Source organism: Myxocyprinus asiaticus, chromosome 4 (assembly GCF_019703515.2).
Source record: "Myxocyprinus asiaticus isolate MX2 ecotype Aquarium Trade chromosome 4, UBuf_Myxa_2, whole genome shotgun sequence".
NCBI classification, from domain to species: domain Eukaryota; kingdom Metazoa; phylum Chordata; class Actinopteri; order Cypriniformes; family Catostomidae; genus Myxocyprinus; species Myxocyprinus asiaticus.
The window spans coordinates 14,589,165-14,733,343 of record NC_059347.1 but is presented as its reverse complement, the minus strand read 5'-3'; the positions used below and the strand labels follow the sequence as shown (position 1 = coordinate 14,733,343).

At 42.3% G+C, this 144,179-nt stretch overlaps 1 protein-coding gene across 1 annotated transcript; it reads left to right on the top strand.

Annotated features, from left to right (window-relative positions):
* The first annotated feature begins 35,363 nt into the window (after positions 1-35,363).
* On the top strand, positions 35,364-141,171 carry LOC127439872 (D(2) dopamine receptor A-like). The gene is made up of 8 exons (XM_051696146.1): positions 35,364-35,434; positions 75,835-76,141; positions 120,705-120,814; positions 126,271-126,407; positions 127,796-127,995; positions 131,284-131,370; positions 140,329-140,662; positions 140,804-141,171. The coding sequence occupies exons 2-8, from the start codon at positions 75,863-75,865 to the stop codon at positions 140,998-141,000; spliced, it is 1,344 nt and encodes a 447-aa protein (XP_051552106.1). The 5' UTR covers positions 35,364-35,434; positions 75,835-75,862; the 3' UTR covers positions 141,001-141,171.
* The last annotated feature ends 3,008 nt before the right edge of the window (positions 141,172-144,179 follow it).

Genomic DNA, 144,179 nt, shown 5'->3' with positions numbered 1-144,179 from the left:
AAATGACATCACTCCCACCTCCTTAAAAAAAAAAAAAAAAAAAAAAAAAAATTGTCATGTGACTTGACAATCCCAGTTGCTAAGACACCCTGAGAGATGGGGTGTGTGTAGGCGCTGTAACTCCATCCAGAACATGTTGTGATCAACAGATAATGCCTTTCATTATGGAGGGCTCGCTGAGCATCTGATAATGTTCCCCAAACCAGATGTTCTGTCCACAGCCTGTGCGGAGAATCCAAAAGTGCCTTTCACATAATATTACAACTGTGCGTCAGTCTATTTAATGCAGGCAGTAAGTGAAGAGCTCTTTTGTTTGATGAGATTAAGCCAAAGTGTTTCAGAATACTGTGCCAATATAAAAGTGGTGAAAGATCTTTTTTTCATTGTGTCCCAAACATGATATATTGTACCTGCTTTTTTTTTTTTTTTTTTTTGCTTATGATTTTGTTTTGTCTTTCTATTTGGGAATTTGGGGGGGGTGGGGTTTGTCCACTTCAATACAGGATACAATACCTACAATATGTGGCATTTCAACTCAAGCGCAGTTTTTATTTTGGGGTGATTATCATTTCTGTGCCTCAAATGGCACCAAATGCACAAAAAAAAAAAAAAAAAAAAAAAAGAAAGAAAAAGAAAAATGGAATGAGGAATAAACTGAAATTTATGTTGACTGTAATTGACTGAAAATCCCACCCTCCAATGTCCTGAAGCTCACAAAACTTGCTAATACGTCCGCATATTTAAATTTGTGCTTTGCGATCGGTAATGAAACATGCATTAACCAATGCTGTTTGCCATCACTGAAGTCAACTGTGGTGACATGTCTTCACACACCAAGTGTGTGAAGCCACAAGCACTAATGAGCAGTGTTAGGGAGCTACTTTAAAACTGTTAGCTACATACAAGCTACTGATAAAAAGTAGCTACAACCACATCTCAGTCATATCAACTCTCAGAATGATAGGATTTGGTCTTGCCGAACTAGATCTGCTACACTGCTGCTGCTGCTGCTGCAGAGCAAGTAGCAAGACTTGCTACGGCTAGAACATACACAGACAAACTTTTAAGCATGTGGACATGCTGCTGTTGCTGCTGCACAATTAGACAAACACAAGACATGCTGCATGGAGCTTGTAGGACATGTTGCTGCTGCACATTTTTGACATAGTATACATGCAATCGTAAAGTAGCAGATCTAGGCAAGTGAAGCTGGGGAGGAGGAGTGTTTTAGAGAAAAACTCTTGCAATATGAGGCAGTCAAACCGGCTTATATTCATAATTGAGCATTTTAAATTTTAGACTTAGAGATAAAACTCAAGTTGATTGGCTAACTGATTGCAAGTCAAAGGACCTATCAGCTTGCATCATTTGAGCTGATTGGCTTAACGCATTACACGTGAGCAAGCCGATTGGCTAACAAATAACAAATTCAAAGAACAGATCAGCTTACACTAAGTAAATTTTCATGCCTTAACTTGGGTAATTTCAGTCATGACAACTTTTGGAATGATTTAGCAAGTTAATGTGTGTAAGACATATTGATAGGATTTGGTCTTGGCGGACTAAGTCTGCTACGCTGCTGCTGCTGCTCAGAGCAAGTACAAAGACTGCTACTTTCAACTTTCTACTGCTAGAACATACACAGACATACTGTGTTAGCATGGGGACATGCTGCTGCATCAAACATGTAGGACATATTGCTGCTGCACAATTAGACATACATACAATCTCCGGAAACAAAGCAGGAAAGCTGCACATACACAGATTAACCCCAACAATGCAGATCTACCACCAAGATTTGTGTACTGCTGCTACTCCGAAGAGTCATGTGCACTGGGTGTATACTAGCTAAGTGTGCCTGACCATCTAAAAGAACTGACTCACTGAAATGAATCAGAGTTCTAATTGCTAAATATAGGTAATTGTTTGTTTTAAATGGTTAATTTACATGAACCAATTCACTTAAATTATTTGGTTGCACAGAGCTACAGTGGATGGTAAGGTGAGCATGTTTGATTACACCCTCAGTTCCATTACTGCATGTGACAAAATTTGTTAAATGTAGCTTGTTGCTGGAAACCCTACACTCTTGGTAAAATAGCTACGCTATTGTCAGGCTGCTAAAAAATGTAGTTAATTAGTAGCATCGCTACTTTTAGTTAACTACTCCCGAACACTGCTAATAAGACTTAATATCTATGCTTTCATTTTTGTGGAAAACAGCAACTCAGGCATTCTTTCAGATGTCTCCTTTTGTGTCCTCAGATAAAAGAACATCATACAGACTACGAATGCAATGAGGGTGAGTAAATGATAACAGAACTTTATTTTTTGGGTAAACTAATCTATTATGTAAGGGATAGGAGTGCACTTCCTTACAAAATGAGGTGATGATGAAGTTACCCTTGCCAAAATTTGAACACATTAAATCAGCTTTGACTGCATGAGTAATTATTACATAATTTGTTAAAGGCACATCTGAATTTATGTCTATGAACTAATCTACAGGTCAGTTTTTTTCTATGGTTTAAAAAATAGCTAAGCTAAGTCTCGCACTGAGGTTATCTCCGTTCCTCATCACAAAATATCCTCTATGTTCCATCAACAAAATCCCTATACTGATGCAACCATATAGAGTATATCTACAACATCTGATTTGAAATGTTTCTATTTGCCTGTCATTAAAGCAAGCTTCATTCAAAGAGGCTTTACAATGTATTAACCATCTTAGTCACAGCACAGGTTTGTTCTAAGCTTTCCCCTGAGCTGCAGCTGTCTCGCATGATTGATCTGTTCAGTGAACTGAGTACCGTTGGTTGCCTTTACTGTTTTGAAGGGCAACACGGTTTGTAAAAAACTTCAGGGAAATAATAAATATATTGTGCACATGTGTTAGAAAAGATATACATACAGATTTATCATCCTGTCACGCTATCAAAATCGAATGGAAATTATACATGGAAAAAGGAAAGGTGTCCTTATTCTCAGTCAAGATGAGAGTGTTGTTAGAATACTTTCTTTGTTCCTTTCACAATGTCTTCCTTTGATTTGGTTTTATTTCAAAAACTTTAAGGGAAATGTTGTGACAGAGTGATCTCATTCGGATTCATACATAAAGTGTACTGTTACATTTTTGTATGTTTGGATAGACACTGAAATGTATAATCAAAAATGTAAAAAAAATTACAGTACACATGTATGACTTCAGAAATGTACAAATCTTTACGATTCCTGAACACTCCGAGTTCAACACTCAGAATGGGCCTCTTGTTTTTCAGTGAATGAAATGGAAACTTTGCTTGAGAAAGACTTTTTATTGATACATATTAATATTTGTGTTTAAATAATAAATATTTAATTAATTTTAGTTCACTCATGACAACTCTCGGAAAGATTTAGCATGTGAATGTGGGTATGCCATATTGATCGGATATTGGTTTTGGCGGACTAGATCTGCTATGCTGCTGCTGCAGTGCAAAAACAAAGACTTGCTACTGCTAGAAAACACACATACATACTGATTTAGCATGTGGAAATGCTGCTGCTGCAGAAATGCAAGACATGATGCATCGAGCATGTGTTACATGCTGCTGCACAAAAAGACATAACAAATGATTCCCCAACAAAGCAGGGAAGCTGCACAAATGCATAAATACATAAAACCTAAATTAAAATCCCCAACCAAGCAGATGTAACCCCAAAACGTATGTACTGCTGCTGCTCCAAAAAGCCATGTGCTGCGTGCTAGCTAGGTGTGCCTTGGCCACAGGCCAAATGGTGTAACACAAATTCAATACATTTCTAAGTGTGACTCGCTAGTAACCTAACTAATAATGTGTACCTGAGCCAGGAAAGCCCAGAAATTATTTAGCCAGTGACTAGCTATGAGTGGATTTATTTAATCTAGTGACCTACGATAGTGATGTATGCCAGCCAGATTTGGCTGAGGCTTACCTTGGTAAAGATGCGTGTGGCAGCGGGGGCGTGGTCAAGCATCTCTCCGGAGAGAGACAAAGCGGTAAGGGCGCTTACACCGGAGCTAAATTATGTATAACACCTGTCTCTAATTTCAGTGAGCACGGGGAGAGCGGCATAAATAGAGACACACCGCAAATAGGAGGGAGAGAGAGCCTGGGCACGACAGACCCGAGCAAGAAGCTAGGAGTTTCTTTACAAATGTTGAGAGTTTATTTTTGTGAAGCGGTGTGCGATTGATGATTAACTTTGTGCTGCAGAGAGAGAGAAAATAAAACTATAAACTGAACCAGGAAAACTGCTTCTCGTCTCCTCTTTACACTGGTGCCGAAACCCGGGAACTGAAGTTTTGGGTAGAAGATGGATGGAGGTCGTCCCGTAGAGTCCTCCCAGTTGGCGGAGATCCTCCAAGCCCTCGCCAGCCTACATCGGAACCACCAACAAACGCTGCTTGAGCTCCGGCAAGATCAAGACCGCCGGTTTGTCGAGCTCATGCATGCTCAAGCCGAGGACCGGCAGGCGATCCGGAGCCTCCTCAGCCAGGGGGCATCCTCAGCCGCGACCCCGGACACACCCACGCCGTTACCCCCGCCAGCGTTACAGAAAATGGGGGCGGCGGACGACCCCGAGGCTTTCCTGGATTTGTTTGAGCGGACCGCCGAGATCTGGGGCTGGCCGCTCGGCCAATGGGCAGCCCGACTGATCCCACTACTGTCCGGGGAAGCCCAGCTCGCGGCTCAACAACTGCCAGCATCGAGCCTCCTGGCCTACGGAGATCTTAAAAGAGCCATCTTGCAACGGGTTGGTCGCACTCCGGAGGAAAGTCGTCAACTCTTCCGGAGCTTGAAGTTGGAAAGCTCTGACCGCCCGTTTGCCTTTGCCCAGCGGCTCCGTGACGCCTGCCGAAGATGGCTGTTAGCGGGGGATCGCGACGTCCAGGGAATTATCGACCAGGTGGTACTGGAACAGTTCATAGTTCGACTGCCAAAAGGAACGGCGGAGTGGGTCCAGTGCCACCGCCCGGCGTCGTTGGAGGAAGCTATCCGACTTGCGGAGGACCACATGGCGGCGATCCCGAGGACAGAAGATCCCTCCTACCTTCTCTCTCCTCCCTCTGTTTCTTCCCCCTCCCCTCTCTCTCTCTCGTCTGCTTTCTCTCCAGGTCCCGTTCCTGCCCCACGCAGACGAGGAGGAACCCAGCCCCTGAGACCAGTTCCCCGGGTGTGGGAGGCGACACCTTCCCCTACTCCAGTACCCCGCCGCTCTCCCCCTCAGGGGGGGGCGCCCGCCGACGCAAGTGCGGGCGTGGCGCCTGGGCCGGCCTGCTGGAGGTGCGGAGACCCGAGCCACTTCCGAGATCAGTGCCCTCTGATGGAGCTGGGGATGGTGGTGCGGGTCTCTGACCTCCCACAGGCTGCCCCCGACCGGGCCAGAGCGTACCGGATACCGGTAAGTGTCAAGGGGGGTACTCACCAAGCGTTGGTGGATACTGGGTGTAATCAAACCACTATCCACCAACGCCTGGTTCAACCCGAGGCATTGGTCACATCCAAAACGGTGAAGGTGAAGTGTGTACACGGGGATATTCACAAGTATCCAGTGGTGACCCTGACAATTAAATTTCGGGGTAAAAAGCATAGAGTGGAGGCTGCGGTTAGCTCCCGCCTCACCCATCCGCTGATTTTGGGGACAGATTGGCCTGATTTTAAAGCTTTATTAAAGGGAATTTGTGCGGATGGGTCCTGTGTGAGAATAGGGAGATGTGTGATGTGCGATGCTCTGGCAGGGGAGGCGGAGCCGGGGCCATCCTCGACAGCTCCACATCATGATGACGAGAGAGGGGGAGAGGCCGCGGCCCCTCCCCTTCTCAGGGAATTCCCTGAGGGGGATTTCCCTTTGGAGCAGTCGCGAGACGAAACCCTCAAACACGCCTTTGACCAAGTGAGAGTTATCGATGGTCAACGACTCCAGCCTGACATCGCACTCTCATATCCCTATTTTGCAATTATAAATGAGCGGTTGTATCGAGTGACACCAAACCAAAGAGGATACAACCCAACTTTTGATTCCAAGGAGCCGTCGGGAAATGGTATTCCAGACGGCTCATTATAATCCTATGGCAGGTCACCTTGGAGAAAGGAAAACACTGAACCGTCTAATAGCCCGTTTCTATTGGCCGGGCATTGGCGGCGATGTCCGCAGGTGGTGTGCGGCATGCCGAGAATGCCAGCTGGTTAACCCACCGGCCACTCCAAAAGCGCCATTGCGCCCTCTCCCTTTGATCGAGGTCCCCTTTGAGAGAATTGGAATGGACCTCGTCGGGCCATTAGAACGGTCAGCACACGGACATCGCTTTGTATTGGTCCTAGTGGACTATGCAACGCGATATCCGGAAGCAGTGCCTCTTCGCAACATCTCAGCACGCAGTGTTGCGGAGGCACTCTTCAAAATAATCTCCCGGGTGGGGATTCCGAAAGAAATCCTCACCGATCAAGGCACAACGTTTATGTCACGGACACTACGCGAACTGTACGAGTTATTAAATATTAAATCGATTCGCACCAGTGTAAACCATCCTCAAACGGATGGCTTGGTGGAACGATTTAATAAAACCCTCAAAAACATGATTCGTAAGTTCGTGCACGACGATGCTAGAAATTGGGATAAATGGCTCGACCCCCTGTTATTTGCAGTACGAGAGGTCCCGCAAGCCTCCACTGGCTTCTCCCCATTCGAGCTGCTGTATGGGCGACGCCCACGCGGCGTGCTTGATGTATTGCGAGAAGCCTGGGAGGAAGGACCTTCGAACAGTAAAAATGAAATTCAGTACGTTCTTGATCTTAGAGCAAAACTCCACACCTTGGGGCAACTAACACAGGAGAATTTGCTCCAAGCTCAAGAACGACAGCGCCGACTGTATGACAGGGGAACTCAGCTAAGGGAATTTACACCGGGAGATAAAGTGCTTGTATTGCTCCCCACATCGAGCTCTAAATTACTCGCCAAGTGGCAAGGACCCTTTGAGGTCACACGACGAGTGGGAGATCTCGATTATGAGGTTAAACGATCCGATAGAGGGGACGCACGTCAAATATACCACCTCAATCTCCTAAAATTGTGGAGAGAGGCGGTCCCCGTGACGTTGGCTACGGTGGTTCCCGAGAAGGCGGAGCTCGGACCGGAGGTGAGCTCGAAACATAAACAGTTCACCCCGGTCACTTGCGGAGACCACCTCTCACCGAGCCAACTCGCGGAGGTTGCCAGGTTGCAACAGGAGTTTGCAGACGTGTTTTCCCCTCTACCGGGACGTACAAACCTCATCCATCACCACATCGAGACCGAGCCAGGGGTGGTGGTACGTAGCCGCCCCTATCGACTACCCGAACACAAAAAGAAAATTGTTCGGGAGGAATTGGATGCGATGCTTGATATGGGGGTAATAGAAGAATCCCACAGTGATTGGTCCAGCCCAGTTGTTCTAGTGCCTAAGAGCGACGGATCTGTGCGATTCTGTGTGGATTATAGAAAAGTCAACGCGGTGTCTAAATTTGATGCATATCCAATGCCTCGCGTTGATGAGTTGCTTGATCGGTTGGGCACTGCTCGTTTTTATTCGACATTGGATTTGACGAAGGGTTATTGGCAGATCCCCTTGACACCAATTTCCCGTGAGAAAACCGCCTTCTCCACACCGTTTGGATTACACCAATTTGTGACACTTCCGTTCGATTTGTTTGGGGCCCCGGCTACGTTTCAGCGTCTCATGGACCGAATCCTCAGGCCGCATTCAGCTTACGCCGCTGCCTATTTAGATGACATCATCATTTATAGCAATGATTGGCAGCGGCATATGCAACATCTGAGGGCGGTTCTGAGATCGCTGCGCCGAGCGGGACTCACAGCGAACCCGAAGAAGTGTGCGATTGGGCGGGTGGAGGTACGGTATCTGGGGTTCCACTTGGGCCACGGGCAGGTGCGGCCCCAAATTGACAAGACGGCGGCGATTGCGACCTGCCCAAGACCCAAGACCAAAAAGGGGGTGAGGCAGTTCCTGGGGCTGGCTGGCTACTATAGGAGGTTTGTGCCTAACTATTCGGACGTCACCAGCCCGCTGACTGATCTCACTAAAAAGGGAGCTCCAGACCCGGTCCAGTGGACGGAGCAGTGTCAACAGGCGTTCACGCAAGTTAAAGCCGCACTTTGCGGGGGGCCGCTGTTACATTCACCTGACTTCTCTCTCCCTTTTGTTTTACAGACAGATGCTTCAGACAGGGGGCTGGGGGCTGTGCTCTCGCAGGTGGTGGGAGGGGAGGAGCGCCCGGTGCTGTACATTAGCCGTAAGCTCTCGTTAAGGGAAACTAAGTACAGCACCGTGGAAAAGGAGTGTCTCGCCATCAAGTGGGCGGTCCTCACTCTCCGATACTACCTGTTGGGGCGGGCCTTCACCCTCTGCTCGGATCACGCCCCACTCCAGTGGCTCCACCGCATGAAAGATACTAACGCCCGAATCACCCGTTGGTATCTGGCTCTTCAGCCGTTTAAGTTCAAGGTGGTCCACAGACCGGGGGCGCAGATGGCTGTCGCCGACTTCCTTTCCAGGAATGGGGGGGGAGTGGTAGGCAGGCCGGATGTCGCCCCGGCCTGAGTCGGGCGGTGGGGATATGTGGCAGCGGGGGCGTGGTCAAGCATCTCTCCGGAGAGAGAAAAAGCGGTAAGGGCACTTACACCTGAGCTAAATTATGTATAACACCTGTCTCTAATTTCAGTGAGCACGGGGAGAGCGGCATAAATAGAGACACACCGCAAATAGGAGGGAGAGAGAGCCTGGGCACGACAGACCCGAGCAAGAAGCTAGGAGTTTCTTTACAAATGTTGAGAGTTTATTTTTGTGAAGCGGTGTGCGATTGATGATTAACTTTGTGCTGCAGAGAGAGAGAAAATAAAACTATAACCTGAACCAGGAAAACTGCTTCTCGTCTCCTCTTTACAATGCGCTTCTATGTGTCATGGCCAAAAGCAGACATTACCGTGCAAGCTGATAGAAGGAAACCCCCTAGTAAACCACCTGAGCAAATAGCATCTTCAGAGAAAAAAATATATTTTGCAGTGCGCTGCAGAGAAACGTCTTGGTTACTGTTGTAATCTCCGTGTCAATGTGGTGACACTAGGGGTCACTCTTGGGAGCCCCAAACATCTCTGATCTTTGAGAAAAGGCCAATGGGAATTGGCGAGTGGAATTTGCATGCCACTCCTCCGGACATATGGGTATAAAAGGAGCTGGCTCGCAACCATTCATTCAGGTTTTGCGCTGAGGAGTCAAGACAGGGTCCCAGCCATTTCAGCGGGTAGCACAGCATTGTGGCAAGAGGGACAAAATGTCTCGTTCCCTCCATCAGGAACGGAGGTTACAACAGTAACCAAGATGTTCCCTATCTGTCACTCACTCAACGTTGTGTCGATGTAGTGACACTAGGGGTCCCTATACGAAACGGTACAACTAGCTGAACTATGTTACGTGGACTGTCGGTGCAGGTGCAAGCAAGCCGCTGTGTGCCCAATAGCAGGTGCACCCAGTCTGCACGTAGCCTCCCCCAACACCCCCAAGAATATCACACAGTCCCTCGCACAGGAACAGACATATCTACAATGGGAACAGGCCGTGGCAAAAAAAAAATCAGAAGACTTTTTTCGGCTGGGGCCATATGTATTCGCTTCGGGGAAGGAGTTTTTCCCCAGGAGGGAAAGATACCGCGGAGACCACATCCTACCCGAAGGGGAGGTTAAAATGTAGCAAATACGACACATGGGCTTGCCAGCCACACGTGGAAGAGGCGCTGTGTTAGGTCCTACCCAGATGGGAGGAGCTCTACAAACACGGCGACCGGAGGCAGAGAGAGCTCTGCCCAAGGGAGATGCAGATTTACCAACAGGGAAACCATACTGTGAAAATACATCACAAGGGGTTACAGCAGTAACCAGCACATATAGAGCACCTACCCCAGTACAGGGCAACCTAGCACATGTACTGGGCCTGGCTACGAATTCCTCCACTGACTTCGCTGGCCACAGGGCTAGGGAGGAAGGACATCCAGGGTCCACCGTCTCGTGAACTCGCATGGGGGAAAAAAGTGCACGTCTTCCCGTACCGGAAGGGAAAGGCGCTGTGCGCAAGCGGAACACCCGGCCAGCTGTCCTGCAACTTACCTGTTTGTATCTGACAACACAAGGGACGAAACCAGCTCAACCTGGAGATTGTAAAATCTCGTGAAAGTATTGGGTGTTGCCCAGCCTGCTGCTCTGCAGATGTCTGCTAAAGAGGCGCCATTGGCTAGTGCCCAGGTGGACACCACACTCCTTGTGGAGTGTGCTTGTAACCCGAAGGGGGGGGGGCACACCCAGGGCCTGGTATATCAAAGCAATGGCATCCACGATCCAGTGGGCAAGCCTCTGTTTGGAGACAGCGTTCCCTTTCCGCTGTATGCCAAAGCAGACAAAGAGCTGCTCAGAGCGTCTAAAGCTCTGCGTGCGATCCAAGTAGATGCGCAAAGCTCACACCAGACACAGCAACGACAAGGCTGGGTCTGCCTCCTCCCAGGGCAGCGTTTGCAGGCTAACCATCTGATCCCTAAAAGGAGTCGTGGGAACCTTGGGCACATAGCCCGGTCGGGATCTCAAGACCACGTGAGAGTATTCCAGACCGAACACCAGGCAGAACCATTGGAAACTTCCACGAATGCCGCCTCAACGTGACTACGGCCCAGACACTTGAGACAGCGCTTGTGGCCGTCAGAGGTGGAGAGATAGCGACCGCATCCAGGAATTACACACAGAATCAAAGTCATCTTTAAAAAGATGCTCTCCGTCAGTGTGCGCTCTTTTAGAGGAAATATACTTTTTTATTTGCAAGAATATATACTCTCTCAGCTGTCGAAGCGCCCAGGGGCGTACTATCCATCAATCGTGCAGAGGGGGAGAAAGCCACTGAAATAAACCGTATTACCAACAGCATACACTTCTCGATGTGAGGTGAATGGAACAGCAGTGGAACTTGCCACCACTTGGCTCTGAAGAAAAAATATGAATGAGTGGTTGCAAGCCAGCTCCTTTTATACCCGTATGTCTGGGGGAGTGGCATGCAAATTCCACTCGCCAATTTCCATTGGCCTTTTCTCAAAGATCAGAGGTGTTTGGGGCTCCCAAGAGCAACCCCTAGTGTCACTACATCGCCAAAATGTCGAGTGAGTGATAGATAGGGAACCAACTTGCAAAACTGAGCCATTTAAATGTTAGACAAAGAGAGAGACACAAGTTGATTGGCAACCCAATAACAAGTCAGAGGACCAATCAGCTTACGCCATTATGCCATTGGCTTAACATGTTACTTGAGCCAATTGGCTAACAGCATTCTTATTTTGAATTTGTAAGATTTACCAAAACCCCAACCTTAAACCCAAGCATCAGTGGAGTAAAGTTGTAATTTTAGAGGGAAAACACAACCTCTGAATTGTACTCATCATTGATTATGTGAATGTGATTACTTCCTCAGTTCCATGGCTCGAAAAATGTCCTGGTTACCTTTGTAACCTCCATTCCCTGATAGAGGGAACGAGACGTTGTGTCGATGTAGTGAGTGAGTGGAATTGCATGCCACTCCCCTGGACATACGGGTATAAAAGGAGCTGGTATGCAACCACTCATTCAGGTTTTGTGCTGAGGAACCGAGACCAGGTCCCGGCCATTTCAGTGGGTAGTTCAGCATTGTGGCAAGAGGGACACAACGTCTCGTTCCCTCCATCAGGGAACGGATGTTACGAAAGTAACCAGGACATTCCCTATCTGTCACCCACTCAATGTTGTGTCGATGTAGTGACACTAGGGGTCCCTATACAAAACGCCACAACTAGCTGAACTGTGTTATGTGAACTGGCAGTGTGTGTGATGGGCAGACAGCTGTGTGCCTCATTGCCAGCACACCAGGACATCACGTAACCTCCTCCAACGCTCTGATGAGCGTCGAACGGTCCATTAGGAACAAGTCGGCTGCCCAACTATAGGGACAGGCCAGCCCAGCCGAGGCCTCTTTTCCCTCTCTTTTCTCCCCAAAAAGAGTGGAATTTGTTAACTGACTGGGAGCCATAAGTGTCTGTGTCAGGGGGTGTCCCTCCCAAGGGGAAGACACCGCAGAGACCACACCCCACCCAAAAGGGGGGGGGGTATTCTGAGTGAAATACGTCACATGGTCTTACCGAGTCTTGTCGGAAGTATGTCATGTGGAGAGTTCCCATGGTAGGTCCTACCCGAAGAGGGAGGAGTTTCTACAGAGCATGGCGACCGGGGGCAGAGGGGCCTCTGCCCAAGGAAGATGCAGTTTGCCGTCAGGGAAACAATTTTGCGGAAGATATCACATGGGGTCGCCTTCGGGGTACCAGCACATGTAGAGCACCTACCTCATACAGGGGCTCATTAGAGCACATTCTGGGCTGGTCAGCGAGTTTCTCCGCAAACTCAACTGCTAGAGGGCTAAGGAGGAAAGTCATCCAGGGATCTCAGTGTGTGAACATGACTGGGAGTCAAGAGCGCACGTTTTCACCTCAAGGGAGGGGAAAGGCGCTATGCGCAAGCGTAACACTCTATCGTGTCCTTGCGCAGAAGGGTAGCGATTTCCGCACACAAGGTAGCTGCATTCTCACCCTTCACCGAGGTGAAGCGGACGCCGCTGAACCTGGGTGGGCTCCTGGCGAACTGAATCACGTAGCCGAGTCGGACGGTCCGTGTCAGCGACGGGTTGGAAAGCGCAAGCCACATGCCCAAACTCCAGGTGAGGGGGCCAAGGGAATGATCAAGTCGGACGTACCGGCGGGTGGGGCCTCGCGGCGGGGCGGGGCGGAGCTCGAGGTGCCACGTCGAGGGGACTCGAGCCCTGTGGCCGTGCTGAGTCCAGGGACATCGAAGCACTTACCTGGCTCCTACAACCCAATTTGATGTCCCCCAAATCGCCCCCAGTGCTAACCGACGTGCCTCAAACCTGTAGGTAGAAGGGCCAGTGCGGGGAGCCGCTGGGGTGGCTTGCTTTCTTACGAAAACTTGCTTTCTTATGAAAGCAAGCCATGACCGCAACGTTGCCATGGTCATGTTCTCATAATGAGGACATGACTCATCTACGAACAATGTCTCTGCGTGGGCAGTGCCCAGACACGTAACACAGCAATCGTGGCCATCAGAAGTAGAGAGATAACAACCGCAACCAGGAATAACACACAAATGGAAAGGCATCTTTAAAAAGACGCTCCGTGTGTGTGCCGCTCTTTTTGTGAATGAAAATATACTCTTTTAGAATATACTCTCTTATTTTCGCTCTGCCGAAGCGCCCAGGGGCGTTCTCTGCACTCCACGGGTGCAGAGGGGGAGAAGCCGCTAAAATGCGCCATAAATCCAACAGTTTTGAGGTGCGTCTTTGAAGGGAATTGAATTCAGTGCACTGATTACAACCGCTTGGCTCCAAAGAGAAAATCTGAATGAGTGGTTGCATACCAGCTCCTTTTAAACCCGTATGTCCGGGGGAGTGGAATGCAAATTCCACTTGCCAATTCTCATTGGCCTTTTTTAAAAAAAGCAGAGGTGTTTGCGGCTCCCAAGAGTGACCCCTAGTGTCACTACATCGACACAATGTCGAGTGAGTGACAGATAGGGAACCCATGTCTTGGATGCGCAACACTACAGGAACACCGCAGCAAAAAAAAATACATATTTGAATTGATGCAAAAACGTCTAAAGGGGGATGTCACTTGTCAGAGTGGGATCGATTTCAAGGTACCGGAACATTTGGTAGCGACATTTCATGATCATGTTGGCATAACATGTAATATTTCACAATATTAGATGTTCCCTATCTGTCACTCACTCAACATTGTGTCGATGTAGTAACACTAGGGGTCACTCTTGGGAGCCCGAGACACCTCTGGTCTTTGATAAAAGGCCAATGAAAATTGGCGAGTGGTATTTGCATGCAACTCCCCCGTACACACGGGTATAAAAGGAGCTGGTATGCAACCACTCATTCAGATTTTTTCTTTGGAGCTGAACGGTCATGCTCATTGAGCTGAATATTACTGTTCATTCACCTCTGCTGGATCTGATGGCACATTTCAGTGGCTTCTCCCTCCTCTGCACTGGTGCACTGCAGAGAACGCCCCTGGGCGCTTCGGCCGAAAAACTAGAGAGTATATTTTCTGAAAGAGCTTTCTTCCCCTCTAAAAGAGTATATATTTCTCTATAAGAGCGCACACACGGAACGTCTTTTTAAAGACGCGTCTTTTCAAAGATGCCTTTCCGATTGTGTGTTATTCCTGGTTGCGGTTGTTATCTCTCAACTTCGGATGGTCATGATCGCTGTCTTTCGTGTCTGGGCGCGACCCACACAGAGACAGTGTTTGTGAATGGTTCATATTCTCATTGCGAGAACATGACCATGGCAACGTTGCGGTCGCGGCTTGCTTTCGTAAGAAAGCAAGCCACCCCAGCGGCTCCCTGCCTCGGTCCTTCTACCTACGGGTATGAGGCCAGCGCGGCTAGCACTGGGGGCGATTTGGGGACCCCAATGGGATCGTCTCCGCCGGGTATCCCCCGCAGACCTCCCATTCCCCAGCACGCTCGTCTGCCCCAATCGGGCTTCCGGGTGAGTTCGCCGGCTCGTCTCACGGCGAGTCTGGCTTCTTGTTCGGAGCCCGCGAAGATGATGAGCTCTCGAGCGCAGTCGGATCAGTGCTTTCCTTCCTGCAGGAGAGGCTGGAAGGGAGGCTGTCCCCTTCCACCCTGAAGGTGTACGTTGCCGCCATAGCAACACACCACGATGCAGTTGACGGTAAGTCCATAGGGAAGTGCAACCTGATCATCAGGTTCCTAAGAGGCACCAGGAGGCTGAATCCCTCCAGACCGCGCCTCGTTCCCTCATCGGATCTCTCCGTAGTTTTTCAGGGTCTACAGAGAGCCCCCTTTGAGCCTTTGCAGTCAGCCGAGCTTAAGGCACTCTCCTTGAAGACTGCCCTCCTGACTGCGCTCACTTCCATCAAGAGGAAGGTGACCTGCTAGTGTTCTCTGTCAGCGAAACGTGCCTGGAGTTCGGTCCGGGTTACTTTCACATGATCCTGAGACCCTGACTGGGCTATGTGCCCAAGGTTCCCACGACCCCTTTTAGGGACCAGGTGGTGAACCTGCAAGCGCTGCCCCAGGAGAAGGCAGACCCAGCCCTGTCGTTGCTGTGTCCGGTGCACGCTTTACGCATCTATTTGGATCGTACGCAGAGCTTTAGAATCTCTGAGCAGCTCTTTGTCTGCTTTGGTGCACAGCAGAAAGGAAGCGGTATCTCCAAGCAGAGGATCGCCTACTGGCTCATTGACACCATAACTATGGCATATCTCGCCCAGAACATGCCACCCCCGGTAGGGCTATGAGCCCATTCTACAAGAGGTGTAGCAGCTTCCTGGGCCCTGGCCAGAGATGCCTCTCTAACAGACATTTGCAGAGCAGCGGGCTGGGCAACACCCAACACCTTTGCAAGGTTCTACAACCTCCGGGTGGAACCGGTTTCGTCCCAGGTAGTGGCATGCAACACAAGCAGATAAGCCCGGGATAGCCGGCCGGGTGTATCGCTTGCACATAGCGCCTTCCACCTCCCTTGGAGCTGAAGACGTGCGCCATTAATTCCCAGTAGTGTTCACAAACTTTGTTCCCTGGTTGACTTCCTCCGAGCCCTGTGGCAGTCGAGTTTTCGGAGAGACTCGCTGCCGGCCCAGTACACGCGCTAACTAAGAGCCCTGTTCTGGGGTTGGTGCTCAGCATGTGGCGGTTCCCTGTAAGGCTAACCCCATGCAATTTACATCTTCTGCTAGTTCGTTTCCCTGCTGGCAAACTGCGTCTTCCTTGGGCAGAACCCCTCTGCCCCAGTCTCCATGTTTGTAGTAACTCCTCCCCCATTGGGCAGGATCTACCTTGAATACTCTCCACATGGTTGGAAAGACCATGTGACATATTCTTCCACTTAAATGTCCCCCCCTCTCTTTGGGCGAGGTGTGGTCTCCGCGGTGTTTTCCCCCTGGGAGGGACACCCCCCGACTAGACCTGGCGGCCCAGTCGGATAATCCCCCTTCTTTTTTAGGGAGTGGAAAAAGAGAAGGGGAAAAGAGGCCACAACTGGGTTAAGCCTGTCTCTTTCTTTGGGTAGTCGACTTGTCCCCAAAAAGGGCCGTTCGACACTCATAACTATGTTGGGGGAGGTTACGTGTCGACCTGGTGGGCTGGCTATGAGGCACACAGCAGTCTGCCCACCACACACAGCCAGTTCACGTAACACAGTTCAGCCAGTTGTGGCGTTTCGTATAGGGACCCCTAGTGTTACTACATCGACACAACGTCGAGTGAGTGACAGATAGGGAACGTCATGGTTACTTTGGTTACGGTTACGTCATGGTTACGTCTGTGTCCCTCCTGCCACGACGCTGAACTACCCACTGAAATGGCTCCTCAGCATAAAACCTGAATGAGTGGTTGCATACCAGCTCCTTTTATACCCGCATGTCCGGGGGAGTGGCATGCAAATACCACTCGCCAATATTCATTGGCCTTTTATCAAAGACCAGAGGTGTCTTGGGCTCCCAAGAGTGACCCCTAGTGTCACTACATTGACACAACGTCTCATTCCCTCCATCAGGGAACGGAGGTTACACAAGTAACCATGACATTTTGCATCTACTAGTTGTAGCCTTGCAGCATTTACAGCTTAATTACCCTATTCTGAATCCTTTAAATCTTTTAAAACTGGTTCAATTTTAAGAGATGGACTGGCACTGATCGTAAAAGACTCCTATACAAAAAAATACAAAAACAAGTTTAAATATTTTTCTTACGACATGCGAGCCAATTGGCTAAACATGTCACATGTGAGGGAGCCAATTGGCTAACAGATTACAAGTCAAAGAATCTATCTATGAGCTTGCACCACATACAGTAGAGTTGCATGGTTGAATTCTGGTCATTTATTCCTAATAAAATCAAATTAATCTATTAATTCATTATTCTACAAACCTGAAAGGTTTAGTAAACATTTGTACGTCTCTGAATCTCTTCACATGTAAAATGATTTTGTAGAGCCGAGGAGGGTGGGGCCGGGCTGGAATGAGACACACCCGGTCCCCAATCAGCCTGATGGGGCGCGCGAGGGATAAAGGCGGCCGGGGACGACAGTTCGAGAGAGAGAGAATTGCAGACAGCTGTGCTGTGTTTTTAGTTGTGTGTTTTTGGTTGTGTTCTTGGTTAATAAATTATTATTTAAGTTGTCAAGCCGGTTCTCGCCTCCTCCTTTCCTCTAAACCCCCTTACAGATTTATGTAGGTTTTAGAAGCAGTCAGTACATTAATATTGTATGTTTTAGTGTTTATTCAAACGTACGAAAATTGATGTGTGCTAGAACTACACTTTACGTATGAATACTTATGAATACTAATGAGATCATGTTGATCAGTACCAAACATTTATATTATTTAGGTACAGACTCAACCTGTGAAATGGGATAAAATAAACTGAAGGTGCTAATTAAACTGCAGTCAAAAGCAAACAAAATTTTTTGGGGGTTATTTCACTGACATTCTTGTTCATAGGACCAAGGTTTCAAAGAGCACATGCTGCTGTAGTTTAAAAGTGTTCACATTTGTAGTATAGTACTACATAACTTAAAAGTTTTAAAATATGTTCTTCTATTAAACATTTTGTACAGTGATGACTTTTACCTCCCAATACCACTAACAGAGGTCTATCGATTGAGAGAGAGGAATGAATATGGGCTGGAAACAGAATTGGTTGAAACTCTGTCATGGGGATCGGAAACAGGAAAAGTTATTTTTGACACAGTCTCTGTTGTTCTACAGTTACTTTGCAGTTTCTGTGATACAGTGTTGTTTTCAGCCTTGTCAAAAATCTATTAAGCTCAAGGTCATGAACCTCATGATAATAATAAATTGAATAGACAAATTGAGATTTTGTCATATGGGTCATAGTTGGAGAATCAATAATTCAATTTCTTCATCATTATTACAGTATTATAATGAACTCGTGGCTAATGCAAGTTAGCTATAAGCTAAGTTAGTCATTACAGTCTGAGAATTTGTGCCAACATAGGGAAGCTTCTTTAAAACTGTAGCTTGTCAAGTTTCAACCTACAGTATGTACTCAATATATATATATAAAAATACAGTCAAGCTACCTTATTGAAAAAGTAGTTATCTGGACTTCCATAAAACTAGAAAACACCATTAGTTACAGTACAATTCATATGAGATCATTTGAAAGCGACACTTACACTGGTGGCCAAAAGTTTGGAATAATGTACAGATTTTGCTGTTTCGGAAGGAAATTGGTACTTTAATTCACCAAACTGGCATTCATCTGATCACAAAGTATAGTCAGGACATTACTGATGTAAAACACAGCACCATCACTATTTGAAAAAAGTCATTTTTATCAAATCTAGACAGGCCCCATTTCCAGCAGCCATCACTCCAACACCTTATCCTTGAGTAATCATGCTATACTGCTAATTTGGTACTAGAAAATCACTTACCATTATATCAAACACAGTTGAAAGCTATTTGGTTTGTTAAATGAAGCTTAACATTGTCTTTGTGTTTGTTTTTGAGTTGCCACAGTAATGCAATAGAAGGTCAATATTAGATCACAAATGACAAAAAAGAAACAGCTTTCTCTAGAAACTTGTCAGTTAATCATTGTTTTGAGGAATGAAGGGTATACAATGCTCGAAATTGATTTCATACAAAGGTGTACACTACAGTCTTCAAAGACAGAGGACAACTGGCTATAACAAGGACAGAAAGAGATGTGGAAGGCCAGATGCACAACTAAACAAGAGGATAAGTACATTAGAGTCTCTAGTTCCCTATCTGTCACTCACTCGACATTGTATCGATGTAGTGACACTAGGGGTCACTCTTGGGAGCCCCAAACATCTCCTCAAGTCACTACGAGCCACTCACATCCTGGGCGACCTCAACACTGCAGCGGACATGCTGTCATGACAGGTTATGCTCAGGGGAGAGTGGAGACTCCACCCCCAGGTGGTCCAGCTTATTTGGAGTCAATTCGGTCGAGCACAGGTAGACCTGTTTACTTCCCGGGAATCCTCCCACTGCCTGCTTTGGTACGCCCTGACCGAGGCACCCCTCGGTATAGATGCGCTGGCACACAGCTGGCCCCCTGGACTACGCAAATATGCATTTTCCCCCAGTGAGCCTACTTGTGTATAGCGCCTTTCCCCTCCCATGAGGTGAAGACATGCGCCTTTGACTCCCAGTCATGTTCAGAAGTTGTGATCCCTGGATGAATTTCCTCCTTAGCCCTGTGGTAGACGAGTTTGTGGAGAAACTCACTGCCGGCCCAGTACATGTGCTAACTAAGCCCTGTACTGGGGTAGGTGCTTCACATGCGCTGGTTCCCCATAGATGACCCCATGTGATATATCTTCCGCTAAATCGTTTCCCTGTCGGTAAACTGCGTCTTCCTTGGGCAGAGGCCCCTCTGCTCCCGTTCACCATGCTTGTAGAAACTCCTCCCCCCTCGGGTAGGACCTACCATGCGACTTCTCCACATGAAAAACTTCGGACAAGACTCGGTAAGACCATGTGATGTATTTCCACTCAAAATACCCCCTCCCCCCCTTCTCTGGGCGGGGTGTGGTCTCCGCGGTGTCTTCTCCTTGGGAGTGACACCCTCCCGACGTAGACATTTATGGCCCCCAGTCGGTTAACAAATTCCACTCTATCTGGGGAGAAAAAAAGAGGAAAAGAGGCCACGGCTGGGCTAGCCTGTCCCTATTTGTTGGGCAGTCGACTTGTTCCCGAAGGACCATTCGACGTTCATAAGAGCATTGGGGGAGGTTACGTGACGGCCTGGTGCGCTGGCTATGAGGCACACAGCGGTCTGCCCGTCTCGCACCGCCAGTCCATGTAACACAGTTCAACTAGTTGTGTCGTTTTGTATAGGGACCCCTAGTGTCACTACATTGACACAACATCGAGTGAGTGACAGATAGGGAACGTCCTGGTTACTTTCGTAACCTCTGTTCCCTGATGGAGGGAACAAGACGTTGTGTCCCTCTTGCCACAACGCTGAACTACCCGCTGAAATGGCCGGGACCTTGTCTCGGCTCCTCAGCACAAAACCTGAATGAGTGGTTGCATACCAGCTCCTTTTATACCCGTATGTTTGGGGCTCCCAAGAGTGACCCCTAGTGTCACTACATCGACACAACGTCTCGTTCCCTCCATCAGGGAATGGAGGTTACGAAATTAACCAGGACGTTTGAGAAATAGACGCCTCACGTGTCCTCAGCTGACAGCTTCATTGAATTCTACCCGCTCAACACCAGTTTCATGTCCAACAATAAAGAGAAGACTCAGGGGTGCAGGCCTTATGGGAAGAATTGCAAAGACAAAAACACTTTTGAAGCAGAAAAACAAAAAGAAAAGGTTAGAGTGGGCAAAGAAACAGACATTGGACAGCAGATAACTGGAAAAGAGTGTTATGGATCTTAACCCCATTGAGCTTTTGTGGGATCAGCTAGACTGTAAGGTGTGTGAGAAGTGCCCGACAAGACAGCCACAGCTATGGCAAGTGCTACAAGGAAGCGTGGGGTGAAATATCACCTGAGTATCTGGACAAACTGACAGCTAGAATGCCAAGGATCTGCAAAGCTGTCATTGCTGCATGTGGAGATTTTTTTGATGAGAACTCTTTGAATTAGTTTAAGAAGTTCTGAAAATGTTTTCAAATTGTAATAGTAATTTTTCACGTTATTAATGTCCTGACTATACACTGTGATCAGCTGAATGCCACTTTGGTGAATAAATAGTGAATAGTACCAATTTCTTTCCATAAGAGCAAAATCTGTACATTATTCCAAACTTTTGGCCACCAGTGTATGTGTTCCAAATACATTGTAACAAGGTTCGGGGAAAGGAGGAAGCGGGAACAGGATTAAAAATTAACAAGACTTTAATTCTAACATAAAATGCTGAACTGAAACTTAACAACACGTCGACAAACACGCACACACACACAAACAGCTCTGTATTCATGCAGCTCCTGTGTCATATTTCAAGCCATCATTTTATTGAGCTTCAAGATTTTTTTTCTGAGAAATTACTTACATTTTAGGTTGTTTCTCACCTAAATATATCATAGGCCTTCAAAGACTTGGAATTTGATGGAGAAATCACACGGACTACTTTAATGACACTCGGGTCCTTTTTAAAGGTTTTGAGTGAAGCACTATCAACTGCCATTGTACTGAAAAGACAGAATGAAATATTCAATAAAACAACTCCTTTTGTGTTCACATAAGAAAGTCATACTGGTTCGGAATGACATGAGGGTGAGTAAATAATGAATTTTCACAATTATTGTTGAAATAAATCTATCTGACAAGACATAAATGATCATTTTAAATGTTATGTTGACAATTTACAGCTGTTGTTTTGTCCCTTATTTTTAGAATGCCATAAAATCTTGATCATTACAGTCACTCCCAGTGGTAAGCCATCATTTCAAAGGGATGGATATTTCATTGTATTTTATCCATCTGTTCCGTTATCTTTAATAGAATTGCACATGCCAACAGATGAGAAAAGAGCCCCATGGGAACAACAAGGAAAAGGAGATTCAAAGTGATAACTTTGCTTTCAGTTAAATATTTGCTGAAGCTGTCCACACATAAAACTCATGCACATGACATTGAAGTCTTTTATTCTATTCACACTTCAATAAGCGAAAGTTTATTTTATACTCAAATCTTGATGTCACGCCTCCATCAGGCTCTCCACCTCCTTCCACACTCCATTCACTCTCCCCTGACTGTTTATCATCCACACCTGCAAACAATCACACAGTTATTCAAGGGCTGCATATATACTCACTTCTCTCTCACATTCATTGTCAAGTCTCACCAAGGAATATTCCTGACTATGCTGCCTTCCTGCAGTGTTTCTTTGGCCTCTTTCTGTGAGGATATACTTACCGAAAGTCTTCCTGGATATTTTCATTCCAAGCCTTTTCTTCTTCAGTGGTAACTTACCCATTTGTTGAAATTTGTTCATCCTGCTGCATCCTCTGCCCAGTGTCGTCTCCTCAGTTGTGTTATTTATTATTTGCCTGCTCTGTTGTTACTCACCTGTTGTCTGCCTCTAACCACAAAGATCCCCACATCTGGGTTCAATCAATTCACCCCTGTGTTAACTGCCTGACATTACTGACTATACATTTTCTAATCTGATTTTGAGTAACGTTAGCAATTCTGATGAGATCTTAACTGCCCACATGCCAGGGTAATATGTGTGGGTTTTTTTTTTTTTTTTTTTTTTTAAATTGTAATTTTCCTATGTTTCAGATTTGTATTTTAGGTCTGCGAAGTTGAGAATTCAAATAACTGTTTGACTTAACTGTTCACTAATATCAATTAAATATGCTTAAGTGTAGGGTGTCTAGTGTTGGTGCTATCTAGTGACATTTTTGTGTTTAATAAAAGTGGGCTGTAAAGGTTTGAGTTGGTTTGAGTCATGAAAATGTATTTAGTTTTTTCCAAATTATGAGAATTTTATTTCAGTTTGTGAAAGCTACTTCATTTAGGTTTCTCTTTTATTTTTGTTAATAATGCATTGTATAGCTCTTTACTTGATGTAGAAAGCATATGAATAATGGCATTCAGTATTTCTGATAAGAGTCAAAATGGATTTATATCATGCTGGAAACAAACATGCTTTATTGCTTGAAGGTTTCCATTTCCAGAGCCATGTTTCATGTCTGTGAGGATGGGGAATAAAAACATGATTATCTTTTTTCTGATGTTTTCCCATAATTTTCAGTACTAAAGCCAGAGATTAACCTCAAGTTACTGGTGTTGACTGCTTTGAAATAAAAAAACAAAAAAAAAGATCATATAAATACAATGTTATACATGATGAAGTGTATCATCATGGGAATGACTCCAGCATGGCAGTTCAAGAATGAACTTTTAGTCCATATTGAATGCTTTTATGAAGCCAAGAGAAATGCAACGCTTTTTTTAACCCAACAACAGGAAATTAAGGTTGTGCTAATGCATTGATTCAACTCTTTCCTAAAAGTTGGAGTTAACGTGTTTTGAGGTATGTCTGTCCCTCTGGAGTGTAATTTTTCAAAGTCGCTATGGCCTGTCTATTTTGAAAGGGGGGTTGGCGAGATGGGGGAACGATCATTTAGAAACCCCTTTGTGTGGCGCCCCTATGCGTTTGTGCCTCTGCCCATGTCTGTTGACTTTGCACATATGACTTAAAACATAGCACTGCGCTTAGCATTAGCGCTCGTAAAATGGGGCCCAAAGTGTGAATTTTAAAATAATATCCTGACCACTCTTTTACATATGTAGCCAAGTGGAGAAATTTCAAGTAATTTAACTCTAGTAATAAATTGGACATGACCCCTTTAAGACCGGAGATTTGCAACACCGAAGATTTGCAACACCTGCTTTCCAGTACACTCTCGTGTTAGACACATCAGAACATACGTTGTGCAAGAGAGCTCCCGGTTTTGTTCTTTGGTTGGTAATTCTTTGGGATGCATATGGATTGCATGAGTAGAGTTTGACCTCATTTTCTGCACACATGTAAGAACTGGGTATGTAAATTTAGTATTAATCATATCTTATTTAATGATTTATAGCCCAGAGTGTTTTCCAGTTTAGTGAATAAATGTAATATGTATTATATGTGAAAACATGTGTAATGTGAATTCTATTGTTTTAAACTGCAAAACATCTCCTTAAAGCCTGGTTAAAAATAAGTAAAATACTCTGAGTGATTTAAGCATGTGTTAAATGCATAATGTAGGGTGGCCAGCCATCCTGTTTTTCCCGGGACAGTCCCATATTTAAGCACTTTTTCTGGTGTCCCGACTTATTCTGAAAAAATCGTGTTTTGTCCCGTATTTCCCCTCTCCTAAAATTTCTATAGTATTCTTTGAGTATTCTAATCAAAAGTAGCCAAGGATATGGCTTGTAAAAACAATAAAATCACACCGTATTATTTGAAGTACATGATTGGATTAAACTATCCAATCACAATCCCCTATCAATAGATGTCCAGTTGTGAACTGACTGAAGAGTCAGTGTGAAAGAGCACACAGATGAAATTGCAGCTGGAACAATGTCAAGGAAGCGTGCATGAACATTTAATGAGAATCTTCAAAAAGAGTTTAAATTTCTAAAAAAGGAGTCACAGACAGAGCCTAGTAAAGTGAGCTGTGAGATTTGTGGAGCTTGCATTTCTAACGCCCATGGAGGCCGCGCCGACATCGCGCAGCATGTTCATTCAAAAAAGCATGTGGATGCTGCTAAAAGTAAGTGTGCCACACCAAGTATTAGCGATTTTTGTGTAAAGCAGAGTTTCGAATCTGACAAGGTGCAAGTAATTGAAGGACTTTTTGCTTATCACTCAGTTGTGCACGGCCATAGCTTTGCACATTAATGACCTGAGAAAAGCCTTTCTTTTGTGCAGTTTTATTCAGCATCGGTGGATTACCTCCAAAATTGGAGCCGCTCATTGGAGAACACAGAAAAACTTGAGTGGGCCCTACTGAAAGACATCCCAGAGTGGAAAGACATTCAGAGCAGCCTCGAACACTTCTACTCCAGAATCCCCACTCTCAGTTTGATTGACGAAACCATGCTCTTTGATGAGTGGGTTTGCGCAAAAAACATTGTCACTCATTGCATCACTGAGTGGAACATGACAAAGACGTCATGTCTAAGAGATGGACAGGTGCTTTTCGTGAGCTGGAGAGCAAGACCATCAACCGGAGTTTGTTTTATGCCTGCCTGGGACATCTGCATCTGTGGAGCGTTTTCTGTCATTAATGAACGCAGCATGGACACCATATAAATCTCGACTCATTGTAACATTCATGAAGGCAATGCTTTTCATACGTCTTAATTTTGGACTGGACTGCTCTTCATTTTACGATAAACTCTTGAAAGACAAGCGCACACTGAGAAAAATTGTTGCCAGCGAAAAGTACAAGGTCACAGATGCAGATGCACCCTCTGCTTCGCATTGATATGTGCCTAGGTAAGGATACATCAATTACATTTTTGCTGGGAGGGGGCTGTCCTGATTTTACACAAGCAGGAATCTGGTCACCCTAATAAAATACTTTGAGTGATTTAAGCATGTGTTAAGTATGTGTTGAAGCATGTGGGTAGGCTAATGCTCTGATGGTATTTTCTTTTGACATTAGCCTCTGCCATATTTCGTTGTACTGTAGTGCAGTTTTTCTATTTTTTTTATACAATACGGCCCCATCTGTCACATATTCCCTGTGTTTTTGCTTAGACTTTTATTTTTGTCACATATTCCCTGTGTTTTTGCTTTTATTTTGAAATTCTTGTTTAGTTCTCTGTTCCTGTTTCCTGTTAATTTTGTAGTCCTTTATAGTTTATTTTCATGATTGGTTTTCCCCTGATTGTTTTCCCCAGGTGTTCCTCGTTTCCTTGTTTGCCCATTTGTATTTAAGCCCTTGTTTCACCTGGTTTCTTTGTCAGTCTTCACGTGTTGTCACGTTCTGTGTCTGGTTTCCTGTGTTTCGTTTCGTTTTATTCTGAGTACTTTGTTTATTTTTGGTTTCCATTAAAAGCTGCATTTAGATCCTCATTCCTCGGTTAGTCTTTCTGACACTGTCCCTGTCCTGCGGCTGCCTCCCAGGCCTCCTGACCCTGTCTCGGCCCTGCAGCGGCCTTCCAGGCCTCCTGACCCTGTCTCGCCCTGCGGCCACCTCCCAGGCCTCCTGACCCTGTCTCGGCCATGTGGCCGCCTCCCAGGTCTCCTGGCCGCCCACTTGATCTGCTCTGGTCTCCTTGGTCTCCTGGCCATCCGCCTGATCTGCTCTGGTCTCCTTGGTCTCCTGGCCATCCGCCTGATCTGCTCTGGTCTCCTGGCCATCCACCTGATCTGCTCTGGTCTCCCTGGTCTCCTGGCCGTCCACCTGATCTAATCTGGTTTCCTTGGTCTCCTGGCTGCCCGCCTGATCTGCTCTGGTCTCCTGGCCGCCCGCCTGATCTGCTTTGGTCTCCTGGCCGCCCGCCTGATCTGCTCTGGTCTCCTGGCCGCCCGCCTGATCTGCTCTGGTCTCCTGGCCGCCCGCCTGATCTGCTCTGGTCTCCTGGCTGCCCGCCTGATCTACTCTGGTCTACTTGGTTTTCCGAGCCTGCAGCATCGCCCTGGCTCTCCATCCCTCCTGCTCCGCCTTGGTTCCAAGCCTCCCTGACTTTGCCTTGTTCCTCTGCTCCCCTTGAACCCCCCTGAACTACCTTTTTTCCCCCGCATCCCAGGGACAATTTTGTTTTTTGTTTTGTTTTTGGAGTGTCTGGAATCCGCTCCTTAAAAGGGGGGCTCTGTCATGTATTTCCTGTGTTTTTCTTAGACTTTTATTTTGAAATTCTTGTTTAGTTCCTGTTTCCTGTTAATTTTGTAGTCCTTTTGTAGTTTCTTTTCATGATTGGTTTTCCCCTGATTGTTTTCCCCAGGTGTTCCTCGTTTCCTTTTTTGCCCATTTGTATTTAAGCCCTTATTTCCCCTGGTTTCTTTGTCAGTCTTCACATGTGTTGTCACGTTCTGTGTCTGGTTTCCTGTGTTTCGTTTCGTTTTATTCTGAGTACTTTGTTTATTTTTGGTTTCCATTAAAAGCTGCATTTAGATCCTCATTCCTCGGTTAGTCTTTCTGACACTGTCCCTGTCCTGCGGCTGCCTCCCAGGCCTCCTGACCCTGTCTCGGCCCTGCAGCGGCCTTCTAGGCCTCCTGACCCTGTCTCGCCCTGCGGCCACCTCCCAGGCCTCCTGACCCTGTCTCGGCCATGTGGCCGCCTCCCAGGTCTCCTGGCCGCCCACTTGATCTGCTCTGGTCTCCTTGGTCTCCTGGCCATCCGCCTGATCTGCTCTGGTCTCCTTGGTCTCCTGGCCATCCGCCTGATCTGCTCTGGTCTCCTGGCCATCCACCTGATCTGCTCTGGTCTCCCTGGTCTCCTGGCCGTCCACCTGATCTAATCTGGTTTCCTTGGTCTCCTGGCTGCCCGCCTGATCTGCTCTGGTCTCCTGGCCGCCCGCCTGATCTGCTCTGGTCTCCTGGCCGCCCGCCTGATCTGCTCTGGTCTCCTGGCCGCCCGCCTGATCTGCTCTGGTCTCCTGGCCGCCCGCCTGATCTGCTCTGGTCTCCTGGCCGCCCGCCTGATCTGCTCTGGTCTCCTGGCCGCCCGCCTGATCTGCTCTGGTCTCCTGGCTGCCCGCCTGATCTGCTCTGGTCTACTTGGTTTTCCGAGCCTGCAGCATCGCCCTGGCTCTCCATCCCTCCTGCTCCGCCTTGGTTCCAAGCCTCCCTGACTTTGCCTTGTTCCTCTGCTCCCCTTGAACCCCCCTGAACTACCTTTTTTCCCCCACATCCCAGGGACAATTTTGTTTTTTGTTTTGTTTTTGGAGTGTCTGGAATCCGCTCCTTAAAAGGGGGGCTCTGTCATGTATTTCCTGTGTTTTTCTTAGACTTTTATTTTGAAATTCTTGTTTAGTTCCTGTTTCCTGTTAATTTTGTAGTCCTTTTGTAGTTTCTTTTCATGATTGGTTTTCCCCTGATTGTTTTCCCCAGGTGTTCCTCGTTTCCTTTTTTGCCCATTTGTATTTAAGCCCTTATTTCCCCTGGTTTCTTTGTCAGTCTTCACATGTGTTGTCATGTCCTGTGCCTGGTTTCCTGTGTTTTGTTTCGTTTTATTCTGAGTACTTTGTTTATCTTTGGTTTCCATTAAAAGCTGCATTTAGATTATCATTCCTCGGCTGCCTCCTCACACCATCGACTGCTGTTTTCTTTTCTTTTTTTTTTTCTTTTTTCTTTTCTTTTTTTTTATAAAACAGCCGTCATAATAAAACCTCCAAAATATATTTTTGTATATTCACAACCCATCGGCTACACATATACTGAAAATAAATGAGGGCTAGGGCTGTGAAGCTCCAAAATAGCAAAAAATCACCTCCCTAATTTCCTTTTGTTGGGTTCACTTGTGGTCTCTGGACTTCTCTTAATTTCAGTATTCAATATGGTTTTGGGCTGCATTTTTTTTTTTTATTTATTTATTTTTTTTTTGCACAGGGATTTAATTCTTGAACGGCCATGCTGAAGTCATTTTGATAATATGTATCACATTCTATTTATCTTGATCCTTCTTTTTTCCCATTTTAAAGCAGTCTACAACAGTAAATTGTTCTGTAGTTAATTTCTGGCTGTGACACTAAAAATGATTGAATTATCACATTAAAAAAATAGTTCATTCAAAATAAAAATTCTGACATTATTTACTTACCTTCATGTCATTCCAAACCTGATTTACTTTTTTTTTTTTTTTTCAGTGGAACACAAAAGGGGAATTTTTGAAGAATGGCCATTCTTTTTCATATAATGCAAGTCAATGAGTACTGGGGCTGTCAAGCTGCAAAATGGTAAACAAGCACACTTAATGTATCCTAAAAGTGGTCCATTTCACTTGTGTATTGTATTCCAAGTCCTCTGAAGACATATGATAGTGACAGTATGTGGAGCAGACTGACATTTAAGTTATAAGAGAGGGAAAGTTTATATAATCAGGTTAGAAGACTGTAACTCTATTGTATGAATAAGATCATGATTATGAAAATGAGGATAAACATGTGGGAGTACACTACTTTCATTGCTTATTTTAACATTTTAATATGTCATTGAGAAAGTTGATGTTTTCCCCCCTAAACAATGTGTCTCCTTGTATTTCTGCTGTTGGGTCATTGGCTTATTTTATCAGGATGCTGTCCATGGTCCTGGATAGGCCTTCTGTAAACTTGTTTGACCAAATTTAAGAGTTGACAGATTTGGAAGATACTTTTAATTTGTTTTAACCTTTTTAGGACAAAAACAGGGACATTTCCAGATGTAAAGATGCAATAGATGGCTTCCCATGAGAAACATTAACAGTATCTAAATTAAATGACATTGATTATGTCTATCCAAAATTACCATGAACTTGTTTTACACATTGTGCAGCAAAACAACCTTGAACAGTTTTAGCAGCTGACAGCAGTCTCATTCATCTTTTAATCTGATATGATACAAGGTTAATTTTGAAGCTATTTTTCTCCACACACAATTGCACTCTGGGGATTTGGAGAAATAGGAAGGTGTGATGAAGCCCACCATGAGTTGATGTCAACTTTCCAGCTGCTGGAAACTGGAAACTGCTGGAAATTTTTACTCTGGATCCTCTGAAGCCTTTTATTTGTATGCGGATATCATGCTGTGAATGTTTTGTTTTGTTTTTTTTGTTTTGTTTTTTTGTCTTAATCGTGGTCTATTCCCTGCTGGCTTGATGAATAAATGAAAATAGTCTTTGTACTTTTGGTTTAAATGACACATATGAATGTACAGGTGCATCTCAATAAATTAGAATGTCGTGGAAAAGTTCATTTATTTCAGTAATTCAACTCAAATTGTGAAACTCGTGTATTAAATAAATTCAATGCACACAGACTGAAGTAGTTTAAGTCTTTGGTTCTTTTAATTGTGATGATTTTGGCTCACATTTAACAAAAACCCACCAATTCACTATCTCAAAAAATTAGAATACATCATAAGACCAATAAAAAAAACATTTTTAGTGAATTGTTGGCCTTCTGGAAAGTATGTTCATTTACTGTATATGTACTCAATACTTGGTAGGGGCTCCTTTTGCTTTAATTACTGCCTCAATTCGGCGTGGCATGGAGGTGATCAGTTTGTGGCACTGCTGAGGTGGTATGGAAGCCCAGGTTTCTTTGACAGTGGCCTTCAGCTCATCTGCATTTTTTGGTCTCTTGTTTCTCATTTTCCTCTTGACAATACCCCATAGATTCTCTATGGGGTTTAGGTCTGGTGAGTTTGCTGGCCAGTCAAGCACACCAACACCATGGTCATTTAACCAACTTTTGGTGTTTTTGGCAGTGTGGGCAGGTGCCAAATCCTGCTGGAAAATGAAATCAGCATCTTTAAAAAGCTGGTCAGCAGAAGGAAGCATGAAGTGCTCCAACATTTCTTGGTAAACGGGTGCAGTGACTTTGGTTTTCAAAAAACACAATGGACCAACACCAGCAGATGACATTGCACCCCAAATCATCACAGACTGTGGAAACTTAACACTGGACTTCAAGCAACTTGGGCTATGAGCTTCTCCACCCTTCCTCCAGACTCTAGGACCTTGGTTTCCAAATGAAATACAAAACTTGCTCTCATCTGAAAAGAGGACTTTGGACCACTGGGCAACAGTCCAGTTCTTCTTCTCCTTAGCCCAGGTAAGACGCCTCTGACGTTGTCTGTGGTTCAGGAGTGGAATACGACAACTGTAGCCAAATTCCTTGACACGTCTGTGTGTGGTGGCTCTTGATGCCTTGACCCCAGCCTCAGTCCATTCCTTGTGAAGTTCACCCAAATTCTTGAATCGATTTTGCTTGACAATCCTCATAAGGCTGCGGTTCTCTCGGTTGGTTGTGCATCTTTTTCTTCAACACTTTTTCCTTCCACTCAACTTTCTGTTAACATGCTTGGATACAGCACTCTGTGAACAGCCAGCTTCTTTGGCAATGAATGTTTGTGGCTTACCCTCCTTGTGAAGGGTGTCAATGATTGTCTTCTGGACAACTGTCAGATCAGCAGTCTTCCCCATGATTGTGTAGCCTAGTGAACCAAACTGAGAGACCATTTTGAAGGCTCAGGAAACCTTTGCAGCTGTTTTGAGTTGATTAGCTGATTGGCATGTCAAAATATTCTAATTTTTTGAGATAGTGAATTGGTGGGTTTTTGTTAAATGTGAGCCAAAATCATCACAATTAAAAGAACCAAAGACTTAAACTACTTCAGTCTGTGTGCATTGAATTTATTTAATACACGAGTTTAACAATTTGAGTTGAATTACTGAAATAAATGAACTTTTCCACGACATTCTAATTTATTGAGATGCACCTGTATATGCAGATATATGCTATTACAATTAACAGTCTCTTCTGAGAAAATGGACCAAAAATATTGATTAAACAATGAACTTATTTTGTCCAATTAAATGCTCTTTAGAATGAGTATGTCTCTTCCCCCTAATTCTACCTACTTCTGACTAGCAATAGCAAGCTGCAAATCATGTATTTGACTATGACGTAAACCAGGGCCGTTTCTAGCTATAAATGGCCGCTTAAGGCCCCCGAGCCACCAGGGGGCCCCGCAAACCAAGATGTTTTTTTTTTTGTTTTTTTTTAATCAACTAAAAGCTGCAAGGAAGACTGGGAAGCTGTTATGGCTCAACTAGACAGGCCCACTTTTGGCCACAGAGGGAAGGGAGAATGTAACTGCAAGGTAAGAGTTGTAGCTAAATGTGACAGACACACGCATGCTCAAAGGGATTTTCGTCATCGTGAAATGCACCTACAAATTGGGAGTGGAAAAAAGAAAAAGGCATCCAAGTGGGATTTTGCATATGCTCAGAAGCCTCGGGCCTGGCGTAAACTAAAGGTTTTTTTACTATTTCAAAAAAATGGAAAGGTCAACACAGGAAAGAAAATTAAAATTTATACATATATACAATTTAAACATTCAAATACAAATATACAATTTATTTGTTATTCACAACACTGTGGTCAATTGTGGGTTTATTGTAACTTAAAGTCAAAAAAAGGAACAGAACAAATAAATGGGGAATTTTTTTTATTGCATTAAAGGCTTTTCAGATTCATGATGGGAGATTAACTGCCCCAAAAGATTTCACAATATGTACTGTTGTTCCAAAGCAGATTTACAAAGAAAACGGCCTTACAAGCCCCCCTAGTGAGCAAGCCAAAAGCAACAGTGGCACAGAAAACACCTCTCTCGGGTGTTAAGTAAATGAGGAAAAATCATTGGGATTTCACTGGGATCTGTTTGTTTTTAAATGTAATTTTGAAATATAATTTTCAAAAGTTTGATCTAACTAACATCTTCTACTGACAAAATTTTATCAGATACAGCAAGAATGTATTAAGAACAGAGAAAAACAACTTCAGTGATCAATAGAGCATGCCAGGGGGAAACTTCATAGTTTGAATACACAATACCTGCACAATGTTCTTATAAAATTTGCATGATGGATGGGAATGCTGCATGAACCTTGATTAAATTCCGGACATGCCGTGGATGAGCGCAATCAAAATGCATTCAGAAATCATGCTACGCAATGCACATTCCATGAATGCAAAGTGTGCTCTCTAGATATGATATAAACACCAGCACAATATTGTCACAGAGAAAAGTAAAGCACTGAGCCAACTGGACAGCTACTGTGTTTACAGCGTTTTCACCACCACTGTCAGTAACAGATCCGAGTCCTATCTATCTCAATGTAGTTTTCATCTCTCCCTGTTCCAATGATGTCCAGATCACAGATGAATCACAATTTTTGTGTGTACTGTATGTATGCCTTAGTGGCAGTTTGAAGCAGGTTAGGAAGGTGTTGACACATCACATATGAGGGTATACTGCTGACTGGGAGGACCAAATCTCTTTGTAATTTTAAACAGTAGCCTGTTCTATTATATGGCCTTCATCTCGTGTAACAGATTATATATACAGGGAGATTTCCAATCGTAAGTTAGCACCCCAATTCCCCATCTCAAAGGGCAGTGCCCTTGAAGTGGTGACTCTGGGGAGCAGGGCACTCGTGTTTCAAATGGCCATTTGGAACACTCTTTCTAATAAGGCAGTAATGAAAGACATACACCACTTCCCCTTTATCTTCACCCGGAATGTTCCCATGACGATGCAGTGCAGCATCCATCAGCCCATTATCTGATCTTATAACAGGAATCTCTTATTTATTGCTGTTAATTTGCTTACTCTCTCCCCGCATGCTGTTTTTGTAAAGTAATAAGTAATACTAATATATAGCTATACTACATGAATGTAAAAAAAAATACAGATAGGAACATTTACCGCCAAAAGTTATTTGCTGCACAAGAGGTCTTAATCATTAAGTAACCTTAGGTTTTAGAGGGAAAATGGACCCTGTTTTTGGAGTATTTATGCTTTTGGCTGTTTACTACCTTATATAAGGATGAATGTAAACTGTGGAGGAGGAGACATATCTGCTACAGAAGGGCTACAGTGCTTGCCCGAGCATTTGAACAGGTAATATGTTTTTACTAAAAACACCGATCTTGCTTCAAAATGTATCGCGAGGACTCACCACCCGGGGACATGTGATCATAAATGATAAAATTACTTCCTTGAAGTGACCATCGGATATACAGTACCCTTCTCTAACGCCCTTGTGCAAGGACCCTTCATGTAGTTTCCCTTCCTGCAGTGCCCTTCAAGGGCGCGAAAACAGTTTGGAATTCGCCCACAGTGGCTCCAAAAAAGTAGACACTTCAGCCACACATTCATTGTATAAATTGTATTGCATTAAATTACAATAGTATCAAACTATGGCATCTGGAAGCAAATGCTAGACCTTTCCTAGCTTCACCTTTCTAAATAATTTTTGCAACTGCTTTTAACCAACTGGCTCCAAGGTGATTTTATTGAATATATGAACTCACTGTCTGTGTCCAAAACCTGATAAATGTTGCCTTCTCAGGCATTATGCAGAGGTAACGCATCAAGGTACTTCTAAATCCAATCTTTATGTAACCGTCTACTAAAATGCCGGCATCTGCTCAATTTTTAAGTCAGCATTTGCTGCCTACATATCTCCAAAGTGGATTTTGTGTGGCAGTTCCACTATGTTTGATGATCAGAAAGTGTCAAAGAACATTTTCATCTTAATTGTGAACAATAAATCTAATGTTTTATAATTGAAACCTTTTTGTGAAATGTTTTGCTTGAAAAGTGTGCTTGTGCTATATTTAAAATAAACTTGGTTTGATGTCTTGTTATACAAAACAATGACATTCATTCATATATTAAGTGTTTCAGTTATACTACATTAGTGTTCCCTTTGTTAAGGGATTATAAAGGGGTTCATTGACTAATAATTAATTTACAAATGTATTATAAATCATTGATGTCATTGACCATGCATAAAAGGGGCGAATTTCATCCAATACCTGTAATAGTGAGCCATTTTACCCTTACATGTTATAAATGCTTCAAAACACGTATTCAACATACGTAACAGAAGGACAACATAGAAAGAGGTGAAGCATTTATTAAGGAGTTGCTAACATCAAAAACATGAACAGAAAAGTAATCAGGCTTTATATGATGTGAATCGAGTGAATGAGCATGAAGACATGAAAAGTGTTTTTCCCCCCAGAGGACTTTAGATAACTAGGACTAGAATTATTGGGACACCACTAGGAGTAGCACCATTCTTTCTGACATCAACGTGAAAAGGAAAGTGACAACACAAGTGATTCAAGACTTTAGCAACAATAATCAGAAACACAAAGTGGACTTTGGAAATATGGCATACTCCCTCCCTTTAATCTCACTACAATAGTCTATTTTGCTTCACTGTGACATAAAACATGAATTAGGGCATATTATATTTGTGAATAAAATAAGTAGGCTATGAATAATTGTCTTCGTAAAACATCTATAACATGTCAGTTGAAATGCTCACTGTTTAGCAAGTATTGGATGAAAGCTGCCTTTTAAATGCATGTTGCTGTAACTGCATATACATAATTTAAAATGCATTTGTAAATGGCCTATTAGTCATCAATTAACCCTTTGATAAACATTTAACAAAGGGAAATTTAATGTAAAGTGTTAGGCTACCAGTGTATCTCGAGTGTCCAAACACTTTTCAGGTCCACTGCACATATGACGGTATTTAAATCTGGATCTCGTGTCTCCAGGGGCTTGCTATTCTGCTTGGTGTCGATCCGTCATTCGATCTGCCGGGCATTTCGACAATGCGTTTCTCTTAAATTCAGTCAACTCCGCCTTCTGCTACCTGCGCGAGCCGCTCGGAATTACAGTGCTGCTGAGTCTGAGCGTGAGCTGAAACAAGCGGCGCTGTCCTCATAATTCGCTAAAACAGTGGGCTGACAGTAGGCACTGAATGTAACTATTTAAAAGCTGGCTTTGGAAGTTAGATGGAGAAGTAGAATATCATCTAATATACTTTAGTTTAAACACAAGAGACGCTAACACAAAAGTCAATTTATTCGCGCGTATATCAAGTTCTTTTCTTTTCTTTTGGCATCGTGAGTAGTTGGCAAACGCTAAAAGCTCAGGCAAAAACGAGTATGTGCAATTTCGTACTGAGGGGAAAAGGATGCTAAACAGTAGGAAGTTGTGGATATAAACGGAACAGAGGAACCTGGTACACCTCTCATTCATAATATCATATGGCTTGAAGGTGAGTTTCATGTTTTATATATACGAATTAATTTTATTATGAATTTACTCTCGAGACTCACAGAGTTATTATTATTATTATTATTATTATTATTATTATAAGGAATGCTGCTTGATTACTTCTCTTTTTCTACAAACATCAGAACTTATAAGTAGCATAACTTTTGGCTACGATACATTAAAATGACATCATCTTCATTTCTGTTTTCTATAGGCTGACTAAATAGTGCGTGGGCTCTAAATATGTTAAGGTTGCACACAATGCGCAGAATAGGATGACTTGGATTTTGAATGAATGTGTTGGAGTAAAGCCTATTGTTTAATCCCTGAGAGAGAAAAAAGAGACAATGCAACGTTAGACATTCAACTGGGTGGTTTTCCAGAAGAAAATTCCTGACTTTGAAGTCTGCAGTGCATTTGATTTATGACATAATCATATCTTCTTCATACTCATCCCTTTAAAGATTAGCCACAAAAAGTCATTTTTAGTTTATACAAATTTTGGAAGCTCAATCAGACCACAACAGAAACAAATCTGACTGAAAACAAACACTTTGTGCTTCTCAAATAATTGAATAAGATGCTGACATCAAAAGCATCAAAAGCTCTGTTTGAAGACAGCAAAGTATCTTGCCTAATCTTAAATCTGGCAAAGTGAGCTCATTGGCACACAAGGAGATAATCTGTTCTGAATCAGTAACATTCAGTCACTGGAGAGACAGCCCTTCAGATGTTCATGAAGTTCATGTTGCTTCTTTAAGAAGCAACTTTGCAAGAGTGGAATGTGTGAAATTGACATGGTTTGACGTCAGGAACTAAAAGATGGTGATAAAATGGTCTGTTGTCATTACTAAAAATCAGATTCTGTGGTAAATCAAAAACCTATTTAAGAATTCAAAGAATGCCTTTTGATTCTATAAACTATGAGATATTGCCTACTTACATTTGTAAAAGTCAAAGCGACTGAAAATGAGTTACTGTCGGTGGAAGACTTTCTCCCCCGGGGCTATTTGTATGAAGAGGCGTGGCCCTGAGAGCATTTTCCTGACATTTTCTTGGGGGAAGAGGCAGACACCTCAGGCTGCCCTTTTGTTATTTTACAGAAACCGTTTTTAAGGTTTTGCAGAACAGGGGGCAGTGCTTCTCAGCAGCTTTTATCAAGAGCATCTTATGAAACAATTGCAATCAAGAGAAACACAGTTAATGAACAATATGTTTCAGGGTAATCACTTGACCATGACGTCACTGTAGCGACTTTTTGCCTGCATCATCAAAACGTCATTTTCATATTGTTCTCACCTTAGTTTGGACGATTCCATCACAGGCTCAGCAATCTTCTGATTTACTGTGTGTTTAACCGCAATATTTTGTAATATACTCATAGGCGTCATTATAGGGTGGTACATGTCCCTGCCACGTTTTGCCTTTGCCAATTTTGTACCCAACAATTTTTGAAATAGCTTTCATCAGGTTAGTGTCTAATTCAGAAGAAACATCTCCAGTTCTAGAGCTAGAGTTTCTATTTCATTTGTGTGTGTTTTAATGAGTGGCAATCCATTACTGGATTTTCATTTTTAATGCTATGATAAGTGCTCATTGTGGCTGTTATTAGTGGCATTGAGTGATAGCGGGCGGTGATGTTGTTTCGTGCATCAAAACCTAGCTCTGCTTGTTTCCCTGTTGCGCAGTTCTTGCTCCTTTCCAGTGAAATTGCATAGCAAAATGCAAACAAATGTGTTCCGGCTCATAATATACATCAACTGATGTACATATGCAATCTTCTAAATGAACTGACTAACAGCTCAGCTGGTGGAATAGGCATTAGTAGTGCCAAACACAAGGTGTGTGCAATCTTATGAACTCCTAGTCATTCTGGATAAGATTTCACTGATCCTTGTATTTATACACTGACTAACAACATCCCAGTACTGACAGTATTAGATGTACACATCAAGTTATCAAATTAAGTGTGTGAAATAGTTATTGGAGCACTTGAATTGGACATCAACAATGACTGTTTATCAAAATGGTAAAAGATTATTTGACATTATCTGCACATAACTTAAATAATATTAGTGAGTTTCGTGACGTCAACCCCATCCACCCCCCAAACTGTACCCAGCACTTTTTAAAAGTGGCACCCATGGATACATATAAGTTCAGTTACATTATACTATCATATCGATATTTTAGATCACGGAACCCAACCTCATTCCTAAAGCTAACCACTTACCACTTGTAACAGGTAAGTTAATGTAGACACAATAATAATATTTACATCACACTATAATATACATATTTTTGAACACCTAACCCTACCCCTACGCCTAAACCAAACCAATAATAAAACAACAATATAAAAACAACATAACAATCAGATACAAGAACAGTCACAATAATTTATAAAAAAATAAAAAAAATAAATAAATAAAAATGACAAAAAAGCACTATAAAAGTATTCCAAATGACTCAAAAATGCTGTATTTAAAGTCTTCTGAAACCATACAATAGCTTCGCGTGAGGAACAGTGTGAAACTGAAGGCTTTAATCGCTAAAACAATTTCTCTCTGTGAAGGTAGTCACATCTCTTTTAAAAAAATATACATCTAAACATTAGATTGTCGATAACGGTAACATGACGCAAGAGCCAATGCCATTTGACATCAATGTCACAAACAGCTGTCAGAACACTTGTTGAGGTGGTAATTTTGAATGTTTAAATGAGCGGAGATCGGGATCTGACTGTTACTGTGGATGGGAACAGAGGTGACATTTAATATATGGACAAAGGGTGACTTTTTCTGGCATAGACAAAAAGTCCACCCAGCGACATTTGGTCATGAGAGTGTGTTGTATTTTTGTGCAAAATCTACCTGTCATTGATGCCACTTTGAGCTAGAATTACTGAAATGGCAACATACAGCAGAGCAGTGACCTGCACAGTGACCTCATTCTTTGAATGAGTATTATATATTTATAAATACTTAATTAATTTCTTTGCTTTTTGAGTATTTAACCATTTTCTTATTTATATATATATACTGTACATTTTTTTTTTTTTTTTTAAATAATAGCCTATTCTGTTATATTTCTCACAAAAAGCACCAGGGTAATACACTTGTTTATTTATTTATTTTGAGGCATGTGCCATGTATCACAAAAAAAGCTGAACAAATTCTGGATTCCATGATTGATTTTAGTTTGACAAAACTCACCAAATCCAATCAGGCTTCGTTAGGGTTAAGTGGTATCAAGACGCTTGTTACCAACTTTCTATTCGGAGTTTGATCCTGAGTTTATGATTAGTTCACGTGCGCATTCACATGAATGACGCGAACAGCCTACAGTAGACTAATTGAATTTAAATCACTGAAAGCAACACGACTGCTCCCATTATAATTTATAAATCTGTTTACAGTAGTCGTACGCGATGTCGGAAATGCAGTAGCAATCGAGTATTATTCTTTTGATGAACTTGCAGCACAATAAATGGAGTGGACTTTTTATCTGACCTGTTACTCGTCTGAGGTAACAGCACTTTGATGCTCCGGGGCGAATTCAAAACTGCATTTTTTTGCTTTCTTGAAGGGCACTCCTGTGGAGGGGACGCCACTCAAAAGCTCGTTCAAAACAAAAGTGAGAAAGTGAATCTTTTCTCAGAGGGCCCTTCCACAAGACAGTTAGCGAAGGGTACGTTCATAATGCCATGTTTCCTTCAGAGTACCTCCTTCAAGGGCTCTGCAGTTCAGAGTGAGTATAGGGCATAGGGAGCATCACATTCGATTGGAATCTGTCCCCAATCTGTGCACTATTAAAGGCTCCTCCGCTTAATTATCTTTAATATGCCCGCAATTTACAAAAAATCTCATAACACATAATTACTGTTAGTGTGAGATTATGATTTAAATTTTGTTTTATTTAACTATCTTAATTTAATTATTAAAATTTCTCCCCTTTTTTTGGAAGACCAAAAGGGCACCTTTAGATTTGTGAACGAAAGGGACAGGGACTTATGCACCTGTTGCCTCCGTTCTTTGCACTTCAGTGCAGCCGAGGCAGCCAGTCATGTTTTATATCCCTATGCCAGATGCTGAGTTCTGACAGCAGCATTTAGTATGCATTTTTTTGTGGATAGATTGAAAATACACCCATGAATTTCTTTCAAGCAAAAACAAGTCTGTCACATCATTTGCTTTCATTGAAGGCACTGAACACAGACCACCTACCATAAAATAGGGCACATTTTAATTCAGCATTTTATGGTCTGAATTAACACACAATTAACACACAAGGTGTGAAAGTGGTGTTTAAGTGCTGTCTCTGAAATGTCACAATATAGGTTGTCACAATGCAGTACAATATAGGTTAGATACAGTATGTAAGCACTATAATGAATGTCTAACGAGGTTCTTAGTTTTAGGCGAGATTACAATCATTTGCCTCCATGTATTCCAGGACATGACATCTAGCTTATAGGAAGACCAAATTTAATGTATTCATTTGACCCATACACAAAATCTGTATGACATTTTAGCTTACCTTGCTGCTTACTACATGATTCTGTTTTATTTTATGGAAAGAGCAGAGGCAAAAGGGGCTTTAGACCATGACTAATGTTATGGATCATAACCATGGGCAAACTTAAATAAATACTGCCTCTAAAATGTGCATGCTTCAGCAAGTGCAGGACCAGCTGGACAGCAGTTCAGACATAGTCCAACCATTTCAAACTCAAAACTGATATGCATATTTTTGGATAGTTCAGATCTATAATGTAAAGCTCTCATGGGTGTTGTTCAGTAAAAAATATATTCAATTTCAAGTTTTAAGTGTGTTAAAAAATTTTTTTAAAAAAAAATTAAAATTAAGAAAAGAAAAGCTGAATAGGATTTAATAGCTAAACTGTAAACAATGTTTTATTAGGTAACCTAAAAATAGCTTCATGTGGGAACAACTAAATTAACTGGTTTTATTCAAGTATGAAATATTATTTAATTTGATTGAATCAACCTTACAACATTAGGTACGTGAAGGAGGTCTCTAGCTGGAATGAGCACTCCTTTAAAGGTGCACTCAGTAACTTTTTATTTGTGTAATCTCAGACTTACAGTGACACCTAGTGGTGTGGATTCAGGATCATTCAAAATCAATAGTTTTCAGTTACAGAAGACATTGTAGAAATACTCTATACACAATCAGCCATAATTAATTTAATCCAAGAGTGAAAGTGTCCAATAACAAGATGGTTATTGAGATTGAGTAGTATTCAGCTGGTCATGTGATTCTAAAATGGCAGCCCCCATGAGGGCACCCCTGCCCCATGTAGACTAAAATAGCTTTTATAAGGTAACTGTCCTCATCTCATGTGAGTGGTCATGATTTTATACTTATGTTTAAAAATTACAATTAATATATTTAGGAGTAAAGCTTCTTTAATGGGGAAAAAATTACTGAGTGCATCTTTAACATTCCCATTCAACTTAATAAAAGTTGCTCGGCTAGTGCATGGCTCCCTGGATCTTTTCTCTTTGACACTAAGTACCAGAGACAGACTTTTTTGAGCCAATCAGCTGAGCCGTAAATGTTATGTGAGTAAATTACTCGGGAGCCACTGGAAAATGACATCCTAACAACACTAATTGGATGATGGCAACACAAGAATGCGCTAGGGCAGTCAATAGGGCTGAGAAACTAAATTTGAATTTTGCACTTAAACATTACCGAAATTTGAATTAAATTCTAAAAAGTTTCAAGACAGACAGTAAGTGATTACTGGATTTTTTAATCGACGTTGTCTCATAAGTCCACAAGAGGGCCCAACGAATAAATATAAAGCAAAAAGCACTGTGTTATATTGTTAATTGCAAAGAACATACCTGGTTGTCAAAAAAAGTGAATTCTATTCTAAACTAAGATGCATTAAATTATAAAAATCAAAAGATTTAGCCAGTTCATATTCTCAAATCTTAAGTAAAAAAGTAAAATGAGAAAAGAAACCCTTCAATAGAATGCTATGTGTTAACTTAGTGTTGTGTGGTATACTGGAGCCATGGTACAGTATTCAAGCTTCAAAATACTGGCGGTACCAGAGTATTTTTGTATGTTGGTAGTAAAATTCCTGGCATTTGTGGCTCAGGCTCTGCCTTGCCGTGGTAATGGTGTGTATCTGATCCCAGTGCTGCAACAAGGGCTGTTCAAACAGGACGCTAGATGGAACACAAGAGAATAGAACAGAACACAGGGATCTCGAGATGAACTTTTGAAACTCCTTCCCTGATGCAGCGTTTTAAAAACCATCGGTTGTGCTGCCAGATGCTAATAAGAGAGCACCATGCAACAGTAAACAGGGAAAAATATAAGTACATTTCATGCTTTTAAGAGCCTTCAAAAATTCATGCCTACTTTTAAATGGCCAAGGCGAAAGATGCTTTTTGCCTGCAGAATGGTATACTCATGGCATCTAACAGCAGCTGCTAAATGGGCCATCCTAACAAGCCAAATCTTTACACATTGAAATAGCTCTTTGAGCTAAGAACTGCACGTTCATGTTTTACAGTGTAATTGGGATTCATCTGTGTCAAGTGGGTGCAAATAAAAATAATTAGCTTGGCCTGCTGGTTAGGGAAGTCATTAGGGAAAGCACTGATTACACCTGACTATGACCTTTAACTAACACATTTGACACACAGAAGAAAAATGATTCATAAATATGTGTCCACTTAAGACTTTGAATAATTACCATAGGACACATTGATCTCTAAAATGCTGTATTTTGTTGTTTTTGTTTTTGTTGTTGTTGTTGTTTTATCCATTCCTTAAAAGGAAAATGTAACCCCCAAGAATGTACTCAACCTCATGTTATTTAAACCCTTTATTTTATTTTTTACTTCCATGAAACACAAAAGGAGATCTTGAGCTTGCACTTCTCATTTACACTTGTATTATAAAATAAAATAAATAAATAAAAAAACGGCAGAGGGGAAGATTATCAGTGAAAGATGCCTTAAATTTCTGTGACTTGGTAGGATAAATTGCCATCCACTTTTGTTGTATGGAAAACAGAAGCTTGCATATTTTGAAATCTCATTTTGTGTTTCACGGAAGAACATGACAGGGGCTGAGTAAAATATGACACAAGCTTAATGTTTAAGTGGACTGTTTCTTTAAATAGATACTTTTATTCCTGTGTCATTTTGAAACCCCAGCAAATTGTTCCAATAAATTTGAAAATGTCACAAAAATTGATCAAGAAGTAGTCAGGGGCATTCCATCCCAACATCATCATTTGTTTCATGCTGCTTCAACTATTCCTGTGGCAGGAGAGGTCCTGCTCGAGTAGTGACCCTTGAGGGTTGGAGAGATACCCTCCTGTATGAAGCAGGCAGAGGCTGCTCAAGACATGGTTGTTAGGACACAGCATTGGCACATAGTCCTAATGAGCTCATCTGAGGCTTGTTATAGTGCTTCTCCGCTGCTGCTCTCCAAGAAGCAGACGTTCTGCAATTTCCCTAATGGTTCCTTCAGAATGAGTGAGTGCTGGAACAGACAGAACTAGAACACTGGAATAATGTAGGTTTGACACACAGCAATAGCTATATCGATGTTAGCTAGCACATGAAGTCGATGTGTTTTTTTGTTTTATTAGATTATGTAGAGACACGCCTCCTTTGTTCCATTAAACCTTTGATTACCTGAGAATATATAGCAGACACTCAAACTGTGGCCTTTGGGGTAAACTGATTTTGTTTCATTATTGAAATGCCAGAGTAGTAATTCCAGACCAAAGCATGAAAATGAAATCAAATATCCTTTCAATGAATTTGCAATAAGCATGTCCAAATATAATAACTTGCAAAAGTGCTGAATATCATTATCTGTGAATTATTATTTATTTATTTTTTACTTTAAAGTGCAACTGCATTTTGTAACTAATTCTTCCTCAAAGATTAATTTCTGGAATTTATGTTTTATTTTTGTTTTTCTGTGAAAGTCTGTTTTTTTTTTTTTTTTCTTCAGGCAAAAACCCCAATCTCAACAACAACATTTTCAAGTGCACATGAAGAGCATAATGATTTATGCCAATTGTACAGTTTAAGAAATAAAATGTGAGAAAAAAATATCTGACTATGCTGTGGGGTTAACTGTTTAAGAGATTGAACATTGAAACATTTAGTTTTAAATTTCCTCTAAAGCAGCCTTTTTTCTTTAAAGATCATCTCATGACAAGACATTAGATTGAAATCTGTGTTTTTTAAAGTATTATCAATGATGATGGTGTCCCACTGATGTATTTTTAAATAATGCATGATAATATCACTGCATAATGGCCATGGTCATAATCTCACACTTCCAACAGCTTGTTCAATGAAAAAGCCTTTAATACAGTATCAACCTCCGTATTGAGGTTGCTGGAGTGAATCTGGTAAAGCACTGGAATTTCTCAACCATTTAAAAAAATAAAATAAACCTTCACCCCAGGATCACATGAGCGCAGTGGAGACGAGAGTCATTATGTCTCAGTGTAACGTGCAGGGTCACGAGTTGACGTCTCTTATATTGAATCAAACTGACTGCTTGTGGTTAAATGTTAAGAGATGTTCACCTTTTTACACAGGTCACAGTGCTTCATTCATAGGTTAAAATTCAGCTCCTTGTTCAACTGAAACAGCGAAAGCCAATATTCAATATTTTGTCCATCTGATGAAATCTATAATTTAGCTATCCAGTAGTATAAATGTAGCCATTTTTCTGTGTTTTTAACAAATGCCCGTATGATCTGTGGCCAAAAGGTGTAGGCTGTTGTTTGAACTTCGAATCTAATTTCAATATCAATAGGTTGAAAGGAGCAATTTTCACTATCCATTTCTTGCGTACTGTGAGTCATAATACTGTATATCAGTAGAGGTAAGGGTGTATTCAATTTTCTCTTTTGTAGAACTGTAGGACTAACAAATGTTTTTCAGTGAATTTTTGAAGTCTTCATGCCTCTATATTGATAATTGGTGCTACACTGCATACATATGTATGTAGGTACACCTCCCCCCCCCCCCCAACCTCTGTCATCTTTAAAGGTTTAGCACCTGCACAATTATTCTTTCCTTGGATCTCGACACGGTGAATTTTGCAAAGCACTGTCATTTTAACAGGAAGGACTGTCACTCAGGAAGCCTTAAATATTAAATGGACCGGTAACTTAATCCACCTAGGACAAAGGCTACAGGGGGAAAATGGTGTTGTCAGTGTTTTCAGAAACACTCTGCTTTCCTATACGGTATTTATGCACTGTATGTACTATATATACTGTATATATAAGGATTAGGGGTGGGCGATATGACCAAAATGTATATCATGGTATGAATAATTTTTTTATATCACTGTAACAGTATAAATCACAATTGATTTTTTTTTTTTTAAATTCTGGAAAACCAGCAAAAATAGTTTATACATTAAATAACCATGTAGGGATGAGCGATATAAGCAAAAAAAATGTATAGTGATTTTCTTGAAATTTTAAGAAATGCATACAAAAATTTAAAACGATGTCCAATGTAGACTAATGATACTGTATGTCAATTGCGATTAAAAAAAGGTTAAAAATTTTTTTTTTTAAATAATTAAATAATTACTTGTTTTATATATTCTGCATCCTTTTTCAATTCAAGCAAAAAATTTGGCTTCTTTCTAGTTCATTATAAGCATTTGATTTGATTCTGAAGCAATCCCCTCCATCACGTATTTGTTTGTAGTTGGGGAACGTACTTTTAAAAGTGTACTTACGATGTAGATTTTTCTGGCTTAGAGTGGCACAGCACTCTGGCAATCTCTCTCGCACACACACATACAGCACACGCAGAGAGAGAGAGAGAGAGAGAGAGAGAGAGAGAGAGAGAGAGAGAGAGTGGGTGAGCAAGAGAGAGAGAGAGAGAGTGAAAAAAGTACTTTGAAAGAGTGCACGCTTTGCTGCTCTCAGCCAAAATTATTACATAAAACTGATGCGCAGTATCAAATACACCAAATGTATGATAGTACTAACTGTATAAAGCACATCAATATGAAGACAAAGCCAAATCCTGGACATTTTTAGCCAATTTTGAAATCCCGGCCAGACGCTATTTTCAGGTTCGAAAAAGAGGACATATCCAGGAAAAAGAGGACGTATGGTCACCCTAACTAACAGAAAGTTGGTCCAAGATAGACCACTTGTATTAAAATTAATGGGAGAAATTGGATCATCCATTAGGTTGGGTGCAGAAAAGGAAGTCCCGCCTTACAGGTAAAAGACCCAATCACTTTTAGATACAGACATCATCTGCCAGCCTGACCTGAGATGAAGAAACACAATTTATGATTCCATTGTTTTCAGATTTAACTGCTGATTTGACATGTATTTGGAGATTTCATTCTTTCCCAATTCAAGTAGATAGTAGCTGTACTTTAATGCCGCTTATCCAAGGGGTGCTGTTATGATCTTTGGGCCCCCTGAAAACTTTATACTCTGGGCCCCCTATCTTATCGCAACCTGTAACTTTTGTTTTCACATACATTATCATTATTTATAAACATAAACATAGGCGTTATTGCACATTAAATAAGAGACACTAAAAACAAATTTAAGTTAATAACTTAAGTGATGCATTTAATAAAAATAGCTTATAAATGAATATCTACATATTAGAATGCATGATCAAGTCAGTTTAGCAAGTTGGAACTTCTGATGGAAATGCTGGATTTTATGTTTTAAATGTTGGTGTCAGGTGTATTTTGTTGATTCATGTCTTTTATTTTGAAAAGTTTAGTTCCTGTTCCCTAGTCATGTGATGTCTTGTTTTCCCTTCATGTTCATGTGTCATGTTTTCATTGGTTTATTGTTTAATTATCTTGTTAACAGTTCTGTTTGTTCATTGGTTTATGTTCTCTCATGTTTTGTATTTAAGCCCTTATGTTTTCATTGTCTGGTGGTCAAGTATTGAATGTGATGGTATGTGTTTGGTATGTTGTTCCTGGCAAGCGAACTTTATGATTGTTCATGTTTGTAGTTAGGGTGTTTCACGTTTATTAATAAACTGCACTTGGGTTCTTCATCTTCACGTCTTCGTCATTGCCAGCAGCCAGCATATGTTACAGTTGGTTTAAGTGACCTCTTGGAATATCTGTAAAAAAAAAAAAGATTTTGCCCCTACAATCAGAGAGCATTAGAACAGAACATATTTTATTTCAAGAGGAAAACTGACAGCTTGGTCTATAATTTATGGAGATCCAAGCTTTAAAGTCCATGTTTTTTTTGTTTTTTTTACTTTTTTGATTAGTAGAAATTACCACAGATTACACCTTGGATGGCTGATCATTAAGTAGGTAAATGTAACTATTATATAAAACAAACTTTAGCATTTTGTTTAAAAAAAAGAAAAAAAAAAGTTTTAATATTAATCTGAAACATTTCTATCAATTTACCAGTAGTTGGTGTTGCTAATGTAATGTGGCACACATTCAGGGGTTATGCTGGGCCCCCTGTCTATCCAGGGCTCTTAGAATTGTCCTAAATACTAATGAGATTGCATTGGACTTTGCTAATTTAATCTGTTTGGGACTATAAGGTAGATACAGTTTAGCATAATTGAAGGCAGTCTCAGTGTGTATTACTAGATAGCAGTGATATTACTGTACGGAACATGACAATGTCAACAGGGATATAATTTAAAGCACTATGATATGTACAGAGCCAAGGTTAATCTGTTCTGTGACCCTCTATTTGGGGACAGCTTCTTGTTGAGTTAAAGGTTTGTGTGTCATGCAAGGTGATACACTACAAACTACAGATTGCAATGTATACTACAGGAGGGTTGTTCAACTTAAAGGTCAGAGGCCACAAAGCAGGATCGCTTTAGCGTCAAGGGCCAAACTCCTCATTTTTATACTAATTATTTAAAAAGGTGAGAAGACTATGCAACACACTACAGTGACATGACCAAAATCTTGATGTATGTACGGCATGAGCAGTATTATATCAACCTGTAACAGTATATGTCATGATATTAGTTATTTTTGCTGGAAATTCAACCCAAAAATGTTTTTGGTATATTATATAACACCTTATATAATAAATATTGGAGTTAAAATCAGAAGAATTTAAACAGTTAAACATTATAAATCTGACTGGATGAGCCATGTTCACATTTGTTGTAAAAAAGACAATGTACGCACACCTGTGGCCACACATCAGTTGAATACTATATCAATGTGGAAAACTGCAACATTGCTTGGCATCTGTAAACAGCCTACATTTACACTATTTTTACACTGGACACAAGCGGTGTCACAGTACGTTAAAATTAAATTGCTCCAATTATAATCCACAAAGCTGTCCCTGGAAGCCCTTGTCTGTGATACAGTATGCAGAATAGTTTGCTGCTTGCTGCAGATTTTGTAAATCACACTGCGGATATATGTGGTATAAAAAATACAGCCGAATCTATGTCTGATTGCAGTTGTGGTTGCCATGATTATGACAGCATCATGGAGGCCACAAAAAATTGCTCAAGGGGAGTCCGGACCAATTTCTGCATAGGCACATACAGTACTGTGCCCTAAAGTCCCTAAAAAAAACCCAGATTAACACTACCTCCATTATTGCCCAGGAAAAACAAAAATAAAATAAAACTTTATTAAACACACATTGACTTTTTGTGGCAACTTGCCCCGTTATATGGAACCTGCCATTAAACATCCCATTATAGGCTTGTTGACAAAATTTAAAGAGTTCTGCAGTGCATCTCGAGATCCCTCCATTCTGTTATGCTCGGTTCAGCTTTCTTTGAAAGCTGTGCTGCCTGCTCACTGGTTTGACGAGGCGTGTTGCCTGTATAGCTGGAGTGCTGACTGCCCCTTTCTGCATCAAGTGTTACATCAAGCTTGAATTACTTAGATGGTAGGAACATTCCTCCTTATGGAATTTTCGTACATGTCAGGGCCAGGGGCTTGATTAATTGCATTATTTTTTTATTTTTTTGCATGCTATTTTTCTCACTATATTGAATGCATTAAATTGACAGCTCTTGTAGTAAATATTATTTGAATTTGTTTAGTTTTGTTTATTTAAGAGGATAAACTCCACAAAAAAATATAGTAATTTGAAAGGGTATTTGAAACCACCATACAAAACCACTGCTAGAAAAAAACACACATTTGTGTAGTTGGATTTTTGACTTAAAACCTTTTAGATACTAATATAGCCTGTGTGACAACTATAGCCCCAGTCTCCCCTATAGCTATTAAGCTGTGTATTATATTCCAAATAATTGTGAATTTGTATTCTATTCACAGTGAAAAATAAGTGGTGATCTGCAATGCACTGTTAAACTTGAGGTTAAAGCCCCTGCATACTTCATACGAAATCGAAGAACGAGGTGTGACATCATTTAGAACAAAGTCTGGGCAAAACAAAGGTGTTTTTGCATTCGTTTCAGTGGTTTGTAACAGCTCGCTAGGGCGAACTTTCAGGAAATCTTCTTACCGACTGCTAAATGCCTTTTTACTGTCATTGGTACACGTCATCAGTAGGTGTGACCTGGAGCACCACCTACTTTAGGGTCAACAGCTAATTACTGTTCAGTCAATTAAGATTAGTCAACATGAACATCTCGATTACATACGTAACCTTGGTTCCCAGAGTGGGAACGAGATGCTGCATAATGTCACAATTGGGGACATGTCAGTGGTCACATGGTCTGAAGCCCTTATACAATCACAGCAATTTAATGGCTGATGGCGTTTAAGCGACACCCCCAAGGAGCTACGTCATGGGCTCCTTAAGAGTGCTCGCCTGTGCCATCACCCCAGATTTTCAGCAAGAGGCACGAGCCTATGCATCAAGTGAGTATGGCCAGCTACGCAGCGTCTCGTTTCCACTCATGGAACCAAGGTTACATATGTAACCAAGACGTTCCCTTTCATAGGAACTTCTACGCGCGTACCCTCACGCCATGCGAACAGTAGCTGCCAACTGTCTAAGCCCATGTGGCAAGCATACAGTGGCGCACAAGCGAGCTTAAGCATATAAAAACTATGAATTCACTTCTGTTCCAACAGAGAGAACTTGAGAAGCAGGAGTCAAACCCTCATCCAGATGATAAAATCTAACAAAAGTATGCGGAGACGACCAACCTGCCACCCTACAAATGTCTTCCAAGGATGCACCTCTAGCCAAAGCCCACGAGGATTCCATGCTCCTCATAGAATTAGCCTGAATACCCAGAGGCGAAGGCAAACCGTGCGCCTCATAAGCACTTGAAATTGCATCAACAAGCAAATAAAACTCTGTTTGGAAACCAAAACACTTCTGTTGCAGCCACTAAAGCACACAAACACCTGCTCTGACTTACGCCACTGGCTGGTACGGTCAACATAAACCCACAGAGCCTTAACTGGGCAATACATATGCAACTTTTCATGCTCCTCCTACTCAAATGGGGCAGGAGAGAAAGACTGCAAATTATTAGTCTGCGAGCGAAAGGACGTGGAGATAACCTTCAACAAATATCCCTAACAAGATCTTAATATGACCTTTGCTAACCCTGGCGAAAAAAAACATACACAAATGTTTGATCGATAGGGCATGCAAATCACCAACCCTCTTAAACAATGCCAATGCCAATAGCATGGCAATTTTAAGAGTCAAAAACGTATCAGCAACAGATGTTAAGGGCTTGAACGGGGCAGCTGAGAGCACCTCTTACACCACAGATAAAGGGGCAAAAATGTTTAAGCCCGCATACTCTGCGCATAAACCGAGAGACAAGAGAATGTCTACCAATAGAAACCCCATTCACAAGCGAGTACACAGCCGCTATAGTGGAGACATAGACTTTAAGCGTTGCTGGGGCAACCCCGGCCCCCGAAACGCTCCTGTAAAAATTTCAGCACTGAACCGACAGGGCAGTGAACTGGATCTTCACTTCGCGATAAACACCAGAAGGTGAAAATACGTCACTTAAACATATATAGCCTTCTCATTGATGGAGCTCTAGCATTTAGAATGATATTAACCACAGCGGGGGATAAACCATCATTCAAAAAAGCACCCCGTTGAGGGGCCAAACCCATAACTTCCATAAGTCTAGCCGGGGATGCCTAATGCTGCCCCACGCCTAAGACAACATGTCCATTCTGACTGGAATCTCCCAAAGCATCTCCTCCAGGAGAGAGACCGGAGTCAAAAATCATACTTGAGATGGCAAATATGACACCACAAATAGGAGCAGAACTCGATTCCTGAACTCCCGAACACTCTGCAGAACTGGGTCCAGTAGGCTGATCGGGTCTGTTTCCATGGTAACAGACCTTGGTAACACCCATGTGTCACGAAGCGTATGCCTTAGTGGTTGTAAAGAATAAAGTTCCTTTATGGATTTCATCCAGCACTGAAAAAGACTTGCATGCAACATGCCCAGGGGAATGGAAGCGGATGGCGTGTTGATAAGCCCCAACAGCCTATGAAATGTTCTTGCAGAGAGAACAAACCCCCACTCTGAACATTGCTAGACACTGGCTTAATGACTGACTGCGAGCTGGAGACATGCAAGCCCACATTGCCAGCGAGACTGGCTGCACACCTAGAAACAGAGTCTGTTGCCTTGGCAACAGGACACTCTTGTCTAGGTTGACTTGCAGCCCCAGATTGTTAAAATGCCTGAGAATGACATTTCGATGTTGGGCATCCATACTCTCTGAGTGAACTAACAATCATCGAGATTATTCAAAATGCAGATGCCTTGAAGCGTCAATGGTGTCAGAGCTGCATCTATGCATTTTGTGAACGTGCGTGGTGCCAAAGCAAGACCGAGCTGAAGGACGTGAAACTGGTATGCTTTGCCCCCAAAGATGAATCTGAAAAATTGCTTGTGCTTCAGCGCAATCTGAATGTAGAAATGAGCGTCCTTCAAATCTATTGCCACAAACTAGTCCCCCAGGCCATAATTGTGACATTATTTGTTTTTGCGTCAGCATTCTGAATCATAATTTCTTTAGAGTTAAATTTAAACATCTCAAATCCAGAATGGGATGTAAGCCGCCACCTTTCTTTGGGACCAGGAAATAACAGTACTAAAACCGCATTTTCTCTGAGAAAGGGGAATCTCTTCTATTGCCCTTTTCTGCAAGAGAGAGTTTTCCTGAATCAAGAACGGGGCTTCCTGAACAGAAACCACTGTCGGAATCACCCCGTTAGACACTGGCGTGCCTGCCTGAACTAAATGACATAATCATGCTTGATCGTTCGAATTACCCAATTGCATGATTCTCAGTAGCGCAACATGTAACCGCTAGATGGCGCTCTTGGCTTATTGTTGGAGGCTGTCCTGCAATCAGCGTTCCAGCATAGGGGAAGCTTTGGGCCTCTGATATTGCAGCTGATTGAATAGGAGTTTTGCCTTTATTACATCCAGGCATGAATAAAGGTCAACTTGAAATGTACCAACAGCAGGGACACTCACTGATAAAACCTCTTCCTTTGCATTTTGAACAGGAAAGAATGTGTGAACATTGGGGGAATTGGGAACAAATGGCGAACTTGTCCCGATACTGTCCGAAGGGCAAATAGGGGAGAAATGGATGCGTTTGTATGGTCCAGTTTCATCCGCTGAATGAGGGCTCACCCTCCGTTTCACAGCGAGCATGTCAGGCTCGCTTCTGTTTGAATGGTGCCGAACCAACCTCCAAGCGCCTGTGTGGCCATGCCCATGGTGGCGGGAATGTATGAGGAGGCATCTGCTGGAATTCGGCAGTCTGCTGTTTCACAGCACGGAACATCTCAACTACCAACTGGATGGCATCACCGAACAGTCCAGACTATGACACAGGGGCATTCATTAAAAAGGCCTTGTCCTTGTCACGAATGTCCTTGAGTGTAAGCCACAAATGGCGCTCCTCTGCCAAAGCCAGGTAGGCCTTGTTCAACGAAGTCGAAGTTAACCTGCAAGGCTTCGAGGGAAGAGTAGGCCTCGATTTCCATGTAGCCACCAAAGAAGAAGAGAGATGGGCTGCCAGCGTCTCCTCCATCGCTGGGACCTAATTTTATCCATGCTCAGCAGCTTGACACACGTTAGCAAATTCCAAGCCAGACTGATTTGTGATTGTGGCCAAATATGGTTGATCCCAGGACTTATAAATCTCCCAGTGGAGGTCTGGGGAAAAAGGGAGTGATCTACGAGGTGTCATCATGTGTTGGCCTGCTAAAAACATCCAGGACATCCGACTTAGTCTCATCTGGCCAATCCAAGTGCAGCTTCTCCACTGCATGTGAAACAACCTCAAGCAACTCCTTGTAAGTTACAGAGGACCTGGAAACTCAACCACCGGGAGGCAAGGCCTCAGCCTGGCCGCTGGAAAAATCCTTGGAATCCGACGTCACGTCCTCATCCTCAGAACTGAAGGAAACCACTGTGCAGGCCTCAGTGCTGGAACACAAATGCCCTCGTGCAAATGCCACAGATGAATGCTGATCCAAATCCTGTAAAAGTGACAGAGAGAACCGAAGGTCAGCCTGCTGTTCACCTCCTATCTCTTTGGCCTCCACGCCAGTCTCCCACATGTCAAGCGGCCGCTTGGCACTGGCAGAGAGACGCAGCCAGAACGAACAAATGGCTTAACTGAATTCCTGAAGGACGCGAGCCTCGTGTGAAGCATTTGGACATTCATTAGATCACACTGCCGGTAATCTGATCCCTCCAACGTGGACTCCGCATAGCAAAAACCCAGAAAACTCACTCACGTCGTGAGTATCTTCGCCGACGATGAACCGCGTACTCGGAGGTAAGCACTTCCTAAAAGACATGCTCGCGTTGCCACTCAAAAAGGGAGAAAATAATCCTCTCTTCGACGTGAGTCACTAGGAAACAACACGTGCTTAGAAAAAATTTGTGCAATGAAAAAATAAAATGCCGTGGGCGAGTGCTTTTAAGGAGCCCATGACGTACTGTAGCTCCTTGGGGGCATCGCTTAAGCGCTATCAGCCAATAAACTGGCTTGATTGTATAAGGGCTTCAGACCACGTGACCACTGAGGGGTCCCCAATTGTGTCATTACGCAGTATAGAAGTTCCTATGAAAGGGAACACAGCGGCGTGTAGAGTTATTAGTGAGCTGGTGCAAACTCCTACATCTGTAAGATCATTATGATCAGTTTCATCATAAATTACAATAACAGTGTAATCCTTTTTTGGTCTTGTGTGAATTCTACACATTTTAATGTCATATCATATGATGTTTTACATTTAGTAAATTTGATGTTTTACATTTACATGTACATATAAATGCCTCCCCCAGCAGCATGGCCAGTGTCTGAATGTTTGCAGACAGTATGTCGTTGCTCAGTTGTTTCGAACTTATTTTTACCTCTGAACAACCAACAAACAAGAACTTCTTTGTAAGTGTGCTGGGGCCTTTAGCTTTCAGTTCTCACAGCATGTCAGAATATTACAGGCAGTTTCATTCAGACACATCGCTTGCTGAAAGCTCACCATGTTCTGTTAGTACTGAGTAACAGCCTGCCTGGCTATTAGAGAGAAAATTAGACTTCACCTGTAGAGATTGATGAATAGAATTGTTTTAATGTTGTTTCATGATCATGACTTCTAGCATGTCATTCTACAACCAATTTACTGTATTGTTGAAGATTACTTGTTTACGCAGCCATTGAGTATTTCTCATCTGGGTCTGGCAATTTAACGCTGAGAAAAATATAGAGTACCTCTGTAAAATGGGTGAATTGTCAGTGAATTGCCTGTCTGAATTTTCCTGTTTGTGCTAAATTACCTACCTAGCCATTGTGGGGAAATTTGCCTCTGGTTGAACATACCAAGCTTGATGCTTGATATTGCCATTCATGTTGATATAAGATTAGCTTGGCCATCAAAATAAAGCATTACAAAAGTGACTAGATTTTGACATTTTCTGAAGAAGATGTGAGTGGTGCTTGTTCATGAAAAAGGCTCCTTCGATGCTAGGGTATTGAGGGTGGTTGCCAGGGAATTGCTTTGCAGTTGCTAGGGTGCTGTTGGTAGGAGGTTGCTTATTGGCCCAAGTCAAAATCCCACCCCAAAGTCTATATGATATTCTGTTCCTAAGATGTGGCTTGGGTAACCCTTTAATGTAAGTCTAAAAATGTAAGTTCTATCACTTAAAAAAGTAAAAGCACACCTCTTCTCAACATGTTACATTTTGAGGTATAGTTCATGTCTATACCTTAACCAGTGCGGAATGGGTTTCGCGCCAAAGTTAAATATTTAGGCTTAGGGAGTTTTAAAAACAATAAACCTTTGAATGAGCCATAGTGATGATTGCCATTGCATTAACCACTAATTAAACAGTCCTCCTGAGATTGTGTCAAACTGGCCACGTAAAAGAGCATCTTAGGGAAAGAAAGTGGGGTTGAGTAGTCAAGCATAAGTCCAGGATAAGAGGACAAGAAATCCCCACATGTGTGCCAACAAAAGCAGCTCTACTCTCCTCTCCTCTCTTTGTCTCTCCTCTCCTCTGAGGACCCTGTATAAACTTCCTGTAGAGAAGTGAGCAGTTGTTCTACAGTAAATAATTTTTCATGAGGCCATAGCTACAGACAGACATGTGGTGCACCTGCAGCAGTGAAAGTGAAATTATTATTTTGAGAAGAAAGAAGAATTAGAGCATTTTGTTTTTGATTAAAATGACTTTTTAAACTTCATAGTTGGTAAGGATGATTTGATGAGGAGTTCTCAGATGGAGTATTTATTGGGGGTCTGAAGTATACATTTTTAATCAGGAGGAAAATGTGTTTGTTAAATTATTTTAAAGAAATGGCTATCGGTGTGGACACAAAGAAGAATAAAGGTGTGCAATTGGCAACTGTAAGGCTAGAGTTACAGCAATTCACATAAAAACTGTAGGTTTTTGTAAAAAATAAAAAATAAAAAAAGTCTGCTAATGAGGTTTTATGGGCAATTTATGATGATCATATGGTTTTAAACTTTACTTTGTTCTCATTCTCTGCTGTGTGTTTTAGCAAAAGAAGCCCATGTCCAGTTATATTGCCACTCGCTGTGTGCATCCTCGATGGTGTTCTGTCGTTAAATTAAAAGGATAAATTAATCGAGTTCGGTGCTAGACATAACATTTTTTTTTTTTTTTTAAATGGGGCGATAAAGCCCTTAAAAAGCCCAATTATATGTAAGCCCCTGAATGCTTGCAGTGTACACAGCTCCATTAATTATAATAGAAGCACTGCTTGATTATTGGCATGATATCTCGTGGTCTGGATGGAACTTATTCAGGGTCTGGTCTAGCAGGATGGGCCAAGATGGTTCCCCTATAGAGCTGGGCCTGGTCACATAGCCATAAATGTTGTGTCACAACGTGTTTTTAATAATTGTGCAATTATTTCCTTAGAGTAACTGAAATTGCAAATGTGTGAAGCTTACATAATCTTTGTCTTTTTCTGACTAATACCAAGTTACCATAGTTACCATAGCCATTGAATTATCCACGCCCCCTCATTCCAAAACCCCGCTCTCCAAAGATATATTTGAGACCAAAACTGAGTAAAAGAGCAGCATTGTTAATTCCTGTGGCTGTCAAACTCACCAGTGGCACAATAGCGCCCTCAACTGACAAACATTCTAAATTATAGCCTCCGCTTTAAATACAACTCTATGAGAACAAGCAAAATGATTGACAGGTGAAAAGCATCAATGTTCGTGGACACTTTTTTGCTCACTCACCTACTACCCCTCCTGGAGTATAAGCCAACAACCAGGACTCTCCAGCCATCTCTGTCTTGGGCTTTTCTTTCAATCTGGCTCCAGGTGTAGCCCATCCTCTTGCAGTCAGACTCGAGGTCTCTGCGGCAGGTGTTTCTTGGCCTTCCTCTTTTCCTTTTCCCTTGAGGATTTCAGGTCAGGGCTTGCCTGATGATGTTTGATGCAGGCTTGCGGAGTGTGCGACTTATCCAGCCCCAGCGTCTTTTCATGATTTCTTCATGGGCAAGGAGTTGGGATGTTTGCTGCCATAGGTCCCTATTGCTGATGGTGTTTGGCCAGTGGATTTGGAGGATTTTTCTCAGACAGGTGTTAATGAAAGTCTGGACTTTGTTGGTGGTAGTCACTGTTGTCCTCCAAGATTCTGCTCCATACAGAAGGACCGATTTTACATTAGTGTTAAAAAGTCTGATCTTAGTTTGCAGCGTTAGGTCCTTGGAGCTCCAGATCTTTTTTAGTTGGTTGAAGGCAGTCCTTGCTTTGCCGATTCTTGCTTTGACATCAGTGTCTGTACCACCCTGCTTGTCTATGACACTGCCCATGTGGGTGAAGGCCTCCACCTCTTCCAATGCATCACCTGCAAGAGTGACTGGAGATGTGCTGGCTGTATTCACCTTCAGAATTTTGGTTTTTCCCCTGTGGATGTTGAGGCCAAGTTGTACTGAAATGGCTACCACATTGTTGGTCTTCTCTTGCATCTGCTGATGGGTATGGGAGAGTAGGGCCAGGTCGTCTGCAAAGTCCAGGTCATTGAGCTGCATCCAGTGTGTCCACTGGATTCCATTTATTCTCCCTGCTGTGGATATCTTCATGATCCAGACTATGGCCAGCAGGAACAGAAAAGGTGAGAGCGAACAACCCTGGCAGACTCCGGTCCTCACTGAAAAGGCTTCTGTGAGATGTCTTCCATGGACTATCTTGCAGGTCATTACCTCATAAGAGTTTCTGATGATTCTTACAAGTTTATCTAGCTCACTGTAGTGGGGAAGGAGTTTCCAAATGGCTATCTGTCCACGCCGTCAAATGCCTTCTCATAGTCTATGAATTTAACATAGAGGGGAGAGTTCCATTCCATCGACTGCTCAAAGATGATGCACAGTGTTGCAACCTGGTCTGTGCAGAATCTATCCTTGCTGAAGCCAGCTTGTTGATCTCAGAACTGAGCATCACTTGATTGGGACTGATAGAAGAGTTATCCGTCCGTAGTTTGCGCAGTTACTCAGGTCACCTTTCTTGAAGATCTTGATGAGATATCCCTCTTTCCAGTCAGATTCCAGATCTTTCCAAGCATATTTACTGATGTTTCAATGTCTGCCTTTAGTGCCTCCGCTGGGATGTTGTCTGGTCCTGCTGCTTTTCCATTTTTCTGTTGTTTGATGGATTGCCATATTTCTCCCTTGGATGGTCTGCCACAGTCGATTGGCAAGTCCCTGTCGACTGACTGTATGTCTGGTGGAATGTGACACGGGCTGGTTAAGCAGTTCTTCAAAGTGCTCCATCCATCTTCTTTGTTGGCCTTAGTTGCCCATGATTGTCTTCCCAGCTTTGTCTTTAACCAGTCTTTCTGGCTTGCTGTACCTGCCAGAGAGTTTCCTTGTTATGTCATAGAGTTCTTTCAGGTTTCCATGACTTTCTGCTTCCTGGGCTTTTGCCTGGACCTAGACTTTGTAAATAGCAAACAAAAATGTGTTTACAGAAGCAGGAAACACATTTTTGTTTGCTGTTTACAAAGTCTACAGCTGTCACAGAGACCAGTGAGATATATCAGGACACTTATTTCATTAATATCTTTAAGAGAGTAGGACATTTTCTTGCATACTTTTCCATTAAAAAATCAAACAAACCTGGGTTCGGACAAAGCAATCAAGCCGACCATCTGTGAGAATGAGTAGACTTTAGCAGTGGTTACATTGGTGAATAACCGGTATCCTACTTTATTTTCAACAGAAATCCACTGATATAAGATTTACTTAATATATCATTATTATTACAATGTTATTGTATTGAAGTAATTAGATATTTGGGTAATGGCAATGTAAGTTTGTGAAATTTACAAAAAAAGTTCTCATTCTCTTCTCTTCTCTTTCCTTCTCTCCCTCGTTCCTTCTTTTTGTCTGCACCCCAGTTCACTAATGAGATCAGACAGAGCAGGGGTGTTTGTCGGGCAAAGCTAGAGCTCCAGTGGCCTGAGGCACAGGCATATTCAAACATACTGCATGGGGAGAGAGGAGGAGAAAGACACAGAGAGCGATTTTATGAGCAGACTCCATGATGTGACCCTGTACACAAGACGGGCACACACGAGATAGACGAGTGCATTTTCTTGTTTGGATGCAGGTTGTCTGCCATGAAATCTCAAATTCTCAAAGACAGTATGCTCAAATATTGTATTTTTGGCTTAGTCTAATGCCCAGTGCACACTGTGATTTTTTTCTGTCCTTTACTTTGTTGTCAGATTGTACAATATGACCCCGGTGAGATTTCACATAAAAGCCCAGGCAGACTGTGCCAAAAACTACATATTTCATGTCAGACTCTGCAATATAATACATTGTAACCAAGACGTCGCTCACTTGGTTTTATGTCACCAGTCTGCATCTGTTCATTTTGAAAAAATACAGCTCAAACCCAATCAAGCCCTTGAACTTATCCTGGCAATGTTTTGCCTGAAAAAAACAAAACAAGTAGTCAGTTGTTTTACAGTAGCAGTTACACTAAAGGACTGCCAACCAAGACTACAGATTTTTCCCTACAACGAAATAAACTGTTTACGACTCCTGAGATTTGTCTCAAATGGCAACATTGTGGCTAGAATCGTATAGTGTACACTCAGCTTTATATTAATAATATAATAACATAATATTGTAACATAATTAACCAAGAATGTAACCAAATTCAAGGTTGGGGGCACAAAATGTAAAAGTTTTAAGAATCTTAGATTTAAAACCCATGCTGACCACTATTCTTCATATTGGGGAAACGCGTCCCCTTCAATGACCATGGTGGTCACAGCCATGCAGACTACATTACATAATGTAAGTACATTCTGTTGCACTGCATTATAAAGATCATGTAATTAGAGGGGATCACTTCCATTAAAACACTTAGTAAGTCTGGGAAAGTTTTCATATATAGTAATAAATATGTTTAATTTTAATGTGGTGCTTTAGAGATGGTTCACGCAAAAATGAAAATTCTGTCATCATTTACTCACCCTCATATCATTCCAAATCCTTTCATCCATGGAACACAAGAGGAGAAATTTTGAAGAAAGATTTTTATTATTTATTTTTATTTTATTCATTAGACAGTTGAGTGGAGAGCAAAACAGGAACTGTCTGGGGAGAAGAGGGCTATCAGGATCATGATTGTTTCCATCAAGATCTTTACACAGCAACCGTTGAAATCTGTCTGGAATAAAAAGATAGTGTTACAGAAAAAAACTGTCCATTCTCTTTTTAATTTAATATTAATATTTCAAATATTAAATGTATATTTATATTATATTTTAACCTTTACTATTTATTTAGTAACACTAGATTTTTTTTAAATAAGTATTAAATCGTGGACAAACCAACAATTAGGCTTGTAAAACAGCTTCTGTGGTTATAATACACTGCATAGTAGAATCATTGTCAAATTTAGGTACAACTGATCCTTCGATAAGCCCCGCCTTAAAAGCATTTCTGACCAATCCTGTCTTAGCAACTGTTGACCTGTCGCCATTAATTTGACAAGCGTTTTCCTTTTTACAATGAGAGCCTATGGTAGTGGTGTGTGTTTGAATAGATTTAGGTGGGATTTTATTGAAATGATCCAAAACAAATTAAAAACTTTGTTGCTGGGTCACTTGTAATAATGGCATGAGGTACTAGAGAGGATACACACAGTGTTTTTTCTTTCTTTCTTTATATATATATATATATATATATATATATATATATATATATATATATATAAAATCTTTAAATAAATATTAAGAAGAGCATGCTGTGGATTAAAGTGTGTCATTTCTCATTCCCAAATGAATGTATATAACATCAGCGAGAACACCTACATTTTCTCCAAGGTTAATTAAATCTAACAACTGAACATTAATTAATTTACGTATTGATTCAGGTCTTAATAAAGGTAATAGTAAATAAGGAGTTTACAGCATCAAAATGGTGTGTTATAAGATGTTATAAGCAGTTTTTCTTTTTCACTTACACTAATGTTATGAGGTTGTAATCACTATCAAGTGACGCTGTTCTATTTTTATGTTACTGTGATGATCATTTGTCTCAATTCTGATTCATATTCTGCACACAACTATTTCTTTTACACAAAATGGCAGATAAATATTACAATGTCACTCTTTATTCCAGCCCACATAAAAATATTATCCATTCCGTTTATGGGAACATTTTACCAAAAACCACTTAGATCATGGCAATCTCCCTTTCATTCCAATGGGGAGTCCTGCAGAGCTTGTCAGAGTGAGCAACTGTAAGCAAGGGGTGGAGCTTAGCGAAGGGTCAATTATATGTGCCGTCTTTTCTGTTATATGATAGGAATTTGAATAAACCCCTAATCCTAAGTATTAAACTCATGCCGCACTGTTTGTGTTATGGACATGAATAATACCTCAAATGATGTGGCTTGTTGAGGAGAGGTGTTAAGATGAAAAAAACAGGTCTTACATTGAAGTGTTCCAAGCCATATGTTCCTCAGCCAGGCAGAAAACATCCAGAGCATCTTAGCAACTACACAACAACACCCTCGCAACCAACCTCCACACCCTAGCATTTGGTGGTGAGTTTTGCACGGGCAAATACCACTGGTGGTGAGTTTTGCACGGGCAAATACCACTCACATTTTCCTCAGAAAATGTTAAAAATCAGATTTCTTTTACCCCGCTCTTCCACACATGCATTGCTTAACCAAGCAATAATACTTGCAGATCACTGCAACTGTTTTTGTAATAGGGGTGTTACTTTTTAAGACATACTAGTAATGTTACTGTTTTGCTCAGCACATCACATCTCCTGTGATATGGTCACTATGATCTGAGGAACTGGTATTTTTGACTGACACACTGTAATCAATGCAAACACACTCTGAGAAGCAGTCAGCCATTCTTCAAGTATTACAGCTGAAGAGTAATATCTGTGCCTGTGCATGTGGATGATTGTTTATGAATTTCTGTGTCAGGCAGATGGGATGCTCAAACAAACAGGAATGTTTTGATAATGCATAGAACCAGTATTTACAGTTTTCAAGGAAATCAACCTATAAATGACTTACTTATAGTTGTCTCTGCATAGTAAGCTGGAATACTAGAGAAAAAAATCCTTGAAAAAAATTACACACATCAGCTTTCCTTCCCTGTGTTGACCTTAACTGTTCTGAGAGAAACATGAAAACTGCTCTCCACTGCGAATTCTGCAAAGATCTTCATATAATTTTGGCAAGCATCGAGACCCAAGTTAAGCAAAAGTCACAGCATCATTATTCAGATTTGCCCTTTAAAAAGCAAGTACAGCACTTACAGAAATGTGCTTTGAGCTTGGTTTACCATTTTAGAAATTAATTGTAATAACTTTTGCATACCTTTTATACAATGACTAATTATGCTTTTCCTGGACTCATGCCTCTGTCTACAGAGCGAGTCAGGTCTCGCTGGCCATGTTTACACTTGGAATTAAAGGGATTGTTCCACAAAAAAATTAAATATCCCTCTCCAGAAACCACCGGATAAGGACCGAGTGGGTCAACAGAAATAATTCCTACCCACCCCTTTCCTCTTCTACCTCACCTCATATCACAGTTGTTTCTATTCCTACATTCTCACTACTGTACACCCCACTTTTCATCCTTCCTTCTTAACCATAGCCAGAAGCTCCCTTTTTCTGCTTCTTCTGCCATTTCCTTCAGAGACTTCTTCAGTGCTGATCCAAAGATACCAATGTTTTTCAACAGGTGCTACATTAATGTTCCAATAAACCCTTGACACCCGATCTCCACAGGGTAAGTGGCAGCCCTGGCAACCCCTGCACTTGGCAGCCAGATCATCATATTTTAGCTTCATCCTCTCATAGGCTGCCTCCAGTCCCTCTTCCCATTAAATTCATTTATGACTTTCTTAGCTGCTGCCGACCATAACACTATGTCCAGCCTCAAGGAGGTAATGGCAATCTCAGAAGGAAATTCCCTTTTTTACAAACTCAGTGTACTTCCTCTAAGGAGCATGATGGCCTTTGTTGGCCTTTATATTTACATTTATGCATTTGGCAGACACTTTTTTATCCTAAGCGACTTACAGTGCCCTTATTACAGGGACAATTCCCCTGGAGGAACCTGGAGTTAAGTGCCTTGCTCAAGGACACAATGGTGGTGGCTGTGGGGATTGAACCAACAACCTTTTGCTTACCAGTTCAGTGCTTTAGTCCACTACGCCGAATATTTATTCTACACATCTGAAGGATCTCTGCCAACTTTTGCAGAACCTGATCATGCCACACCTATACCAGTTATTTTGAGTTTAAATGAGCTAGTAATCTACTTCCCTGACGAAAAAGGTGAGTAGAAAAAGAAATGTAGGCTACAATACTAGTTAAACCATCATAATAAAATCATGAAGATACACTAAACAAGTTGCCACATACTAAACCCACTGTACCAGCATGGTGGATCACTGTTGAGTACGGTTAGCTAACCATGCCGAGAATTCTGGGCCAAAAGCAGTTTATAATTGTGCCATGCTGAACCGTGCTTCAGTGGAAATGCTACTGTAACCGTTGATGGTGGAAAAGCAGCTTATTTAGACTCAACAAGTGCCTGAAAAAATACACATAAGATACACATAAGATACACATAAGTTACACATACATTACACACATACATAGCACTGGAAACATACAAAAAAGCATGAAAGTCTGTCTATTGTTTTTCTATGTGGTGGACTTAAAGTAGTTCACCCAAAAATGAAAATGTGTCATTTACTCACCCTCATGTTGCCCTAAACCTTTTGTTTATTTCTTGCATGGAACAAAAGGAGATGTTATGTAGCTTATTAGGGATTGACAGCCTCAGTCACCATTCACTTTCATTGCATCATTTGTTTATACAATAAAAAGTGAGTGGGGAATAAGACTGTCAGTCATTTAACATTCTGCCTAACATCTCGCTCTGTGTTCAGCCCCGGTCACATTACACTTCATGCTCTATTCACTCTCATTTAAACGATTCCGAATTTTTTTTCTTTGTTTTTTTTTTAAGAGAGTTGGTCGATTAATTTCAGAACCCAATATGTCCCCTTCTCTATCACTCTGGCAAGAAGATATCCTCCCTTGGAGACCAATGCTACTGACTGGACATATTGGTTGCTGAGAGACAGAGTTTAATGATGCTTTGCCTGCAGAAACTGCTATACAATCTGTCTCCCCCATCATATGTTCAAGTGCGTATCACGAAAAGACCACTTTTATTGTAGGTGTGGGCGGATATGAGGGAAATGACACTGAAATTGCTTTTCTGTCTCGACAGTTTCAACACTGTCCTTTTGCAGGATTTAGGTGCACTTCATATTTTTTGATATCATACCTTACTAGCTGCTGGGGGTCAGTGCAGTTATAATCCACGTGATCATTATTATGTACTGCTGGAACAACGAGATCTTGTGAGTATTTTTGCATAGACACTGAAATGTTCAATATCAATGTATTGACGGCATCTAAAAAGTAAACCCCTTTACGATTGAACAACTTTAGACATATATAAATGTTTGCGAATCTCCTCAAACAGACACAAATTTACATATAAACATTATGTACAAATATCTACAAATACTTTAACCATGACTTTTCTGATAGTTGGGTCAATAAATTGTAATTAACTAAATGTAATCATGATCATACTCTCTAGCTCTAAAGTCCTTGGAAACATGTCAAATACTGTACCCAACAAGACTGATATGTACTGGACAAGTAATCAGAGAACACAGATATATCAGATATCAGAGATCCTTTGTGCTGGACGAAAGCAGCCTTTATTAAATCAAATCAAGGTGTCACAAGCTATTGATCTGTCCAAGTTATTTGAGACTAATTGTAGCCTAGCAGAGGCTGAAATCACCTTTTTTCTCCCCAGCTATAATTTTAATTCAAAAGCTTAATCCATCTCTGCCCTAGCCAAGATTTCCCATGAGGCAGAATAAAGAGAGGCAGCATTCGTACCCTGATAATAGAACGTACATATGCAATAGACTTTGAGCCTCTTTGTGATGGGACTACCAGGTGTCGCTCGTTCATAGACCGCAGAGAGCAAGTTGGAGCATAGACCTGAAGAAGTGAATTGAAGTAAGAGGGTGTGGTTCCATTGGCTGTCCTGAAAGCCAGAGTCAAAGCCTTGAATTTGATGCGGGCAGCTACAGGTAGCCAGTGGAGTGAAATCAAGAGTGGGGTGACATGAGCCCTTTTTGGCTGATTGAAGACCAGACGCGCTGCTGCATTCTGGACCATCTGCAGTGGCTTAATTGTGTTAGGTGGAAGGCCAGCCAACAGAGCATTGCAGTAGTCCAGTCTTGAAATGACCAGAGCTTGGACCAGGAGCTGTGTAGCATATTCAGACAGGAAAGGTCTGATTTTCCTGATGTTGTAAAGCGTGAACCTGCAAGACCAGGCGGTTGATGAGATGTGTGCAGTGAAATTAAGAAATTAAGACCACTCCCAGGTAGTGTCAAAAGTACTGGTACTTTGGTACTAAATCGATACTACAATAAAAAAGATGTAACAGTGTTTCAGCAGTACCGGTAGTAGCGAGCACCGACTCTGTCTGGTACTAGCGCACAGTATGACTGACACACGACTGCTTTAAAATGCTCACAAACTTATTTTGAACGCATGCTCTGTTACTCCTTGTACAATGAAATGGACAGTTAATCAAATTAAAATCGTGACATGTCCTAGTGTGATTTATTAAACTGTTAAAATCTACAATCTTACTGTGGAAGAGCTGTGGACTTTAAATAAATCCAACCGCTCATCAACTAGAAACTTCACAGACATTGAGAATCATTCACGTTGTATGAGATGACATAGCAGAGCATTTATCCATTGTGAGACATGCAGCACATGTAAAATATATATTCAATTAAAATCACAGCATTTGCGCTTTAATCTCAGCTCAGCTTTATTTATATTGCATTTAAAACAACAGAGTTGACCAAAGTTCTTCACAGTAATACAATTTAAAACAGAACTCTTCAAAATTACCACATACACAAACACCAGTAGTCTAAAATACAAACACTCCAAAACTGTGTCCTACATTTCATTTGTCAAACTCAAAGGCCAGTGTAAACAGATGACATAAACAGACATGATTTAAAAGTCTTCAGTGATCACCCTGGGCCATGCTGCGAACTGTTTATCCAGAAAAGTGAAGCTTCTGGCAAAAAACACACGTCATAATAAAAGCACGATTCAAAATAAAATCTAGATGCCTGAAATTGAAGAAATTGAATAAAAATATATTGCAACTGTGTAGTAAAATGTAATATTTACTGTAATAATAATAATAATTAATCAAAATATCACAAGCAAGACAGCTGTTGAATAAAAGTTTGGCAAAAAAATGCAATGAGTTGAAAAGTTCTACGTTTTAATAATTTATTGATTAGACACCATTTTGATGATTAAATTAAATTAAACTTGTTAAAAATGTTAACAATTATTAAATTATAATTATTAAAATAATAATTAAATAATTAAAAATAAATAAACTGGTATATTCAATAGCACATTATAATATTAGCATATTTTTGCTGTGGAATCGAAATTGGTATCGAGAACTGTGAAATTTCACAGGTATCGGTACCGACTACTGAAATTTTGGAACCGTGACAACTACTCCCAGGTTCCGGGCTGTTCTGGTTGGTGTTAGTGTAGTTGAACCAAGATGAATAGTGAGGTCGTGGTCAACAGATTGGTTGACTGGGATCACTGAATGAGTTCTGTCTTGGCAAGGTTGAGCTGAAGGTGTCTTTCCTTCATCCAGGCCGAAATGTCCAAGAGGCAGGCAAAGATACGAGCTGAGACAGCAGGGTCATCAGGCTGGAATGACAAGTAGAGCTGCGTATCATCTGCATAGCAGTGGTAGGAAAAGCTATGTGCCTCAATGATCAGTCTGAGTGATGTTGTGTACATTGAAAAGAGGAGGGGTCCAAGCACTTATCCTTGAGGAACCCCAGTGGTCAGCTGGTGTGTCTTGGACACGTCTCCTCTCCAGGAGACCTTGAACCAGCTGCCAGTGAGATATGACTCAAACCATCCAAGCGCAGTTCCTGTGATGCCCAGGTAAGAGTGGGTGGACAGGAGGATCTTGTGGTTCACTGTCCCTGCTGCAATATGTTTTATTAGACTTATAAATACAGTAATTAACATTATACTATAATTTAGATATTTAAAATCCCCTAATCCAAACCCATCCCTAAACCTATAACCACTCATAAACTATTTAAAACATGTAACAGGGAGATCAATTTTAGTCATAATAATTTTAAGTACATACATTACTCTATTACAGTGTTCCTCAACTGGTGGGTCACGACCCAAAAGTGGGTTGCCCGTCTTTTCGGACTGGGTCGCAGTGAAAAGTTACATTTTGGACTGCCAAGGCAAATTTAATGATAATCTCACATTCAGTGCTTTATGTGCAAAAGGCTTTTCATCTGCAACACAATATTTTTGCGGTGCGATAAAGCTTGTTTTTCACGCGAGTGTAACGTAACAGCTCGAGTCAATAATTTGCTCTGCTCTTATCTGCTGTGTTTCTGGCGCTTGCGTGTGCATCAACACCCATTTGAATTCTAATGAGAATTTTTCTATAGTTTATAACGCTATGGAGGATGTCAAACCTATAACCCTTGCAAAACTTATTCACAGTTTTACAGTAGTAACAGTAACTGTGATACTTTGACTAAAATGTTATAGTTTCATATAGTATTAGGTAGAATCTATACTATTTTTCATAAACACTATAATTTATTATTATTATTATTATTATTATTATTATTATTATTATTATTAGACCTGTGCTTATATGTCATTGCACTGTAAATATAAAGGCTTAAAGTTCATAAAGGGCTTTAAATTCTGGACCTCCAAGACTTGTGGACAAATGTTGAAAATGTTTTCCTATGTAATATATGGTTTGTTTGAATGATGTTTGAAATTAGGAAATAAACTGAACAATACATCTAATGGGCTCATATAAATAAATAGCTCATCAACTTTTAAAAGTGGGGAGAGAAAACTTCCTGTATCTTTTGTTGTTGACATCAACAAAAATAATGTCCCCTTGATACATCCATTTATACTTGAAAACCATGAACAAATCTATGCAAGATAAAAGAAAATATAACCCAGGACACATTAAATACAGGTTATGTTTTTTTCTATGGTGGGTCGCCACTTGATGTCCAATGTAAAATCTGGCTCCTGAAGCAAAACCAGTTGACAACCACTGCATTATTATATAAATATATTTAGCAACTAACCACATCCCTATGCCTTAATCAGTTTAAAACATTAATTACTTTAATATGTTCATCTGTTTTCGTTTTGTGACAGCTGAAGGGTGTGCGCCCCCTAACGTGTCAGTGAACAAGGAGGAATTATGGACATTATTTTTAATTTGTTGAGTGCAAAATAAAACCTTTTCTGTGAAAGGTGTTTTAGTAAGTAAGAAAGTAATAAATAATATGATTATTTGTTCCCTTAAGTGATTAGTAATGTCAGCAATCTGATTTACTGATTTGAGTAGAAATTAGTAATTTGTAGTAAATTGCTTTTTAGTAACTTAACCAACACTGAATACAACCAACCAACAATATAAAAGACATAACAAGCAGACAAAAGTACAGGCAAAATAATTTATTCCAAGGAACAGAATGAAACGGAGGGTTTAAATTGCTGAAAAATCTTCCTATGCCTGAAGGCAGTCAAATATCATTCAAAAATACATCCAAATTTAGCTTGTCGCCATAGGTCACAAGACACATGAGAACCAATGGCTTTTTACATCACTGTTGTCAAAGCTGTTGTAACTCTTCTTGAAGTAGCACTTGTTATGTTTAAATTAGTAAAGGATTTAATGTTACTTCAGATGAGAACTGCAGTATGGAGAATTAACTTTAGATATGTTCCTCACCTAAAGCTTTCACACACAGCCTCGGAAGACCCCGATACAGTGCACAAATAAAAGATAACTTTTATAATTTTTTTTTTACATTTGTTTTTTATTTTTTATAAAACCACAGCTCTGACATTTTGAAAACTCCCTTTGTGTCCCACGGCAAACAAAATAAAATTAAATAACAACACAATGAGTAAATTATGACAGAATTTTCAATTAATTTAATTTTAAAATATAATGATAATTACCATGTAAAGGTTATGATAATGAAAAATAATGTCCAGATTATATCCTCATTGTTAGAATATGGATACACCCTTAAAAAACAGACTAAACTATTCAAGATGAGCAGTCCTGAGTAAAGGGAAGAGACTCAGTGGTTCAAAGCAATCAATTGATTCTAGTTGGTCATGGCAAAATGGATGGATGTCTCTGCTGTGTTTGACACAGACATCATTTTGTAAGGCTGTTTGCATCAATCAGCAGCTCTCACTTGCTCCATTGGATCCTTGGCTCCAGTCTCACACACATATTGAGCTATAGAGGTGATGTTGGGAAATGGTGGAGAACAATGAATATAGATTGTAGCCATAAAAGGACCAGGGAGATTGTTTCTTTAAAAGTCCATTTATTTTGTTTCTTGTTCTTTGTTTGTGTTTTGTTTAATTTTGTCTTAGAAGTGAAAAAGATGAAGCACTCTGTATTGATTTTTATTATTGGTCCCTTCACGTTTGAACATTTGTGTTTTTCTCAGCTCATTAGACTTTCTCTATTATCATTTGTGTGTAATAGTGCAACATATGGTTCATCAGTATGCCATTTTTTCATTTCAAGGAATCATTTAATTATTGATTGACATCAAAAATTGTGATGCTCAGCAGCAAGAAGAATTAGACTTAAGAGGGCAAAATGTTAGAACAACCTGCGAGAAAGAGTGGATAAGTGAGAGGAGGTGGTGACATGCTGGATTAGATAAACTGTCACTCATGAGTGCACAGCACTTGATTGAGGCTGAACACAGATTAGACTGAAATTCCACACCAGAATGCGTGTCTAATTCAGAGTATGTGGACATACTGGAGAATGGAAACAGTGCAGGTTTAGAAAACCTAAGCCACATTTTATATAGCAGAGTCTGGGACTGGTTGTCACACTTTGTACTCCAATATTTCTTAGGGTAGGTTTATTTGTAAAAGTCAATTTGCAAATAGTAACATACCTATTGAAAAAAAAAAAAAAAAAAATATATATATATATATATATATATATATATATATATATATATATATATATATATTGAACTATCCACCATTATTGTCCAAGCAAAAAGAAGGTTCATTAAACATATATTGTCCTGTTGTGATGACATGCCCCTATAGTAAGTTATCGCAATGGAACCTTTCATTAAGTAGACTATAAGTATGCTTTTCAGCAAAATTTCAAAAGTAAAATTTTTTGAAACAAAACAATTTATGAAAAAGAAATAAAACTGTAAAAGATAACATACAAAAATATGCTTTGGCCAACAGAAATTGAAATTACTATATAGTAAAAAAAATATAGAGTTAATTCTGAACTAAGACACCAGCCCCTGTCTCTCGGTCACTTATACAGTATATACTGTATATAAGAATTAGATTTTGTCCTACACAAATCTTATAATAACTACTATTTATTTTATTATTAATTTGATTCGAATTAGCATTGAGGGTATCATTATCAGTGTTGGGTAAGTTACTCAAAAAGTAATCATCTTCAAATCACGTTTTCTCTAAAAATTTTAATCAGATTACTTATTACTTAATTCAAAAGTAATCACATTACAAATTACTTTTAGTTACTTTCTAAAACACTTTTCTGCACAACAAATTCAAAGTAATGTCTATATTTTCTCCTTGTTCATCGTTCCACACAAGCAAGTGTGGAAAGTATACTGAAAAATCATACTCAAGTAAAAGTACTGTTACTTGAGTGTTGGGTTGTGAATGCGATGACCGCTTATAATAAATCTGTATGCTGCAATTTCAAAATGTAGCATACATACTGTAATTCACATTCCATTGTATGGCTGTTTGCCAGAAAGACTTAAAAATATAGGTATTTTATAGGTATTTGTGACTGCCAAATTTTAAAATACACCACTTATCTATGACAAACACTACATGTATCTGATTCCCAAAAAATAAAAGGAAGACATGATTACAGAGATGAAAAGATGAAAAAGTTATTTTCAATACACTGATCACCATTTTAAATTTTAATGTATGAAACAATTACATTAAAATCAGTTTATGTGTAGGGTCTAAATTGCCCTTAATGCCAACAAAGCAAGTTATTGTTGTGCATAAAACATTATGTTCAAAACAATGAAAAGTTTGAATCCCCACAGACTGCGCCTCATCCCCTCGTGAGACCTCTCGGTAGTTCTTCGGGGTCTACGGGGAGCTCCCTTCGAGCCCCTGGAGTCAGTTGAGCTAAAGGCACTCTCTTTGAAGACTGCCCTCCTGACTGCGCTCACTTCCATCAAGAGGGTAGGGGACCTGCAGGCGTTCTCTGTCAGCAAAACGTGCCTGGAGTTCGGTCTGGGATACTCTCACGTCATCCTGAGACCCCGACCGGGCTATGTGCCCAAGGTTTCCACGACCCCATTTAGGGATCAGGTGGTGAACCTGCAAGCACTGCCCCAGGAAGAGGCAGACCCAGCCTTGGCATTGCTGTGTCTGGTGCATGTTTTACGCATCTATTTGGATCGCACGCAGAGTTTTAGATGCTCCGAGCAGCTCTTTGTCTGCTTTGGTGGACAGCGGAAAGGGAGCTCTGTCTCCAAACAGAGGATCGCCCACTGGGTCATTGACGCCATCGTGATGGCATATCACGCTCAGGACGTGCCACCCCCCCGTGGGGCTACGAGTCCATTCTACTAGGAGTGTGGCGGCCTCCTGGGCCCTGAACAATGGCGCCTCTTTAGCAGACATCTGCAGAGCAGCGGGCTGGGCAACACCCAACACCTTTGCGAGGTTCTACAATCTCCGGGTTGAGCCAGTCTCGTCCTGTGTATTGTCAGGTATGAGCAGGTAAGTTCCTGGACAGCTGGCCGGGTGTACCACTTGCGCATAGTGCCTTTCCCCTCCCCTGAGGTGAAGACGTGCGCTTTGACTCCCAGTCGTGTTCACAAAGTTGTGATCCCTGGATGACTTTCCTCCTTAGCCCTGTGGCAGACGAGTTTGCGGAGAAACTCGCTGCTGGCCCAGGTCATGTGCTAACTAAACCCTGTACTGGGGTAGGTGCTCCACATGCGCTGGTTCCCCATAGGTGACCCTATGTGATATATCTTCCGCTAAATCGTTTCCCTGTCGGTAAACTGTGTCTTCCTTGACCTGGGCGGGGTGTGGTCTCCGCGGTGCCTTCCCCTTGGGAGTGACACCCCCCCGACATAGACACTTATGGCCCCCAGTCGGTAAACAAATTCCACTCTTTATTGATGTTGTTACTAAGTTACTAAAGTTGTTAACAAATTAACAATGTTCTGCAGTAATTTTTATTACATTGTTTAGGAGAAAACATATTCAGGAAATTGTATTTTTAATTCTATAGAAACATTCAAATGCACAAATTGCTTATGTAAGATAATTGTCTTTAAGCCCTGGCAGCCTGTATCCTACATTCTGTCACACTGAGCTGTTAATTTTAGAGCAGGAATAGATCTTGCTGTGTAAATTCCAAATCAATACAAGACAGCTATTATGCCACTATTCACGCAGAAAAATCAATCTTGGTTCAGCAGCTGTCCAATGTTATGGGGCATAGAAGAAAAATTGGAGGAAGGATGGGAGGTATATTTCTACAATGTTGGTGTATTATACAGAGCAAATGAAGACGGGTGTGATTCTGGCAGTGTCAGCAGTGAATGCAGTGATTGTGCCAGCTGTTCACTCACAATACTCGATGTCACCCACATTGTGTGAGTGTGCTTGTGATTCCCCCTTCTCATTAATTTTCAGAGTCTAGCTGCTTTTATAACTATATCCAATTGAATCTGTCCTTGTACAGTCACAAAACAGTACATTTTGTATGAATATAAATCAAATCAAATGACTGTTTAAACTTTTAATTCTGTTTAGTTGTGTACCCTTTCCACAGACTTTGTAAAAGTTCATAGGAAGAAAAAAAAAAAATCACAAATCAGATGATTATCTGATGATTATTTCTTAATTATTTCTCCTAGACAGAAATGGGATAAAATGGGAAACAAATGGACACTCTGTCTTGAGGATTGAGAGGAGAATTCACTAAGAATGAATTGCAGCCAGTAAAAGTGGCATTTATTTTTCACGCGCTGTCTGCGTTGATTTAGCGCTTGATTCACTAAAGGAATCATGCAGATCAGGCAACGGCGCAAACACGGCCACAAAATCTGTGCTGAACACAATTTGCATGCTGCAAATCCAATCTTGCGGGCCGGTTCTGAGCGCTATATAACTGAGGATGCAGCAGACCACTGCGATCTGAAACACTGACGGGACTGTACAGCATCACTCCACTACCAGACACCTGAATTATCTCTTAACATGCTGAAATTACACTTGACTGCACTGCACGTCTGGATATATTCCAGGTTATAATGCTCTTCTGCATCATTTGATCATTAATTGATGAATTACAGCTGCCATAATTGATAGAAAATATACACAAACATCTGCTTCCATCTGCTTTATTCAATTTTTTAAATAAAATGTAATCCACATTGAGTCTAAGGCTGCATCCGAAACCAGGAAAATGCTGCCTTTGGAGGCTGTATATGGAGGTAGGAAGGGATCAAGGCATGTCCTGAATGATTTTTGAATAGATGTATTCTTCTTTGCCTATGAAATCCCACAATCCTGTGTGCGCGGTACCACAACGGTTGAGATGCAGAAAGAAAACGGCAGTAGAAGAGCCGGTTGATAGCCAATTTATGTTTAAATGTATTTTTTTTTTTTACTTTTTCCATCTTTTGATTCCATTTCTAGTGAGAATTAGTATTGTAATTATGAAACTAGTGGCACCAAGCGGAATTGTAAAAATAATGACTGTTTTCAAATAGGTTCCCAGAACACTCCTCCACTGTCTTCAATTTGTTGGCAAAATAGATGGTTTGGAAAACACGACTGTAAATTAGATTTAAGAGCTACTGCAATGGAAAAGTTTGTCAGTGAAGAACAACATAATTTAAATCCATTCCTCACACAAAGCTACACTGTAAAAAGTAGCAACCTTCATTTGTCACCTTAAAAGGGTCATGGCCATACCTGCCAACAGTCCTGATTTTACTGGGTTTCTCCCGTTTTTCCACCCCTCCTCCCACTGTACTCCCTATTTTAAAAAATTTTCTGCATCCACTCTTTGCTAATGAGAATATATTAGACCTCCAAGTAGGGTTTCCACTCATCTCGTAAAATATGTCACTGTCCCGTATTTAAATATGAAATTATGCGTCCCGTATCGAATTAATACGGGATGCGATTTGTCCCGTAAGCTGGTCAGATGGCGTCACGGCAAAATCATTCAAGATCGTTAATTTAACATTGATATAAGTTGGAAATTTTTCACGGTGGGTAAGGGGTCGTCTGAGAAGTCCAAACATTGTGCTGAAACGTGCTAATACTGTGGAGGGTGTGGTAAGGGACCGTCCGAAAAGTCCACATATTGTGCTGAAACTGGGAATTTTTTTGATGTACAAAATTACTGAGCCACAAAGACAAGAAGTACAGGTGAAAGAAAAATATAATAATTAAAATGAAATAATATTTAATATTTAAAATAAGAAAGGATATACACTTTTTATTATTATTAAAGCATTTATTGCTAGAACTGTGAAAGATATGGTAAGAAACCATCTGAATACATTTCTTGGTATCATTCATCTACAATGTAGTATTACTGAATGGTACCGCCGCTCCCTATATGCATATTACACAGTCTGCGTAGTGCACCTACTCCCTCCGGGTGCACCATTTTAACCTATGGGGGCACCAGACTCCACCGGCTACCGTTCCTTGCACATATAAACTCCCTATTTTCTTCAATCCGATGTTTGCAGGTATGGTCATGGCATGAGGAATCACATTTTCCTTGATCTTTTGACATATCAGGAGTAATTGTACTATAAAAACATACTGTAAGTTTCAGAACTCAAAACTTCCTTGTCACTGCAAAAAGAGCAGTTGTTCAAACCAAGCTGCCAAATGACTCATTCTATACTTCCACATTGCGATGTCACACTCTCTGTGTCTCGTTTCAAAGGCTGCGTGGTAGCTAGGATGCGTCCTTTGAAGGCAGCGGTATACCGAGCGTCCTCCTTTAAACAAACCTCGTTTAAACGAGAAGGCCTTCGTAGGACAAACAGAAACAGAACTTATCATGGTTGCTATGACAGAACGGCACTCTTTAACAAGTGTGAGTGCTTTGAGTGTGATGGGAACAAAGTCCCTTTGGAAGGGACTGGATGAGGTAAAATTTTAGGAGAGTTATAATGATGTAGAGAGAAAAGAAAATAGATTTTACAGGTGTACTTTTACTTTATTTTAATTATATATTACTATAATTATACTGCACCCGTCTACTGAGGTACTTCAACTTGGGAATTAACATTACTTGCATTTGAACATCATATTTCGAGCAAATTGGCGTCATTTTTGTCAGACAAGAATTGTGGGTTGTGAGTGCCCACAAAGGATACACCTCATGCATCTTCTGAATTCCCGTGAAAGAAGGTTGCATTCAAAGGTTGCATTCAGAGTGTCCTATTCACTTTTCTGAAATGAGACAGCCTCAAATACATATGCGGAAGACAAATACAACCTCAGGAGTATGCAGCCTTTGAAATGAGACACGGCTACTGTGGTAAACATTTACATCTGACCGCCTCCACAACAACACATCAATGCCTACTTTACCTTATCATTTCCGCAGCCCCACCCAGTAGTGGTGAGCAGTGAGATGGCAAAGAGAGAGCAGGTCAGTCAAGAGCAGAGAGCCAATCATAACAGTGGGTGTTTACTGTCAAGTCTTAAAAGAGAGACAGCACCAAAACAGAGCGTTTCTGACAGAGGGTCAAAATGAGGGTGGAAAAATATACTGTTTTGACCTAATGTGACCCTTACAAAAAAAATTGTTGGTGTAACCTTATGTATTCAGGATGATTCGGTGAAGTCAAATAATTTAACATTCTCCCAGAGAACTCCTTTTTATGTTTCATAGAAAAAAAGAAAATATTAAGAGGTTGGAACCACATGGGGGTGAATAAATTGTCCCAATTTTGTTTTCTTTTTTTTTTCTCTTGAGCTTTGAAGAGCAGCCTTTGGAGCAATAAAATTTTTTGGTCCTTTTGGTTGGAGGACTGCACCTTGCTTTCATGCGATTCAATGTTTTCAGCTTCACTGACAGTGAATTATGTTTCTCAGTTTCAGGCTTCCTCCCTGGCCACAGCTCATGGATTTCCTCACGGAGTATCCCTACAATGTCACTTATTATGACAACAGGACCGGGGCCCTCAACGGCACAGTCTGTGAGGCCAAGCACCAGTATAACTACTATGCCATGCTCCTGACTCTGCTCATCTTTGTCATTGTCTTTGGAAATGTGTTGGTGTGTATGGCAGTCTCCCGAGAGAAAGCACTGCAGACCACCACTAATTACCTCATTGTCAGCCTGGCGGTAGCAGATCTTCTAGTGGCCACATTAGTTATGCCCTGGGTCGTATATCTCGAGGTAAGGGACATTAATTGTGTCATATGGCGCCACATTTCAGGCTTGCTGGAAGTTTAAAATAACCTCAGACTGTGTGTCACAAAACATGACTTTATATCTCAACATTGACTTTTAAACACTTTCAGCATATGATGATTTATAGGGTCTTATCAATGTTTAAATATGTGTTGTTGAATTAGTTTAATTGGAAAATCACCTTACAAGCTAACAGCACCTCAGGGACATGTCTCAGGGCTGGCACCTTACAGCTTTTGGTTTATAATGCACACGGCGCTTAGTGGCTTTTGTGCTGGTTGTGTGATTGCCAACGCCCATATAGGCAATTGATTTGAAGCCCCAAGAAGGTTCCACTGCAACTAGAAGGTTAAATGAGCTGCAGCAATGCATCAAGTTGTAACTGAGAGCCACTTAACTTTTTCTGTGTACCTTCTTATCTGTTACATTCTCTCTGAGGCCACGAAAAGAACCCTGCAAGTTCTAGACGTGTTTTAATTAGGGCTGTAAATCGATTACAAGTTTTATCAAATGAATTGCACCAATTAATTGCATATATTAATATTTGTAGAGAAAAGTGCACCTAGATGAAGATAATAAATGGATAAAAAAATAAATAATTTAAAAAATGGCTTTAGCAAATAAGTATTTATTTTTTTTATTTCCATATCTTTGAAAATAAACCTATCACTGACCGACATTCCACAGCAATCAATTTTGCAATCGAATTTCACATAAGTTGTATTTGCACAGAACATGATATTTTTAAATCGTTGAACTTTCATGCAGATTGATGTCTTTGGCCATTGCATCATGCCCAAATGTTTTTCAGTGTCTAACGCCATGAGCACAAAGTTTTAAAAATAGAAGTTGAAAAGTTACATTTAAAGCTTTGTTAAGACCCGTTTTGTTCTATTGCTGCTGTTTGAATGGTTTGGCCTGCTCTCAGTAAACGTGGTTTCAAAATATGCGTTGTCTTTAGTAGCAGCTGGGGCTGCGCTGACTGCAGAACTCATGAAAATATGCTTTTTGTATTTTATTTTTCTCAGATATTATGAATGCATAAATTTTTATCAATTTTTTTTTTTTGTCCTCGTTTATTAAACGTAATAAAATTAACTTGTTAAATTAACAGCCCTATTTGTAAGCTTAAAAAATAAATATAAAATACAGTAATTTCAGCACGTCTCAAGACAATTTAAAATAATTTGTACAATGTGGCGAAAAAGTAAAATTTCGTATGACAGAAATGTACGACTTTTATTCAGATAACCAACAACCAATCAACAAGCACAATTTCAAATCAATGCAATATTATTAATAATTTTTTTGTTAAACTCTACACTATGTATGAGTTTGGGTTGGTCATTTTATTATTGTGTATTAACCTCTATCCATATACAGTATGATGCAACATCTCATTGATATTCATAGGTATTTGTATGTAAAGTGTAGTTCTAGCTCACTTACATTTTGGTACATTTGGATAGACACTAAAATGTACAATATCAATATCTATGTATTGTGTATTGTTTAATTTTAATAAATTAGATTCCTTAAATATGTTTAACGCCATCATATATAACACACTGAATGGATTTACCTATTTAAACAATTTTACAGTGTCCTTCTGTTCTTTGTGATGTCTAAAGACTAGTTAAGACATAGTCTTTAGAACAATTGTGACAGTATACACACACACACACACACACACACACACACACACACACATGTTTGTGCGGCTATCCTTATGAGGACTCTCCATAGGCATAATGATTTTTATACTGTACAAACTATAGATTCTATCCCCTAAACTTAACCCTCACAAAAAAACTTTCTGCATTTTTACATTTTCAAAAAACATAGTTTAGAATGTTTTTTAAGCGATTTAAATTATGGGGCCACTAGAAATGTCCTCATAAACCACATTTATAGCATAATACCCTTGTAATTACCAGTTTGTAACCTAAAAGACCCGCCCACACACACATGCACACACACACACACACACACACACACACACACAGTAAAACACATTGCAACATTTACAGTGTTTTGCTTATTTTTCATACTTTTTAGCTTTAATGCTAATTAAATTCAACAATTCAAAGAGTTCCCTACCCTTGCAAAGGATCCGCTAATTTTTTTTCTGACCAGTCTACAAATAATTTATTAAATTTGTACAAAAAAACACAAAAATGTACTGTACGTGTACAATACCTACAATTCTTAATGTGATTACCCTGCTCCGGTACCACAAAAATAACCCTACAGGTGCTAGTCAGGTGTTGTAATCTCCAGAAAATCACCCAGGTCATTTGATATTTGTGTATTAACCACCATCCATAGATTTTTGTAAGTAACTATTTGACATCCAATGACAATATGGAATTACAGCAAATTGACTAATCTGTTGTCATTATGTTGTTGTGTGAGCACCACAACCATGTCATTTAATTGAATTAGGTCTTCAGAGAGAAAGCTGTCAGCTCTTGACGTTTGTTTCAGAACTACATCATAGCCGAGGCCAGATGCATGAAATCATTCACATTCTGTTTGCGCTCAAGGCAGTATTATCTCAGCAGCTTACAACTGAACTGCTAAAATGCATCAAGCATTCTCTATTAAACTGCTCTGCTTTGGTGGAACCATTAACCAGAAATAAGTAAGAAATCTGTTTTGTAGAACAAGCAGATAATTAAATTAACAGTCTTTAAAGGAGCAATATGTAACATTGACATCAAGATTTTAAAATGGTTACTGCAGTCCATATTCAAAATATTGGAGAGAGTTGTCTCCCCCGCCCCCTCCTCCCCAGACTCGACGCTCACGCGGGTTGCCAGGTTGAGGACACGCAACAGAATGAGCAAACTGACAATGGCAAGCGACGAGCCTTACTCTGTAAGTTGATCAGCTAATGTATACATTTGCAATTTTTTTGCAAATTATAAACCAGCTCATGTGGATTTTTTATAACTGTCAATGTTAGCTAGATGTCTTGCTGGCTTCCATGGCTGCAGCATGCTGTGTTTGCCTGCTAACTTGTTACAAATCTGGCAACCCATGGTGTCCAAATACTATTGGGAAATGGGCAGTGGGCGTGATCACACAGGCCAAAACACAAACAGAAATTCCGGCCCGGACATTTCAAAGTAGAATATACTGGCTGTAGCAAAACATAAATTTTACATCCATAAAAGGGTTTACATTGTAGATGTTGTCAATACATTGATATTGTACTTCTCAAAAGTCTATTCAAACAGAAAAACCTGTATGTGTGGTAGAACCACACTTTTTTATGTAAGAATCCCGACGAATACTAATAATACTGTTTAAGCACTTTAAGTTAGAAGTAGTGTAGCTTCATTGGAGGCAGACTTAGCATGTATTACTAGACATCAGTGGTATTACTGAACATGACAATGCCAACACTGATGTAATTTAAAGCACTATAAAATGTCCAGAGTCAAGGTTAATCTGTTTTGTGACCCTCTATATGGCGACAACTTCTTGTTGAGGTAATGGGTCAAGGGTCAGACTGGGTGATATGTTACATACTGTAATACAAATGCACATCTCTAAAGTTGTAAATACTTGATAAAAGAGTTAACAGTACATTATAGATGCTGTCTAATAAACAGTATGTGTGCTATGACCACACTGTAGTTAAAAATATCTATGAATACTTCTGAGATCACATTGGCATTCAAGACCATGTGCCAGCATACCTCAGACCCTACAAACTCTCCTCTAAATGTTCATGTGGCCTTGAAATTTAATCCACATCAGGTTTCAGTGTGTAGCACAGCTTTATTAAAGTTACATGAGAAGCTTTATCGTGGTTTAAATCAAAATCTTTTCTGCTGACATTTTCATCTGCTGGTAATTTGTTCGAAATTCAATGGCTGGGCACAATTGACTTTCTATGTATAGCATGTAAAGATAAAAGGAGAGAGGCACAATACTGCTCAAGGAGAAATAAATAAATGTGCATCTACGCCCGCTTGGCATCATTGCCATGTCACTTACTGATGTTCGTCATTCCTCATCAGTCTGTGAACTGCCCTTGGGCTGCACAGAGGTCAGTTCAGTTTTTCTTTCAACCTCTCTCAAAAAATTGCGACCACCATATTACTTGCAGTCAGGGGCGTCAGTAGACTTGAATGTCATCAGTGGCTCAGCCTAATAGTGCCATATCATACCTATAAGCAGGGGCGTCGCTAGGACAAAACATTCAGGGCTCAAGTGCAAAATGATTTAAGTCGAGCCCAAAATGTTTTTTGTTCAGAACTTCCCTCGATATCGCGGCGCATAACACAAAATGTATGCGATACGTCTGAATTCTACTGAGAATTTTCTACTGGCAGTTTAAAGCGTTAGAAGTCAAACCTCTCCAACAGCTAGACAGCCCAGACATCATTAATAGCACTGATGAGGAAAAGCAACAACACTGTTCCATAACAAATTCTACAATTAATTTTTTAGACAGACTATTTACATTGACCTAATCACAGTAATGAGGAGCCATTCATGATTGTACCTGTGCTTTATGCACGGTATATATAAAGGGAAGTACATAAATGGCTTTAAAGTCTGGACCTCCAAGGCTCATGGACAAATTATGAACAAATTTTTCCTGCTGTGTAATATATGTTCTTCTCTAATAATGTTTGTTAATAAATAAATATATAAACACATAAAACACTGGCCTTGTTTGCCTTTAGATATTTCTGTAACAGGGTTCAGGATGGGCAAGGAGGAGGCGGGAACCGGCAGAACAGTCAACATAACTTTAATGACATAAATCAACTTAAACATAAACATAAACACACAGATAAACACACACACACAGAGGCCGCGTGTGTGTCTCTCTCTCTAACTGGTGCCCCCCGCTCGTCTTTATCCCCCTCCCGGCTGATTAGGACAATTTAGCGCCGGGCGTGTGTCCTCACAGCCCAGCCACGCCCTCCTCCTCGTCACACTTTCTAAAGATTACTTAAAAAATTAACCTCTCCTTGGCCTAACGAGCAAGTCCCTGCATTGTCCTTAAGGGTCTAATTGACCCTTTTTATGTTACATTTCAAAAGTTTGTAATAAAGGCTCTCTGCTCTATCTCTCTACTTTTGGTCTTAAATCATTCACATCACTAGAAAAAATATTTTTTTCTCTGTCACCTTCTATTCCAATATGCAGACCTGAAAGGCGGGGGATGCCCCAACACAGCTTCAAAAATCTTGTTAAAAAAAGGTTCAAAAGTTTGTAATTAAGGTTTGTAATTATATCAAATGAAATATAATTTGTAATTATATCTCATTTGAGATGTTCAAATGAGATATAATAAATAAAACAAAAAAATCATGTTTTAAAAAAAGGAGAATAAATGAAAATTAAAGTTATTAGTTATTGGATTATTTTGTTCAAATAATCATCAAAAGAATTTCAAAGTGAGATTGTGAATAAAAAAATGGACAAATACAATTTTTATGTCTGCTTTGATCGCTGCTTCTGTAAACCCCAAATAGCCACAAACTCTACATCAGCTCTTACCTTAGGTTGTTTTCTACAAAATTAGTCTATTTTTACTTGTCTAAGCTTATCTGGGTAAATAATCCACTGTTATTTCTCAAATGTCCAGAAAAAAAAAGTCATATAAACAAATCATCGTTTTAATTTGTTCCTGAATACTGATGATACAATCATTGCAAACCTGAGGTTCTTAGCTTTCAGTTGACATCAAGATCACATTTGTAGTCAATTCAGAGGCAGAGATATTCCACAAAACATGGGGAAAGGGCATGGCTTCCCAAAAAAGACTGTCTATGGGCATCACCACCCACGTTGTGACACCCCCTGCTTTTCAGATCTGTATATTGTGATAGAAAAAAATATATATACATTTTAGTGTTTGTAGCCATCTAATGGAATGGTCTAAGACTCAAATTAGGGAGTTCAAGCAAACAGAGCATTTATTCCAAGCTTTTGAAGCTTTTTTTTAACAAGATTTTTGAAGCTGCATAGGGACTTGTATATTGGAATACAGTACGTGCGTGCGTGCATGCGTGCGTGCATGCATGCATGCGTACATACATGCATACATACATACATGCATACGTACATACATACAAAAATAAATACCAGCCAGTACATAAAAACAAATAAATAAATAAATAATCAAAAACAAAAACTGTTCAAAACTGCATTTTTTGCTCACCCTGAATAACTACACTGAAAGTTAAATCATTATTGTAGGCTTAGAGCTATCAGGTTCAATTTGATGAAAAATACTGTACTGTAACTTGCAATTTTAAGTTTCAACCACAGATGTCAATACAGAGTAGGGCTGTGATTAATCACAACCTTCATTTGAATAATCCCAATACTGATTCTTAAAATCACTCATTCATACAAAACAATATAGTCATTTAACTTTTGTAAGGCACTTTTAGCGTTAGAATATGTGTGGAGGCGTGGATGATCATGAATACTGATGTGATTCACACCTGAGGAGATAAAGACCCCTCCCCTGAGAGTGAATGAATGTGAGGAGACTTAACGATTGAATGTATTGTTTGTAACTTATTCACAAAATCAAGTTTAAGTTAAAAGAAGTAATCTGAATATACATTTTCTTTACATAAAGACTTAACTTAAAAACTTTAGAGCTACACTACCATTTAAAAGTTTTAGATCGGTAAGATTTTTTAATGTTTTAAAAGAAGTCTCTTCTGCTCACCAAGGCTGCATTTATTTGAGCCAAAATACAGCAAAAACAGTGATATTGTGAAATATTTTTACAATTTAAAATAACTGTTTTCTATTTGAATATATTGTAAAATGCAATTTATTCCTGTGATCAAAGCTGAATTTTCAGCATCATTACTGCAGTCTTCAGTGTCACATGATCCTTCAGAAATCATTCTGATATGCTGATTTTTTAATATGGGCATATTTACAGCACATTTTACACATTTACACCCGAACAGATATTTGCAAGCACAAGCTTCGTTGATGATAATGAGACAGCATAAACACTAGTTAAAATATAATCTAAACATTCATATTATTTTTATATCATATTACATATCATATTTATATCATACAGCATACAATTTAAATACCTGCTTTAGCCGAAACAACATTTAAATGTAACTAAAACTTGCCTATTAGGACATATTTCAAATTTCAATACCCTGAATACTGGCTGGCAAGTCTGGAAATAGTCCAGCTAGTAAAATATGACCATGTTTATATAAAATAGCATAATACTACTAATGCAAGTAAAGACTTACTCATCCGAAATTGTATCCTCGGCTGGATCAAGTCGCTCTTCAAAATGCAAACGTTCATCGTCGGATTTCTGCTCTTCTTCTGAGGAAAATGTGAACTCTTCGTCACTATCCAGGACCATCTGTAGAGCTTCCTCACCTGTGTAGCATGCCATCTTCCAAACGCGCAGGAAAGTGAATGAACTTTATGCTTTTTAAGGCACTGTTGGGGTGTTTACCATTTGCATTGATCACCTCAGTACATTACCGTATGAATAGCGCCCTCTGCGCTTGGGTGGGATCACATCAGCGATAATTAGCTGAGCCAGGAGAAACTGTACATCTCCTTAGTTTTTACAGATTACATTGCAGGAGAATATTTGTTTTAAATCTTAATTGTTTTATTTAAAAGTAGACATTTTAAGCTTTCTTTAGACATATGTTTCATGTTTTTCTGATAAGTATACGCTGAGTTTCAGTTCATTTTTGTGATGTGTTTCAGAAAGATGCTCGCGGAGACAGAGACGGCTGAAAGCGCACCGTTTATTTTCTTTATTTTACAAAAGTACAAGGTTTTGTTGTTATTGTGAGTGTACACAAATAAAAGTAGACCCTTTATGGTAATCGTGTCTTACACTTATCTGTGTGCCCATTTTAATGAGTATTTTAAGTTGTTTCAAGTGTTATGAGGAAAAAATCAGCCAGGAGTGCTAGACTGAGAGGAGAAGCGTTACACTCGCTATATGTGTGCAGTCCACTGATCATTTAAACTTTAACCTACCGATTTACTGAGATGTACTGGGGAGCTAACTCACTGTTTTCTTGATCCTCCATCTCCTGGTTGCAGACAAGTGTTGTAACATCGGGGAAGTTGTTATTATTGTATGCCAATTTTCTGTCACAAATTTTGTATTTTACTTGATTATTCAATCCAAAGTATAATACCAGCAGACTTTATCAATCTGGAAAGCAGCTGTCTAATGTGTTAAAGGGCTTGTGAAATTGCTTCTTACATATTAATTTACAAATGTAATGATAGCTGACTGACTTCCGCTGACTGTCGGGAAATTATGGTCGTTTAGCTGCAGTCATTATATAATCCTTTTGTAATTTGAAAAAGTGCAGTTAAGGCTTCTGGGATGTGTAATTGTTTATTGGTCAAGAAAAAAAAAAAAAAAAAAACGTGGAGTGGAATCGATTCCAAGCTTTGGAGTCGATTCTCGATTTCCAGTGCTTTGGAATCGAAGAATCAATTATTTTTGGAATCAATTCCCAGCCCTAGATTTCACTCGGCAGTGACTGAGTAGTATTGTGGCAAAAAAGTTCTGAGATCCTTTCACTGCTGCTATTCTTAAAGCGTCAGTACCGTTTTAGCACTTGTTCTAGGTTTCAATGTAAATACTTTTAAATAATACAAATTATGCATGTAAACAATAAACATGAAACATGAAAGATGAAAGTGATTGAAATATAAATTTACATATGAAAAAGCTATATTAATATTTGTATACAAAGTGTGGACTGTGAAAGAACATTTTTACTCTGTAACGCTCCAAATGCGTCCTTGTCCATTGTCGTTTACTTAGTGCCATAAGTGAGCCCATTTAATTATACAACCATTTAAAATGTCCACATATACTGCGCAACAAAAATTACTTAACTGGCAATCACTTTCCGTATGATCGTAGACTAGGAATAACCATGCCATTGTCTCTTGAAGTACTGTGTATGATAATGCCTGCTGTAAAAAGAGAATTTTTTTGGAGCTTAAAATATTTTAAATAATAAAACCTGACATCAACTTGATACACACTAACAAAAAATTACTAAAAACTAACACAGTAATACCATGTTTTAATTTTAAATATAGTATTATTATTTTTATCACTGTTAATAATAATATACAGTAGTTATATTCTACAAATAAAAAAAATGTTGTCATTTCTTAACTTTAAAACCTGCTGGCTTTTATTTTGGCTGAACACTCCAGGAAGGTCTTCGAGTTTTTGTGTGTAGGCCAGCTCACAGTTTAAATATGCTTCTCATCAGGTGAAATGCATCTCCGGTGCTGTTCTCAATGCATGTTTTAAGTACATTTACATTTATTCATTTGGCAGACGCTTTTATCCAAAGCGACTTACAAAAGAGGAAAACATAAGCGAATCATCTTAGGAGACAGTGGTATGAAAAGTGCTGTATTACAAAGTATCACTAGCATCATAATAGTATTCAAAACAGAATAAAGTGCAACAGGAAATTTTTATTTTTTATTTTTATTTTATTTTTAATGACTGGTTAAGTGCTCATGGAACAGATGTGTTTTTAGTCATTTTTTGAAGACAGAGAGTGAGTCAGCTTCACGGATGGAGTTGGGAAGGTTGTTCCACCAACGTGGTACAATGAAGCTGAAAGTCCGGGAAAGTGTTTTGGTGCCTCTTTGTGTTGGTACAACAAGGCAACATTCCTTAGCCGACCTCAGGCTTCTAGTGGGCGCATAGCTCTGCATAAATGATTTTAGGTATGCTGGAGCAGACCCAGTGACTGTTCTGTATGCCAGCATCAGAGCCTTGAATTTGATACGTGCATCAACCGGCAGCCAGTGGAGAGAGACAAGGAGTGGTGTAACATGTGCTCTCTTTGGCTCATTAAAGACCAGACGTGCTGCTGCATTCTGGATCATTTGCAGGGGTCTAATTGCACATGCCAGGAGGCCTGCAATAAGAGCGTTACAGTAGTCCAGTCTAGTTATGACAAGTGACTGGACAAGCAGTTGTGTGGCATGTTCAGAGAGGAAGGGTCTTATCTTCCTGATATTGTAGAGTGTAAATCTACATGATCTTGCGGTCTTTGAGATGTGGTCTGTGAAATTTAGTCTGTTGTTGATGGTTACCCCTAGATTTCTGACCGATTTGGAAGGCGTTATTGTAGTTGCACCTAGCTGCACGGTGATGTTGTGTTCAACAGCAGGGTTGGCTGGAAAGACAAGGAGTTCAGTTTTGGCTGGGTTGAGTTGCAGGTGGTGCTCCCTCATCCAGGCCGAGATGTCCGCCAGGCAGGCAGAAATTCGAGCAGTCACTGTAGTGTCGTTGGGCTGGAAAGACAAGTAGAGTTGCGTGTCATCAGCGTTGCAGTGGTAAGAGAAACCATGTCCCTGAATGATGGGTCCCAGTGATGTTGTGTATATAGAGAAGAGAAGTGGCCCAAGCACTGATCCCTGAGGTACCCCAGTAAGTAGCTGATGTGGCTTTGATACACTATATTGCCAAAAGTATTCACTCACCTGCCTTTAGACGCATATGAACTTAAGTGACATCCCATTCTTAATCCATAGGGTTTAATATGACGTCGGCCCACCCTTTGCAGCTATAACAGCTTCAACTATTATGGGAAGGCTTTCCACAAGGTTTAGGAGTGTGTTTATGGGAATTTTTGACCATTCTTCCAGAAGCGCATTTGTGAGGTCAGACACTGATGTTGGACGAGAAGGCCTGGCTCGCAGTCTTCGCTCAAATTTATCCCAAAGGTGCTCTATCGGGTTGAGGTCAGGACTCTGTGCAGGCCGGTCAAGTTCTTCCACACCAAACTCGCTCATCCATGTCTTTATGGACCTTGCTTTGTGCACTGGTGCGCAGTCATGTTGGAACAGGAAGGGGCCATCCCCAAACTGTTCCCACAAAGTTGGGAGCATGGAATTGTCCAAAATCTCTTGGTATGCTGAAGCATTCAGAGTTCCTTTCACTGGAACTAAGGGGCCAAGCCCAGCTCCTGAAAAACAACCCCACACCATAATCCCCCTCCACCAAACTTCACAGTTGGCACAATGCAGTCAGACAAGTACCGTTCTCCTGGCAACCACCAAACCCAGACTCGTCCATCAGATTGCGAGATGGAGAAGCGTGATTCGTCACTCCAGAGAACGCGTCTCCACTGCTCTAGAGTCCAGTGGCGGCGTGCTTTACACCACTGCATCTGACGCTTTGCATTGCACTTGGTGATGTATGGCTTGGATGCAGCTGCTAGGCCATGGAAACCCATTCCATGAAGCTCTCTACGCACTGTTCTTGAGCTAATCTGAAGGCCACATGAACTTTGGAGGTCTGTAGCGATTGACTCTGCAGAAAGTTGGCGACCTCTGCGCACTATGCGCCTCAGCATCCGCTGACCCCGCTCTGTCATTTTACGTGGCCTGAGTTGCTGTCATTCCCAATCGCTTCCACTTTGTTATAATACCACTGACAGTTGACTGTGGAATATTTAGTAGCGAGGAAATTTCACGACTGGACTTGTTGCACAGGTGGCATCCTATCACAGTACCACGCTGGAATTCACTGAGCTCCTGAGAGCGGCCCATTCTTTCACAAATGTTTGTAGAAGCAGTCTGCATGCCTAGGTGCTTCATTTTATACACCTGTGGCCATGGAAGTGATTGGAACACCTGAATTCAATTATTTGGATGGGTGAGTGAATACTTTTGGCAATATAGTGTACCTCACCTCTACCTGAGAGATAGGAATTAAACCAGTCAAGCACAGTTCCTGTGATGCCCAGCGAGGAGAGGGTAGAGAGTAAGATCAGATGGTTGACTGTGTCAAAGGCTGCAGAAAGGTCCAGCAGAATAAGGACTGATGATCTGGATTCAGCTTTCGCCCATCTCAGTGACTCAGTGACAGACAGCAGGGCAGTCTCGGTGGAGTGTCCAGAAGTAAACAGAAATATCAAGAATCTACATCTGAGATAGAGTTTTTTGTGAAGCATTTGTGTTTAAGCAAGCCACAGCACTAAAGACAGCAGAGCATCGTGAGCCTTGTGCATACTAAGATTGTGTCAACAACACAGCAGCGCTCATTCACTGATTCACACTGTCATATTGACTACTTTAATGGTGCTTTTATGCTTCTTTAATGTCATATTAGAGCTTGACAGTAGCAACCATGACACATAATAACACAGTTCCAGAGCACTGGGAAACACTCTTTATTAATGTGGTAATAACGTCATGGTTACTGGTGTAACCTCCGTTCCCTGATGGAGGGAACGAGACGTTGGTGTCGATGTAGTGACACTAGGGGTCACTCTTGGGAGCCCGAGACACCTCTGGTCTTTGATAAAAGGCCAATGAAAATTGGCGAGTGGTATTTGCATGCCACTCCCCCGAACATACGGGTATAAAAGGAGCTGGTATGCAACCACTCATTCAGGTTTTACGCTGAGGAGCCGATATAAGGTCCGGCCATTTCAGCGGGTAGTTCAGCGTTGTGGCAGGAGGGACCAACGTCTCGTTCCCTCCATCAGGGAACGGAGGTTACACCAGTAACCATGACGTTCCCTATCTGTCACTCACTCGACGTTGGTGTCGATGTAGTGACACTAGGGGTCCCTATACAAAACGCCACAAGGCTGAACTGTGTTACGTGAACTGGCGGTGTGTGGTGGGCAGACTTGCTGTGTGCCTCATAGCCAGCACACCAGGTCGACACGTAACCTCCCCCAACACAGTTATGAGTGTCGAACGGCCCTTTTTGGGGACAAGTCGACTACCCAGAGATAGAGACAGGCTTAACCAGTCATGGCCTCTTTCCCCTTCTCTTTTTCCACTCCCTAAAAAAGAAGGGGGATTATCTGACTGGGCCGCCAGGTCTAGTCGGGGGGTGTCCCTCCCAAGGGGAGGACACCGCGGAGACCACACCTCGCCCCAAGAGAGGGGGGGATATTTAAGTGGAAGAATACATCACATGGTCTTTCCAACCATGTGGAGAGCCTTCAAGGTAGATCCTACCCAATGGGGGAGGAGTTACTACAACATGGAGACTGAGGGGCTCTGCCCAAGGAAGACGCAGTTTGCCAGTAGGGAAACGAACTAGCGGAAGATATAGATCGCATGGGGTTAGCCTTACAGGGAACCGCCACATGCGGAGCACCTACCCCAGAACAGGGCTCTTAGTTAGCGCGTGTACTGGGCCGGCAGCGAGTCTCTCCGAAAACTCGACTGCCATAGGGCTCGGAGGAAGTCAACCAGGGAACAACCTTTGTGAACACTACTGGGAATTAACAGCGCACGTCTTCAGCTCAAAGGAGGTGGAAGGCGCTATGTGCAAGCGATACACCCAGCCGGCTATCCCGGGCTTATCCGCTTGTGTTGCGTGCCACTACCTGGGACGAAACCGGTTCCACCCGGAGGTTGTAGAACCTTGCAAAGGTGTTGGGTGTTGCCCAGCCCGCTGCTCTGCAATGTCTGTTAGAGAGGCACCTCTGGCCAGGGCCCAAGAAGCCGCTACACCACGAGTAGAATGGGCTCGTAGCCCTACCGGGGGCGGCATGTTTTGGGCGAGACATGCCATAGTTATGGCGTCAATGAGCCAGTGGGCGATCCTCTGCTTGGAGACAGCGCTTCCTTTCCGCTGTGCACCGAAGCAGACAAAGAGCTGCTCAGAGAGTCTAAAGCTCTGCGTGCGATCCAAATAGATGCGCAAAGCGCGCACCGGACACAGCAACGCCAGGGCTGGGTCTGCCTCGGCAGCGCTTGCAGGTTCACCACCTGGTCTCTAAAAGGAGTGGTGGGAACCTTGGGCACATAGCCCGGTCGGGGGTCTCAGGATCACATGAGAATAGCCCGGACCGAACTCCAGGCACGTTTTGCTGACAGAGAACGCTTGCAGGTCACCTACCCTCTTGATGGAAGTGAGCGCAGTCAGGAGGGCAGTCTTCAAGGAGAGTGCCTTAAGCCCGGCTGACTGCAAAACTCAAAGGGGGCTCTCTGTAGACCCTGAAAAACTACAGAGATCCGATGAGGGAACAAGGCGTGGCCTGGAGGGATTCAGCCTCCTGGCGCCTCTTAGGAACCTGATGATCAGATTATGCTTCCCTAAGGACTCACCGTCGACTGCGTCATGGTGTGCTGCTATGGCAGCAATGTACACCTTCAAGGTGGAAGGGGACAGCCTCCCTTCCAACCTCTCTTGCAGGAAGGAAAGCACTGATCTGACTGCGCACCTCTGGGGGTCTTCCTGATGGGAAGAACACCACTTAGCGAACAGACACCACTTAAAGGCATACAGGCGCCTCGTAGAGGGAGCCCTAGCCTGAGTGAATGTGTCTACCACCGCAGGTGGAAGACAGCTTAGGTCTTCCGCGTCCCGTCCAGGGGCCAGACATGGAGATTCCAGAGGTCTGGGCGCGGGTGCCGGATGGTGCCCCTTCCCTGAGAAAGAAGGGCCTTTCTCAGGGGAATTTGCCCGGGGGGAGCTGTCACGAGGAGCGTGAGGTCCGAGCACCACGTCTGGGCGGGCCAGTAGGGTGCTTACCAGGACGACCTTCTCCTCGTCCTCCCTGACCTTGCACAGGGTCTGTGCGAGCAGGCTCACTGGGGGGAAAACGCATATTTGCGAATGCCAGGGGACCAGCTGTGTGCCAGCGCGTCTATGCCGAGGAAGGCCTCGGTGAGGTTTGCGTACCAGAGCGGGCAGTGGGAGGATTCTTGGGAGGCGAACAGGTGCACCTGTGCCTGACTGAATCGACTCCAAATCAGCTGGACCACCTGAAGGTGGAGTCTCCACTCTCCCTTGAGGGTAACCTGTTGTTACGGCGCGTCCGCCGAAGTGTTGAGGTTGCCCGGGATGTGAGTGGCTTGCAGCGACTTGGTGCTGCTAACTCCGTTGGAGGAGACGGCGGGCGAGTTATGACATACAGCGGGAGCGCAGACCGCCTTGGCGGTTGACATATGCTACCGCTGCCGTGCTGTCTGTCCGAACTAGCACGTGCTTGCCCTGGATCAACGGCCGGAACCTCCGCAGGGCGACCCGTCTAGAGGCCGGCGGCTGCGTGCCCGTTGCCAACAGCGCTCCAGCCCATTTTGGAGGCGTCTGTCGTGACCACGACGCGCCTGGAGACCAGTTCTAGCGGAACACCTGCTCGTGGAAACGAGAGGTCGGTCCAAGGGCTGAAAAGACGGTGACAGACCGACGTAATGGCCACGCGGTGTGTCCCGTGGCGCCATGCCCGTCTCGGGACTCGAGTCTGGAGCCAGTGCTGAAGCGGCCTCATATGCATCAACCCGAGCGGGGTGGCCACCGCCGAGGACGCCATATGCCCCAGGAGCCTCTGAAAATATTTCAGTGGAACCGCTGTTTTCTGTTTGAACGCCTTCAAACAGGCCAGCACCGACTGGGCGCGCTCGTTCGTAAGGTGCGCCGTCAAGGAGACTGAGTCCAACTCCAAACCGAGAAAAGAGATGCTCTGAACCGGGAGGAGCTTGCTCTTCTCCCAGCTGACCCGAAGCCCTAGTCGGCTGAGGTGTGAGAGCACCAGGTCCCTGTGTGCGCATAACCCGTCTCGAGAGTGAGCTAGGATTAGCCAGTCGTCGAGATAGTTGAGAATGCGAATGCCCACCTCCCTTAACGGGGCAAGGGCAGCCTCTGCAATCTTCGTAAAGACGCGAGGAGACAGGGACAGGCCGAAAGGGAGGACTTGTACCGATACGCCTGACCCTCGAATGCAAACCGCAGGAAGGGTCTGTGTCGAGGAAGGATCGAGACGTGAAAGTACGCATCCTTCGGGTCTACCGCCGCGAACCAATCTTGATGCCGGACGCTCGCTAGAATGCGTCTTTGCGTCAGCATCCTGAATGGGAGTCTGTGTAAGGCCCGGTTCAGTACTCGCAGGTCCAAGATTGGCCGCAACCCACCGCCTTTTTTCGGTACAATGAAGTAGGGGCTGTAAAACCCCCTCTTCATCTCGGCTGGAGGGACAGGTTCTATCGCGTTCTTCCGTAGGAGGGTAGCGATCTCCGCGCAAGGTAGCAGCGTTTCCATCTTTCACCAAGGTGAAGTGGACACCGCTGGACCTGGGTGGATGCCCAGCGAAGTGAATCGTGCAGCCGAGTCAGACGGTCCGGACCAGCCCTCGCGACGGACTGGAAAGCGCAAGCCATGCACCCGAGTTCCGCGCAAGGGGGACCAAAGGGACAACGTCATCGGATGTACCGGCGGGTGGGGCCTCGCGGCGGGGCGGAGCTTGAGGTGCCACACCACATCGTGGCCGTGCTGAGTCCGAGGACATCGAAGCACTTACCTGGCTCCTTGTGACCACCCCCGGAACAGCCTGGGACGGGGGAGGAAGAGGCCTGTCCTCATGACCCGTGGAGACTGTCACATCGGGGGCGGATTTGTGCCACAGCTGGGCGCTCAGGGCGGGAGACCGCCGCTGGAGCGCCAACCTGCCAAATGGAGTGGTGGACGGTGGTCGTGATGCCAGCCGTACACACCGAATATGTGACCCAGGGAACAAGGAAACCACTCTTGCGGAGCTCTTGAGTACTGCAGCCACTTGGGCATGCAGCGCAATTAAATGCAAAAGGTAACAAAAAGAAGATCTGCTTACCAGCTCCAGAGCAGCGGGTTTCGTTGTCCCTGGGTCGCCCGTCTCAGGGGCGCTTCGAAGACCTCCGTGGGTTCTTCGGTGCCGGCTGTGAGACGGGTGGCGTCGGCTTCCTGCGGTGGGCTCCACGCCGGGGCCGGGCCGGAGGGGCGGGCTGCGGCGGAGCCGGTGCAGTCACCGCAGGGGGACGCCCTCGGCGATGAGTAGATGGGGGGATCTTGAGCCACGCCGGGGCAGGACAAGCCGGCTAACATCCATCTACTGCTCTACCATCGAGAACTGCTGGGCAAAGTCCTCGACAGTGTCGCCGAATAGGCCCGCCTGGAAAATGGGGGCAGCAAGGAATCGTGTCCTGTCGGCCTCACCCATCTCGACCAGGTTGAGCCAAAGGTGGCGCTCCTGGACCACTAGTGTGGCCATCGTCCGCCCGGGAGACCGCGCCGTGACCTCCGTCGCTCGGAGAGCGAGGTCGGTCGCCGAGCGCAGTTCCTGCATCAATCCCGGGGTGGAACTACCCTCGTGCAGTTCCTTTAGCGCCTTGGCGGACTTGCAGGAGAGCCATGGCGTGCAGGGCGGAGGCGGCTTGTCCAGCAGCGCCGTAGGCTTTGACCGTCAGAGACGACGTAAACCTACAGGCCTTGGACGGGGGCTTTGGGCACCCACGCCAGGTGGCGGCGCTCTGCGGGCATAGGTGCACCGCGAGCGCCTTTATCCACCGGGGGATTGCCGAATAACCCTTGGCCGCCCCACCATCGAGGGTAGTGAGAGCGGGGAAGCTGAAAAGATCGGGACCGGGCAGTAAAAGGTGCCTCCCGCGATCTTGTCAGCTCTTCATGCACTTCCGGGAAGAAAGGAACGGGGCGGGGCGTGGCTTTGAGCGGCGCCGCGAGCCCAGGAACCAATCACAGAGCCGCGAGGGTTCAGGGAAGAGCGGTGAAGTCCGCTCTAACCGACGCTCGCGGCTGTCCGGGAAAGCATGTCGTCATCTCCGCGTCAGCCTGTGACTGGGCGATCGACCCCGAAGGGAGGAGCCCAGCCGAGGCTTCCGACTGGACGAGCCCGCTCTCCGATGCTGCGCTCGAGAGCTCATCACTTTCGCGGGCTCCAAATAAGAGGTCGAACTCGCCGTGAGACGAGCCGGCGGACTCACCCGGAAGCCCGATCGGGGCAGACGAGCGTGCTGGGGAATGGGAGGTCCGCGGGGGGATACCCGGCGGAGGCGGTCCCATTGGGGTCCCCAAATCGCCCCCAGTGCTAGTCGCGCTGGCCTCAAACCCGTGGGTAAAAGGACCGAGGCGGGAGCCTCTGGGGTGGCTCGCTTCCTTACGAAGGCGAGCCGCGACCGCAACGTTGCCATGGACACATTCTCGCAATGAGAATGTGACCATCCACGAACGCTGTCTCCGCGTGAGCAGTGCCCAGACACGAAAGACAGTGATCGTGACCGTTAGAAGGCGAGAGATAACGAGCACAACCAGGAATAACACACAATCGGAAAAGCATCTTTAAAAAGACGCGTCTTTAAAAAGACGTTCCGTGTGTGCGCTCTTTTAGAGAAATATATACTCTTTTAGAGGGGAAAAATGCTCTTTCAGAAAATATACTCTCTAGTTTTTCTGCCGAAGCGCCCAGGGGCGTTCTCTGCAGTGCACCAGTGCAGAGGAGGGAGAAGCCGCTGAAATGCGCCGTCAGATCCAGCAGGTGAATGAACAGTAGTATTCAGCTCAATGAGCATGACCGTTCGGCTCCGAAGAGAAAATCTGAATGAGTGGTTGCATACCAGCTCCTTTTATACCCGTATGTTCGGGGGAGTGGCATGCAAATACCACTCGCCAATTTTCATTGGCCTTTTATCAAAGACCAGAGGTGTCTCGGGCTCCCAAGAGTGACCCCTAGTGTCACTACATCGACACCAACGTCGAGTGAGTGACAGATAGGGAACCAGGAGAGTGATCACTTTACTTCTGGGGATATGGACTTTAATGTGCATCATAAACAATGCTTTTTTCCCATGTGAGGTTTTCTGTTTCTGTTACAAATTTCAGGCCTTTTTTCTCTTTTGTCTGAAAACCGAAAACAGCATTTTCTGCCATTTGCACCTGAAAAGTTTCAGCAGCCGATATATCAGTGAATCCTGATTTTTTTATTATTGGATATTTTTTAAAATGATAATTTTTTAAAGAATAACCAGTGAAACAATTTTTGTTTTAAGAATAGTTATAAAATATTTGTCCACCGTATACAGTATATGTATATGTATATATCTATATATATATATATATATATATATATATATATATATATATATATATATATATATATATATATATATATATATATATATATATATATATATATATATAGATATAGATATATATATAGAGAGAGAGAGAGAGAGATATTAATAAACTGTATTTATATATATTAATAAAAAACATTTCTGGTCAAATTAAAAAACATATATATTTGAATACATTGAAGCATTTTATTTAATTTATGAAAGCAGAATGGACACAAAGATAACATTTCTATGAACGTGAAATGTTTTAAAGTAGATTTTAAAAATACTTCTCATTTGTATCATTCAAGACAACCTTATTTGTCCACAACACATATACTACTGTATATACAAATAATATTATAATAATGGTAAATAGTATAGTACTCAATTGCAATATGGTAGGAATTCGCACAGAGCACAGCATTAGTCTTACATCTTGTTAAATAAATTGTAACACTTGCTACAGTAGAAATAACAGTTTGTGTCCTCACTCTCTTTGTTTACCTATATAGAGCCTCACTGATTTTAATAATGAAATAGCTGCCCATAAAAGGATTAGGCACAGCGAACAGTGAATGCAATGAACATGTGGTTTTAAGAAAGTAAGTTCAATTACATGTCTTCAATTACTGTAGAGTTTGCTGACAGTGTTGCAGACACACTGTATTGAGCTGTTCATGCAGATGGAGAGGCTGGCCATGTAAAACAAAAAGTTCTGTCTTGTCACTGTTTACCTATAAATAATGAATGGCTTTACAAAGATGTGCTTTGGTACAGATGCACTCACGGTGATCTGTGCATTTAATGAAGGATAGCAAAAAGAACATGAGAGCTGATGAATTCTGTCAGTGCTTTATAATACTAAGCCAAGTTAATGGGATTTGTGTTGAGCAGAACCGAAGATTTAGTGACAAGAGTGATGGAACATTGAGCTAATTAATGTTAAGTTGTTCGACCGTTACAGCTGACAGGATGTGATTTAGGATTTGAAAGTAGAGTGATGATACTGTGCAAGGTGTCCATTGAAACTTGGACATGGGTATTCAGGAAAGGGGGTTTGGAAAGTTGTAGGCTGAGGCAGTGAGATAACAGCCGATCAATGACTTCTCCCAAATGTAAAGATACTTCATTTCCTTCTTATAGAAGGGACATCCATCATAAATATTTATCTAGAGAGTTTCTGTAGGTCTTGAAAAGAGTATATACTTTAAGTGTGGTATTTATGATATGGGAAAATATAAGAATTTTTATTGCAATGAAAAAAGTCAGATTTCCTCCAGCTACAGTATTAGATGATAAAGTGGCGAAGAATGAATTGCACTCGCTTGCTAGTGCTGTTTATTTGCTCATGCTTCCTGTGTTATTTTAGCATCAAATTCACTAAAAAGAATAGTGTGCCCTGATGAAATCTTTTTAGCTGAAGCACGTTTGCCAACAGCATATTTTAAGATGTTCTAACCCCAGTTGAATAAAAGCTTTTTTTTATCTTAACCACAAGAGTGCCTTGGATTTCTCTCTTTCTTTTTTTCATGAGTTGTGTTACCTCTTTTTTCAATGAGCACCAGTGATTACATATTTTGACACCTTTTAAGCACACCTAGTTCTTGTTTTTTTTACTCTTACTTAAAGTAATAGTTCACTCAAAAGTCTGTCATAATTTGGGCAACATCCACACTAGGGCTGGGCGATATATCGAATATTAATGATATAATCGAGATAATTTAGCTGACGATGTAAAATTTACTAGTATCATGAATATCGCGATGATTTTAATGTGCTTTCATTTGGCCATTAAGTTTCATAAAGAGTGCATCAGTAGACTAATTTCACAATCCTTCAGGGCTGCACAATTAATCAAAATAACATAAAAATGGCGAGTTGGTCATATGTGATTGTTACTCCACAAATGTCTGTGATTAAAAGACGGATAAACACAGGGTGAATCTCAATTCAAAGAATGCGGAGAACGGACTTGCGTTCTTATTAAGACTGGTCTTGCCAAGCATTCTTGGAAGAACTAACTCGGAAGGACAGGAGGAAGTAGAATGCATTGCGAGCATTGAGATATGCTGCGATCTTCCTGTTGTGCAATTAACCATCACAGCACATTCGAATCCAGTGGGAGAACTACTGGCATTATTACACTAGTGACATCATTAATATCATCACACCAGTGAGGTTTTGTAGGACTAGTGACACGTTAAAAGAATAAAATCTGTAAACACTCATTCTCTCCATGTTTATTACTGTATTAAAATGATGCCCCCCCAAAAAAATAAAAAAAATGTTGACAGAGAATAACGACTCTCATGAGCCGTCAGACTTTCACGATCTTACAGCGGGAAACTCTTGAGGAAAAACAAATGCTTCGTCTGCCACTGTAGTACAGAGTTCTTGCCCACAAGTCACCATCCGATGCATCCTCGATTGTAAGGACACATCCAGGTAATTTCCTGCATTCTCGGTACTTGCATTCTTGAGGATTGGAATCGAACTTCGGTAGTAGATGATGACGTAGAACGAGTCCACAAGAACATAAGAACACAAAAGAACGCACAATGAGATTCACCCACAGTCTGTGTGTGATTCAGAACAAACCGGTGACACGCTGATCTGTGTGCACGCGCATGACGGTGCTCTCAGATCAGTTCACGTACATTGTGAAATCAAAGTAATGCAGGTTTAAGCATTCGTGCAATTCCAAACATTAGTAACAGCTGCAAGATATTTTACAAATCTACAAACGTGGCACAGAATAACAGAAAAGAGGAGATTACAGCATTTCGGAAAATGCAGAACATTGTAAACTGTCAAATACACATCGCCTTTTCTGTGTCACAATAAAAGCTCCTTGTGAAGTTGAAGTAAATACGACAGCACTTTGGTGTCAAAATAAAAGCCCCTGGTGGAGGTGAAGTAAACAGGACAGAAATATATTACTTTTGTAAAACGCAAATCTAATAATCAGAATAATTATGATAATTAAGCATTATATTATAATAATAAAACCAAACGTTACCCACAGTAATAATTTAGTATTATGCAATGTTCAACTGGGGTTTAAAAAATAAGTCAGTGAAGTAGCTTTGCACACCTTGTTCATTCATAAATAATGCTTTTTATTAAACTACTATGCATCATTGTATATGCAATATAAATATAAAGTGCATATAAATGAAAATGATTGAATTTCATTCTCCCTTGTGTTTATTTAATGAAAAACATATTATTATATTTTAATTTAATGTCTTTAAAATATTGAATCTACTTGGCTGCAGTGGCTGTTTGGATGAAATGATGGTTCCTCTGATAAAAAACAAACAAACACTTTTGAGCCATTTTAGAGCAAATACATAATTATCAAGATATATATCGAATATCATCAATTTGCTGAAAAATATAGAGATATAATTTTTTAAGACATTTCACCCAGCCCTAATCCACACTAATATGCATTCGCTCAAAAATGGTCTTACTCACCCTCATGTCGCTCCAAAAATGTATGACTATTTCATCTACTGAGTACAAAAGGAGAATATTAATTAAAAAATCCTGGTCTGTCTTTTTAATACATTGAGAGTTGATAGTGACACACTTTAAAGCTAAATAAAGCACCCAAAATTATCATTAAAGCAGTAGTGTAGACAAAAACTTTCGGGTGGGTGGGCCAAAAGAAATTATCGATTTTAAACCAAGAAAAAAAAAAAGAAAAAAAAAAATATAATATTATTTAATAATATTTAGCTAATTGTTTCCAGTGGTGTATTTAGGAGATTAAGCTACTAAAGAAGGTTGTCTACTATAAAATATTCAAAGATCAATCAGCAATATTTCTGTTAGAGTAAATATATTTATATTTTTTACATGTGTAACAAATGGAACATTGGGAGGCATTGTGGATGAAAACATATATTAATTATTATCTGGGGATTTGGGGGATTTACTGTAGACATTTTTGAAAATTTATTATCAGAATGGACATTTTAACCTTAGAATGGACAAATTTTGGTAATCTTTTTCCCAACACAATTTGCTAGCGCATCTTTGGACGGATAAAAAATTATGGATAAAAATTTTGAGGTTCGAGGCCTGTAAGCTTTTGGCAGTTGGTTGTATAGGGGCATAAGATAATGACTGGGTGAGCCTGAATGCCCAATGGGTAGCACCAGTCCACCCAGGCTCACCCGTGGCTACGCTAATGCATAAAAGTAGTCCATGCCACTTGTGCTTCATATTCCAAGACTTCCGAAGATATACGTTAGGTTTTGGTGGTACATATCTTCACATCTGTTGCATTTTCGTGAGTGCATGAGAAAAGCTCGTTCATGGTGGTACACTTGTTCACACCAGAATTAGTTTTCTTTTTAGCACTAAATACAAGTTCTCCTGCGAACGTGAGCCATCTTGATCTAATCTCATAGCACTCATGAACGCGCAACGATTGTTTGCACTGAAAAGAACTACTGTCTGGTTAGGTAGATTGTGGTTGATTAGAGAAAGATGAAATACCACATGTAAAAATGGTGCAACTGCTCTGAGGTTGCCCTAAAGTGTTCTGCATGAGTGACAATGCTCTTGCCATGTCACTAGTAGTACAGAAGTTGGTGGACATTGGGAACATTAGGATGAGAATAAAGTCAACTTCTTGGACAGTTGATTTCCAGTTCAAAAGATATCCTTAAATTCTGAAATATGTTGATGTCAGTGATAGGTATATCAGATTTGACTGGTTAATGATTAGAGGTGGAGAATTATTATGTATGTCTCCTGAGATAAATAAGAAAGCAAGCTTCTTAGAGAACTCTGTCCAGGCTGAAGGAGAATGTCTTGCTTATTTATAAAGCTGTTTTGGAAAGACTTGCTTTTCCTTTTGGCACACTCATTTTTCTGCCCTCCAGCATCCCTTCCCCCTTCCCATGGTACCAGTTACTGCTGGTTAATAGGTGCCAGGTGAGTAACTAACAAGTGCTCAATTGATGAGGGCACATAACCCTAATATAGACACACATAATATAACAAAAATTCTATGCAAATGCTATATTGCTTCCATTTTCAGAATAATAAAGTGCTGCAGTGTCACCCATTTGCACAATTCCAAACATTTAAAGCCACTTAAAGTTATTATAGAAATATAAAAGTGCTACACAGTATAACAGAAATAGAGCGGGTGACTGCGTTTGACCAGATATTTGTAAAGTGGAACTTGGTAAACTGTCAAATACATACTGACACTGCAGTGTACTTTCAGTGTTCCGCCAAAATAAAAGCTCCAGGTGAAGGTGAAGTAAATGCAACAGAACTGACAGTATATTACTATTATATGAAACAAATCCTCAAAATAATAATAATAATTATAATAATAACAATGACAGTACAATGATGAATAATATATATAATAATTTAACTGGGTTCCAGTGAAGTGAGTGAAGCTGTAGTTCTTACACACACTGTTCATTCACACACACAACGTTTTGTAAAAATAGATTTGTTGCTTTTTTTAATACTGTATTGTTGTATTTGTGCATAGAAATCTTTTTATTATATTATAAATCAAACACCATTCTTCCTTATGTTAATTTAGTGAAAAACTATGGAAGACATGCCTTCATAATCTTAGACTAGATTTTTATTTCATTAAACATTTTAAATCTGCTTGGCCACAATGTTTGCTTGGATGAATAAAGCATTATCAATATATAAATTGAATATTGTCAACAGGCTGAAAAATATAGAGATATTATTTTTGGAGCCATTTCGACCCACCCTAGTCAGATGGTGGAATGCAACAGGGTTGGATGATTGCTTTGGGTCTCAGAAACCGTTACCATGCCCTTGAATTTCAGGGGATCAATTTCTTTAACAGAATTTCATTGGAAGTTTTATAGGTCATAATTTGTCCTTACAAAAGATCCACTATCTTAAACACTAAAGTTCTTTATGATATAGTGTATGATATGTAAATCTGTAATAAATTGATTAAAAATGACATTATTTATGTTTTAATGATTTAATGATCCTATCACAAATTGCTCGAGCAGCCTACTGTTGAGTCAAAGTTCTGTTTTTCAACTGTATCCAACAATAAAAATCATACAAAAGTGTCATATTTTTTACATCCTGATACAGTATCTATCTGTAAACTTCATTGCATAAAAAAGTTATTTTTAATTATTATCTGAATTTAATAGACAAAAAAGTAATAATTAGCTGCAGCCCACATTTTGCGCACAACCTTGTTACCACACGATGTCCCACACATTGCAATGTCAATTTTTAGGCCCTAATTTGTACCCTTTTCTTAGAAAATTCTTGACTTGGGGCTAACAACATTACAACATTTGCCTGAATTACAACACCTGCAGTAACCGATTACTCGACTGTAGACCCATCAGTCTTTGCTTAAGTTAACCTAAACTGGATGCTTGTGGAAAGCTCCCTCCCTCACACAAAGACAGCATGAAGGCATTTAAGTGTATTCATGACCTACAGCTCCTAAACAGACCTACATAGGAGGCCAACAATTAATACAGAAATAAAAAATATATATATAAAATGGGATCAAAACTACACATAATGTTTTATGCAATACTTAGCATACTATACTTCAAACACAGTTCTCCTTATAAATTAAGTACCTCTTTACTTATTCATACTAAGAGCATAAGAGCTCCACTAACAGCTTTTTGAATACACACAAGTGGAAAGGTGATGGCCTTTTAAAGTTAAATTAAGAGATACAGTTTAAGTCAGAAGTTTACATTTATTCACAATTCCTGACATTTAATCATAGAAAACATTCCCTGTCTTAGGTCAGTTAGGATCACTACTTTATTTTAAGAATGTGAAATATCAGAATAATAGTAGAGAGAATGATTTATTTCAGCTTTTATTTTTTTCATCACATTCCCAGTGGACCAGAAGTTTACATGCACTATGTTATTATTTGGTTGTCTTGCCTTGAAATTGTTTAACTTGGGTCAAAAGTTTTGGGTAGCCTTCCACAAGCTTCTCGGAATAAGAATTTTGGCCCATTCTTCCAGATAGAACTGGTGTAACTGAGTCAGGATTGTAGGCCTCCTTGCTCGCACACGCTTTTTCAGTTCTGCCCACAAATTTTCTATCAGATTGAAGTCAGGGGTTTGTGATGGCCACTCAAATACCTTGACAACTTTGGAGGTATTCTTGGGGTCATTGTCCATTTGGAAGACCCATTTGAGACCGAGCTTTAACTTCCTGGCTGATGTCTTGAGATGTTGCTTCAATATATCCACATAATTTGCCTTCCTCATGATGCCATCTATTTTGTGAAGTGCACCAGTCCCTCCTGCAGCAAAGCACCCCCACAACATGATGCTGCCACCCCCATGCTTCACGGTTGGGATGGTGTTCTTCGGCTTGCAAGCCTCACCCTTTTTCCTCCAAACATAACGATGGTCATTATGGCCAATTTATATTTCATTAGACCAGAGGACATTTCTCCAGAAAGTAAGATCTTTGTCCCCATGTGCACTTGCAAACTGTAGTCTGGCTTTTTTATGGCAGTTTTGGAGCAGTGGCTTCTTCATTGCTGAGCAGCCTTTCAGGTTATGTCGATATAGGACTTGTTTTACTGTGGATATAGATACTTGTCTACCTGTTCCTCCAGCATCTTCACAAGGTCCTTTGCTGTTGTTCTATCAGGAAGACTCGCAGACATGATTGAAATTTAAGATGACATTTATTTGATGAATATAAAACAGAAATGTAATGTCTCTCTTTGGCGTAAGCCCCGTCTGGAGGTCCGAAGAAGTTGTACTCGGAACCGTCATATCCTGCTGGAGATAGGAGGCAGGGGCGAGGAGCCTACCCCAAAAGAGAGAAAGTAGAATACTACCCCAAAAAGAGAAGATCCAGTCAGGTACAAAACCAGGTCTTGTGTTAGGCGTTCATTCTGGAGAAGAGGGGGAAAAAGAGATGTGAACACCTAGATTTGACATGAAATATGCAATATCTCTGGCATGGTTGTGCAATACCTTTGCAATAGGAAAAGCTGTGCTTTTTTTCCCCCCCTTTGAGTTTGGTTTTGTCCTTGTGTGATTTTTTTTTTTTTTTTAGATTAATTTTATCCTTGTCCTTGAGTGCGATTTTGGGCCCTCCATCGAGGAGCCCCTGGTTGTGCAAAATCTTTGCCAAAGACCAACAACGTGGTGTGAGGCCCTACGTTAGGCCAGTGTTGTTGTGCAGTATCTTTGTTGAAAGAAACAACATTTGATTATGAAAACCCACCGACGAGGTTTGATGGTTATCTATGCTGAAAGATGAACAACATGCATAAAGCCATACGATAATGGCGATGTTGTCGTGCAATACCCTGTTGAAAGATATCCCATGATAGTGTGAGCTTTCCGGCGAGGGCAAGCTGGCTTGTGCAATACCTATGCAAAAGATTATGGAAGACCTGGCGAGGAGGGTAGACATAGTTATGCGTTATCCTTGCGAAACGATGGATGTGCTTGGATTGAATCATTGTGTAGGGAAAGATGTGATGAAATCTTATGGCTGATGGAGAGTTGAGCTTGTTTGATGATTTGGGTTAGGTCGACTATATTTCAGGTAGGAAGACCAGCGGCCGAGCATCTTGACAGTGGACTCCGTTATACCTCGAAGAGCGGCAGTAGTAGCTGCTCCGATGCGAAAAGAGTGCCCCGAGAAGACATGAGGGGAGAGATCACAATGTTTTAGGGTAGCAGTGAGGTGGTTTCTGAACCAGTAGCATGACTTGGGGGCTAGGGATGGAGTGATGAATTGGGGAGGAAATTTGAGATGTCTAGTGTGAAAGTAAAAGGAAATGAACATGCACACTGGAAGATCAGAACGGAAAATAGAAGAGTACTGTGTGATTGGCCGAAGGAGGAATAGTGGGCTAAGGCGGAGTTGTAGGAAGTGAGTGTGGACCGGGCAAGTCCTTCTGCATGAGAATTGGAGTGGAATTTAAATGGGGTTGTAAGGAGAGGCTTAATCCAGCAGGAGGTCTGAGAGGGGTAGGCAGGGAATTTTTTTATTTTTTATTTTATTTTTTTGCTGGCGGGGGGGCATAGTCTGTGGAACTCCTGGAAGCTAAACAAGAGAGGGAGTCGGCAATTACGTTGAAAAACCCAGTAATGTGTCTGACTGAGATAATGAAGTTGCAGGAAATGCTCTGCCATGTCAGACATCTAATAAGGGACATGAGGCTAGAGGAGGACCAGCCTTTATTGATTATAGTGATGACTGCAGAATTGTCGCAAACCTATGACGCGTTTGCATGTCCAAAGGGAACCCCATATAATGCTGGCAATGATGATGGGATAAATTTCAAAGAGAGCGGATAAGGGAGCGAAGGAAGCTATTGAAAAATGAATCTGGCCATTTCCCTGTGAACCATGATCATGTCATCCGGATATTTATTTATTGTGAAAGGAAATGTTATTCCAGTGATTTAATAGCTGTGACTAGAAGAGGAGGTCCGAGCGGCAACGGTCATAGATTGATATGATGTGGGATAGGTTGTCTAGTGTGGTTGTCTATGGGCGCGCGGGCGAGAGAGTTAAAAAAAGTACTTTGAAAGAGTGCGCTCTGCTGCTCTCAGCCAGAAAATGGGCTAGTGTGAGGGGCAGGAAACGAAGGAGCGGCCTTGAGGAATGATGCGCATGCAAATTGATGTGGCCTGATAGGGACAGGAGATCATGTTTTGAGACCCAAACTGACAGGAGAATGACGTGCAAATAGACCTGATCCTGTCGAGTTTATCTTTAGGCAGGGAAGCTTGCATGTTTAGAGAATCGAGCATGATGGCGAGAAATTCGAGAGCTGTGGTTTTCACTTGAGAGGGGAATACCCAATTTGTGAAAAAGCTCGATAGAACGTCCAACAATAGGGGTGTGGGCAGCGGGGTGATCGATGAGCAGGAAATCGTCAAGCAGGTGTAGTACGGAGGGGAGCTTAAAGTGACTGAGAAGAATCCAGCATAGGCCTTCCAATAGAGAATTAAAATATGAGGGCTACTTCTGCACCCAAAAGTGAGTCAGACAGCAAAGTAAAATTTGACTGCCATGTGACACTGGAGAGGGGCCAGTCGGCGGGGTGAATGGGCATGATGTTGAAAGCATCTTTGATCTGCCTTCTATTTTTTTTTTTTTTTAATAAATATATACATACATTGAGTGGAGCAAAAATGAAAATATTGATAACTTTAAAATCAATAAGGCATTTGGCAACATAGTTGAAGAAATAACAAGAGCATTAGGAGGGAGGAACAGAAATTAACAGTAGCAAGATGAAATTAATGAGCTCGATTCGGTGCAGGTTTTATCCAGTGATTGCCAAACCTACTTACCTGCTACTAAATGTAGCGTCCCCGACCACGCACATTAAACGTGAATGGCATCATACTGAAATGTGTTGATACTTAAATTAAAAGTAATGTAGTTTGGCTGACAGGACTGTTAAACTCATGAGCTTTGAAATTGGAACACTGATAAAGCCCCAGTGCTTGAAGATCCCCATAGATTGATACATGGTCCGAACAAAGGTGAAAGTGAATGATTTATGAAGACATATGATGAGAATTTCTGCACTTTAATGATGCCTGAACGAGTAATAAAACTTAAATATGCTGTGAAATAGGAATTACCCCCTGTATGACCTGATCATATAATGATATATATTACGCTGGTAATTAAATTATATGATGAATAAGAGAATGCAGTGCGGAGCCTACCGCTAGGTGTTAGAGGCGTGCTGCAACAGTGGTGCTTATGATGAGAACATGGAAGTATGTATAGAGTAAGAAAACACTGCATTTTCCGAAGCAACATTAATGTGCCCTTGAAGGCGCTCGGGTAGGGAACACCGCTCGAAATGTTGAACCGAACGAAATAAGTTAATTATTTCACTAAGGACCCTTTCACAAGACCTTAGTGAAGGCTACATTTAAATGTGATCTCATGCTCCCTTAAGAGTGCCCACATCATGAGCTCTGCCCGCTATGTGATTTAGAGCGAAGACGACCAACAAAACAGGGATATCTTACTGAATGGAGTGATGGGACCCCATACAATGAGCACTATACATCATGAAATGCCTGAATAATGATCGTAATTCCCAGATGGGGAACATTTGGGCATGCAACATGGTGAATGACATGCGAGTGAACCTTGACCGAGTTACCCTCATGTGATCATGCTGTGAACGCGTGGTTACATGCCATTACTATGAGAGCGAATGCGCTGTTGACATGAAAGCTTTTGACATTTTTGCTTTTTGATATTGATGCAGATGTGTTATGATGAACAGACAGCATAGCAACAGAAGGCCTAGACCCATGACTAAATCTGAATGCATTTGATGGATATGATAAAACTTAACTTATTTCTGATGGAGATCAGCTGCTGCCTGAGCCAATGATCTTGACAGACTTGGCGAGGAGCGCGCTCCTTCCGCGCCAGGTCGTGCATTCCGATTGAGGATGCAGTGGCTCGATTGAGGTAGATTTCCTAAGTGAATGAGATATGGATGAAAATCCGGGTTTGCTGATTGTTTACTCCCCATGGGTTTGATGCGGGCAGAAGTTGAGATGAAGAGACGGCATTGTTGGGAAGGGAAGGTGGGCTTCCAGAGGTGTTCTGTGCACTGGTTCTCTTGTGGCCTGGAGAGGTCGGAACATGTCTATTATGATTCCGAGAGGGCGCGATCCCACTAAGAATCCGGAAATTTGCAGACGTGTGTTTGTGCGAGGACTGTTGATTCTGGATAAGGTAAGGAGCAGTGAATAAGTCTGTGTCCATAGCTGGATGTTAGCTAGTCGGAGAGCGACTTGGACTCGACGTCAGACAGTGCTATAGAATGATGTTGCCGTGTTAGCACAACTGAAACATCAATGTGATAGATTGTGAGCAGACTTATAAAGCAATAGCTTACATGTGATTGGCTAGGAGTTACCTAGCTAATGGTGCGATGATGTAAAGCTGCTAGTCTTCCCACTAGAACTACGCTGCGCTTACATTTCTGGGATTGATTTGCATTTTTTGCACCAAACTACGTTCATCTCTAGGAGACAGAATGTGTCTCCTTCCTGAGCGGTATGATGGCTGTGTAGTCCCATGGCGTTTATACTAGTGTTGGGTTCGAGTCCACCTTAGTCGAGTCCGAGTCAAGTCAGAGGCTGTGTCTCATTTGGAAGGCTGCATCCTGCGGAGGTCACATTTGTTGGCCGCATACGTCATTGAGGCTGTCTCGTTTCATAAAAGCAAGTAGGACACTTCTAATGCGACCTTCTTTCACGGGAATTCAGAGGATGCATGAGGTGTATCCTTCGTGGGCACTCACAACCCACAATTATTTGCTTCAACGGAAATGTCTAAAATAATAACGCCAATTTGCCCATAAATATGATATTCAAACGCAAGTAATGTTAATTCCCAAGTTGAAGTACCTCAGTAGATGGGTGCAGAGTATATAATATGTATTATTATATTAATATATAATTAAAATAAAGTATTAGACTAAAAGTACACCTGTAAAATCAATTTTCTTTTCTCTTTACATCTTTATAACTCTCCTAAAATGTACCTCGTATTCCCTCCTAAAGGGACTTTGATCCCTTCTCACTCAAAGCGATCGCGCTTGTTAAAGAGTGGCGTGCTGTCATAGCAACCATGTGTAGGGCTTTACTGGTTGTTTAGATCAGTGTTACTATCAGAAATAATTAATAATTATTTCTGTAGTTATTAATTAATATTTGAATTAATCAATTGAATCTAACTCATTAAAACCTCATATGGGGCTCCAGTAAATGTAGTGCGCTACGTTTAGGAGCAAGTTTGGTTATTAGCAATAATTAATAATTATCAAAGATAATTATTAATTATTAAAATCAATAGAACATTGATGAGAATCAATGTTAGCTTTTTTAAATCCTTTAAATCAACAATTATCAAAGATAATCGTTAATTGTTAACATCGATGAAACATTAATTAAAATTAACACTAGCTTATTGATCATTCAAATTCAATCATCAAAGATAATTATCAATTATCAAAAATCAATAGAATATTAATAAGGATTAACACTGACGGGGCACCACCCTGAAATCAGGGACTAATAACCAAATAGTAAAACAGTCTCAATATTAGATTGTTTCCATAGGAAAATCGACATCCGAAGAATATCGATTTTCCGGAAAAAAAACAATGAATGAAGGTTTGAATCCGAGCACTGACATCCCGTCAGCATGACACAGGCGTATGCAAAAAAAACAAAACACTTCTCTTTGTAATATAAACAAAGTTTATTTATGCAGTAATATCAATTAATAATTAATACAATGCAGTCAATAAACTTCCGACTTACAACTACAAACTAAACAGTTATATGATTAGATATGGAAATAAAAATAATCCTATAACACATAAGGTGTGTGTGTGACAGTGTGTGTGTGTGTGTAAGGAGGGACGTGCACAAAATGGCGGACGTGACACTCGTGGAGAGTATGTCATGCGAGACTTCCGGCCAGGGAATATGACCATGAATGGGGGCGGAAAGAAACCAGTCAATGGCGACTGGCGTCTACCAGTTACCGCGTGTATCCGCTTGTATGATAGTTTAGGGACAAAGCTGGGCTTTAGCATTTAAGCTATCTACGAGCCAAAATGTGTGCCAGAATGTTTGTGAGGGGTCGCGTGCCTGCTCGCGTGTGTGTGTGTGGTTAGTACGAGAGAGAGAGAGAAGTGACAGCCCTAAAGCTGATTTCGCGATCGTGGGAGAGAAAGCAGCTGTTAGTTCATCACTCAGAGACGCGGTGGACGGCTCGTAAACAGTCCCGCGTACATTGACTATTTAATGGATGAACTCAGTTTACCTGTCTCACCCGTGATTGCGAAATTGCACAAAAGTCCAATTTGGTTGGACCACAATACAGCAAAACAAAATCGTGATAATAATACCCTGAGTATAAATAATGAGCGGACATGGTGGTCCGTAAACTGTACAAGCAAAAACCTTGAAACACAAGAATAGCACACTATAATATTCTATCTCTGCCCAGACGTAAACCTCTTACTTGAATCGCATGAGGACACAGGTAGAATGTGTTCCCTATCTGTCACTCACTCGACGTTGGTGTCGATGTAGTGACACTAGGGGTCACCCTTGGGAGCCCGAGACACCTCTGGTCTTTGATAAAAGGCCAATGAAAACTGGCGAGTGGTATTTGCATGCCACTCCCCCGGACAGAGGAGCTGGTATGCAACCACTCATTCAGATTTTCTCTTCGGAGCCGAACGGTCATGCTCATTGAGCTGAATAGCACTGTTCATTCACCTCTGCTGGATCTGACGGTGCATTTCAGCGGCTTCACCCTCCTCTGCACTGGTGCACTGCAAAGAACGCCCCTGAGCGCTTCGGCAGAAAAACTAGAGAGTATATCTTCTGAAAGAGCGTTTTTCCCCTCTAAAAGAGTATATTTCTCGAAAAGAGCGCACACACAGAATGTCTTTTTAAAGACGCGTCTTTCTAAAGATGCCTTTCCAATCGTGTGTTATTCCTGGTTGCGGTCGTTTTCTCTCAACTTCGGATGGTCATGATCGCTGTCTTTCGTGTCTGGGCACGACCCACACGGAGGCAGCGTTTATGAATGGTTCATGTTCTCATTGAGAGAACATGACCATGGCAAAGTTGCGGTCCCGGGTATCCCCCCGTGGACCTCCCATTCCCCAGCACGCTCGTCTGCCCCAATCGGGCTTCCGGATGAGTTCGCCGGCTCGTTGCACAGCGAGTCTGGCTTCTTGTTCGGGGCCCGCGAAGATGATGAGCTCTCGAGCGCAGCATCAGAGAGCGGGCTTGTCCAGTCGGATGCAGAAGCCTCAGCTGGGCTTCCCCCTTCGGGGACGGTCGCCCAGTTACAGGCCGATGCCGAAATGACGGACATGCTTTCTAGCATGTCGGGCTAGAGTGGAACCCTCCGCTCTCCCCTGAACCCTCGCGGCTTGATGATTGGTTTCTGGGCTCGCAGTGCCGCTCAAAACAGCCGCGCCCCGCTCCAGTGCCATTCTTCCCGGAGGTGCATGAGGAGCTGACGAAGTCGTGGGAGGCCCCTTTTACTGCCCGACCCCGACTCCGCAATTCCCCCGCTCTCACTACCCTCGATGGCACTTATGCCCGCAGAGCGCCGCCACCTGGCGTGGATGCCCTAAGCTCCCGTCCAAGCCCTGTAGGCTCACGTCATCCCTGACGGCTAAGGACTACAGCGCTGCTGGACAAGCCGCCTCTGCCCTGCACGCCATGGCTCTCCTGCAGGTCCACCAAGCCAAGGCGCTGAAAGAACTGCACGAGGGTAGTTCCGACCCAGATTTGATGCAGGAACTGCGCTCGGCGACCGACCTTGCCCTCCGGGCGACAAAGGTCACGGCGCGGTCTCTCGGGCAGACGATGGCCACACTAGTGGTCCAGCAGTGCCACCTGTGGCTCAACCTGGTCGAGATGGGCGAGGCCGACAAGACACGGTTCCTTGCTGCCCCCATTTCCCAGGCGGGCCTATTTGGCGACACCGTTGAGGACTTTGCCCAGCAGTTCTCGATGGTAAAGCAGCAGATGGAAGCAATCTGGCACATCCTGCCCCGGCACGGCTCAAGATCCGCACCCCGTCTGCTCGTCGCCAAGGGCATCCCCCTGCAGTGACTGCACCGGCTCCACTGCAGCCTGCCCCTCTGGCCCGGCCCCGGCGTGGAGCCCACAGCAGGAAGCCGACACCACCCGTCTAACAGCCGGCGCTGAAGAACCCACGGAGGTCCTCGAAGTGCCCCTGAGACGGGCAACCCAGGGTCGAGGGAACCCACTCACGAGGAGCTGGTAGAAAGACCACTCCATCCCCCGGTGGAGGGCCGGGTGGAAAATCTTTTGTTGCCTTTTTGTTTGATTTCGCCGCACACCCAAGTGGCTGCAGTACAAAACAGTTCAGCAAAAGAGCGGCTTCCTTCCTCCCTGGGTCACATGCCCGGTGTGTACGGTCGTCACCACAACTACCGGCCACGGGCTTTTTCTTGCAGGATTGGCGCTCCAGCGGTGTCCTTTCCGCCCCTGAGCGCCCAGCTGTGGCACACAGCCGCCCCCGATGTGGCAGCCTCCACGGGTTACGAGGACAGGCCTCTTCCTCCCCCGTCTCAGGCTGTTCCAGGGGTGGTCACAAGGAGCCAGGTAAGTGCTTCGATGTCCCTAGACTCAGCATGGCCACAATGTGCTATGGCACCTCGCACTCCGCCCCGCCGCGAGGCCCCACTTGCCAGTACGTCCGACGACGTTGTCCCCTTGGTCCCCCTCGCGCTTCCCAATCCATTGCGGTGGCTGGTCCGGACCGTCCGACTCGGCTACGCGATTCAGTTCGCCAGGCGCCCGCCCAGGTTCAGCGGTATTCACTTCACCTTGGTCAAGGGCGAAAACGCTGTCACCCTGTGCACGGAGATCGCTACCCTCCTACGGAAGGGCGCGATAGAACCTGTCCCTCCAGCCGAGATGAAGAAAGGCTTTTACAGCCCCTACTTCTGTGTAAAGCTCGGTTCAGTACTCGCAGGTCCAAGATTGGCCGCAACCCACCGCCTTTTTTCGGCGGTGGGTTGCGGCCAATCTTGGACCTGTGAGTACTGAACCAAGTTTACACGGACTCCCATTCAAGATGCTGATGCAAAGATGCATTCTAGCGAGCGTCCTGCATCAAGATTGGTTCGCGGCGGTAGACCTGAAGGATGCGTACTTTCACGTCTCGATCCTTCCTCGACACAGACCCTTCCTGCGGTTCGCGTTCGAGGGTCAGGCGTATCAGTACAAAGTCCTCCCTTTCGGCCTGTCCCTGTCTCCTCGCGTCTTTACGAAGATCGCAGAGGCTGCCCTTGCCCCGTTAAGGGAGGTGGGCATTCGCATTCTCAACTATCTCGACAACTGGCTAATCTTAGCTCACTCTCGAGACGGGTTATGCGCACACAGGGACCTGGTGCTCTCACACCTCAGCCGACTAGGGCTTCGGGTCAACTGGGAAAAGAGCAAGCTCCTCCTGGTTCAGAGCATCTCTTTTCTCATTTTGGAGTTGGACTCAGTCTCCTTGACGGCGCGCCTTACGAACGAGCGCGCCCAGTTGGTGCTGGAATGTTTGAAGGCATTCAAACAGAAAACAGCAGTTCCACTGAAAAATTTTCTGAGGCTCCTGGGGCATACGGCATCCTCGGCGGTGGCCACCCCGCTCGGGTTGATGCATATGAGGCCGCTTCAGCACTGGCTCCAGACTCGAGTCCCGAGACGGGCATGGCGCCACGGGACACACCGCGTGGCCATTACGTCAGTCTGTCACCGTCTTTTCGGCCCTTGGACCGACCTCTCATTTCTACGAGCAGGTGTTCCCCTAGAACTGGTCTCCAGGCGCGTTGTGGTCATGACAGACGCCTCCAAAACGGGCTGGGGCGCTGTTTGCAATGGCATGCAGCCACCGGCTTCTGGATGGGTCCGCGACTGCATTGGCACATCAACTGCCTCGAGTTACTGGCAATTCTGCTCGCCCTGCGGAGGTTCCGGTCATTGATCCAGGGCAAGCACGTGCTAGTTCGGACGGACAGCACGGCAGTGGTAGCATATGTTAACCGCCAAGGCGGTCTGCGCTCTCGCTGTATGTCACAACTCGCCCGCCGTCTCCTCCTCCGGAGTCGGCAGCACCTCAAGTCGCTGCAAGCCACTCACATCCCGGGCAACCTCAACACTACAGCGGACCCGCTGTCACGGCAGGTTTCCCTCAGAAGAGAGTGGAGACTCCACCCTCAGGTTGTCCAGCTGATTTGGAGTCGATTCGGTCGGGCACAGGTGGACCTGTTCACCTCCCAAGAATCCTCCCACTGCCCGCTCTGGTACGCCCTCACCGAGGCTCCCCTTGGCATAGACGCGCTGGCACACAGCTGGCCCCCTGGCATTCGCAAATATGCGTTTCCCCCAGTGAGCCTGCTTGCACAGACCCTGTGCAAGGTCAGGGAGGATGAGGAGCAGGTCGTCCTGGTAGCACCCTACTGGCCCACCCAGATGTGGTTCTCAGACCTCACGCTCCTCGTGACAGCTTCCCCCTGGCAAATTCCCCTGAGGAAGGACCTTCTTTCTCAGGGACGGGGCACCCTCTGGCACGCGCGCCCAGACCTCTGGAATCTCCATGTCTGGTCCCTGGACAGGACGCGGAAGACCTAAGTGGCCTACCACCCGCGGTGGTAGACATGATCACTCTACGAGGCGCCTGTATGCCTTTAAGTGGCGTCTATTCGCTAATTGGTGTTCTTCTCGACACGAAGACCCCCAGAGATGTGCAGTCGGATCAGTGCTTTCCTTCCTGCAGGAGAGGCTGGAAGGGAGGCTGTCCCCTTCCACCTTGAAGGTGTACGTTGCTGCCATAGCAGCACACCACAACGCAGTTGACGGTAAGTCCTTAGGGAAGCACGACCTGATCATCAGGTTCCTAATAGGTGCCAGGAGGCTGAATCCCTCCAGACCGCCCCTCGTTCCCTCATGGGATCTCTCTGTAGTTCTTCAGGGTCTACAGAGAGCCCCCTTTGAGCCTTTGCAGTCAGCCGAGCTTAAGGCACTCTCTTTGAAGACTGCCCTCCTGACTGTGCTCACTTCCATCAAGAGGGTAGGTGACCTGCAAGCGTTCTCTGTCAGCGAAACATGCCTGGAGTTCAGTCCGGGCTATTCTCACTTGATCCTGAGACCCCGACCAGGCTATGTGCCCAAGGTTCCCACCACTCCTTTTAGGAACCAGGTGGTGAACCTGCAAGCGCTGCCCCAGGAGGAGGCAGACCCAGCCCTGTCGTTGCTGTGTCCGGTGCATGCTTTACGCATCTATTTGGATCGCACGCAGAGCTTTAGAGTCTCTGAGCAGCTCTTTGTCTGCTTTGGTGCACAGCAGAAAGGAAGCGCTGTCTCCAAGCAGAGGATCGCCCACTGGCTCGTTGATGCCATAACCATGGCATATCTCGCCCAAAACATGCCACCCCCGGTAGGGCTACGAGCCCATTCTACCCGTGGTGTAGCGGCTTCTTGGGCCCTGGCCAGAGGTGCCTCTCTAACAGACATTTGCAGAGCAGCGGGCTGGGCAACACCCAACACCTTTGCAAGGTTCTACAACCTCCGGGTGGAACCGGTTTCGTCCCAGGTAGTGGCACGCAACACAAGCGGATAAGCCTGGGATAGCCAGCCAGGTGTATCGCTTGCACATAGCACCTTCCACCTCCTTTTGAGCTGAAGACGTGCTCCGTTAATTCCCAGTAGTGTTCAAAAAATTTGTTCCCTGGTTGACTTCCTCCGAGCCCTGTGGCAGTCAAGTTTTCGGAGAGACTCACTGCCGGCCCAGTACACGTGCTAATTAAGAGCCCTGTTCTGGGGTAGGTGCTCCGCATGTGGTGGTTCCCTGTAAGGCTAAACCCCATGCGATATACATCTTCCGCTAGTTCGTTTCCCTGCTGGCAAACTGCGTCTTCCTTTGGCAGAGCCCCTCTGCCCCAGTCTCCATGTTTGTAGTAACTCCTCCCCCATTGGGCAGGATCTACCTTGAAGGCTCTCCACATGGTTGGAAAGACCATGTGATGTATTTTTCCACTTAAAAATATCTCCCCCTCTCTTGGGGCGAGGTGTGGTCTCTGCGGTGTCCTCCCCTTGGGAGGGACACCCCCCGACTAGACCTGGCGGCCCAGTCGGATAATCCCCCTTCTTTTTTAGGGAGTGGAAAAAGAGAAGGGGAAAAGAGGCCATGACTGGGTTAAGCCTGTCTCTATCTTTGGGTAGTCGACTTGTCCCCAAAAAGGGCCGTTCGACACTCATAACTGTGTTGGGGGAGGTTACGTGTCAACCTGGTGTGCTGGCTATGAGGCACACAGCAAGTCTGCCCACCACACACCACCAGTTCACGTAACACCGTTCAGCCTTGTGGCGTTTTGTATAGGGACCCCTAGTGTCACTACATCGACACCAACGTCGAGTGAGTGACAGATAGGGAACATCATGGTTACTGGTGTAACCTCCATTCCCTGATGGAGGGAACAAGACGTTGGTCCCTCCTGCCACAACGCTGAACTACCCGCTGAAATGGCTGGACCTTATATCGGCTCCTCAGCGTAAAACCTGAATGAGTGGTTGCATACCAGCTCCTTTTATACCTGTATGTCCGGGGGAGTGGCATGCAAATACCACTCGCCAATTTTCTTTGGCCTTTTATCAAAGACCAGAGGTGTCTCGGGCTCCCAAGAGTGACCCCTAGTGTCACTACATCGACACCAACGTCTCGTTCCCTCCATCAGGGAACGGAGGTTACACCAGTAACCATGACGTTTTCCTCCGTCCTTTAACTCTGACCCTTGAGGCTCGGGTGATGACGGGAGGCTGTTTCCTCGCTCTGTCGGCAGGTGGTACGGCTGTTGATTCTCGGCGGGCTGGCGGAGATCTCAGAAATGTCGACTTGATTGAAGATGGAAGAGAAATCTTTAATCTCTTCACTTCTGTAGGCAAACGGATGAAGATGCGACTTGCTCGGAGGTCTCCTTCAGATCCGTTAGAGTGTTCGGTTGAACACAGAGTAATCTCAACTCATCCAGCGAGATGGAGATTGTATGGCCACAGTTTCAAGTCGGACGTTACTTCCTTGTGCCACAAGGTTGCACCTGAGAGCAGCAAAGAACTGCATCCACACACTGCAAGCAAAGTTGCTGGAAGCAAATCCCGAAAGCATTTCAGAGGTATTTCAACTCCTGATGATGTCATGTTTGAGGGACGTTCTGTTGTGTGCCTCATCCAATAGGAGTTGAGAGTTCGATCCTTTAGTGAGCAAGGCTTCATGGGATTTGTAGTCTGTTTTGGACTCCCTTTGTTTGATTTTGGCGCGATTTTTATCAGTATAATTTACGACTTGGAATGTGGGGGCTTGAGTTAGGTTTTTACGACTGTGTTAGGCCTGCCTTTGTCTTCTATCTGAATACATGAGGCCCAACACATGTTACAATCCGTTTCCGTTTGTACTACTAAGGCCGTCTCATTTAAATGAGACTTGTTTAAAGGAGGAAGCTCTGTATACTGCAGCCTTCAAAGGATGCATCCTACCAAGCATGCAGTCTTCAAAAGGAGACATAGCCAGAGTCATTAAACAATCGAGTCCATGTTGAGTCCGAGTCCAAAAAGGGCTGAGTCTGATTCAAGACTGAATCCATAACAGGCCAAATCCAAGTCGAGTCCAAGTCCAAATGAATCTGTTCATGAATCTGAATTCAAATTGTAATCATAAACTCAACATCAATATTTTAAGTTTATTTTAAGAAAAACAATTTGTCAATATCAATGCAAAAAACAAATGATTAGTATCCTGCTGAACAAATTTCAAAGTGGTTTCAGAATGAAAGCATATGCTTTAGGTGTAAGAAGACAAAAATATCCTTCAACACACTGTTGACATTTCAATTATTTGTTGCTTTTCCCCTCCACTCAAACATACACCAAAAAAAGTGAAAGCTGCATTCGTCATTACAACCAGAGTTATTATTATTTCGAATTATAATTTAGTTTTTATTTCTACTTCATTTTCAATTCGTCCATTCAGTTTATTTTAGTTTAATCTAAAATTATGGGTGAAATACATTTAATGTAATTAATTAAATGCATTTAATGTGTTTATTACATTTAATAAATGGTAATATTAAAACATTTAATAATGCCCATAAAATTAAATACAACAATAAAACAGAAAAGATCAGATACCATTAAAAAATATTTATATACTACATACTACACTTCACAGTTTTCAGTACTCCTGCTGTGTCGAGGTGTAGCCTACATCCCTAAATCAAGATCAAACTCACCTTGGGCTGACATTTCATTCTTTTCACATTATATTTAGTATGGATAATAGGTGAATAGAGACTTCTCCCCTCACTTGTGTTCTTCGTTGTATTTTTTTACTTTTTTGCCATTGAAATGCAAGTGCCAGCTAGATAACACCCAGAGGTTGCGCTACAAATATGTGACAGATTGAGTTGTAAAATTTCCATCATGGTCTATTTCATCCATCATATTTGTTTAAATGTCCCTGATACATAGTAAATTAGATTTTGTCTTGATATAGTCAACATTTTCAGTTAGAAATGACTTTGCGTAATAAGCGTGAGTCTGATAAAACGTGTTCCATTTAATCATTTGCAGAGTTGGGAAACATACTTTTTAAAGTGTACTTTATTGATATTTCTGGATAAGAACAGCAGAGCACGTCTGGCGAATGGCGATCTCTTTCCCGCACACAAATACAGCACGGGCGCACGGGCGCGCGGGCAAGAGAGTTAAAAAAAGTACTTTGAAAGAGTGCGCGAGGTCGGTCGCCGAGCGCAGCTCCTGCATCAATCCCGGGGCAGAACTACCCTCGTGCAGTTTCTTTAGTGCCTTGGCGGACTTGCAGGAGAGCCATGGCGTGCAGGGTGGAGGCGGCTTGTCCAGCGGAACCGTAGGCACTGGCCGTCAGAGACGATGTAAACCTACAGGCCTTGGACGGGGGCTTTGGGCACCCGCGCCAGGTGGCAGCGCTCTGCAGGCATAGGTGCACCGTGAGCGCCTTTATCCACTGGGGGATTGCCGAATAGCCCTTGGCCGCCCCACCGTCGAGGGTAGTGAGGGCGGGGAAGCTGAATAGATAGGGACCGGGCAGTAAAAAAGTGCCTCCCACGACCTTGTCAGCACTTCATGCACTTCCGGGAAGAAAGGAACGGGGGCGGGGTGTGGCTTTCAGCCGCGAGCCCAGGATCCAATCATCAAGCCACGAGGGTTCAGGGAAGAGCGGAGGGTTCCACTCTAGCCGACGTTCGCGGCTGCCCGGGAAAGCATGTCATCATCTCCGCGTCAGCCTGTGACTGGGCAATCGTCCCCGAAGGGAGGAGCCCAGCTGAGGCTTCCGCGTCCGACTGGACGAGCCCACTCTCCGATGCTGCACTCGAGAGCTCATCACTTTCGCGGGCTCCGAATAAGAGGTCGAACTCGCCATGAGACGAGCCGGCAGACTCATCCGGAAGCCCGATCGGGGCAGACGAGCATGCTGGAGAATGGGAGATCCGTGGGGGGATACCCAGCGGAGGCAGACCCATTGGGGTCCCCAAATCGCCCCCAGTGCTAGCTGCGCTGGCCTCATACCCGTGGGTAAAAGGACCGAGGCGGGGAGCCTCTGGGGTGGCTTGCTTTCTTACGAAGGTGAGCCGTGACCACATCGTTGCCATGGACATGTCCTCGCAATGAGAACATGACCATCCACAAATGCTGTCTCCGCGTGAGCAGTTCCCAGACACAAAAGACAGTGATCGTGACCGTCAGAAGGCGAGAAATAACGAGCGCAACCAGGAATAACACACAATCGGAAAGGCATCTTTAAAAACACGTTCCGTGTGTGACGCTCTTTTAGAGAAATATACTCTTTTATTTCTGCCGAAGCGCCCAGGGGCATTCTCTGCAGTGCACCAGTGCAGAGGGGGGAGAAGCTGCTGAAATGCGCTGTCAGATCCAGCAGAGGTGAATGAACAGTCGTGGGAATTAAGCTCAATGAGCATGACCGTTCGGCTACGAAGAGAAAATCTGAATGAGTGGTTGCATACCAGTTCCTTTTATACCCATATGTCCGGGGGAGTGGCATGCAAATACCACTTGCCAATTTTCATTGGCCTTTTATCAAAGACCAGAAGTGTCTCGGACTCCCAAGAGTGACCCCTAGTGTCACTACATCGACACAACGTTGAGTGAGTGACAGATAGGGAACGTAGCTCTAAGGGGGTTTAGAGGAAAGGAGGAGGCGAGAACCGGCTTGACAACTTAAATAATAATTTATTAAACAAAACCCCAACCAAAAACACACAACTAAAAACACAGCACAGCTGTTTGTAATTCTCTCTCTCTCTCGAACTGTCGTCCCCGTCCGCCTTTATCCCTCGCGCGCCCCATCAGGCTGATTGGGGACCGGGTGTGTCTCATTCCAGCCCGGCCCCGCCCTCCCCAGCTCTACACTCCTCCCGGCGTTGCCTCAGGCCGGGGAGCCCCCGGCATGACGTACATCCCCCCCCACCCTTCCTCTCCGGGTGGGGGGGGCGTGCCTTATGCCCCGACTGCCTGCGGGTCCTCCCCGCCTTCCTCGACCTGGGAGGAGACAGGAGGGGAAAAAACAACACAAAATGGCGAGGGAAAGGCCAACACGGAGCGGCAGAGAGAGAGAGAGGAGAGAGAGAAAAAGAACCTCACCGGTTCTCTGATGCGCCGTCGCGTGGTCCTCGATCACTACTCCACCCTCTCAGGCGGGCTGCAGCCGCTCCTCCCCGGGCGGACCGGAGTCAGACCTCCGACCCCCAGCGGACAGAACGCCCCTCCGCGTTCCCGGCGTCCCGTGGGGACTCTCCTCCGCCCCTGGCAGCGGCCCTACCACTCCAGGCGGTCGGGGAGTCGCTTCCCTCCTCCCCCCCACGGACGGCGGTCTTCTTTCGACCCCTCCGCGTTCCCGGGGGACGGCAGGGCACTCCTCCGCCCCCGGCAGCGGCTCCCTCGCTCCAGGCGGTCGGGGAGTCCCGTCCCCACTCGCCTCGCGGACGGCGGCCGTTCCCCGCGTCCGGGTAGTCGGGCTACTCCGTCCCCCGTCGGACAGCAGCGGCGCTCCCCTGGGTGGACGGCAGTGTCGAGGACTCTGCGACGGGAATCCCTCCTCCTTCCCGGGTTTCGGCACCAGTGTAAGGGGGTTTAGAGGAAAGGAGGAGGCGAGAACCGGCTTGACAACTTAAATAATAATTTATTAAACAAAACCCCAACCAAAAACACACAACTAAAAACACAGCACAGCTGTCTGTAATTCTCTCTCTCTCTCGAACTGTCGTCCCCGGCCGCCTTTATCCCTCGCGCGCCCCATCAGGCTGATTGGGGACCGGGTGTGTCTCATTCCAGCCCGGCCCCGCCCTCCCCAGCTCTACAGTAGCCTATTGAAAACACTGTGATCGGTGAACACATGAGTGATGATCGATAAAGGTCGCACCTTTTGTATGAGCCAAGTTGTACAATATCTTGTGATTTTGCCATTTTGTTTGAATTATTACGAGTTCTTATGAGACTATGTTGCTCATCCTTATTTGCTGTATCATTTTGCCAAATCAGTGATAATGCTGACCCACATGGCAAGACTGCAACACATTGCAAGAGTGCTTATCAGGAAATATCATTTGTCCTGAGAAACATCTCTTTTCTATATCAGCAATAATAGCACTCTAAATTATACTGTACGTTACAGAAAATGAACATTAATTGACATAGTCAAGATTTAAAATGTCATTATCTGGTGAACAGGGTCACATCATTGTTGAAACAACTTTTTTTGTGCCATAAACTTATATACTCCATTTTCCAGAACAACACTTGTATTCATCAATGAGGTTTTTCCAATGCACTCTATATCCTTCATTATTAATTTACTGTATTTATATCGGCCAGGTTTTAAAGTTTTTTTGCATTCTTCTTGATGCTGTCAACAACAAATAACTGAACTTGCTATTTCAAAACTGTGTGTGTGCGTGCGTGCGTGCGTGCATGTGTGTGCGTGTGTATGTGTGTTTCTGTATATTGCAGGTGGTGGGAGAGTGGCGTTTCAGTAAAATCCACTGTGACATCTTTGTCACTCTGGACGTCATGATGTGCACAGCCAGCATTCTTAATCTGTGTGCTATTAGTATCGACAGGTAGGTTCTCCTATCAGTTAAAATAAATAGAGTAATGATTCTTCTAAATGACAGGAATGCCGCAGATCAATTACATTCCATCCAGCAGATGGTGAGGTTTTGAATTTTATAGATTTATTATATCTCTGCCAGTCTTAAGATGTTTTTAAACCAATCAATTGAGTTGAGTTGTTAAAAATCATGCTGGAAAAATGAGAGATGTTTCAAAAAGGAATTTACCACAATGTGTGTCATGCCTCCCTCGGGCTCTCCACCTTCCTCAGTGTTCCACTCCTCTTCACCCGATTTCTAATTCACCACACCTGCACTCAATCAGCTCACTCGTCAAGGATTGCTTAAATAGGCCACTTTCACCTCAGTTCACCATCAAGTCTCACACCTAGGACTACTGTTTGACCGCGCTGCTCCCATGCAGTGGTTTCCCGCTTTCCAAGTTTATTCGAGGCCAGAAGAGTTCCCTTATTGAACATTATATTGTTACCAGTTTCTCTGCCTGATTCTTCCTCCAAAGTACTGTGGACTACATTTATCTGGATACTCACCTTGATGTTCCATCGTCACCCTGAGAAGTCTACTTACCGTAACCTACCTGCTTACCTACCCGAGTATATCCTCCAGTGTATTGATTGCCTGTTTCATTTAATCTATGTCTTCATCTCACCATGTTTACCCTGTTTAACCTGTGATTTCTCATTAAACTGTCTTGCACCTGGTTTCACAACTAAACTTGTGTGGATTGAGTCCCTGACAGAAGACTTGACCTTCTATGGAACCAGCGAGACCCAACATGAACCCAGCAATATGACTCTTCCAGCTGTATCAGGAGGACCGCTCTCTGGAAGATTATGTGGCGGAGTTCTGAGAATTGGCCTATGAGGTGGACTTCAATGATGTGGCGTTGAAAGACTTCTTCTGGGTTGGGTTGACTGAGCCAGTGAGGTCCCTCATGCCTTATGGCAGAAGTCCCTGGACCCTGGTCCAATTCATTGATATGTCTTTGTTTAGTGGATCAGCCTTCACTGTAGGTGCGATGGAGGAGACCAACCCTCTTGCAGTGGATTCCACGGCTCCTTCCTCCACGGCTCCTTCCTCCTGGCCTGCAACAAGCCAATGCCTACTTGCCTGCCACAGGCAACAAGCCAATGCCCATGCCCACCACGGGCAATGAGCTAGTTCCTGAAGCCTCGTTCATCCCAGAGCCAGCTTTCATACCAGCTCTAACTCTAGAGGAAGTTTTTTTGGGGGGGCCACTATGGCTCCAGTGGTCTCTGAGCTCCCATCAACAGAGACCACTTTCTCCCCAGCCTCGGTGGTCCTGGAGACAGCCCTCTTTGAGCCTCCCATGGCTCTGCCCTTTGAGCCTCCAAGAGCACAGCTGTAGGCCATCCGGAAGAGAAGGGCTCCTACTCCCCTGTCACAGCCCGTGCTCATGACCACAGAGGTCGTTCCCCTATCACTCCCATGCTTGAGACCATGGAGGTAGTTGCCCAGTCGCTGCTGGGGCTCCTGACTACAATGACTCTGCCTCCCATGGCTCCGCCCTTCTGGTTCCTCCTCCAGAAACTCCTCCTCCAGTGGTTCCATCCACTCTGCCTCCGGATCCACGTCCTGAAACAAACCTCTGCTCCTCCTGCGGCTCTGCCCGCTCTGTCTCTGGATCCTCCTCCTGAAACATAAACCTCTGCTCCTCCTGCAGCTCTGCCCGCTCTACCTTCAGCTCCACCTCCTGAACCAAGTGTGGCTCTGTGGCCGCATCCTATCCCTGCCCTGTGGCCACCTCCCAGGCCTCCTGTCCCTGCCCTGTGGCCACCTCCCAGGCCTCCTGATTGTCCACTGGCTCCTCCCTGGCCTTCGGTGTTGTCCTCTTCATTTTGGGCTTCAGGAGCCGCCCCTTTTGGGGAGGGGGGTACTGTCACGCCTCCCTCGGGCTCTCCAACTCCCTCAGTGTTGCGTTCTTCTACACCCAATTTCTAATTCACCACACCTGCACTCAATCAGCTCACTCATTAAGGATTGCTTAAATAGGTCACTTTCACCTCAGTTCACCATCAAGTCTCTCACCTAGGACTACTGTTTGACCACGCTGCTCCCATGCAGTGTTTTCCCTCCTTACAAGTTTATTTGAGGCCTGAAGAGTTCCCTTATTGAACATTATATTGTTACCAGTTTCTCTGCCTGTTTCTTCCTCAAGTACTGTGGACTATATTTACCTGGAAACTCACCTTGACGTTCCATTGTCACCCTGAGAAGTCTACTTACCGTAACCTACCTGCTTACCTGAGTATTTCCTCCAGTGTATTTGTGTATTTCATCTATGTCTTCATCTCAACGTGTTTAACCTGTGATTTCACATTAAACTCTCTCGCACCTGGTTTCACAACTAAACTTGTGTGGATTGAGTCCCTGACAATGTGCTATACAGGCCACGTACACACACCACAATCTCTATTTATTGTTCTGCCTTAAATTTTTTAACAAGGATCGTAATATATGGGTGACTCCTAGACTAAGGGGCGGACTGGGACTAAAAAGTGGCCTTGATATTCTAGCCCAGAGCAGCCCACCAAACTCGGCCCACACTACACCATAACACACCGGCTCGTTTATTTAATTTTCCGGCTCAATTACAAATTTTTTTGCATTGGGGGGGGGGAAATACATTTCTATTGACTGCTAGTCATGACAACGGGCCCCACCAGTGCAAAAATTGTCATAACTTTTAAAACATATAAAACCACTGAAAATGTGAGTTATTTATTTTTTTGAGAAAGCACTAAAAATAAGCACTTTATAGTTCAGACAAATAACATGTCCGAAAGTTTTTCTCAACACACAGATGTTAGGTTAAAATGTACATGAAAGTACAAGGGGAAAGTGTGTATTTTAGGTGCTGTGACAAGTCAGCATAAAGATCTTAATCACCATTCAACTTTTTTCTAGAAGTGCAAATAAACTATTGTCTTAGTTAATATGAGGTTGTGGAAACAACAAGTATAATAATAATATATTATAAGTGTGTATATAGCTACATAAGATCATAAAATTATGTTTAAAATAGATGAAGAAATTAACCCACAGCAGGACACTAATGGCAATGCTTAATTTCATGCCATTTAAAAAAATAAAAATAAAAAGGAAAACAAAGTTGGCCAGAATATTTACATATATAAATATGTTAAATAAAATAAACATGCCTCTTAAAGTGAAAATATTTGCACATATTTTGCAGATTAATTGCTCATATTTTCACTCTATTTGAGTTTGTTGCATCTTTTATATCTGCAGTGTTTTAATTTCTTCCTCAGATTATTCTTGAGAAAAAGCCCTATACATTAACAAGTGCTGTTTCTGCTATCCTTTAAACAAAGTAAGTCTCAAAGACTCAAATAGCTACAAACTAATATTTTTCATGACTTATTTTCTGCATGTTCATTAGGCAGGAGCATTATTCATCAATCTCCCAAAAATGCTTTGCGGTATGAATGAATTATGCAAATGACTATGTACTGCTCATAGCTTTACTGTTTGCTGATATAATTTACGCTGCTGTTATTGTATTTGTTGTACAGTAACTTGCAGTTATTTGTCATTTAGTGATTATTCAGAGCTCATCTTATACTTAATGTTGTTTTTGGTTGACACCATTGTTGTGATTTTTATGTCAAATAATGAGGTGCACACGAGGTAAGAGTTGAAATGCTCATATGAATATGAGCTCCGATGTGTAAGCAATTTCAAAATAAAAGCCATTGTATTGGCTTGTCTTGCAGAGTTTATTAAATTTTTACTTGTTAAAAAGGTCGCTCGGGCATGTTGGAGCACAGGGTGGCCACCTATATTGCCTGTAGGACAGGCCGGTACTTGCGCAGCAACAGGCTGGCCCAAATTACCCAGCGGCCCTATGGCCAGTCCGCCCCTGCCTAGACCGCAGGGCTGGTGTCAAAAAATTAAATTGGAATTTTGTGATTTTCTAGCACCGCAACTAGACTAAATGTCAGTCAAATGTCCACCCACAAAATCACCCAACAAAGGAAAATTCATTCAAAATTTTCTCTGATTGTTTCTCATGAATTTCTTTTATCTGTGGAACACAAAAGGAGATGTTTTAATGAACAACCTGGTCCATCTTTTCAATACAATAACAGTTGATAGTGACTCACTTTAAAGCTCCAAAAAGCACCCAAAAGTCTAATAAAGGTATTTTGGGAACACTTTACAACAAGGTTATATTCGTTAACATTATTTAATGCATTAGGTATCATGAACAAATGTTAAACAATGGCTGAAAAATTATGTTTTACATAATTTGTTCATATTTGTTAATGTTAGTAAATAAAAATACAATTGTTTATTGTTAGTTCATGTTAGTTCATAGTGCATTAACTAATGTTAACTAATACAACTTTTTATTTTAAAATTGATTCATATATACGGTGAAATATATACTTAAAGGGATAGTTCACCCAAAAATGAAAATTCTCTCATTAATTACTCACCCTCATGATATACAGGTGTGTATGACTTTCTTTCTTCAGCAGAACACATTTGAAGAAAATTAGAATGATATCTTAGCTCAGTAGGTCCTTAAAATGCAAGTGGATTGTAATTTGACTTTTGAAGCTCCAAATAGAAAAGATAGTTAGCATAAATATCATCCATACGAGTCCAGCAGTTAAATTAATGTCTTCTAAAGGGACACGATCGCTTTTGGTTCAAAAAAGATAAATATTTAAGTACTCTGTTTGTCTAGACAGGATGTCATAGTTCTAATGAATGCCCAGTGGACGTCAAGTTTTTCACAAAAAAATTACATTTTAAGTTGTTTATCAGCAATACCTATCTTATACAGTGTGTCTTCAGTAGACTTAGAATATGATGCATGAGTTGCATGATGCTCTTTAAATTGATTCTATTATAATTGTATTATAAAGACGAGCTAAAAAAAATATTGATCTTTTGTGTTAAGAAGATAAGAAAGAAAGTCATATGATTTTGGAACAACCTGAGGGTGGGAACATTATAACAGAATGCTTTTAATGAATGGCTTTAATGAAAATCTAGTTGTTACTACCTGAATATTTCAGGAGTGAATTTGTGGTAGTCACTCCTGTAAAAATCCAAACTGGATTATGTGTGAACTGAACAGGATTCAGCACTCAGAAAAGGAGTGACAACCGTATTTAACAGTGTGTATGTGGTTAGGGAGTGTAAAAGCTTTTGGTGGAATAGGAAGATCCTGAAGCTATGGAAATGATAATGGTAATGGTGGTGATGATGTTTAGGTTTATTACAGTTACTAAAGCAAGGGAGATGATGGCACAATAATTACTTTGATGTTGCAAAACAGCTGGCCTGGTGTTGCTATCATTGTTACGTTCTCTGTTTGTCTGGCTGAATGCAAAACTTCCCTCAACCCACCCCACTCTCCATCCCTTCCCTCTGGGCTGCTCTCGCAGGTACACTGCTGTTGCCATGCCGATGTTGTACAACACACGCTACAGCTCCAAGAGACGAGTCACTGTAATGATCTCGGTGGTTTGGGTGCTTTCATTTACTATTTCCTGCCCCCTGCTGTTTGGGTTAAATAACACAGGTAATAAAATAATTTGTATTTTTCTCTCACCTGCCAGTGGATATAGTTCTTTCATTCTGTATGTATGACTTTCTTTCTTCTGTGGATCACAAATGGAGAAATTTCGCAGGTCTTCACTGGGTTTATTTACCTTATACACTAATGATGTGAATAGTGAAGAGTGACTCTGGGTCTGTCAAGCTCCAAAAAGGACAATATCATAAAACCATGGTAAAAGCAATTGATACAATCAATGCTTTTTATTTAGAAGTCTTCTGAAGCCATACTATCACTTTGTGTGATGAACAGAATGAAATTTAAGTAGTCATTCATTCTCAGTTCAAATCAAATCACTGAGAAGCTCTGTAAACAGCACTGAAATCAAATATGGCGGCTATGTCGATAACCTCAAACCTTATTGGTTCTGTGACATGACGTCATGAAGTTTAATCACAACACGCAATGAGAAGTTTGAGAAGATTTTGTATTTAGTGCATGAGTCATATGGACTACTATTATGGTGTTTTTGTATGGAAAAATGCTGCATGAACATTCTTCAAAATGCCTCCTTTTGTGTTCCATAGAAGAAAAAAATAATCGTGACACTTTCTATGAAGCCCATATTTAAAATGCATTGTACAGGCATTATAAATGCATTATAATGCATTTGTAATGTCTTATATGTAACCATGTATGTAACCACAGTTGTAAAGCATTATAATCCTTACCTATTTAAAGTTATACCTAATATAATGCATTATAACATGACTAACATCAAATTGTATCTGTAGAAGTTATACAGTATTATATCTATTTTTATTATATACAGTATGTGTATTAGGTATGCTTTAAGTTAAGTGACTAAATCAAAGTCTTTTTATTAACATCAACAAGATGTTTTTACGTGGTTATACGATATTATAAGACATAACATATGTTTTAACCTTGTAGCTTTACAAGTATATTTCTTTACTTACATTGTAAATGAATGTTCCTTTGTATTCTGTGCATTTTTCCATAAATTCCATTGTATAAGCTTGAATTGTAATGCATTTTGTTACAAGTTTATGTTATGGCAGATTATACTCTATATATTACATTAAAACTTCTGAGGATAAAATTTGTTTATGGATGTTTAATGTGTTATAATGCATCATTATTATGAATGCATTGCAATGCCTTTACAATGCATTATAAAAATGGGCTTCATAGAAAGTGTTACTAACAGATTCACCCAACACTGTTGTGATTATGTTATAAATTTTTCAGTATGTTTATTATCTAATTATAATCTTGTGCTAATTTGCAATTGTTATGGGAAATGTGCCATACAGATATTTGCCAGTGCCTCACTGAACTAATTAGATTGCAACTATTATTTATTGTGCACCATCTTTCTCAACCCTCAGCTACACGTGACGATGCTGTGTGTGAGATCGCCAACCCCGCATTTGTGGTCTACTCCTCCATCATGTCTTTCTACGTGCCCTTCATCATCACCCTCCTCGTCTACGTACAGATATATGTGGTTCTCCGGAAGCGGCGGAAACGGGTCAGCACTAAGCGAAGCTGCCAGAGGACAGATGCTGATGCTCTGCCCCCTCTCAAGGTGATACGTGCCACTGGAGGAGGTAGCCTCAGGGAAAATACCTTCTGGACTAGGAGGGAGGGAGTGTGGGGGGGGGTGTTTTGGGGTTGCTGAGTATATTGGAAAATATGGGGAGCAGCTGTTGATGTTAATTATAGAATTTCTGGGCATATAGGGCTCGAGTGTAGCTAACAATGACCCCCAAACCTTTGCTGGCCCCTGTATATTCAAGCCGTGGGTGCCTCTGGAATTTCCAAGCGGTTTTACAACAGCAGTTTTCTCACTATTTACTCACCCTCATGCCATTCTAAAAATGTATGACTTCCTTTCCTCTGCGGATTACAAAAGATGGTAGGCAGAATGTTGGCCATAAGCCTTATGTATACAGTAGAAGAAACTAAACTTTTTTCTCCTGAATGAATTAAAGCACCCTGGGTGAACGAACCTGTGTTTATACTTCGTATGGTATCGTTTTACAATTACCGTATTTTCTGGAAATAAAATCTCACCTAAATATAAGTCATACCTGGTCAAAATTGCATTGTTGAGAGAAAAACACAGATAAAGCCCCGTTCACACCACAAACAACATTTTTGCTTAGCGTCGCTAATCTCTGTAACAAGTCACTAGTGGGCATTCCTACTGATGTCGCGCTAACGTTATTGGTGGACTGCACGTCTGGCCACAGTAGCTTTTAAAATGCTAATTACAGATGATACTGCTGGTAAAACTAGATATCATTATAATTTGACAAGGGATCATTTCTCTTGCCTCTAAAAGTGAACATTTTGCAGGGGAGAGTGTTTTATTTAACCTGTAGCAGTGCTCATTGCATCATATCATTAACAAGATGAACGATCTATTAAAATGTGAATCAAACTCACTCAGAATGACCACAGTATCTGACACGGTTTTCCACATCATTGTTTTATTATATCCATGCATATGGTTACAGACAAATGATATAGAACAGTTAATTCACTCACTGCATTATAACTTCTCTGTCTTGCCTGCACTCCAATCCAGTCTCTCACAGGAGACGGGTGACATGAGCTCCACTGTCTTCACTCTCATTGATAGTCGCCTCCGAATGTTGATCGTCATTTGCATAAAGTTTAACTTTTCTCAACTTTGTTGTGTCACTTGCCACACCCACATATTGTCGCCAATGGTCACTGTCACTCGTGTCGCCAGAAGTCGCTGTGCTCTCATTGAAAATGAATTGCTCATTGTGGGTAGGCAGCTTTTAGTCTATGAGTAAAACAGTATGCCTGTTGTATTCTATTAATTCATTAACAAAAGCTACTGTCTATCTGTGCTATTTGTGATATTTGCAACCCCCTTTGCTATATGCACTAATTATCTGGTTCATTGACTAAATGTTTTTACTACGAGTGTGATGAAACATCATTTTGTGGGCATGTAAGGAGTTGCGTTTGACAGCCTATTTTTAGAACAATAATGTTATGATGGACAAAATATTTAAACTGGTTGCATAAAGTACTTTGTAAAGGCAAAATACTCTGAATATGGAATGACTGATGTTTTCATCTGTTTGTGTGTAAGCATATGTGGTTTGGTGTGCTTAAGTTTCACCGGCCGTTATTAATTCGGTATCAATTATGTAAATAAGTCCCTTCGGACCGTAAGTCAAAGGACAGTTCAGATGATGAGAAAAACGCTACTTATATTACGGAACAAATGGTAGTATGTTTAGAATAAAAGAGCATCTTGTCCAAACCACACCTAATGTACAAGTGAATTAAACCAATCATCAACTCTTTTCGACTAGCCTAGTTCTCTTTGGTCAAGAATTTCAGGGACGTGTGCAAACTGGAGAAATATCACCAAACAAACACCTTGCTAGTAGAACAAAGTGTCAGTGCATTTCACCAAAACTGTTAGGCAGCTAGAAGCCTGTTTGCCAAGTAAGTGTAAATTAGCCTTAAGTCACCATTTACCTTCATTGTTTTAATCAAAATTGCTCTGAAAGTGAATGGTGACTGAGGCTAATTAGAAGTGATTTTAGTTTGGAACAACATGAGGGTGATTAAATAATGACAGAATTTTCATTTTTGGATGAACTACCCCTTTATCGTTATTTAAAGTCAAGTCAACGTTTTGTTCCGCAACATAAATTACACATAGTCATACCTCAAACGTTAATTTTAAAACTTAAACTGCTAACAAGTTGCTGAACAAGGACTATAACAACCACAAGGATGTTTACTTGATGAATCGTACAGCTGTTGTAGTAATGAAGCAACTTGTTAGCAGCTTCTGTTTTTAAAAAAACAAACTGACTTGAAAGAGCAAAACGTGAAAGTCTCTTCAAGTAAAGTTAAACACTAAACTTATTTTACACATAAATGGAAATCGCTATTCTATAAACCTATTGAAGATACCAAAGGGAAACCAATGGCCAATAACCTTTCTGTATGTAAATTAAAAATGTAAAATAATAGCATTTACACAACAATGCAAAATACTCTAAATATGGAATATTAAAACGTTACTACTGTCTCTATGACTGATGTTTTCATCTATTTGTATGTAAGCATATGTGTTTTGGTGGACTGTAAGTCACATGGCAGTTCAGATGATGAGAAAAACGCTACTTATATTCCGGAAAGAACGGTAGTATGTTTAGAAAAAAAGAGCATCTTCTCCAAACCACAAACCTGTGACTGACTGGGCAGCTAGGCAGCTGCCTTAGATTTCACACAGAGCCAGGATATTGAATGGAGAATTTGATCATAGCTAATGATCTTTGTCTTGATAGGAATGCACATTATGTAAATTAATGGTTTTACCTTTGTCCTCTGTGTATCTGTTATTTGGTAGGGGACATTGCCTTAGCTTTTGCTGAATATGCATTACCCACTGGACTCACCCCACAGTTAAAATAAACCCATTAAAGCAAAAGAAACTGTCACCATACACATTCAGAGTGTCAGAGTGCACTCATCACACTCCAGAGCTACAAATTATTTATGACCTTTGTGCTCTTTCATCACCAGTTTCTTGCACCGGCTGTTTTTAATGGCCACTTTGGATCAGTTGGTTTAGCCAACTAGTTTTAAATGGTCCCAATGTCTTTTTGTTGTACATATAAATTACTGGAGCAATTTTCTTTTTCATTACCCTTTTAGTGCTAAAAAGCATAAGTGTTGTGGTTCAGTGAATTTATTTGTATTATGTTTCATCAAGCGGCACCAACTATACCTGCAAATGATTTTCAAGGCCACTTATTGTCTTTGGATTTAACGATAACTGCATGCTGAATCAAATTCTTCTTATCTGCTTCAGGAAAAGTGCACTCATCCTGAAGATGTGAAACTGTGCACAGTGATCATTAAACCCAATGGGGGTTTACCTGCCAAAAACAAGAAAGCAGTAAGTCTCTTATAGTGAAACATTTCGTATGCACTACATTAACACCATCAAATGTTATCTCACAGTGACCTTAGCCTCATGTACGGTGCAGTTATGAAATCAATGACCATAATCTGTAAAGAAGAATTAGCCAGTCATTTGGAAGGATAATTACCATATAATATTTGTTTACAAAGCTTTCAAACCTTGCCCGTTAAAAAGGACTATTGACAGTTTAAAATATTTGTTTTGAACTACAAAGATACAAAATCATATACTACAAAATATTATTTACACAGTTCTGCCAACGTGATCTCAAAAGAATTTGAGGTATTTGCACATAAATTGTAGTTATAGCACATGTACATTTTTTTTCTGATATTAATGCATGAACAACTTCTACAATATAAACCCTTGTGTGTACATACAGCTTTAAAAATGTTTGCTATGAGGCACTGTTCCATTTTAAAGTATGTATTCTGAAGTATGTCTCTAAACATATGTAAAATGGTTACATTTTAGATCTTGTCAAAATATTGATATTGCACATTTAAGTGTATACTTTACAACTAAATAGATAAGAACATGAATGAGATCACATTGGTTGTGAAACTGACACTGTTTTTTGCCACTAGATACGTCTGCTCTTATTGTCAATGAAAACCTTCAGAAATTCCAGTTAAAAAGTACATTCCACATTACATTAGGAAAATAATAAGGAATGTAAAGAAGAATCTTCAGTAGATAGTAAGGGCTAATTCAATGTGTATGAATTTTATTTTATTTTTTTAGGGAAAGGCAATCCTTAAGGATTTTTATTTATTTATTTTACTTATCGCAAAGTATATACAGATTAAAAGAATACATTTATTTATTTATGATATTGAATGAGAAAAATAATTTGTGTAAAAAGATGTAATGGAAGCTTGTTTTGATTAAAATGTATATATATAAAAAAAAAGTGGCAAACATTTTGAATGTGATCAAATTACCTAAAAATCAACATTTTGTGAGCCTGGGTAGCTCAGCGAGTATTGACGCTGACTACCACCCCTGGAGTCGCGAGTTCAAATCCAGGGTGTGCTGAGTAACTCCAGCCGGGTCTCCTAAGCAACCAAATTGGCCCGGTTGCTACGGAGGGTAGAGTCACATGGGGTAACCTCCTCGTGGATGCAATTAAGTGGTTCTCGCTCTCAATGGGGTGCGTGGTAAGTTGAGCGTGGATCACAGAGATTAGCATGAGTCTCCACATGTTGTTAGACTCCACGGTGTCATGCACAGCGAGCCACGTGATAATGCACGGATTGACGGTCTCAGAAGCGGAGGCAAATGAGACTTGTCCTCCGCCACCCGGATTGAGGTGAGTAACTGCACCACCACAAGGACCTACTAAACTGGGCATTCCAACATTGGGAGAAAAGGGGATAATTTTAATTTTTTTTAAATCAACCTTTTGTCAGGATCCTGTCACGTTGGTCAGTTCTGTTTATAGTTCGTTTTGGCTGGATTCTGACATCCATGTCTTGCTTCTTGTGTTGGTGTGTTTGTCTTTGTTTTGTGTCTGAGCACATGGCTTTTGTTTGTGTTAGCCATGTGCTCTTCCAACTCCTACTTGTTTCCCCTTACCACACCACCCTCACCTACTGCTCTTTGTGTAATTGTTTCCACCTGTTACTCATTCTCTCCACACTATTTAGATTCTCTGGCTTTCTCTGGCCCTCCCAGAGACTGGTGATCAGAGGCTCTAAGAGCAGGGCAGCCTCCGTGGCTAGGGAGGCAGGGCTTGCCTCGGATAATGGGAACATGAGATGGACCTCAGGTGGCTGTGGGTCTAGAATGGGCCCCCGGGATCCAGACTGGGAAGCAGATGTAGGCAGGGCTGAGCGCAAGATGAGATCAGGAGGGATGCACAGGGGAGTAAAGCCTGGAGAGACTGATTGGGATGCAAGGCCAAGCGGGATTGTCTCAGGGTTAAGACTAACCAGGGCAGTAGTGATTAACGTGAGACCAGCCTTAAGAATTAAGGGAAGACCGGCATCTGAGGAAAAGGCAGGAGCGATCTCAGGGAAAAGGACTCGAGAGACCTCAGGAGGCAGGACTGAGTCGGTGGTGAAAACTAGGGAAAGGGACAGGTCAGCAGCAACTAATGAGGAGACTACAGGGTCAGATGCTGCAGCTGGGAAGTGGATTTGGTTGACAGTGGCAACTGTGGAGTGGGTAGGATCAGCCGATGGACTGTGAAGGTCACTGTGGCCTGAACAAGGAAAGCAGGGGACTTCAGAGTGAGAAAAGGGTCTGGTGGCTCCACAACAGAAGAAGGTGAGGCAGACAGGGACTTGAAGTCTGGCAGGAAAATTTTGGCGGCGGCCATTGGGGAAAAGACTGGCTCAGCCACTGGCAGCAGTCATGGCCGGGATGCTAGTGGCAGGGAAATGGCCTCTGTGGCCGGGAGCCCTGGTGGCAAGGGAACCACTTCTGAGGCTGGGAGCACTGGCGGCAGGGGGCTTGGAAACGGCTTCCTCGGCCGGGGCAGGAAGCTCGGAAACGGAGGAGTCTGGGGAAGCTGCAACATACTCTGGTGCCTCCTGGCGGTCAGCAGTGAACTCAAGCAAAGGGACCCATTTCTTTCTACTTCTCCTCTTCCTTCTTCCAGAGGAGAAGTCTGTAATGACACATTGGGTAACTGTAGCAATGGCCAAAGTGGAATCCTCATAGGTAGGAGCTAACAGAACAGGAACAACCAAGCAAGGGGCTGAGGAGCCCTCTCGTCTCTTCACAGGATGTCTGAGTGCTGCACGCATAGCCTCTGAGAACTTACTGAAATCCTCCAAATGCAGAGAGCCAATCAACTGTATGGACTTTGCCCAACATTGCGCATGACCTGTGAGCATGAGGGACATGAAGGTGACCATGCGATCTTCAGTCAGAAACAGCTGAAAATTACAGGAAAAAAATTGGCACACTGACCCAAGAAAGCATTGCAAATGCCAGGAACACCATCAGGCAGGGCAGATGGACTGGGTGGAGGTTGCAGTGGCTCGGGCATACACTGCTGGAGATTTCAGTCAAAAAATGGCGATGATTACTCCACTGGGTCTGGGTCTGCAGAGCCTTTATTGAACAACATCAGAAGAAACTTAGAGAATGGAATGTAGAATTTTACCACTGGAGCTCAGGAAGGACAAGGGAAGACACACCTACAGAGTTAGATGATGATGTGGACCAAGTGGAGGACTCACAGTGCGGAGATGGTCCATCCAGGGATAAGTGCCGTTGAGCCAATTGAACGTGCAACTCGAGCGTGGAGGGGAGGAGGGAAAAGGGAGCGGGCTTTACTGGCGGTTCCTACGGGTCTGAGGGAACAGAGAGGACACACAAACTGGGCTGACAACAGAGAGGGAGAGCGTAGTTAGTGATTGATGACTCTGTCACTTCACTTTTATTGTCACACAACCATATACACAAGTGCAATAGTGGGTGAAAGTCTTGGGTGCAGTTCCAAGCAACATAGCAGTCATGACAGTGATGAGACATAGATGAGACATATACCAATTTACAATAAAAAGATTTACACATCACAATTTACATATCTAATATACACATAATTACACACAACACAAATAATAATATACAATATACAGTAGACAATACACACAATATAGAATATTGTACAGTATACAATACTTACAATATAGAATACACATACACACAATATAGAATACACATTATACAATAAAAATAGTATATATAGTATATATAAAATATACAGTAGGTTGTATTGTACTGTATTGACATTCAGGCTGTCGGTTGATAGTCAGTTGCCAGTGTGTTGTTAAGAGAGAATATAATTTAAGACAGTCCAGTGTGAGATAATAAGATTAATGAAGTGCAGTGCTGATGTATATTGATTGTGAGAGATCAAGAGTTCAGAAGTCTGATTGTTTGGGGGAAGAAGCTGTCATGAAGTCGCCTGGTGCGGGTCCTGATGCTACGATACCGCCTGCCTGATGGTAGCAGTGAGAGCAGCCCATGACTTGGGTGGCTGGAGTCTCTAATGATCCTCCGAGCTTTTTTCACACACCGCCTGGTGTATATGTCCTAGAGGGAGGGAAACTCACCTCTGATGATGTGTCTGGCAGTTCACACCACCCTTTGCAGGGCTTTGCGGTTGTGGACGGTGCTATTGTCGTACCAGGCAGTGATGAAGCCAGTCAGGATGCTCTCTACAGTGCTGGTGAAGAACCGTGTGAGGATGTGGTGGTTCATTCCAAACTACCTCAGCTGCCTCAGGAAGAAGAGGTGCTGATGAGCCATCTTCACAACGGCCTCAGTGTGGACAGACCATGTGAGTTCCTCAGTGATGTGGATACCGAGGAACTTGAAGCTGCTGACTCTCTCCACCGGTGCTCCATTGATGGTGATGGTACTGTGTTCTCTGTCTTTTCTCCTGAAGTCCACCACAAGCTCCTTTGTCTTGCTGACGTTGAGGGAAAGGTTGTGCTCCTGACACCAGCATGTCAGAGTGAGCACCTCCTCTCTGTAGGCCATTTCATCATTGCCAGTGATCAGACCTACCACCGTCGTATCATCAGCAAACTTAATGATGGCATTGGAGCTATGTGTTGCCACACAGTCACGTGTGTACAGGGAATATAGGAGTGGGCTGAGAACACAGCCCTGCGGGGCTCCAGTGTTGAGGGTCAATGATGAGGAGATGTTGCTGCCCATTCTAACCACCTGGCGTCTGCTTGACAGGAAGTTCAGGATCCAGCTGCACAGCGAGCTGTTTAAGCCCAGAGCCTGGAGTTTCACATAAAGCTTGGAGGGCACTATGGTGTGAATGCTGAGCTGTAGTCTACAAACAGCATTCTCACATAAGTGTTCCTTTTTTACAGGTGGGAGATAGCAGTGTGTATTGTAGATGCAATGGCATCATCAGTGGAGCAGTTGTTGCGGTAAGCAAACTGCATTGGGTCCAGTGATGGAGGCAGCACAGAGCAGATGTAATCTCTGATTAGTCTCTCAAAGCATTTGCTGATGATGGGGGTCAGAGCAACAGGACGCTAGTCATTTAAGCAAGTGATTTTGGATTGCTTTGGTACAGGCACAATGGTGGACATTTTAAAGCATGTGGGGACCACAGACAAGGAGAGGAAAAGGTTGAAAATGTCCGTAAAAACACTAGCCAGTTGGTTCGCGCACGCTCTGATGACACGGCCCGGAATGCCGTCTGGACCCGCGGCTTTACGGATATTCACCTGTCGGAAGGATCGGGTTACATCCGCTACAGAGACGGAGAGTGAACTAACCTCTGTAGCTTCGACCATGAGAGCTCTCTCCGCGAGGGCGGTGTTATTTCCCCCGAAATGAGCATAAAAAGTATTTAGCTCATCTGGGAGAGAGGCAGCGGTGTTCATGGCATTTTTATTCCCTTTAATATTTAATGTTTTATTTCCCTTTAAAGTCCGTGATGATATTAATTCCCTGCCACATGCTTCTAGAGTTGGTGGTGTTAAACTGTCCTTCAATCTTGTCCCTGTACTGGCGTTTGGCTGCTCTGATAGTTTTGCGGAGTGCATAACTGGCTTGTTTATGCTCCTCCGCATTCCCGGAATTAAAAGCAGAGGTCTGCACATCAAGTGCAGCGCGAACATCGCTATTAATCCATGGCTTCTGGTTGGGGTAGATCCGTATTGTTTTGGTCGGAACAACATCCTCTACGCACTTTCTAATGAAACACGTTACACTATCAGCGTACACCTCGATGTCGTCATCAGAAGCGGACCGGAACATCTTCCAGTCCGCGTGATCAAAACAGTCTTGTAGCGTAGAATCTGATTGGTCCGACCAGCACTGAATTGTTCTGAGGGTGGGTGCTTCCTGTTTCAGTTTCTGCCTGTAAGCGGGCAGAAGAAGAATGGAAGAGTGGTCTGATTTGCCAAATGGTGGGCAGGGGAGGGATTTGTAGCCATCCTGAAAGGGAGAGTAGCAATAGTCCAAAACCAGGTCCCCTTGTGTGTTGAAACTGATTTGTTGGTGGTATTTTGGTGCGATTGATTTAAAATTGACTTTGTTAAAGTCCCCGGTCACAATGAACGTGGCCTCAGGGTGCGCGGTTTCCTGCTTGCTTATAATCCTGTACAGTTCCTTGAGTGCCCAGTCTGTGTCGGCTTGTGGGGGGATGTACACAGCTGTGATAATGACCGCTGTGAATTCCCTTGGTAGCCAGAATGTTCGACACAGAAGCATGAGAAATTCCAGATCAGGAGAGCAGAAAGACTTGATAGAATGTACATTCCTCTGATCACATCAGGATTTATTGACCATAAAACATACACCACCACCTCTGCTTTTACCTGAGAGGTCTTTTGCTCTGTCTGCTCGGTGCACAGAGAACCCCGTGGGTTCGATGGCTGAATCTGGAATCTCAGCAGACATCCAAGTTTCTGTAAGGTAGATAATGCAGCAGTCCCTCGTCTCTCGTTGGAAAGAGATCCACGCTCTCAGCTCGCAGAGCTTGTTTTCCAGAGACTGAATATTTGCCAGTAGAATACTGGGTAGCGGGGGTCGATTTGCGCAACGTCTTACTCTGATGAGAACGCCAGCTCTATTTCCCCTTTACCTAATGCGTTTTCGTGACCGGGCTGCCCAGACAAAGTGCTCCGCTGCCGTGTTTGTAAACAGCGGGTCGGCATTGAGGAATTTAAAGTGCAGTTTTCGTTGTGCTATTGCAGAACCAATGTCCAAAAGTGTTTGTCTGTCATAGACAATAAGGCAGACAACATCAAGACAAAAAAACATAGAATTGTGAACAAAACAAACAAAAAAACTGCAGTGTTGTGTCGGAGCTCGCAACGCAGCAGCCATACTCGCCGCCATCTTGAGTCAACTCCTTGACTCAAGAGTCAACAGAGTCAACTCTGTTGATGAGAGTAGAAGATGAAAACACAGAGAAAGGATCTTAAATCGGTGAAGACAGGAAAATAACAAACACTTGCTTAAATCTGACCAAACATAGTTTAGTAACACATTAAACTGAGCTAGACTGACGGGCAGTACTCAAGAAAAGATCCAACTGACATAGTTTAGTATATAACAAGCTAAACTGGCTAGACTGAAAGAGTACTACTCAGGAAACATAAAAAATCATGAAACAATCCAGCAATTTACTGAGAAAGCCAGAGAGTTTAAATAGCATGGAGAGAAATAGCAACATGTGGAAGCAATCACACAACAATCACTAGACGAGGGGGCATGTTAAGGAGAAACAAGTAGGAGGAGTCAGGAGAGCAAATGGCTAACACAAACAAAAGCCAAGTGCCCCTTTTTGTACCCTGCATATATTTTTTTGCTTATTCATTTATTTGAGTGTTTTGATCATCTTAAAATAAGACAAAAAATAATAAAATAAAATAAAATTAAAAATAGAGGAAAAAAGTCCCATGTATAAATTGGTCCTCTATCAAATTAATTTTTAAAAAACATGAATGAATGGAACAAAATGTACATTATAGTAAACTTTTTGTGGAAAGCCACTATGTCGATTCCATTGTTATCCAGACTTCCTCGCAAGCTGCATATTTATTACAGTTGAATTACTGTGAGTCATATATCACATCAACAAGATTACAGTTGGATTATTGTCAGTCATACATCTATGTTGACAGCCTGTCAGTGTTAAATTAGGCATTGATTTAGCAACAACTAAAACTATATATGGATAGCTAATGAGAGGCCATAAGTTCACCACTTAATACTGTCAGATACTTTTAATATCCTCTTTCACACATAACATCATCTGCATTTTCTGTAAAAAAAAAAAAAAAAGAAAAGAAAAAAAAAGAAAGAAAGAAAAAAAAATCTGTTATTGGATATTTTTTAAAGTATGTTTATATTCTTTTTCATGTTGGCCTACACTGGTACATGAAATACAGTAGGGTATAATGGTACTAAAAGCCCATTTCAACCCCATAGAGCCTGACATATGAAATAATAGTCTGAAAATTCAAATGTTCTTAAATGTAGCTGTTTTTTGAGCCTATAGACAAAAACAAAATAATAATAAAAATAAAACTTACTTAATAAAGCAATCTGTGATTTAATTTTTATTTTTATTTTTTTATTTTTTTTTATCATATTTTAATACATCAGACTTTTAAGGTCATTATCCTCCTAATGCACTGCAAGTCCCTTTTAGCCCATACATGCCACAGAAGTAAATCTTGGGGTATATGTCTCTGGGCTTTTCAGAGATACAAAATGTTTGGGATTTTGGTCATGACAACTTGGTCTATAGAAATGGATGATATTAAAATTCAGCACATTGAATCAGAATATGAATAAAAAAAAGTAATAAATACATAATATATATATATATATATATATATATATATATATATATAGTAAGATGTTGTCATAGTAGCTTGATGGCATCATAGTAGCTTGTATTGTAGAACAATCAGATATTTATAATGACAGAGAAGACTGCTTTTGTACAGATACATATAAATATCAGTTACCACTTGAAATGTATCTTATAAAAATTATATTTCAGTATTTTCAAAGCTCATGAATGAATGAAATGTAATGATGATTCACAGACATCAATGTGATTCAAGACGATTATGATGAAAATATGATGATTACAAAAAAAACTACTGTATATTTATAACTTTATAACTTTGCAAAGTATAAAATGAGTTCAATAAATAACAAAGAACACAGCTGCTTTTCCATTTACCAAACTGTATTTAGAAAAACAAACAAAAAAAATTCACTAAGATTTTGAAGTTCACTCTCCTCGTTGAGTTAAATACTTCAAAAAAATTTCTGAATTCAAAATATGTATATTATTTAAAGATTAAATAACGAAATTCAGTTTGATAGAATTTTTTCATTAAATTGAAATGTGTAGATCTTTTAAAATAGACTGAATGAAAACTAATCATAAACATGTGCCTACATTAGCAACTGACAAAGGAAGTTCTGCATCAGGATGGTGATGTGGGAGAGGACATTGTGGCCAGCAACAGTCCTCCAGAGAAAAAGAAACTACAATCCACTTTGGCCGTTGACCTCTTGGCCAACCCGAGCCCCAGCCATGCTTCACCATCCCACGGTGAATGCCAGCCATATGGAGATGAGAAAAATGGGCATGCCAAGGAGATCCAGACTCCAAAAGAAGCTAAACCTTTTGAAACGCAGGCATTGCCCAATGGCAAAACCCGAACTACAGTGACCAAAACCATGAGCAAGAAGAAGTTGTCCCAGCATAAAGAAAAGAAGGCTACTCAGATGTTGGCTATTGTTCTAGGTGAGGTCATGATGCTGTCAGCTCCCATTTCATTTAAAATGAAGTGTTCTTGGACATAATTCCAGCATGGGTTACATAAAAGCACTAGGCTGCATAAGGGCTTGTCCTCAGAATACCTAATTTTTATTTGCTCTATTGCAGGTGTTTTCATTATTTGCTGGCTGCCCTTTTTTATTACTCATATTTTAAAGACGCACTGCACAAGCTGCGTGGTGCCACTGGAAATGTACAATGCCTTCACGTGGCTGGGATACGTGAACAGCGCCGTCAACCCCATCATATATACCACTTTCAATGTGGAGTTCAGAAAGGCTTTCATAAAGATATTGCATTGCTGAGGACATAATTCACTGCAGGAATAGAGGAGAGGAGATGGGTGATATCAGTCTGGATTTTCAGAAGAGGTTAGTGCCATTCTTCACTGCTGTTTGAAATGAAGGATTTACAAAGCCACACTTTTAGGACACGGTGGTAGTGCTCTATTGCAGAAAATGGAGCTTTCAGTGCAGTTCCAAATGAATGAAAATTTTTTGCCATTTCAGTCTCTAATACCCCTAAAAGAATAGTACACTCAAAAATGAAAGTTCTGTTATCATTTACCCTCAATCACCCCTCGCTTGGGAATTTTGCTCAATATTTCCTTGTGTGTTCTACGGCAGAAAGAAAGTCATACAGGTTTAGAACAATGAACATGGGGGTTAGAATTTGAAAAACGAATTTTCATTTTTTGCTGAACTATTCCTTTTAAAAAAGTGTGCAGCAGAGTGTTTGTAAGTATGCATGTATATTTCCTTTTGAGTTTCAGTGTGAATGTGATGAATTGTAGAATAAAGAATTGCAGCAAATTTGAGATTATTGAAAATCTTGTCACAGAGACTTTTGAAGCTTTTATGCAAACTGGGGGATGACTTAACATCAAAATATAAATGTAGAGGTGAAGAACATGCTTACAGCTCTGTTTATTCAATTGTTTGTTTGTTGTTTTGTCACTAATTTATTTATTTGTTTTATGAACTTGTGAATATAGGCAGAGTGATGGTAAATTCAAGGAAAGAGGGTAAAAATACCATTTACAGTATGGTTTTATAAAAGCAGAACACTTATAGTAACTGTATGAATGCCTTTGACATACCGACTATGAAGGACACTGTAAATAATAATTTGTTAAATACTTTTATTGAAGCCCATGACAAAAATGATCATGCATGTTACATTGGTGCTTTACATTAAACTGCATCCAATGTATGCCTACTGTATTTTTTTATGTATTTATTTATTTTATTATTTGTGTGTGTGTGTGTGTGTGTGTGTGTACATCAAGAGTACACACAATTATCTGAGCTATAAGTTGTGTCTATGTTTTTCTGTCTGATGCTTTAGTGTGGTAAATGGGTGTTTGATTTGACATGTGACAGATGTTTTTTTGTTTTGCTTTTGTGGCTGGAAAAAAATAAAGCACAAATAATTTGTGGAAAATTTACATCCCTAATGATAAAATGGGGTGAAAAATAAAAATAAATAAAGCCAAAAATTGTATTGTTGTGTTGATAAATTATCTCTGATTTGTTTTGATTTTTTAAAAGAATACTTTGTGGTTGCAAAGGAGACCTCTTGCAGAACTGAATTAAGACATTTAAGAGGTTGTACAAATATATTTGTTTTTTTTTTATTTATTTATTTATTTTTTCATGCATAGCTCACAGATTTTAATAGAGTGCTTTATCATATTGCCTGATGGCCATTAACTCTATTGCAGGTAAAGGTTATAACTGCTCTTCCCTGGAGGTTCCAGTGTTCTTCTGTGTAGAGAAAATAAGTCATTACCGTAGTCATTTACAGCATGTTATTAAGTTGTCTTTAGAGAGCAAGATCTATGGGTAAAAGACATAGCCATAGTCATTGCAAGCCCTCATTTGCTTAGCAAAAGGATGAATGATCATTGCTGTACATGCAGATCCTGTACATAAGTGGTTCTCAAATGATTTTTGCTTCGGGACCTAAATTTTACATTCACGGCGGAATAGGAAAGTTCACAAATTTTGTTAGCTTTAAAGTCGGCCACTTCAATACTGAATCATTAGCTGACGCCATGGGAGCTCCTCGTTGCAGTGCCGATTTTTGAAACTCTTTTCAATCACACCAATATTATTGGCAGATGGTGCTTGCTGCTCCAACCCAGACATATCTCTCTGTCTGACGGGCATGAGTGCTTCTTTGTTTCTCTGCCCATGCCTAAGCAGCACTTGGTGAGACTGGTTGTATTCACTAAGAACACATGAAAATCTCGGTTAGCTTTCTTTCTGGAAGATGATGTTGGTACCCCCTCCTACTGAGGGACTGCATGAGAGTTTACAGCGCAGAGATTATGAGGAGGATTTCTTGCCGGCTGAGGCCTTGTTCACTACACCAGTGATGATCATTGCCGTGCATGTTGCGATCACGTTTGGTGGTGATGATGAAGTCAGAGACACTACATAGTTCGAGGCCTCTGATGGCAAGACCTGGTCACATTCATCTGATGAGCTCGCTGGTATTTCTCCCTGATGGTGTTTCTCGCCTAGGCAAGAAATAGCCCACACTTGATTTCCATGAGCATTCGTGACTCGATGGGCTTATCTAACCGAATCACTGTGACTTCGACACCATAGATGCTCTCACCAAGAGATTCCAGTTGGCTAAAAGCAATTGCTGGCCTACAACCACATCTTGCCAGGGCAAAGTGGCTCTTTTCCTCATGCTTTGTCTCAAGGCAGCTTCCAGCACAACCGAAGCCACCACCATTCCAAGCTCCTCTCCCCAGAAGGTGGAGACCAAGCCGGAGGTGAGGCCCTATAGTGGCCATGGCCCAAGTGCAAGATTGTACTCTTCGGCCCTGTTCCAGCAGAAAGAATCCTTCTAGGCGTGGCAAGCATTCTGGATGGTCCGAGCTCCAGGAAGTGGGGACTAAAGCTTATGAAACAATCCCTCCGGCTCCTTAAAAGGCCCCGAACACTTCTGCATGTCCCTGCTGAGATCTCCCTCGCTCATCTTGCTGTTCCATGCCGGGATAAAGTTGTTCACAGTATTGTTACTGTTCATGTTGTTGTTGGCTCCATGTCAGATGTTTGTCACGTTTCAATAATTGCACAATGCACAAAGTACTCACAGAAATGAGAATTTTTCCATATTTAACCTGAAATACTGTTCCACTGAGCGACTGCCCTATACTGGAATTGAGACACTTGAATCATACACTTAGGAAGTCTCCGTTCAAGAGGTTTCTCAGAGACTGATGAAATGGCGCTGTGCTCCAGTTTATATGTCCGTGATAATGTGCACATCCAATTGCCATGTGCCAATAAGACTGGCTTGATTGAAAAGGGTTTCAGAGATCGGAACTCCTGCAAGGAGTTTACATAGCATCAGCTAATGACGCAAACCACATTGTGGTCGGCACAATCTTTGTTTCAAGTGAACCAATATTTAATGTAGTCTGCGTCATATATTATTTTACCCCAATGTAAGTTAATCTTTACCT

What these genes read in the sequence shown, in the direction of transcription:
- LOC127439872 (XM_051696146.1), top strand. Translation starts at nt 75,863, where the DNA reads ATGGATTTCCTCACGGAGTATCCCTACAATGTCACTTATTATGACAAC. An exon ending in CCTGGGTCGTATATCTCGAG is followed by an intron (nt 76,142 to 120,704) that starts GTAAGGGACATT and finishes TGTATATTGCAG; the next exon opens with GTGGTGGGAGAGTGGCGTTT. An exon ending in ATGCTCTGCCCCCTCTCAAG is followed by an intron (nt 127,996 to 131,283) that starts GTGATACGTGCC and finishes TATCTGCTTCAG; the next exon opens with GAAAAGTGCACTCATCCTGA.